Source organism: Cricetulus griseus (genome assembly GCF_003668045.3).
Source record: "Cricetulus griseus strain 17A/GY chromosome 1 unlocalized genomic scaffold, alternate assembly CriGri-PICRH-1.0 chr1_0, whole genome shotgun sequence".
NCBI classification, from domain to species: Eukaryota; Metazoa; Chordata; class Mammalia; order Rodentia; family Cricetidae; genus Cricetulus; species Cricetulus griseus.
In genome coordinates, this window is record NW_023276806.1 from 170,537,687 (window position 1) to 170,681,865 (window position 144,179).

A 144,179-nucleotide genomic window follows, 5' to 3' on the forward strand; every position below is an offset into this window, starting at 1 on the left:
AAGCAATATTCATCTACAAATCCAGCCCTAAAAATAGTGCTAGAAGGGAAACTCCAACCTAAGTATGGTAACTACACACATGAAAATACACAGAATAAATAATCTCAGACGAGCAAAATAAAAAACAAAAAAAACTAAAGGCATGCAGGCACCCACGACCACTGCCACTGCTACCAAAATAACAGGAATCAACAATCATTGTTTATTGATACCTCTTAACATTAATGGTCTCACTTCACCAATAGAAAGACAGACTAACAGAATGGATGTGAAAACAGGATCGGCTGCATTCAAGAACCTCAACATCAAAGATAGACATTACCTCAGGGCAAAGTGTTGTAAAAAAATATATTCCAAGCTAATGGACCAAAGAAGCAAACTGGTGTAGCCATTTAAATATCTAACAAGATAGACTTCAACTCAAAATTAACCAGAGGAGATAGGGAAGACACTATATACTCCCTAAAGGAAAAGCCCACAAAGATAACATTTTAATTCTTAACATCGTCCCAAACACAAGAGAACTGAAATTTGCAAAAGAAACACTACTACAGATTAACTCACATACTGACCCTTGCACACTAATAATGGGAGACTTTAATACCCCACAATGGACAGGTCATCCAAAAACAAAAAAACTAAACAGAGAAATGCTGAAGCCCTCAGACATTATAAGCCAAATGGACCTAACAGATATTTCAGAAATTCCACCCAAACACAAAAGAATATACCTTCTTTTCTGCACCTCATGGAACTTTCCAAAATTGACCACATAGTTGGACACAAAGCAAGTATCAAAACACATAATATGGAAATAACTATGCATCCTATCAGATCATCATGGGTTAAAGCTGGATAACAACAACAGAAAAAAACACTAAGCATAAAATCTCATAGAAACTGAACTACTGTCTACTGAGTGAAAAATGGGTCAAGACAGAAATTAAGAAATATATTAAAGAATTTCTAGAGTTGAATGAAAATGAATGCATACCATACTCACATGGAACACAATGAAGGCTGTTCTAAGAGGCAAGTTCATAGCACTAAGTGGAGAGAGAGAGAGAGAGAGAGAGAGAGAGAATACTTATAATAGAAACTTAATGTCACACCTGAAAGTGCTAGAACAACAAGAAATCACCTGGAAAAGGAGTGGACAGCAAGGAATAATCAAATCTTTCTAAGTGTAGCAGCAATATTAGAAGTCTAAAGCTTTTTCTGGAAAGGGCAGCTAACTCTGAATACATGAGCACTTTTAGCTCAGGAAGATGAATTGGGGTACACAGAATCCCATGCTAGCCAAATGAAAAGCAATGTGGTACATTAAGGCTGGAATCTGCAATGCTCTCTGCTTTTCTAACAGTCAGCATGTTCAATGCTAACTGCCCCAGTACAAGTCAAAGGCGTTTCCTCCCATGAGATTTAAATCCATGGTGCTTTGTTCTATACTGAAATCTGTTAATACTGTTATGCTGGATTGTCCATTGGAAAATTCTAGTAAAAATACTAAAAATTTTGACAGAACATCTGCAAATTTAATGAGGGAACCTGCTGAGATAAATGCATCAATTAATAAATTCCTGTATATGCAGACAGCAGCTTCACTGGCCAAGTATGACCCATCTGTGGAGGCTTGAAGACTTAGTCATTGGTTAGCTAGAGTAGTAACTCACACAGCAGATTATTCATTACAAGTCCTCATAAAAACAAGCTTCTCTGTAGAGCACATTTTGAAACAACCCAGGGAGAGTAAATAATAGCCAGAACAGGGTAAAGTGAACTATTCTAGAGTGCTGTTGGGGGGGGAAGGCTTTCTGTGTATATGTTTGTCTTATTGGTTGATAAATAAAGCACTGTTGGCCAATAGGAAAGCAAGATATGTAGGACTAGGAGAGAAAGAGGATTCTGGAAAATGTAGTAAAGAGGAGTCGCCATGTGATCCTGGATAGCGAGGGTAATGCCGCTGGCGTCCTCTATAAGATAAGTCCTTATAAAATATATAGATCAATGGTTATGGTTGATACTTAAGACAGAGCTAGCAACTAAGAAATCCTAGTCATTGGCCAGCAGCATTGTAATTAATATAAGACTCTGTGTGTTATTTGGGGGCCCTAACGTGGTGGTAGAACTCAGGCGGCTGGTAGAAAGAGTTACTGTTACATACTGTTCTTGCTTAAAAAGCATGTTTCCCACTTGACTTCTCAAGGTTATTATCTAATAGTTGTGCCATTATCTTAACTCTTGTGTACTTATTGTATGCATTTCAATGACTAGATTACTGCCGCTTGAAAATTAGGAAATATCGCAGATTTCAAATCTTTTTCACAATCATTAGTGTTAAGCTTAGTCTTTTCTATTAAATAAATTTTATTCTTTGACAATTTCATGCATGTTTATAATGAATTCTGGTTTCGCCAACCTCTTTTATTTTCCCTTACTCCTGACAACACCCTGATCCTTACTGATTTCTTTCTCATACTGATCACTTTTGTTTTATTTCATATTCCATAAACATTAGGGCCATTTGTGTGACCCTGAGTTTAGAATTAACCATCAGAGCTTGGTGGACTCATGAGTAGGTACAAAACTGGATTCTATTTCTCGGCCTTTCACAGAGAACCTACTAGTTGACAGCAGATGGGCAGTAAGTGGCAGGTCCTTGTGAATCCCTTCTCCTTACATAGCTGACTGTTAGCAGAGCCCCACTTGTATCCAGTATCAGTAGAAGAGCTGGGATGACTTCATGATGGCCATGGCCATGGCCATGTTGTACTAAGACTTAGCATTTTTCAGTCCTTCTCCCCATCTTCTGACCCTTATATTCCTTCTTCTCCATTTTTTAGCATGTTCACTGATCCTCAGGGGTAGTAAATGTCTTGTCTAGGACTGGGCACATAATAATCTTTTATTCTCAGCATCTTTTGTGGCTATGGGTCCATGCATCCACTTCTGTTCACAGCAAGAAGCGTCTCTGATTAAGGCCAAGAATAGCTTTTGTCTGTGTGAATAAACATAGAAACTTAGAAGGTAATTTGAGGCTATGCCAATTCAGCTAAGCAGCAATATTAGATTACTCCCTAGCCAATAAACAAACTGGTTAAAAATTATGTAACATTTACACAGTACTTTTATTGATGAGTAGAGACTCAATAAAGGATTTCAGCTTCAATTAAATGGCTATATGCTAATGAATGATTTGCTTTTCTTGAAGCACTCTGTTCTTAAGAAACATTTCCAAAGAAATACATAATGTTTAAATTTCATGGGTAAAAGTTATTCCTAATATACTTCCTGATTCATGTAGGATCTACAACAACACTTTTCATTTCTCATACTCTGAGTGTCATTTTAACACTAATTAGTTTTGTCAAAGTTGTATCAATTTCTTAATTGTTTAATAACTAACATTTGGATATGTTAACAATTAATGTGGATGTTGTTTATTAATTGCTAATCTTTTCATTTGCAGACTATTTCTTTTCTAATAATTATATTACTAAACAGAATACCAAGACTCAAAGACAAAGTGGAGGAACTAGACAACAACAGCAAAGAATATGAAAAGAGTTCAGAGTTTCCTATGAATATGCAGGACCTTTGGAAAACCATGAACAGAGCAAATCTTTGAATTATAGGCATAGATAAGGGAAAAGAATCTCAGATCAATGGCATAGATCAAATCTTCACCAAGACCATATATGAAAATTTCCTTCAACTAAGAAAAGATATAAACATACATAACATCAAATACACAAGACCAGAAAAGAAACTCCCCATGACACACCATAGTTAAAACAGTAAATACATAAAACATCAACAACAAAGGGTATCAGACTGTGCTTTATAATTGATGTTGTTCATTGATTATTATTGGCAGCCACATGGTCTGTTGTGTTCCACACTTTGTTTAGCCTGTCTATATTTTGTCACGTTTGTGGGTGGGCAGACCATTATTTACAAAATTGTTTATCGGATGAATGTAAGCCCAGAATGGTGTATTTGCTAACAATTTATTTCTACTAGTTCCCATCTACACACAGGCATAATGACAGACCTACTTTATGAACTTTCAAGAGGATCAGGGCTAATATTTATAACGTTTTGGTAATGTCTAAAAAAAAGCTCACTTGCTGGTATTGTGATACCATCAAATAGTGCTTTCTATAATGTATTTACAAAGTGACTGAAACAGATAATATGTTCATTTGGCTAACTGTCATTGTGAGCAGATTGTACTTTTAGGTCTTGTACTTGTTTCTGGGTAATGAAATTTCCTAGTAACTTCTGTGTAATGTAACCTAATATGACACCATGGCAGACTGGTGGTGGAGTTTGTTTATAGGTGTTATACTTGGACATATTCTAGGCATCTCACCTGTGTTCTTATCTATCCAATCTTCCATAATGCTAAAGGCAGAATTAGCAGAAGTGAACTTAGGCTAGGTACTGTCCTGTGTTTTCTGTAACAGCACATCTCTTCATCACATACATTTGTAAAATAATTTATAACAACAATATTCTTATGTGATTTTATAGCAATGAACTGAAGTTGGATATAAATATCTTTTCTTTTCTTTTTTGCTTTTGGTTTCTCTGTGTAGCCTTGGCTGTCCTGGAACCCACTCTCTAGACCAGGCTGGGCTCAAACTCACAGAGATCTACCTACCTCTACCTCCCAAGTGCTGGGATTAAAGTCATGTGCCACCACTGCCTGGCAAATAGATTTTCTTACATTTTGGAAAGAAATCCAAAAGAATAGTGAATAACAAAAATTTGAGAGGAAGAAAATGCCAAGAATAGTCAATTTAAACTCACAGCCATTTAGGAAAATATGAAACTTCAAGCCTCACGAAAGAGATTCAGGTTAATAAGCAAGCTTAGAAGGTACTAGTACATCACCACCTCCACTATCACCTCCACCATCATCATCTGTGCTCAGACCACCACCTCCTCCACCACCACCACCACCATCACCTCTACCAGCATCATCATATGTGCTCAGGCTAGAAGTACAAATCAAAGAACAATCTACCCATACATATCATATGGAAGTAACTTTTTATGCTGTCTTTATTTATGCCTATGGATAAATACTAAGAAAATACAGAACACAAATGGAAGAAATTATCATAAAATAAATATTAACTTGGAGGATATAGCTCAGTGGTACAGCCAGGTATAGCACCTGGTAAAAGACACTTAAGGCCCTGAGTTTAACTCCCTAGAACCCTCTCCCTGAATGAATATTAATTAAAAGACAATGAATTATCTCAGACAGCAAAAATGCTATAAAACCTTGATTTTCATCTGATGATAGTTCACCTTTAAATGTAGGTAATTTCATTTGCAAGTCATTTGACTAGAATTTAGAACACACTTTTCCCCATTAAATCAATGCTATAAACATGAGTACATTCCCATTTCTGTCCCTCTAGGACACTTAACTAATACATGTATTAAATACCAGGCAGCAGGGGTCAGGAAATAAGTGTTTTACACTTGGAATTGCACCACCTGCATCAGTGTGATGGAGCTCTTGGGTCTAAGAACTGAAACCACCTGCACCACCATGATTTATTTGTTTGTTACAGGAAAACTTTGCCTGGGAAAGATAAGGCTGTAAAGCAATAAATAACTTCATTGTTTGTTTCAGGAAATTCCTATATATTAGCTTATCTCAGAAAAGCAATCTTCTTACCTTGGTAAAGAGCTCACTTATCAAGCAAGCTTACTTATCAAGGCCTTCTCAAGACTTTTGCGGTGCTGTATCTATTTATCCTGGACAATGATGCCCAGACCTTTACAAAGCCTGGTCTTTTCTTCACAGAGGAGCCCAGACACTCAGATAACATAAATATCCTCCTGATTTTCCCCTTCAGCAACACTAACGAGACTGTCAAGCTGGCCATTTCTATTGCTGCAATGAGTTCTAATAAACTTAATCTCATTTTTTGATGGCTGTCTTGGAGTTCTGTAAAACCTATTAGTAAAATTCTTATAGCATCTGTCTTAATCTGTTTTGTGTTGCTATAAACATACCTGAGAGTGGGTCACTCATATACAATACCAATTCACTCTTCTGTGAAAGCTGGACAGTCCATTATGATATCGGATGTTGGCTTGGGTCTTTTCAATGTGTCTTTAGTGGTGAGAACCAGATGGACAAAGAATGAACATCCCCATCAGTTCATCTATAACAGTGGAGCTTTCAGGAACTAAACACATTCTAAAGGCTCTGTTTGCCTTCATGGGTTGAAGTTTCTAACAGGAATTTTTGACTGGATGAAATATAAGTCATATCAACACCACTATGAGCAAAAAATTAATAGATGTGAAAACTCAGGTACACTGAAGAGTTGAGCTACTCACCCAATTTCAATGATTTTGACTTCTGTGATTGAAATCATGTGACTCTAAACTACAGTGCTTCTGGTTAAACATTCCTAACCTGAAAAGCCCAAAACTGAAATGATCCAAGATTCAAAGTATTTTCTCTCATGTATAGAAATGTCATATCTGTCATACATTGAAAATTCCATGCCAAATAAATGTGTTATGCACACAAATATTAAAATTGAGAAAATTATTCTCAGGCTGTGTAAAAGTACATATGGATCACAAATGAATTTTAGGTTTATAGTTGAGTCCTATTCAAAATATATCGCAGATGTATATACCAATAATCCAAATATCTAAGAAAACAGAACATGGAAAATTTCAGGTCTCAAGTGGTCAGAATATAGGGCACTTAATAGATAACATTTTTGAGTTTCTTCTCAAAGTATTGTCTATTCACTGAAAATAACCCAAAGAATTTATTATAGGCAGACATTACATCCTGCTCACCAGTTCCCAAATAACCGACACAGAGTTGTAATGTTAATTATATATGCTTGGCCACTGTCAGGCAGTGGTGGCACATGCCTTTAATCCCAGCACTTGGGAAGCAGAGGCAAGCAGATCTCTGTGAGTTCGAGGCCAGCCTTGTCTACAAAGAGAGTTCCAGGTCAGCCAGAACTGTTACACAGAGAAATCCTGTCTTGAAAAACCAAACAAACAAACAAAATGCTTGGCCAATTAGCTCAGGCTTGTTACTACCTAACTCTTACATTTAAATTAACCCACATTTCTTATCTATGTTTTGTCATGTGGCTTGGCACCTTTTCTCAGTACAGCATGCCCATCTTTCTTCTCTCTGCTGGTGACTCCTCTGACTCTGTCCTTCTTCCCATCATTCTCAGTTTGGCTCTCCTGCCTAACTTTATCCTGTTCAGCTACTGGGCAGCCAGCTTCTTTATTAAACCAATCATAGTGACATAAATTCACACAGTGTAAAGGAATATTCCATAGTCTATCACTGACATACAGTAAGCATTCACTATATATCTGCAGAGTGAGAATGAAATGAGGCTACATTTTACACATGAGCCTGGAGACGCCCAGGCTTTTGTTTTAGATCATCCAGAAGTCACGTGATTATGAGAATGGTATCCAGAGCAATGCATCATATTCTTCAGTGAACTGTCAACTAACTAAGAAGGAACAGTTGTTATGAGGTGGGCATCTACAATCACTGTAATGTGGAATTGATCACCTTGATGTATATTGCCTCATGTTACTAGATGTCCAAACTGATAGATATTAAGTTCTACTTATACCTTAAAATATAGGTGAGTTACTGTAAATTTTAAGGAAAGAGTTGTACTTCATATTTTTATGCAAATAGTGTTTTTCACATATGAGGGAGGTATTTGTATCATAAGGAGAAATGAATGTTACATGAATATTTGTTTGCCAAAGAATGTTGTTAAATTTTTATGGAAGTAAAATTACAAAAGGAAATAAAGAAGGCCATCTAGATTTTCTGTTCCTTCTGAGATAGCTACATATTGCAAACAATATGAGAAAATAAAAAGGATAGTGTGCTGAAACAAAAAGGCACTTTAGCAGAACTAAACTGTTAAGCTGTTAAATTAAATTAAAATCAGAAGTATTCTCAACAATTTGAACATGGCCAATGAATCCACTGTATGTATGTATCTTTCTTTACTGGTTACTTTTATTTTTATTTTTGAGAACACAATTAATGCATTTCTCTATTCCCTTTCTTTCCTCCAAACCCTCTCATATAATTCCCCCACTCTTTCAAATTCATGGCTTCTTTTTTCTTAATTGTTATTGTATGCATATATGTATATACATATAATCCCTAAATGTAACCTATTCAGCCTAAATTATTATTTTTTATTTAAAAGTCTTACTTTTCATTTGCATACAAACCCCAGTTCCCCCTCCCTCCCCCTTACAACTCCCACCCACTCCAAAGAGATGGTAAGGCCTTCCTTGGGGAGTCCAAAGCCTGGCATACCTTCAAGTTGAGGTAGGACCAAGCCCCTCCCCACCAAATCAAAGCTGAGTAAGGAAACTTACCATAGGGAATGGGATCCAAAAAGCCAGTTCATGACCCTGTGTTAGGTCCTGGTTTGGCCTATATTATTTGTATGTTTGTTTTCAGGGATAAACATGGCACAACCCCTCCACTAAAAGGAAGGTTGAAGGAGAAATTTATCTTAGTTAATTAGGTTCACAGCTGCAAGGAGCTCATCAATCCTATTAGCACCCACATGAGACAGTCAGAGAAGGTGTGATGCACTAGAAATCACATGTCATTAACCACTATTAAGAAAACAAAACCAATCAAACAAATAAGCAAAGGCCAGTGAGATGACTCAGAGGTCACAGGCACTCACAGTCAACTAATGGCTTGAGTTCCATTCTTGGAATTCACATGGTAGAAGGACAGAACTGATTCCCACAAGTTGTCCTCTGACCTCCACACCCTGCTGTGGCACAACTCCCATTCCCGGAACACAAGCAAAAATCTCAAATGTGTAAACAATAATCTGAACTTAATCAAGTTTAAATTGACCTGACATAAAGGCTTTCTTAACAAACCAAAGTAATGTGAATGAGAAGACCTACAAACATTATTATTATTATTATTATTATTATTATTATTATTATTATTATTACTATTATTATTATTATTGGTTTTTTCGAGACAGGGTTTCTCTGTGTAGCTTTGGAGCCTATTCTGGCACTCACTCTGGAGACCAGGCTGGCCTCGAACTCACAGAGATCCGCCTGCCTCTGCCTCTGCCTCCTGAGTGCTAGGATTAAAGAGGCATGTGCCACCAATGCCTGGCCCTACAAACATTATTATAGAAAGATTCCTAGGTTTTAGAAATACGTAACAGATTAATTATGAAAAATCACCAGCTGTATGGAATTTTCTTTACAATTCTTTAGCAGAGGAAGTTCTGGTGGAGGTATATGTATGTGTATATACATAAAGGTCAAGTAAGGTTGATAAAATACTGATAGTCATTAAAGTATGTGACTAGTACAGGGACTCCTCAAAATTGACCTGCCACTTGCCAACATTTGAGTTCTTATCAAATAACAGGTAGTTTAAAGTAGCTCCCTAGGAAAGTCTGATCATTTGTATCAGCTGGAAACTCTGAGGGGGTCCCCTCCCTCTAGGACTGTTAAGCCATCAGGTCAGGGAGGGGAGGTAGCAGGGACCACAGAGAGCTTTGTCAGCAGCCCATGAGCCCCACAGGAGAGGGCTCCCTCTGGCAGACAGATTTCCATGAATCAGCTCAATTTTATCCCAGAGGATGTGGAGTAATTAGGAGTGGGGAGCCTGGGCATAAACCTAATCTGCATTAAGTGGCAAACTTCTATCACAGGCTCATTATGAGGCAGTAGGGTCCGATAGCAGAGCTCCTTAGCACAAGTTTTCTTAGCAGGCATCTGTGCCAAAGGCCAAGCTAAAGATGAATCAGACATCCAGTTTAGAGACAGCTTTCAGATAAAGTCAGTCCTCCAGGTCCAGGGACATTCTCCAGATAAGGGCAGGTAGAGAGGAGGAAGCTTTGCTGGGGAGGGAGGGAGTTCCATACTGCCTACCTTAGAGAAAAAGCTGCTAGGCTTATGGCAGACTGGGACCTATAACCAGCCAGCAATGTATTCCACATAAACTCCACAGGAAACCCCAAAAAAATAAACTCCTTCTCATCTAGGGAAATGCTCAAACATTTACAAAAGCAGTCACTTTTCTTCTCCAGAGACTCTGGGAGTGCTCTCCAGATGAGCATCCAGGAGGCCATATCTATCCCAGCTGGCCTGCTCTTTAGCGTGCAGGAGAAACTTGGTGTTTGGCTAAAGAACGGTACTTGTTCTACACTGGGCAGGGAGGGGTCTCCCATTCAGTCTGGCTTCACTCAAGGTGGCTTTTTTTTTCTCTCTTTTTATTATTATTAATTCAAGTTAGGGAACAGGCTTGTTTCACATGTAATTCCCCTCTCCCTCTCCCTCCCCTTACCCCCATTCCTTCTCCCCCACCTCCAACCTACCCCCACCCCATCCACCCACCACTCCCCAGGCAGGGTAGGGCCCCCAACCGGGGCTCCACCAAGTCCACCAAATCTTCCTGTGCTGGGCCTAGGTCCCTCCCCATGTGTTCAGAGACAGAGTGCATCCCTTCAAGCAGGATGGGCTCTCGAAGTCCCCCACATACCCCAGGGCAAAAAGCCAGTCCACCTCCGGAGGCTCCCAGGAGTGCAGGGGCCTCCCCGATGGCATCCATGATCAGGGGGCTGGATTAGTCCCATACTGGCCTCCCAAAGAGCGTCTGGGGTCGATATGCTTTCCCTTTTTCAGGCCAACTGTTTATGTGGGTTTCTCCAACCTGGTACAGACCCCTTCGTTCTTCATTCCTCCCTCTCTTCAACTAGGTTCCAGATTTCAGCTCAGTGTATTTCTGTGGATGTCTGTCTCTGCTTCCATCAGCCACTGGATGAGGACTCTAGGATAGCATAGAGAGTAGTCATCACTCTCATTCTAGGGGAAGGGCTTCTAGGCCATCCTCTCCTCCACTGCCCGGACTGTCAGATCATGTCATCCTTGTAGGTCTCTGGAGATCTTCCTAGTTCCAGATCTCTTCTCGGACCTATAGTGGCTCCCTCTGATATGGTATCTCTCATCCTGCTCTCTCTCCTCTATTCTTCCCCCAACTCAATATATCTGCTCCTCCATTTCTTCTCCTCTCTCTTCTTCTTGTGCTCTTATTGTGGCAGCACCCACTCCCCTACCCTCATGCTCTCAATTAGCTCGGGAGTTTATGCCACTTCCCATTCCTGGGGTCCATTTATCCCTTAGAGTCATTCATGATTTCTAGTTTCTTTGGGGAAGAGGATTATAGGCTGGTAAACCTTTGCTCTATGTCTAAAAATCATATATGAGTGAGTACATACCATGTTTGTCTTTTTGTGATTGGGTTACCTCACTCAGGATGGTTTCTTCTAGTTCCATCCATTTGCCTGCGAATTTCAAGATTCCATTGCATTTTTCTGCTGAGTAGTACTCCATTGTATAAATGTACCACATTTTCTCTTTCCATTCTTCAGTTGAGGGGCATCTAGGTTGCTTCCAGGTTCTGGCTATTACAAACAATGTCAAGGTGGCTTTTTACAGAGCACAATTTAATTCCCCTGAGCATCACCCAATCACTACAACTTAGTAGGATAAATAGCCTCAAGAATCCTTAAAGTGAATACTTACTCATAAAATGCACATTTCCTTAAAGAAATAGAATATTGCCAAATGCACTTAACATTAAAACAGTGTAAAATATGCTCTATATTAGGCATATTTTATAACTGACTTGCTCCTGAATCTTTTAAATGTACATGTCCCCATTATGGCAATGTAGAAACTATTCCAAAAGGTTCTGAAAAATACATATACTCGGCATTTGATAATACCTGCATTTGTCAGATGTGGGGTTGGTGAATATCTTTTCACAGTCTGGGGGCTGCCGTTTTGTCTTGCTGACTGTCTCCTTTGCCTTACAGAAGCTTCTCAGTTTCAGGAGGTCCCATTTATCAATTGTTGACCTTAGTGTTTGTGCTACTCGTGTAATGTTCAGGAAGCTGTCTCCTGTACCAATTAATTCAAGGGTATTTCCCACTTTATCTTCTAATAGGTTCAGTGTAGCTGGATTTATGTTGAGGTCTTTGATCCATTTTGACTTAAGTTTTGTGGAAGGTGATAGGCTTCCGTCCAGCCTCAGTCATCTACATATCCGCAACCAGTTATGCCAACACCATTTGTTGAAGATGTTCTCTTTCTTCCAAACAATTTGGATTGTTTATCAAAAATCAGGTGTTCACAGGTGTGTGTGTGTTAATATCAGGGTTTTCGACTCTATTCCATTGGTCTACCTGTCTGTTTTTGTGCCAATACCAAGCTGTTTTCAGGACTATAGCTCTGTAATAGAGCTTGAAGTCAGGGATGTTGATACCTCCAGAAATTCCTTTATTGTACAGGGTTGTTTTGGCTATCCTGGGTCCTTTGTTTATCCATATAAAGTTGAGAATTGTTGTTTCAATGTCTGTGAAGAATTGTGTAGAGGGCTGATCTCCAAAATATACAAAGAACTCAAGAAGCTAGTCTCCAATACACCAAACAATCCAATTAAAAAGTGAGGTACAGAACTAAATAGACAATTCTCAATAGAGGAATCTAAAATGGCTGAAAGACACAAAAAAAGGTGTTCAACATCCTTAGTCATCAGGGAAATGCAAATCAAAACAACTCTGCGATACCATCTTACTCCTGTCAGAATGGCCAAAATCAAAAACACCAATGACAGTTCATGCTGGAGAGGATGTGGAGAAAGGGAACACTTCTCCACTGCTGGTGGGAGTGCCAACGTGTACAGCCACTTTGGAAATCAGTATGGTGACACCTCAAGAAAATGGGAATCAGTCTACCACAAGATCCAGCAATTCCACTCTTAGGCATATACCCAAAAGAAGCACATTCATACAACAAGGATATCTATTCAACTATGTTCATAGCAGCACTATTTGTAATAGCCAGAAACTGGAAGCAGCCCAGATGCCCCTCAACCAAAGAATGGATAGAGAAAATGTGGTACATTTATACAATGGAGTACTACTCAGCAGAAAACAACAATGGAATCTTGAAATTTGCAGGAAAATGGATGGAACTAGAAGAAACCATTCTAAGTGAGGTAACCCAATCACAAAAAGAAAAACATGGGGGCTGGAGAGGTGGCTCAGTGGTTAAGAGCACTGACTACTCTTCCAGAGGCCCTGAGTTCAATTCCCAGCACCTACATGGTGGCTCACAACCATCCGTAATGAGATCTGGTGCCCTCTTCTGGCTGCAGGGATACATGCTGACAGAACACTGTATACATAATAAATAAATAAATAAATAAATAAATAAATAAATAAATAAATAAATAAAATTAAAAGACAAACATGGTATGTACTCACTCATATGCGGATTTTAGACATAGAGTAAAGGATTACCAGCCTACAATCCACACTGCCAAAGAAGCTAATAAAAGGAGAACCCTAAAAGAGACATGCTTGGCTCCCTGGAGAAGGGGAAAGGCTCAAGATCTCCTGAGCAAATTGGGAGCACGGGAAGAGGGGGCAGGGAGCTAGGAGAATGAGAAGGGGAAAAGAGGAGGGATGCAGAAGACATGAGGGAGCAGAAAGGTTGAGTCAGGGGAAGAATAGATGATAACAAGAATGGAGATACCATAATAGAGGGAGACATTTTTGGTTTACAGAGAAATCAGGCACTAGGGAAATGTCTGGAGATCTACAAAGATGACACCAGCTAACAATCTAAGCAACAAAGGAGAGGCTACCTTAAATGCTCTCCCCTGATAATGAGATTAATGACTGACTTATATGCCATCCTATAGCCTTCATCCAGCAGCTGGTGGAAGTAGAAGTAGACACCCACAACTAATCACTGCACTGAACTGGAACCCAGATGCAGAGAAAGACAAGTGAAGAGCAAAGGGGTCCAGACCAGGCTGGTAAACCCACAGAAACAGTTGACCTGAACATCAGGGAGCTCTTGCTCCCCAGACTGATAACTGGAATACCAGCATGGGACTGATCCATTTCAGTGAGGAAACCTCGGAAATCTACGGGACCTCCTGTAGAAGTTCAGTACTTATTCGTAGCATAGGTGTGGACATTGGGAGCCCATTCCATATAGAGGAATACTCCCTGAGCCGAGACACACGGGGGTGGGCCTAGGCCCTCTCCCAAAGGATACAATAGACTCTGATGACACCCTATGGAAGGCCTCACCATCCAGGGGGAGCAGAAAAGATATGTGATAGATAGGGTTTTAGTTGTAGGGGGGTGGTGGTAGGGAAGGACGGGAAGGAGAGGGAACTGGGATTATCTTGTAAACTAATTCAAATTTTAAAAAGTTTTAAAAATGATTAAAAAAGGTAATAACTGCATTTGGACTTGTTTCCCTTTAAGCAAATAAAGGTCAAAATATTACGTGTGGTAAATGCTAAGGGTCCCAAATATTGAACCAGAATTAAAATCAGATTACAATTTGCTACTGACACACTCAGGAATGTCAGCTATAATATTTTCATAAGTTCTTATTGTATTAATGAATGCTTTGAAAATGGAAAAACTGATTATGATCTTATGCTGTTAGCCAATATTTTATTACTTAAAATATAGCAATTATTTAAAAATGTTTATATAATGGGATACAAATGTTCAGAAAAGTAATCTTCAAGGTATGTCCCCAAACAAGCTGACTAGTCACCTGCTTCAGCTTCGATCACTACTGTTTCTTTGATCACCACTGCTTCTTCAGAGCAACAACAGCATAGCATCTGGGACAATTCACAGGGTCAAACAACTTCACAAGAGCAGACCACACTACATCTTCCTGAAAATTGATAAAGAATTTATATATGAGTGAGTACACATCATGTTTTGGACCTATTCATTTTGTTTCGTGCTATTTTATTTCACTATTTGCCCAGGTCAATGGAATTTTTTTTGCGAAGGAAATAATTTAAATAGGTAGTGTATCATCCCCCAATTTGAGAATCAAGGCTTTGTAGGGATTTGGAATTAAATGGTGGCTAAGGGAAGTATATTATTGAAATACTTAAAAATGGCCTTAATTTGTAATTAAAATACATTTATTAAAATCCATTTATTTAAAGGCTTTTGGAAAGAAAAAGCACTAGGTGTCCAAATAAAGTTATTAAAATAAAGGATTAATAGTGGGCAATAAGTTTATTCTATGAAGGTGATTATACAGTTCAAAACAATTTATTGACCACAGATTAGTAGACCACATAACACAGACAAAATGATAAGGTTGTGAGAGAGAAGAAATTCTCCTCACTGATTAGAAAGACATTTCCACATCACAGAACATGCATATCCAAAACACATTAAAGGATCAAGTCTTACAAAGTGAAATGTGTACACAGGATCGTCTATGACTGGCCACAATTAATTTTGGCTTAAAAATCATATATGATTAGTTGTATTCACTGTCTATGAATATTAACTATCACACAATTTTAAAAACTCAAAGTTTATTACTGCAATTTTGAAGACATCTGCTGTACATATGTTAAGCAGGAAATAGAGTGAATATTAAAAGTAATAGAGTATGAGAGGTATTATCTTTGTTTAAATTTATCCCTTCACATCCTTCGTTGCCTGTATTCACACACAGAAACCAGAATTAATGAATCTTAATTATCTGTAGGTTTACTTGAACATCAACATTGAGTAAATTGAAGTAAGACCTTTAGATTCCAAATGCTCCAAACACTTTTATGGCAAAGGATATGGGACATAAAGCTTCACTGTGACAGTTATAAAGGGTGGTCCCTTGTGCACAGTATCCCCACTGGACTTCATCCCTTTAAAACAGTATACTACTATGCATACGCCATCTGGTTGACCCACAAACAAACAGATGCTATGTACACTCTTTATCAACAGCTCTAGTCACCTGAAGAACCACTGGTGAAGAGCACTGTGCAGTGAGGGAACTGGGAGAGATATTATCTTACTAGTTTGTGTGAACTAACTTTATCCCAGCTATCTGATTTTACTTATTTTATTCCACCTAATAAAGATATTTGTTATGCACTGAAAATAGCATAATACCTGTTCCTTCAGGTAACAAAGTCGGTCAAGAAGAATCAGTGTTTCTATGCAAGGAGCCAGAACAACATTCAACTGGAAGAAAACAAAAGCTAGTGGTACTTTAATAGTTTATTTGCTATAACGTTTATGTTTGAGAAACTGTGTCTATAAAACTTCACATATGTTAGATACCTAATACCTACTGTACATCTTCAGAAAATGAATACTACAGATCAAAAGCTTTTCTTTACTAGGAACAGAAAACGAATGCCCTCTAACAGACATGAGGTGGAATCCAGGAAGCAATCATGAGATGGAAAGCTTTTAAAGGAGACCTAAGAATGCAATTCATTAAATGAAAGCTCGTGAAATAACTGCTTTGGAGAGCAACATGTGTTCAAAGGACTGTGAAGCTTTGCTCTGTGCATTTATGATGCACTTTAAGAGAAATCTACCATGTGCTCATTTTATGACATTACTAACACCTAATATAGTTCTGAAATAGGAAATCATCCTAGATAGTTTTCCTACAAACACAGACACACACATACATGTGCGTGCCTACACACAGTCTCTCTGTCTCTCTCTCTCTTTCTCATGCACACAACAGCAACAACACAGTTTGATTGGCCCCCTTTGAAATAAAAACAGTAGCAATAAATTTATCAATGGTTACAGCTAAATGATATAATTATAAAAGTCCTTATAATATAACCTAAAGTAAAATAAGTACTATATCAATTTAAGATAACCTTAATGTCTGAAGAAGTGTCATTAAGGAAGTGAATATAACAAAATTCTGCCATTCAAATCTTCTGAACTAATGTTAGTCATCATTTCATAAATAACACTGTCTTAAGTTTTTCCAAATTTAGTACTTACTGCTATGTTTGCAAAACTATAGTTTCACCACCTTAAGGTGTAACTTGTGTTTTTTTATTTTGTCTTCCTATAACAAACATACCTGCAATGCATATTCTTTAATGCCTAGCCTTGGTTGAAATAGAGCAAGTCTTACTTTTAAATAAGAGAATAAATATGGTTTTCTCATCTTTTCTCTCCAGAATATTTCAAGTAAGCATATATAAAAAACAAAACCACAAACTTCTTTGGCCAATGTTACAGGGCATTTTAAATCTTAAATGAGGTGTGTTGTAAAGTACAATGGCTATGATGGAGTGAAATAGAAAGGGGCCAAAGACATGCCCTGGGTCACAGGTCCCCAACAAAACAGCAGGACACAGTTCTCCAACATTCTGTCTCCTGAGCAGCAAAATCAACAACAACAACAACATCATGGCCACTGGTTCTTTTCAATCAGCACCAAGAGAAAGCAACATAGGGAACTCAGAGTCACAGAGAAACCTGTGCTTGTCGAAGCCAGCATGCTAGAGATCATGAATTCACACTGCCCTCCAGCTGCTGATCTCAGCACATAGACAGAGATATACTATGGCCCTGACTCTGACACACGTTTGTGAGGTGAGGCCTTCTGCTGCCTCTGACTGCAATTAGATACTCTTGTAATTTTAAAATTTACAAAATCCACGCAATAGAAGAGTTAGACATGTGTGAGAAAATCTGACATCTTGTGATTTTTTTTAACTCTGTTTTCTTTCACTTGCTTTGACATGTTGTCTTAGTTACTTTTCTATTGCTGTCATGAGATACCATAACCAAGGCAACTTATAAAGGAACATGGAGGCTTATAGTTCCAGAAGGTGAGTCCACGGCTATTATAGTGGGAAACATGGCAACTGACAGGCAGGCATGCAGGCATGCAGGCATGCAGGCATTGTTCTGGAGCAGTAGCTGAGAGCTCACATTGAGAAAAAACAGCCACATGGAAGAGCCAGAGAGCTAAGTGGGGATGGCATGGGTTTTTGAAACCTCAAAGCCAGAGACACTTCCTCCAACAGGGCCACACCTCCTGATCATTCCCAAACAGTTTCACCAACTGGGGGCCAAGCATTCATATATGAGCCTATGGGGGCCAATCTTAGTGAAGCTATCACACATGTATATTTATATTTATATATATGTATATGTATATTTATTGGTTTCATGAGGTAATTAATGTCTTGATGTGTAGCTCAGTCTGGTCTTGGATTTGTTGTCCTTCTTCCTGGGCCTCCCAATGCTGGGATTCTAGCGTACAAGGCCATGTCTGATTCTGACATGTATTTTGATAGTGGTTTCATCTGGTAATTCCCAAAAAACAATTTTCTTTGCATTCATTTTATTGATTATGCAACTTCATCAACTATGTATGTTTTATATTGTTATTTTGATAATAAAATGGACATTAAAAATCTGACATATGCAAAACAACTGACACACTAATCATTGAGCTGATGAATGCAGATTTGTACATGACCAACAAAGTGCCTCCCAACTGTGAGGAGTGAGTACAGTATGAGTGCATTACTTAAAAAAAGGAAGTAATGGTTGTTGTTATATTACAAAATTACTTTAAAAGTGAACTGTATTGTTCTTGTCCTTGTTGCCAATGAATGTACACTGAATGGCAAATTGAAGTACTAAAATTAAATCTATTGTTTCCTGTTGCCCAAGTATCATATTCTAGAAACTGCCCCTACTATGACTTGAGCTGTCTGTGAGACTTGCAGGTTATAGTCAAAGAAATGGTCATTTCTAAAGAGAAAGTGGAGTGGAAACAGTGAACAAACGATCATCTCAGGCACTTTATTCAATATCCTACCCTCCTTGTTACTCCATCTCTTTAGTTACTCCATCTCTTAACAGGGTTTAGATACTAGATAGTATTATGTGTTACTGCCCAGTGGATTTCGTGCACCTGACCATATTCATCCTGTCTGGAAGAAAGAGTGAAGATTTGGGGGGAAGCATCTGTTAACTGTTCACGAACATAACTTCTTGAATTTCTTCTGCATTTATTTCAAACCTTAATATTTAGTCTGCTTTAGAAATAAATTTATCTGCTGGCAAGCATGAATTTCCTCCTTATTCCTTTGCAGCCTGTTTGCTTGATAACTGCCAGCTTTGGAAACATGCCCAACAAACATTCTTCATGTGAACAAAGCCTGTTAACATGTTATGTAAGTATGAAAAATATGGCCTATGGAGCTAGCTGTTTTAAATTAGAATACTTCTTCCCCAATGACCTAGATTTTGCCTTTAGAAATCCAAGTCTGCCAGACTCACTGTGGCCTATAGGCTGAAGATGGATGCCCCAACATTACAGAGGAAATCTGGGTGATTGTCCAGGCAATGAGATGTCTCTGTCAGATCTAGAGTTTATATATTATCCTTCAGTGGTCTTTGATGGAGTTGAAGACAGATAGTTATGGTTATAGTTTTCTTTAGTTATTATAAAAGATAAGCTACATATAAGATTTTAGACTTACAAAGACAGGACAGATGATAGAATGTTTTCTTTAAATCTTGCTAAATGTTAATGAATTAAATATTATAACTATAGTTCTTACTTGATAACTGTTTTGTTATATATTTTACTATGTTAATGGTAAAACCCTTCTTTTTATTTAGACAGAAAAGAGGAGATGATGGGGGACGGCCTTCTCTGTATATGTCTGTCTTATTGGTTGATAAATAAAGCACTGTTTGCCAATAGGAAAGCAAGACATGTGGGACTAGGAGTCGAGGAGGATTCTGGGAAATGTTGTAGAGGGAGAGTTGCCATGTGAGCCAGGGAAGACAGGACACTTGCCACCGGCATCCTCAATAAGATAAGTTTATAAAATATAGTTTAATAGTTATGGTTGATACTTAAGACAGAGATAGCAATTGAAAAATCCTAGTCATTGGCCAACAGCATTGTACCTAATATTAATCTCTGTGTGTTATTTTGGGCACCCATTGGTGGTGGGGCTCGGGCAGCTTGGCAGAAAGATTTATCATTATACAACTTAAATACAATTGTTTTGCTACATCTTATTATATTAGAAGACTATTCTTTAAGGAGAGACCAAAAGGGAGTGGATCTGGAGGGGAGGGAAAGAAGGGAGGAACTACAAGGAAACTATAATCAGGATATATTGTATGAAAAAGGAATCTATTTTCAATAAAAGAAAACACATTTAAAATATACCTAATAGAAGTAGGAAAATGAAGACTTCGAGAGAGGTAGCTGAATGAGAATTTAGGAAAAGTAAAATTATATGGGCTTTAGAGTCTTGCATAGAAATTGGTGACCAAGTCTGTGGAAGTTTTGGGTTGTTCTATCCACTTGTGCCTGCACCTAGAACAACATAATTCATGTACCCAGACATCTACTAGCTTTATTAGATATTTAATATAAAATACATCAAAGCCTTCAAAATAAATAAAATTCACTTAACTTAAATCTCAATCTTCACCTATAAAATGAAAAATCACATCAATTATTTTATAATCATTAATATTTAACTTGATAAAATACTTTAGCACAACATTTACATGAGTAGAAATTCATACAGTTTTTGTGCTATTTTTAAAATATTTTAATTGACTGATTTTCACTTTATGTGATTCATGTTGACCTGGGAGCATGTATGTAAACTGTGTGTGTGTGCAGATGTTCACAGACGCCACAAGAAGGTGACAGATCCTATGGAACTGAAGCCACCCTATGTACATACTGAGAGCTAAAACCCGGTCCTCCACAAGATCAGCAAGTGCTCCTAAGCCTGGAGTCACCTCTCCAGCCCCCATTTCTTTTAAATAATCACGTTTCAGTGGCATTTTGATAACAGTATAGATAATTTTCACAATGCATTTTATTTCTGAATAAAATTCAGACAGTTTACTCTGATCATACTTTTCCGCTAACGCCAACTCCTCCCAGATTCTCCCCATCTCCCATCTCTCCATCTTACACAGTGATATATTTGTTTTAGTTAATGAACTTACATTGATACATTATTAACTAAAGTCTATACTATACTCAGATGATCTTAACAGTTTTGGGAAATATTGGTTATTTATTTTATAAAATGTTCTTCTAGTATGTTTTAGTTTTTTTTCTCAAAAATCAAAAAGCATTATGTTTTGTAAGAGGCAGAATACACAAGTACAGGACTGTTTACATGCCCTAATATCAAGGGTCCACACTATTCACATCACTTGTCCCTGTTGATGCTGACCTTGACTGTCTGGTAGAGACAGTGTCTGCCAGGTTTCCTCACTGGAGAGTTCCTCTTCTGTCCCATTTCCATGTCCTGCTCTTTAAAGGAAAGTTACTGTGTACTACTCACACCTAATTAGTTGACAGTTAGACTGTTTGTCTTTGACTTTAGACTATTGTGGTGGTTTTAGTGAGACTGTCCCCCATAGACTTAGATGGTTGAACATTTGGTCCTTAATTGATGGGAATTTTTGGTCAGCTTACTAGATGTAGCCCTGCTGGAGGAAATATATCACTGGGGCAGCCTTTGAGATTCCAAAGTCACACACCACACCCAGTTTTCTCTCTGTATTTCCTGCTTGACGTTCAAGAAATGTGGCAGCCACGATTTCCTGCCACGAAGAATCTGGAACCATAAGCCAAACGATCATTTCCTTCTATACTTGGCCATCATAGCAACAGCAAAGTAACAGATACAAATAGATACATAAATTCTTTTTCAAGAGAGATTTATATTTTTAATCTACTTATTGTTTTTCTTAAAGATATATAGAAAAGACTATAGAGAAGCAAAGGTGGGCCATAACGCAATGCAAGGGAAGACCAGATGAGTTTATGAGAGTTGTATAGTTGTTCACAGGTTCTTTCTACTTCACATCTGATCAGACGACTTGGCAACTGACTTATTTATCATCACTAGATAGTGAGACCAAAGTTGCTGAGATACCACTGACCAACATAGAATTAGCTGAATCACTATGGTAAGTAGAAAACCTACTCACTTAATGCAATTATAACAAGAAAACCTCCAAATGTGGAGAAATATAGGGATGGATAACAACAAGAGCAATTTAGAACCCCAAGTAGACATGGCCAGAAAAGCACTTCTCTTAGACAGACCACTTTTAAAATGTTAAAGCTAGAAAAAAGGAAACAAAGCAGCAAGAGAAACTCTCATTACTTACTATGTCACACACACCAGAATAACTTAAAAACTAAGTGAAGCGGCTCAGGGAGTAAAGGTGCGGGTGGGCGACCTGAGTGCAATCCCCGGGCCAAAAACAGATGTGGAAGGACACCCACACAACTGTTCTCTGATCTCCATGTGTGCACCAAGAAATGCACCCTTCCCGTTATGTACACACACACAATAATAATAAACAAAGCACAAACAAGCTTAAAAACAAGAAACACATGGGTGATATATTTCAGGTCATGAAAGCAAATAACTGTCAAAATAGATTATATTTTATCTAGCAAATATTGCTTAAAATTGACAGCAAGTATTTTCCAAGATAAGCACAAATGAAAACAATTCACCAGCACTAAACTAGCCTTACAGAGGTACTTAAATAAATTCCACACATACAGGAAAGAGGAAGAAAGTCACAATACAAGGAGCACATGGAAGAATACATCTTAGGAGAACATATTAAGACATGAGAATTATGGGGCTGGAGATGGCTCAGTGGTTAAGAATACTTGCTGTTCTCACAAAGCACTGGATTTCAGCTCCCAGCACCTATGCCAGGCAACTCTACTGCCTGTAACTTAGATCCAGGATATCCAACATTTTCTTCTGGCCTCCATAGGTACCCATGTGCAAATGAACATATAAACACACACACACACACACACACACACACACACACACACACACACAACTCAATTTTTTTATTTAATGATAGCTAGAATAGAACTAAACATTTCTAATTCAGTAATCAATACACCTCTAAGATAAAGAAGGGAGAAAGTAAAACAGATTGTCGAAGCAGTATCAGAACCAACTAGAAATGTAGTAATAGGAGTTAGCAAATATCTTAATTATAACCTTGATAGATGTTAATGGTCTTAATACACCAATTAAAACATGTAGACCAGTTGACTGGATCAAAGAAGATCCAGTTGTTTTAAAAGACACAACTTAGTTTAAAACTCACACAGAAAACCAAAGGACACAGTAATATGTATTGAGAGAATGATAGTAGGAAAGAAAACAAAACACAGTTGAAAGAGATAAAGAAGGTCACTACATATTGCTAAAGAGCACAGTTCATCAAGAAGAAAAAACAATTAAATACATATTCACCAATTGTTGGAGCACTTACTTTGACAAAACCAACTATGGGGCATAAAGAACAGGTAGGCCTTTATATAACATGAATGGGTAATCTCAATTCCCCAGTTTCAGCAACAGAAAATCATTCATTCAGCAATGAAAATTCAGATGTAAAATGTCATAGATCAAATGGACATAACAGGCATCTCAGAGATCTTGTTCCCAGCAGCTACAGAATATACCATCCACTTAGAAGCCCATGGAACTTTCTTTAATACAAACTACAATTAGGGCCTTATATCAAGTCTTGAAAATACAAAAGAATCAAGTTAATTTGCATATGTTACCAGGTAATAATTGAATAAAATAGAGGTAAATAATAGGAGAAACTACAGAAATTCTACAAACACATGGAAACTAAACAATATACTACTAAAGACAAGGGCAGTGGGAGTGGGGTGGGTCAGGGGGAATCACTGAAGAAATCAGGGAGGAAACTGAAAACTTCTTAGAATTAAATGAAAATGAAAAATACACAGACATAAAAACTCTTACTAAAATACTTGCAAACTCAATTCAACAATACATTATAAAAATCATACACTATAATCCAGCTTGTTTCATTTGAGGAAAACAAGCATGATTTAATGTATACCAATCAATAGGTGTAATGTATCACACAAACTGTAGAAGTTAGACAGTTAGACAGTAGGAGGATTATACTTCATTTAATAAAGGGTATAGATGGCAAACTGTCTGAAAATATCATGATTCTAAAAATAGTGTTGGAAACAAAGACAGAACTACCATATGATCCAGCTATACCATGTTAATATTTAGTACAATATGAGTTACTATACTAAACAGAACATGTTCTATGACTACTGGAGCACAATTCACAATAACTAAGTTATGAAATAATCTTGTGTTCATCAACACATAAATAGATAAAGAAAAGGCAGCATACATATACAATGGAGCTTTATTCAGACATAAAGCAGAATGAAATTATGTCATTCTTAGGAAAAATGAACAGAATTGGCCATCATAAATGAAATGTTAGACTCATCAAGACAAATATCACATATTTTTCTCAGATGTGAAACCCAGTTCACAGACATACACATACACACAGAACACAGGTACCACACATGCATACACATAGCACAGATAAGCCATGAAAATTAAAGGGGACTATTTGAGAAGAGGAAGGAGTCTAAACAGGAGGGAGTACAGAGAGAGAGCAGTGACAGGAGTGAAACCACATTGAACAAAACATGTCATTAGTAAAAACCAACCAGCTCAACAAATATATTCTAATAAAAATTAAAAAACCATTCTTTGTATAAACTATCAAAAGAAAGAAAATGAAACAAAAAGCATTAAAAGAGGTGGCTCTGGAGGTAAGGTTAGTTTCTAAAATCCTGCCAACTGAGCACAGAGAGATAAAGACAGTGGCAAAGAGGCTGAAGTAGCCATGGTATTCTTAGGCTGACTGAGGAACTTACCATACTATTTCTCAAAAGATCATTGACACTGTGTTTCTATGAGGAAACAGAGAATGGAACATATATATATATATATATATATATATATATATATATATATATACCTTCTGAAATCATGAAATTATGTATGCAACTAATCTTTGGGAACTTGAACTTCAAGGCAAGTAAAATAGATACTTTGGTTTTATTTTAGTAAATGAAAGGTAAATTATGAGGGGCTCTTCATCCTCCCCCTCCTCCTTATTTGGAATTGAATTATTAAGATTAGAGACTCCACATTGCTTCTGGGAAATATCCAAAAGAAATAAAATCACCAGATTGGAAAATAATCTATATTCCCATGTTCACTGCAGTACTATACATAAGAGTCAAGATATGTTAACAAGCTATTATTTCACTGACAGGAATGAAAAAAATCCTATGGTATCTGTGTGCATGTGTGACATGCATACAGACACACACACATACACACACACACACACACACACACACACACACACAACACACACACACACACACACACACAGAGAGAGAGAAGAGAGAAGAGAGAGAGAGAGAGAGAGAGAGAGAGAGAGACGGAGAGACGACGGACGGACGGACGGACGGACAGACAGACAGACAGACAGACAGACAGACAGACAGACAGAGAGAAGTACTATTCAGCCTCCAAAAAGAAGAGAATTCTATTACTTGTCACAATGTACTTGACATTGTTCCACAAGTTATTGTTTTCAGAGATAACATATGTAGGCTTAACTTTCCAGGAGAATGGTAAATATGTTTTAAAAATAGTCTATACTTAACGAAGGGGGTCAATGAACATCGCTCCATGGGGACTACAACTATCCAAAATGAAAGATCAAAGAAGGGATCATTTTGAATAACAAAGTCATAAAACATAAAAACAGTATACTACAACCATTGGATATTGCTCTTTCCTTTCCCATATTCATTGATGAAAATGGCATTTTAAAACGTAGACACATAATGGGACTGTTAGGCGGCAAGTGAAATCATAAAGGAAAAAAAATTTCTCAAAATCAGTGATTCTTAACAGGTGTCAATCTTGGCAAGTGCCAGAGTAGTAATCATTGTGCTACTGCTGACATCTAGTGGACAGACTCCAGAGATGCTGCAGAATGCATAGACCAGCCTCTCACTACAAATTAAGATCCAAATGCCAATGGTGCTGAGTTTGAAAAAGAGCAAAGTCCACTGTTGATTTTCACAACTGACAATAGACTTAGGGAGAAACCCTTCACACTGTGTGAGAGACACTGTGAATCCAGCATATGCAGCCTTGGTTGCCTCTGAAAAGAGGTGTCTGGGAATCTTTGATTTTCTTTCATGTTTAATGTAATTTCGTGTTACTAGAACTTAAGCAGAGTTTAGGAGATTTTCTAGGCAGTTCACTTGCCTAAACTGTTAAGTGCACATCTCACTGCCAATTCAGTTCCACAGAAATATCATTAATAAACAATTAAGAATTTAATCAAAGCTCTTGTGAGTCTTTTGGTATATTTAAAAATTAAATTTTACAAAGCATTAGGAATTTCATGTGAAAACTTCTTTTTGAAATAAAGTTATACACAAATACCTATTGTGTTGTGGTGAAAACTTTCATTTTAATACTCCTATTCCATGGCGTGGAGATAAAATGAGGCATTTGTATAATGCCAGAAATGTAAATGGTTTGTTTTATCATTTTCCCTGTTTCCAAACACTCTGGCCTAAAAGACATTATTTTTTAAATCTCTTGCTTACAATCAAGACACCCCCATGCCAAGCCATTCTTATCAATTTGCTTCTTTTCCCTAGTACACCATTATTTTATACACTAAAATGTTTGCTGGTCCTTTTTCCCCAATGTATTTCAGCATATACTTTTGTTTTCCCTCAAATTGCTTTACAGGGAAAAAAAAAACAGAACAAACAAAACAAAATGGATCAGTGGTTGTAAAAGAGAATCAATGGGCCATTATTAGCATCCTTATTAACTAATAAAAAGTAAGAAATCATTTAAAAGTCTTTTTATTCAGTGATATTTGTCTTTTCCTGAGACTCTTTCTAAACTGGTTGTGCATAATGGAAGCATATACTATGAATATTTTCTTAAACTATTTCTTTTAGGAAAGTGGAAAATACCTGTAATGTACCAGGCTGCACACAAGCAGCCTCTCTCATTACCAGCATCACCACAAGGACAATGTATTTGCTGTAAGTGATGAATCTACATCTATACAGCATTGTTGTCCAGGGCTGTCCTTTACGTTAGGCTCCATTATAAGTAGTCACCTTTTATGGGGTCTAGGTAAGGTTCATGAATTTTGGCTTTTGCTGCTCTACCTGAAAAGTCATTATATCAACATACAAATTCTCCTGCTATCTTCTAGTATTATCATAGTCTAGGATTTTACATTAATATATGTAATTCACTTTGAGTTTGGGAAAGATGTAAAGTTTGTTTCTAGATTCACTTTTCTACTTGTGTGTGTCCTATTGTTTGAACACTTCATGGTGAAAAAAAAGAGATTCTTTGCTCTGCTGTACTGTTTTTGACACTTCACCAAAGGCCACCTGGTTGCATCTGTGTGGGTCTATTTCCAGGCTCTCAATTCTGTTCTTTGATCCATTTGTCTATTAGTCTGCAAATATCTCCTCTTTATAATAAACCTTAGTTACCTAGTAACAATCCTTAAGCTTTGATTTCATATACTATTGTTAGCTCATTTGCTTCTTTTGCCTCTGTGTGTGTGTGTGTGTGTGTGTGTGTGTGTGTGTGTGTGTGTGTGTGTGTGTGTGTGTGAACAGCTTGTCAACATCCAAAAAATAACTTCCTGAAATACTAACTCAGACTGTACTGAAACATAGATCCAAGTTGGGAAGTACTGACTTCTTGAGAATAGTGAATCTTCCTATCCATGAACATAGACTATCTCTCTACTTTTTTATTTCTCAGTTTATGCTTATCTTAAAGGCATTTTGTTTGGATTCTATTAGGAAATCTATATAATTTCACTTTGGGGGAGGGCACTCATGTAAATGCTGATGCATCTTAATTTCAAATTCAACTTGTTCATTGTTGTTATCAAGGAAAATGATTTCCTCTACATTGTCTATATACCCTACTTTGCTTAGTTTTATTATCTTAATTGCTCATTATTTTTTAAAACATGAGACAAAATATCTACCAACCCCCTGACCACACAGAGACACACACACAACATGGAGTCTGTTTTGTGTTGGCCAGCTACTCCTAAGCACGCTGCCTGATGCAGGGGTGGCTGACACCCCACTATAGAGGTTTTTCCTTTCCCAGCAGTATCAATTGCAAATACCTTCATGGTTAGAGGTGCCCACTTCTCCTTCTCAGTGTGGGGAGTTTTCTAGGTTGAACCTGGGCAGGTCTTGTAGGTGCTGTCACAGTCCATGTGAGTTTATATGTGCATCAGTCCTGTTGTGTCTCTAAGACACTGTTTCTTTGGAGGCATCCACCACCTCTGGCTTTTGTAATCTTCCTGCCTGGGTATTTTGAACTACTTCTAAAATCTTTTTAAAGTTTTATCTTAGACTGTCCAAAATCTCTGCTTACATTGTCCATCTGGTCTTGGGTGCTATCCAGTTTATTAAATCAAATATTTGGCATATTGCTCTATTTGCAACTGCAGATTAACATGTCCACTGTCCTTGTCATATCTCAATGTGGTTGTGACGAGTTCCATCTCTTCAAACTGTTTATTATCTTCAATATGCTTATAAATTTTTGGTACTCAAACGTGATATACTATGTAAAAAGTAGTTATGAATGTGTCATTAGTAGTGTGGTGGTAAGAAGGATTTTCTATTCTTATGCTTGGGTCTTAGTCTGCCATTGAACCTGTTTCTTGACCATGAACTTCACCAGCACTTCCTAGTATTTTCATGCCCTCTTGGGGGGACAGAATTGACAGAATTGACAAATGCTGAATACTTCCTTTCCCCTCTTCAGTTAAGTGTAGATAAAATTCTAGCATTCAGGTTCTAATTAAATATGGTGTCTTTAAAAGTAGGTTTTGGTATGAATAGAATATACTGACTTATTTAAATGGTTATTCTTTCACTTCCCTTGTCACGAGAATGAGGGGCTTTTTGTCCAGTATTCATCAGAACTAGGTTACATTCAGAAGCAAATTCACAAAAGTGTGACAACCCCTTAAAATTGTTTGCACAGCTCTAGTGTTTCATTCTCACAACTATCCACACTGAGCCTCTAGTAGGTTGCCAGGTTTTCTTACTGTGGTTCTTGTTTACTACCAAACTTCTACTCTGGAGCTTGCTCCTCTATGTAGTCCCCTGTTTCCCTCCAGTTATGATTTCAGCTGTCTACTGTAACTGCTTTGTGAAGAGTAAACAAGGCAATGTGATATCCTTAGCATAGCATCTATCGTACCGTGTTTATTTAGTGTCAACCATAATTAATATCCTAATAATTAAATATTAACAGATGTAGGAAATAACTTTTATTGTGGTTACTATTAATAATAATAAACTTGCAAAGACAAAGAAAAGAGGATAAATTAATCCTTCTGGATGTTTTATGTTTCATTTTTGGAAAGGATAGGACATTTTCAGTTTAAGTAAGGCACAGTGAACAAATTCAATCATCCACACAAAACTGACTTCATTTTTTAAGTAAAAATATTTATAAGAATTCTATCAACTATGTCATTACTAATAATATACCAACTGAGATAAGCAGTAAGTAGTGTCATGCAGTCAGCAATTACATATAAATATAGGATGAGTTTGACATGTATCTTCTCATTTGTTCCTAAATTGTGCAGCTTTCACAGCTAGCTATTTGATAGGGAATAAAGCAACAAAACTACTACTAGTCTAGTTCTTTAAGAAATAAATAAGACCAAAATAACAACAGTACAGTAGACAATCATACACTTCAATTTGGATGCAATATAATGTCTGTGTAAGTTTTCTCTTTCAAAAGAATAATTTCATACTGTGATAGTGAGTTTTAATTATCAGTGGACATAATCTGGAATCATGTGGGAAGAGTTCTGGTGTAGGACTATCTACATCACAGTGGTCCCGGGCAAGTCATTGATTATACTGAAAAAAACCAGGTGCAAAGATGCATTGACTGTGGATAGCACTATTTGGTAGGCAGGAGATGCTGAACCATAGAACAGTGGAGAAGTGAACTGATATATTTGTTGCTCTCTGCCTTTGATTACAGACATAATATGACCAACTTCCTCAAGCTCCTACCACCATGATCTCACTATTACTGAAAGATGTAACCTGGAGGTGTGAGCTGAAATTAATCTTTTTTTCCTAAAGCTTTTGTTAGGGCATTTTACCACAGAAAAGAGACTAAAAGATATATTATTATTTTTAAATTTACAATCAATTTAATATGCCATTGTAACATGGCATATTCAGTAGTTCAGTTTAATATTTTAGTTAATGTATAACTTGAATTATATTGAGTTTTTATGAGTCAATTAGCCTACTATTTACTTTCAATGATGTTATCAACAATGTTAGCTAACAGCTACTGTGATGTTCCAACTTACCAGAATGTTCACAGTTAGAGGCATTCCAAATTTAATATTGAAAGTTATAATTAGCCATAAAATTGCAAATAAATGATGTAAAAATTAATCATTTCTTCCTTATTCAACTATAATTTCCATTCATAGTGTTCTGCTTTTTAACCTTATTTTACTTAGTGAAATTAAACATTCTTTTAAGTAAAAATCCCAGAGAAAGAGTTGCTTTGGTGATACACAATCATTAACTTTCTATAGATTTGACAGGAAAGGTGAATTGCAAAAAACGGTAACAGAAGCTTAATTTCAATATAATTTAGAGTTTTTATAGGAGGGAGAAAGGCAGAAAGCAAATGATTTTGTATTGCCTCAATCCACTACCCTACCAAGAATTCTTGTTTTTATGAAAATAAAAAGGTAACCATACACTGACCTTGGCCTCATCTAATCCAAGCTTCTTTAGAGACATTCTGACATAATCCAGAAAAGAAGAACATTTGGAATAAATTTTACCAACGTGCCGATCACTGCAAAACAAAAGTGAATCTCTTTTTAGTTTTTTCAATTTAAAGTATAGATGGTTTTATATTTCGACATGGACTATTTTAAAATGCCTTTCATATATATAGCATAAAATCCAGATGTGATGAAAATGAAGCAATACTTTTGTGACATTTGTAAGTGACATTATATTCAGGATCTGCTTTGGAGGATTCTTGGAAAACAGCAGTGGAAGATAATATTCTGAACACAATACTATGTAAGAAACATTTCAAATTTATACTATTAAAAATCTCATTTAACAAGAAATAGGTCCTCAAAAGCTTCCACTGTGCTCAAAACACATTTTCCTTTTATTGGCATGACATTACATTGCACAGTTTATTGCAACGTGTTCTAACAGGAGCAATACTTCAGCAGCTATTCAATGACAACTACCAACCAGTAACAGCCAACTGGGGTCTGACTATCATTTATGCCTTGCAGATTTGCATTATAATTTAACAAAGCATCATGACATAGTTTTCAATTTAAATAATACTATGCTTGACTATCACATCTCTTGGGTTACAACTTTAGCATAATATAAAAATCCGAGGCATAAAAAATCAGTATCTGTATGTTATTCAAAGTGGTAAATTAAGCCTCATTCACCCTGGATAGAACATTAAACCCATGATTAGACACTATATTCTATCCTTCTACCTTTGCAATGTATCTTAGATTCCTTCAGCTACACTTTGAGACTGCAGCTTTAATTCTATTTACTATGTCATATAACTGTAATCCCAAATATTTCCTGAAGTCTTTTTCCATTACTGTTTGAGAATTTTATAGATGCATCCATGCATATGATACTTTGGTCAAATTCACCCCCATTTCTTAATTCCTTCCCCTACCCCTTTAACCCCCATCACCTTTCCCTCCCTACTCCATGTGCTGTTTTGAGGAAACAAGTCCCCTAAGTGCTGTGTGTTCGTGCATGGGTATATATAGGACCATCTACTGGATCATGGTTAGCCTCTCAGGGGTCTTATAAAATCTGATATCCTCCTCAGCCTCCATCAATTGCTAATAACTCTTGAACCAAGAGTGAGATTCCATGACCCTCCTTCTCATTCATGTTAGTAATTTGGCTAGCTTGATGTTATTATTATGCATGCAGTCACAGCTTTATGTGTTCAATGACCCTCTAATGTCTGTCAAATACAGCTTTACTACAGAAGTTCACTACCCCTGACTTTTACAATTTTTCACCCTCTCTTCTGAAATGATTCCTGAGCCTGAGGGTGAGGAGGTATGATACAGATGTCTCATTTAGAGCTAAGTACCCCACAGCCTCTTATTGTTTGCAGGATGATCAGCTGTTTATCTCCATATTAACCACCATCTTCTCCAAAAAGCAGCATCTCTGATGAGGGTTGAGAGATGTACTAATCTATGGGCATAAAGATTAGAACATAGAGGATATTTTATAGCTATATTAGGATTAGAATATTAGTACTGGGTTGTCCCCTTGGGCCCATGAACTAGCCAGTTATGGGATTTGGACCAGTTAACAATACTTGGCATACATTACATTTTGTTGTGGTGGCTTTAAATCCAGCCAGAATGTTGTTGGTTAATCTCATAACATCTGTGTCACTATCACATCAGTGGACATATTTTGCCAGGAAAGTTGTTACCACAGCCCTATGAGTTCATAGCTGAATAAGTTATACTCTCTTCTCTTCCATCTCCCACCCCATTTGATTCTTCCTGCCCCATTATTCCTCTTCCCCCCATCATACTACCACTGTTCTATGCCCAGCCTTAAAACCTTTCTTCATTACATATGTTTTTAGAAGTAACATTTTTAGAACCATTTTATTACTTCACTGCCCTATAAGCTACGAATAAACTGTTGTATGAGAAACTAGAGAATCCTTAGCTATCCCACCAGGACCCACACCTCTAACAGTTCCCACCTTCTCACACACCATTCAGTGCATTCTAGACTTTAGTTCTCTTTCCTTAAATGTTTGCCTCCTGGTTTAGATCTTCTACCACACTTTTGCCTTGTTTTATCTACTCATGTCATCACTTCTGAATAGGTGAGAAGGTTCCTCACTCTTAGTTGTACTAGTCATTCACATGGTAAAGCTCACATGTACATACTCTTTTGGGGAAAGTAGTTAACAATCTACTTATTCTGAATTTCTATCTCCCTTTTTATCTTTGCATCCAATTTGTTATTTTACCACTGTCTTGAATGAAAATAGGTGTACTTTGAGGAAGCAGAAAAAAAACTTTTATGGTGTTCGGTGCCATTCTGAGTTTCTATAAATTGTTACACATCTTATGTATAAAGTATTGATATAGTAGATAGGTACAGAATAGAAATCACAGAACACTGAACTGATTAGATAGTCAGAAAAGATTCCATTTAATGTCATTTCTTGATTTTCACTTCAAGAATTCTTGTAGGGCATTCTTCCTATCCCCAAAGGGAAAAGCCCTTAACGTTTTCCCTTGATGTAAGCATTCTGTTTATTCTATCCCACTCACTGTTACCTTATGGAATTCCTCAACAGAGAAAGTAAGCACCATAGATAAATGTAGCTTTCAGTTAGGTAGTTCTACAACCTACTAGCTTCATAATGATATCAATAGTACTTTTTTTGAGACACTATAATGATTTCCATGGATAATACTAGTAAGGTGTTTAGAACAAGAGATATGATGTTAGTTGTTTCTATATATCCTATCTCTTTATTTTAAAACTATATTTATCTTGTGTGTATGAGCATGGCAGTGCCATGGTACCTATGTGGAGGACAATGGGTCCTAGTATTGAACTCAGGTCATCAAGGTTAGGAGCAAGCACCTTTACCAAGTGAGCTATCCCTCTGGCTCCATTAAAAAGAAAAGCCACTCCTGAATTCATACTTTCCATTTGTTTGTGTATGTGGTCTATGTAAGTGTGTGTGCACATGTGCATTTATATGTTTGTGTGTATATGTTGTTAAGGCATTGGGTGACTATATATATATATATATATATATATATATATATATATATATATATTCCTTTCCACCTTATTTTTTCAGACAGGATCTCTCACTGACCTGGAGCTCAGCATTTTTGCTAGACTGACTGACCGGCAAGCTTCAAGGCTCTCCTGTTTTGCCACTCTGCTCTGGGCTTGTGCTGGTTTTCCTTATAGGTGTGGTTTTATTTGAGTGCATGAGATCCAAACTCAGGTCCTGAGGCTTGTGCAGGAAGCATTATTTTATACACTGCACCATCTCCTAAGCTGCTGGAATTTTTAAAAACCTTTTTATGAAGATATTTTATTAACATTTTATAATCAATATTTATTCATGTCCTCTGTTATTCTTTTAAAATTCTTATTTAATATTCTCTTTAGGAATTTCATACATGTTTTGATCATATTCATCCCTCCCCCAACTCCTCTCAGAGCCTTCACCACCCACCCAACTTTTGTGTCCATTTTTTTTAACCCATTAAGTTCAATTTGTGCTTCCCATATATTCTTGAATACGTGGGCTTCCACTGGCATGAAGTCAACTTACCAGGGGCTAGCATCTAAAAGGAAGCTAACTCTCTCTCTCAGTAACTATCAAGTGCCAATAGTTCCTCTACTAGGAAGAAGTTCTTAAGCAACACTCAAAGAACCAGAATTTGATGCCACTACAGGTTGCCAGGATGTAAGTGTTGGTGCACTGGTTTGATTCCTGGGTTTATATTTTGGCTGCTTAAAAATAAGAGAAACATTTTCAATTTTGATCTGCTCATGTCTTACTTTTCCTTTTTAGAGTATACTTTTCTTGTTCCAAAATATGACAGCATTGTTATTGTTACATCTACTTTTAGTACATTATATAACAATTTGTTGCATAGGATATTTGAAATATTTTATTTATCTGTAGTATTATTTATCTTTAGTAATAACAGGAAGAAACTCTAAGCCAAATACAACAAGAAAGGTGATTGGTTGGGTCACTCTTGCTTTTTAAATTCTTTAAGAGTGTCTCATGAATCTTGAATCTTGGGAGTGAGATGTGAACCCTTCACTGAGTGAATAAGTCTGTTATGTGGTTCTCATCTGCTCTCCAACATTGTGTTATGACACTGTCTCCCTGGTAACACTAGCATTTTAACAGCTTTTGGAGCACACTTTCTTTTAACTATAAACACTAGTCTTGGAACATTCATTCAATTTTCAAGCCTTGTCCTTGAAAGCCCAAACTCCCTTAAGATCCTACCTCAAAGACTTCTTCCTCTGACCTCCACACATGTGCCATGGCACACGCATAGCACCCCTCAAATTTTGAATCAAATAAACAAAAACACAAATATAACAGTTTTTTATAAATAATCATGCTGTGAAACAGAAAATGTTCAAGGGATTTTATAGATGGCTTGGCAAAGTGTCTGATGTTTAAGCATGAGAATCGGTGTTCCTAGACCTGAGTGATCTACCTAAGCATAGCAGCTTGTGTCTCTAACCCCAAACCTGGGAGCTGGAGAGGTGGAGTCAGGCAGATCCCTGAAGTTCACGGACCACCAGCCTAAACAAATCATGAACTTCAGGTTTAGTGAAAGAACCTGTCTCAAAAGTGATCAAGGAAAGACCAGATGTTAACCCCTGGCCTTCGTATGCACCTGTATGAATTTGTGCTCACAAGACAGGCATATCCATCAACACCGAGACACACACACACACACACACACACACACATTCAATTTTTACCTCTGAAAAAGAAAAACTCAATAAAGCAAGCAAACAGCAATAAAAAAATACAACCCTCTCCTCAAACCCATTATCCCCAAAATCGCCAAATTATTTACAATATAGTATGTCACATGAACAAAAGATAGAGAAGAGCTGATTCCTAATGAGTATTTGAATTGCATGAAGAGAAGTAATACTTGTATGGTATATCATTTAAAGTATCACAAAATATTTTACAAATGTATTTTGAGATATACAGGCAAATAATATCCAGAAGAAACTGTCAAAAATACTTACATGCTTCTAGACATGGATTTTTGTCATACATAAAAGTATAAACAACAGCAAAGACCAGTCAGACCAATGAAAAGGTATTGAACAAAATTTCCAAGATTTAAAACATGTCTGTATTTACTACAGCTAACAGAAAATATTAATGTAATCAGTTCCATTTAATAAGAATCTTACTTAGTAACTCACTTGTTGTTCACAAGGGATTGTAACATTAAAAGAAATCACAAGAACTTTAATTTTTGTTGTTGTTGTCAGTTCCTTTGGATTTTTGATAGGAAAATACCAACTTAAATACCAATGGAGGGACAGAATAATTCTTTTCTTGTGTGTGTGGGGGGGTGGGTGTGGGTGTGGGTGTGGGTGTGTGTAAGAGTTTGCTTCGGACTTTAGATGTGCTGTCAACTTTGGAAAAAAGTATCCCAGTTTACTGTGTTGAGTTGGCATTGTACAGAAATTAACAGCCATATTGGTCTAGAAATGTTGAGCTTAATTTTTTTCCATTTGTACAGGGGTGACGCACTATATTAAATATGTAAGTTCTTATCTATGTGGGTTTGATTACAAAGACTAATAAAGTATTCTCTAAATAAAAAAAGAGTTTGCATCAGGCTGGAGAGATGGTTCAGCCATTAAAAAAGGCTAGGCTCACAATCAAAAATATGAGTTTGTTTCATAAAACACTGAAAGAATGAGTGTGAATATATTTTGAGAGATGGTTTCAACAAAGAAATGTATTAGAGCAGTGACTGAACTTTCAAAGTATCCATTTAAGGTGAGTGTCATCCATCCCAATTTACAGTCAGGAGAATGGGGGCAGGGGGCTCAGTAGCACTCAAGATCTCACAGCTATAACACTGGGAACAGGATTAATGTGGTAGAATATTATTTTGTTTTGCTGCATTTGTTTAACTCTGCGAAGCTGTGATTCTTTCCCTGTCTAAAACAGACGATGGTCCTAATAAAGAGCTAAATGGCCAATAGGAAGGCAGGAGCCAGGATAGGTGGGGCTGGCAGGCAGAGAGGATAAAAAGAAGGAGAAATGAGGATGAAGGGAAGGAACAAGACAACCAGGAAAGGAGGGTGTCTGTGCTAACCACCCAGCTACTCATCCAGCCACAGTAAGATATACAAAAGTAAGATAGATAAAAGCCCACAGGCAAAAGGTAGATGGGATAATTTAAGAAAAGCTAGCAAGAAACTAGCCAAGCTAAGTCTGGGCATTCCTAAAAATAAGCTTCCATGTGTGATTTATTTGAGAGCTGGGTGGTGGGCCCCTCAAAAAGACTCAAGAGCCAAAACAGTAAAACAACACACAACAGATCAGTGCCTGAGGCATAGAACTCTTGTGCTTATGATCTTTTTTTCTTTATCTTCATATTTTCGAGACAAGAGTCCCACAAAGTTGCCCAAACTAGTAATGAAACAGCAATCTTCTTCCATCAGCCACCCCAAAATTCTTTTACTTTTGATGGTGACTCTGCTGTCTCTGAACCAATTACCCAGTCTTTAAGATACGAGTGTGCAGTCGGAATCTAGGCAGGGCAACAGCAGATGACTCATTCCCTCACATTGAGAACTCTTCTCTATCAAAGTGCTTTCACAGTACCACTCTGCAACAACTATCTGGAGAACATCAATATACACTGATCAAAGTCTGATTTATCCCTTTCCAAAAGCTTTTAGAAATATTCTCGGAGCTTCCTAGTCCAGGACCTGGAGAGGACTCCAGCAACACCTTCACCTACGCCATGTGACTGGGGCAGGCAGAACTCAACTGAATGCAGCCAGGGCTTTCTAGTCGAGAGGACTCCAGCAACACTTGGGCACCAACCAGGAGCGTGCCTGGAGTCAGAGGTGGCAGGTGGGCACTATTTGATCTCTTTGTGATGAGGGAGCATGGTCCTGCAGATACTCTAAGTAGGAGAAGAAGACCCCCACACAGGCCTGGAGTAGTCCACCCCGGGCTCTGAGGAGAAATCACTGACCCAGCTGGTACCATGCAGCTCCAGGCAGACGGGCACTGCTAGGGGTGAGCAAAAGTATGGTGTGGTATGGGAGACAGGATGATTCATGTGCCCTGGACAAAGGCATGTTTGAAGAGACAAAAGAGGTGAGAAGTGGCATGAGGTGGGTGGCTTGATTGCCACCCAGGGCCATGGTGATGTCTGGGCCTGGACTTCCATTGGGCCCATGCCTGGGTTCATGGCCCTGATGCAGCCTGGTCTGTGTTGATATCCATGGCTCCTGATACCACCAGAGGCAGAGAGGATATGGCTGTGTGGAGTTGCCTGCTCCCTCACTGCCTGCAACACTAGGGAGAACTGGTCTTGCCCCTCATTGGCTATGGCACTCAGGACAGAGGGTCCTACACTTCACCTGGGTAGCATAGTAGTGCTAATCCTGTGTACAGGGGCATGGTCGAGCTGGCCCTGAGGGTATGAGAAAGGGAAAGTGGGTAGGATTTTATACCCTCTTCCCTCCTCTCCTGTCCTTTCCTTTGTCTCCCTCCCCATCCCCCTCCTCCCCTTTCCATCTGGGGGGGGGGGAAGAGAATGGAAGAGTGGGTCTTGCCATTCTTGTATGCCATGTGGTGGCCTGGGTGAGGGTAAGATGCCCTCCCCTTGCCACCTGCAGCAGTGGAGGACCTGTACCAACCTCTCACCAACTGCAGCTCTCTGGAAAAGGAGCCCTGTGCCCCTGTCTACAGTTCTGACCTTCTAGACAGGGATGCAGGTGAGCCAGCCCTGAGGGAATGAGGGGGACTTAGGTGGTACCACCTCCCTCCTCTGTGGAGTGATGGGAGCTAGGTAAAGATTCTCTCCCCTTCTACTTTACCAGTTGCAACACTCAGGGAGAATGGGAACAGCCCTGCATCTCATCTAGGCAGCACAACTAGGCTGACCCTGTTTGTAGGTGGGCCAACCTCGAAGTTGTGAGCATGGGCCAGCTGTCCCCACTCTGTCATGTGGCAGAATGGGCAGGGAAGAGATGTCCCCCTGAACCCTTGCAGACTGTGACAAACATCCTCCCCATTACCAGCTGCAGCCCTTGGGAAAGCAAGCCCTGCTCCTCACCTGGGCAGCACAGTCAAGTTGACCCTGTTGGTGGAGGTGTGGGTGAGATGGCCCAGAGGGTTCCAGAGTGGGATAGCTGGCCACACCCTCCTCATCTGCCATGTGATGGGAGGGTGAGGAGCTGACCCCTTACCACCTGTAGCACTTGGGAAAGTGGGCCCTGCACCCCACCAGGGCAACACAGTAACAAGCCCTGATGGTCCAAGTGTTGGGAGTGCGGACCTTGAGGGCATGAGAGCAGAACTGGACTCACCCTTGGTCATCACTGCAAGAGGTGAGCTAGCTGGGCAATGCTGGAGAGCTCTGGAAGAGCTGGTGGGCTGACCAACCCTGAAACAACCCAGGCTCAGAACCAGGGTTATGAGGTGGCCCACCACAGTATCCACCCCATCCATGATCTGTGGGAGCATGTGAAGGGGCTGGTCCTGCAGACCTAAAGCTGCAGGATCTCCATGACACACAGCAACAAAAGGATCTCCAGTGAGGGCCCAGCATTGACAGTGTAGCAGAAACCAGAGGTCTTGAACCAGACCAATGACTCTGCAATGAACACTTGCAAGTAAAGACATACGGACAAGAGGGTTTACTCTGTGACTCACTGTGTCACACTACAGCTGCCATGATGAGATTTCTCCTTTTACATTTTTCTGTTCTTTTTTCCTTTCTTCTCTTAAATTTTTTGAGGGACGTGAGAGGAGGCAAAATAGGTGGTGAGGAGTGAGGGTGACTAGTAGATAATCTGCAAATGATGACCCTGAGTGAAGAACCGGAGGAAGTGCTAAGAGAGCCAGGAGAGTGTCTGTGGGAAGAATTCCAGCCAGGGATATCAGATGCAAAGCCCCAAGTGTCTCTGGAATTTTCAAGAAACATTAAGGGAATCAATGTTTCACAAGAATAGGAAATAGTACGATTCAACACAGAATAGACTATGGACAACATAGATGACAGGCAAAGAAAGATGGGGCTTGAGAAGTGACTGTGGTATTTAGCAACCTGGGGATATTTAGATTTCTGAAATGGGTAGTCTGCTCAAGTGGGGTAAGTAAAAGAGAGCAGAATATATTCAAGGGAAATACAAAAATAATAGCAGTACTTTAGTTTATTGTTGTTGTTATTATTATTACTGTTGTTGTTGTAAAGGGAAGGAAACATATAAGACCACAATCGAGTTGGGAGATGATCAACAAGAAAAATGTGGTCCAGGCTTTTCATTTTACAGGTGTGGCCATTTAGGAATTCTTAAAGTGGTTGAGGAGTAGAAGGAAATGTCATTTTACTAAGAATATCATTAAAAGCTATTGATTACAACTTAAGTACTACAGAAGGAAGAAGAGGTGAGAAGACATGCTAACTACAGTGTGGAATTTCAAGGACACAAACGATTTCATCTGCTGCATGCTCTAGGGGTTAAGTGGTGGAAGTAATGGGGAATAGAATATAGCTGGTAGATAAAAGGGTTCCAAAAAGCACAGGAGGCACAAAAATAGCTTCACAGGAATGCAATAATCTAGTGCAGCCAGGGTGCATGGGCAGCTGCTCAGAGAGCAAAGAATGATCTTAGTGACAGGATATTTGTAACAGATTAGAAGTGGCCTTGAAAGAGACAATGAGTATCTCTTAGTTTAGGTTTATAAAAGTGGAAAATTATCAAACATTTCAACAAGTTAGAAAAATGCAATGATTGTCTGAACGAAAAATGACTTGAAATTAAGGGCAGATTAAAAGAGAGTCCTCTGTGAGAATAAAGCATGGCCAGCATGCTAAAGAGGAATTGTATTGTCTTTTAATAAAAAGGAACACACTAGATCTAATTAAAATTCTACTCAACGCAACCCAACACCACCCACTTGCTTTTCCAAAACTACAACCATAAGAGCATGGCAGCAGGCACACAGCTATATGGATTTCAAGGACACGATGAAGTAGATGTACACTAAATAAATAAAAACAACCAAAAAAAGAACAGACATGTACAGATGCTCAGTTTCCCCAACAATCATGAAAGAACCACAATCTTGTACCTTTTCCATGCTAATACACATCGAAGACTTCAAACATTATTTAAGAGACCCACTTTGTAAAATCTTTACATTCATTTCAGATTAAAATACATAGTGCTTTTAATTTTAGCTTGACCACATATTACAGATTAAAAGATCTGCTGTAATTCTGTGAGAAAGTTTCAAAAATCTGGGTTTTCATTTTACTATGTGGTCAGACTGAAAAAAAATTAAGATAAAACTTGGATAACTCATAATTACAACAGAAAAAAAGTACCTATTTCTTATATAGGTGAGTATGCTTCTTATCACAGAGTAGAATCAAATGGGGGAGGCAGGAATGATGCAGTTCAGTTGTAAAATGTTTGTCTAGCATGCTAGGGTTCATTCCCAAATACAGCAAAAAATAAGGACGGTGGAGTAGCTATAACTGTTGAGAAATGGTGCAAATTCTAATTATTATACTGCCTTTGGTGCAACCCATCAGTGCTGGATAGTTTGGTAGGAGGAAGTCATGTTTCTCATGTGGTTTCTGTAAGACTAAGTTGTTAGTGATAGGGTACTTCTTAACAAGGGACATTAGAGTGCCAGTTATTTATCCAGCCTTAACTGACAGGACCCTACCATGCTGAAGAGGGGTAAAAGGAGTCTAAGAGCCATTGAGTAGATGACTCCAAGAAAACTGTGTCTTCTGGATACATCAGTGCAGCTGCACATGTGACCTCACAGCAGTTGTGACAATATGAACAAGGCCATGCAAGCCCAAGCCAGACCAAATCACAGAGAGGGGAGGTGAGCATAAAGTTCCACTAACTGAGGAGCTATTAGCACTTCAGAAGGTCTTGGAAAGGAAGGGTTAGTTGGTGTAGTCCCTGCCTGATAAGTCAAACACACTCCAGTAGAAGGACACACATCCAAGAATATTTGGGCAGCACAAATTAACCTTATTGGATGGGTGGGGGGATAAAAAGGCAAAAAAGCTGGGTGTGGATGGAAGGAAGCTAGATCTGGGAAGGGTTAGGGAAGGAGGGTTGCATATGCTGAAAATTCACTGTATACTCTTCCCAACACTGAGAAGGAATACTCACCAAACCCCAACTCCCAGTTTTCCTCACTGAATATTTCTGCTCTGCTGTTCCATTACATGTCCCAAGATGCCTTATCCAATTTACAATCTACTCAGTGGAGACTTGTAAACCTAGGTGTTTGCATTCAGAAGTCTCTATTTGGAGACCCAGTTTGAGCCCAGTAAAAACATGCATTTCTTGGGTTTCCGATGGACCCTCATGCCATATCTGAGTGTCAATGTATGTCAGAGTCGAGGGAGATGGAAATTTTGGCTTTAGTTACAATGCTTCACTGGAAGGATTATCCAATCCCTTTAACAGAACAAAGTGGAGTATTAGCAAGGTGCTTTTTTTTTAACACCAGGTCATATATATATATATATATGTGTGTGTGTGTGTGTGTGTGTGTGTGTGTGTGTGTGTGTGTGTGTGTGTATGTATGTATGGATATATATATATAAGTTTTTTGCTTATTTTAATTAGAAAGAAGATTATTTTACATGTTAATCCCAGGTCCCTCTCTCTCCTCTCCTCTCCTGCCCCCTCAACTAATACCCTACCTATCCCATACCCTTTCTGCTCCCCAGAGAGCGTGAGGCCTTCCAAAGGGGGTCTGCAAAGTCTGTCATATTCTTTGGGATAGGGCCTAGGCCAACCCCCTTGTGTCTAGGCTCAGGGAGTCTCCCTCCATGTGAGATGGGCTCCCAGAGTTAGCAAGGTGCTTTTATTAATGAAGGGACCACCACTGACTCACTTCCAACTGACTGCCACACACTAGCTTTACTTTCACGGTCACATTTTCTGTTTCCAGAAAACCACCAGACTGCACTATTATTCCAATGCTACAGTTGATGAAATGTACCAAAGTTAAGGACATCCCTGTTTCTCTTTGTTTGGGCCAATCCTTGGCCACACTGATTATCCTTGAGTTATTATTAATAAATGCCATGTTCTCTCGGAAAAAAAAGTTTTTTCAAAACATACATGAACAACAACTAATTATAATTTGTCCTTCATAAATTTACCCAAATATTAAAAATTCACTTATCTAACAATATAACACAGTTATTTATCTGTTCATTATTTGGTTGCTTGCTATTGAAGTAAAGGTATTTCATGTCCTAGGAAAACTATCTACCTCTGGGTCCCAGCATAGTTACAAAGTAAAATTCCCATACCATTTGGTGTTTCCATAATAATCTTTAATGATATTCTGAAGAACAGCATGGCAGAAGAGTGATTTGGTGGGAAGCTGAAAAAAAACATGTAGATATGTATATAAGAATAATAAATAAATGAAATCCAGAAACAAAATTAATACTAAAGACTTGGGAACTCATAAATGTTATAACTTGACTTTGTTGTTAAAGAGTAGGATTTTTATAGTTTTTCCACTGTAAATTAAAGGATTACCCTGAGACTAACTCTCACTGAGAAAGTAATTCTAAAACGAGAAACCATAAGAGGAATAATCAGTAGATGGGGAATAAAAGCAATAATCAATAAAAATAAGCTGTTGCTCCAAATAGATTACTTATCAGCTAAGAGGGTATATATAAAGTCCATCCATATCATCTATGAAGTCCAGCAGAGTCAGGAAGGACATGTGTGAAAGAGAACATTGTGAGGCCCTTTCCCAATGGGAATGAACTAGAGATAAAACCCAGGATTCACACTGTGAAAGACAGTACCTATGTTTTAAATAATATGTCCAAAGCATGAAAGATCACAACACCACAGAGTTGAAGAATAGAGTTAAAAAGGACAAAGGAAACTGAAGACACTGCTTTGCAGAGAAAAATAGAAGTGTCTCATGAATGGTCCAAGTATTTTTCCCCACGTTTTATTTTATTTTTTAAATTATATGCATGTGTGTGTCTGCATTCAGGCATGTGTGCACGTGACCACAGAGGCTCAGAGGTGTTGAAAACCCTGGAGCTAGAGTTATAGGAGGTTATGATCGGTCTAATATGGGTACTGGAAACTGAACTTAAAAAACTACAAAAGCCACCAAAATGTCACTTTACCTCAAGAGAGTTCATGATTCTGACAGTTCAGAAATAAAGTAAAAATAATCCTAGCAACAAGCCAGCATTCATGCAAAATAATTATTTTAAAAAGAGATATATATGGGCCTGGAGAGATGGCTCAGAGCACTGATTGCTCTTCCTAAGGACCTGAGTTCAATTCCCAGCACCCACATGGCAGCTCACAACTGTCCAGTTCCAGGGGATCTAATACCTTCACACTAATGCACATAAAATAAAAAGTTAAATAAATTATCTAAAAATAAAATAAAAAGATATATATATATGTATATATATATATATATATATATATATATGCTTTTGAGATGGCAAATAAGATAAAATTAACTGCCCAATGCCTGGTCCAGTTTTAAGGATAGATTTCAGTAGGATGAATATTTTACTGACTTAGTCTTTTCAAATTCTGCTCTCCTATGAAGTGACAGATTGAATTTTAATTTATTTTCTCTGGATGCATATTGTGTTCTTGTGTAAATCTGTGTGCGTACATGCAGCGGGAAAGCTGGGGTGTTTCTCCATAGGAACGGCCCATGTCTATCTTTCTGTCCAAACACGGTCTCTTGCCAGTTTAGAGCTCACTAAGTAGACTGGGCTGGCTAGTTGGCAAGTGCCAGGGCTGTCTCTGCCATGCCAGGGCTGGGATTACAAGTACAGGCTGTCATACCTACTTTTTTTGTTTGTTTGTTTTGTTTTTTGAGACAGGGTTTCTCTGTGTAGCTTTGGAGCCTGTCCTGGCACTCGCTCTGGAAACCAGGCTGGCCTTGAACTCACAGAGATACGCCTGCCTCTGCCACCCGAGTGCTGGGATTAAAGGCGTGTGCCACCAATGCCTGGCCATACCTACTTTTTAACAAGGGGTTTGAATTCAGGTTATCTGGCTTGCAAGCAAGCGCTTTATAAACTGTTATAAAAGTTATCTTCCCAGCTTAATTTGTTTTTAATGTATTTTTAACTGGAATAAATATGTTTGAATTCAGTAGGAAGCAAACATTAAATAAAATTTTGTCTTTGTTTTAAGGCAGTAAACCTACAAAAAAAAAAAAAAAACGGGACAAAAATCAATTATCATTCCCAAGTTACGCTTAGCAAATTAAAGCTTAGCGGTTGTTTCCTAAGAGAAAGGGATGTGAATTATGAAGTGCCTTTAAATGCTCATTCTTGGAATAACTAGGCTGATCCATCCTGGTGAATACAGCAGGAAGGGAGGGAGAAGACAACCCTATTCCCCACACAGCCCATGCCTGACTGTTCTAGGAGTAAACTGGGTGGGGCTGAGAATTGATTTTCCTTCTCTTGCGAGTGATAAAGCCACTTAACACTTTTAGTGTATTTTAAAACCAGGAAAAACAGTGTATCCCTGATGCATGGATTATGCATGTGATATACAGACTATGGCAAAGGGTACAAGCTACAAGTCACAGTTCTGCAATCATTAGGGAGCTAGACTATATCATTAAATTCCTGCTGCATATCATGTACTTAGGTAAGGTTAAAAAAATATCCAACTCCTCAGACTGAATGGAGGCATGGGCAAATCTTGGAAAACTTAAAAAGCAGCCACATTAGTGGATACCGACATGATAAAGGCTTCTCACTTTCCCAGGGCCCCAGGGAACCATTAAAGAAGCATGCACTATGGATGTTAAGGACATCTAGTGAGAAATAGAGATTGAAATTCTAGAATTTGTTATCTTACAGCTGCCTCCTGCATCTCAGGGCATAACAATCATAAATAACTAACAATTCTATGTATTCATTACCACAAGTGACAAGAAGTTTCGACACAACTTTGTAAAAGGACTTAACTATTATTTTTAAGATAGTAATAATTATTGTTGAAGACAGTTCTGTTAGTGCTCAGGCATCTGTACTGGCCAGCCCTTGGGCTTCTGACAGGATACGTCCTCAGCTGCAGCCCTAAGAGCACCACCTGTGCACATTCACCATGTTCCCTTTTAAAAGGGCCCTGCCCACCTCCCACACTCTTCTCTTTCCCTGTCTCTCTGTCTGTCTCTGTCTCCCTCTCCCTCTCCCTCTCTGCCTTTTCCCTCTCTCCTGCTCCTGTCCCTGGAGGTTGGTCTCCCCCTCCCCCTTCCCCTTCCTCCTTTTTATGATCCCTTTGCCTAATTAAATTTTTTTGTTGTTGTTCTGTTTTTTGAGACAGGGTTCCTCTGTGTAACAGCCCTGGCTATCCTGGAACTCACTCTATAGACCAGGCTAGCCTTGACCTCCACAGAGATCCGCCTACCTTTGCCTCTGCCTCTGCCTCCTGAGTGCTGGGATTAAAGGCATGTACCACCACTGCCTGGCAACGGTTGACATTTGACATTTACTATTCACTTTAAATATTTTACCTGTTTCATTTACTTTGTCCACCATGAGACACCTTAGACAGGCAAAATTAATACATGGAAGAAGAAAAAAAAAAAGTAACTGCCACCACCACTAAAATACTTATCAAAGTAACTGGCCTAGAGGAAGTAATACTTGTTATTGCAATTATTATTTTAAAAAAACAATTAACATTAATGTTCCTTGAAAAAAGAAACAATAGATTTTTTTAATTTAGGTTCAACAGGATAACTTTATGAAAATGTTCAAAACTGCTTTATAAAATTTGTAACTTTCATGAATACACTGTAAAAGATAATACACTGTATGGATATTTAGGATATATCAAATTTGTATTTATACTTGCAAGCCTATTTAGTTATTTCAATTAAAGGCTAATTAAATTGAAAAGGGTATCAAATAACCAAACGAAACATGTTTTAGATTACACTGAAGTAATAAATTGTATGTTATGCCTTTTTCCTTGCTTGAACTGACCCCATAAAAGCCTGATGGTCAGCTACAACGTTTGTTAGGAATACTTACATATTGTTAATACAATATGAAGAAATGAAAGGTTGGTAGAAGGGCATAATGTGGAAACTTTCTTCCAACCTTAATGTATCGTTCTGAAAGTTCACTTTAAACACACAGAGCGTGTATACACTTGCATGAGCAGAGGTGACAAGAAGAGGTGATATTTATTAAAATCCATCGGGTTTCAAGTTCAACAGCAGGTCAAGTTTGAAGAGGGCTTGAGAGAAAAACTATTTTGTTCATTAGCTACATTAAACACTCTCACTTACCTCTTGGCCAACTGCAACCCATTCCAATGCCTTAAAGGAAAAAAGAAACACGACAAAGATTGCTAACGTATTTAGTCTTATGAGGTTTACAAACCTACTCTATAAGAATTTGCAATAGTGACCATCAAAATGATTAATTAAGTGATAACATGTAAGTTTAGATAGTTAAAAGTATCAATATTATTAAAGAATGTTAGCTCATATGTATATAAATTAAGACTAATTTATAATGGAAAAGTGTCATATACAAAAACACAATCACATTCTGGTTGTACACTATATGAATAGCGCAGAAAGAATTAGAAAGCAGCAAGAAACAAAGATGGCAGTCTGACTCATGTTCAGTATGGCTGCCCTGTATGGTACAGACACAGATGTGTTTATAAACTTCTTAACATCTTACAGTTGATGGGACATGTAATTTCATCTTTTTTATTTTACTCCAGTGTTAGGAACTAAACCCAGGTTCTTGTACTTAACTGTGCAGGTGCTCTACCACCTCCCAATCTCTTAATTTCATCTTTTAGCAAGCAAACATGAACACACTGTAGATGGAAGAGTATTTTAGGGAAAAATATAATCTGCATGTTGTATGAATTCAAAGCCTACTTTCATTCGATCTAGCATGACAAGAAATGGAACTTGCTAAATCGTACAGTGCTCCCACGTCTTTTGAATGCTTGTTGGGTGCTGGTGCTATTTGGGGGGCTGTGGAACATTTAGGAGACAGTCTAGCTGGGTGGTGGTGGCTCACATCTTTAGTCCCAGTACTTGGAAGGCAAAGGCAGGCGGATCTCTGTGAGTTTGAGACCAGCCTGGTCTAGAACAGCTAGTTCCAGGAAGCCTCCAAAAGCCACAGAGAAACTCTGTCTCAAAAAACCAAAAAAAAAAAAAAAAAAAGAGAGAGAGAGACAGTCTATCTGGGGGGAACTGATTGAACACTAGTGGTAAGAACGGGTTCAGTGATGTGATGGGAACTGGTTACTAGTGGTATCATGATTGCTCCTGCTTCCTATTATGCTGTGGTGTGCACACTATGTCCTCACTGCCATGAACTGGGCTGCTCACCCTGCCTTCCCTGCCACAGTGAATTTAGATCACCAAGACTGTAAGGCACGTAAAACTTTCTTACACTGTTACTGTTAGGTACTACAGTGTATAGTGACAGTGACAAAAATGTAACTAATAGAACACTACAGCAGACTTCTACAATTATATGGTATTGATTTTGCATTTAAACTTAAGAATACATACATTTTATATAGTATTTCCTAACATTTCTAATAATCAGTGAACATATGATATTTACTATATAATTTATAAATGGAATAGGCCTTTACAAATTTCTTCATTCTTAGATGTACATTTCCACATTTATTGAATATTAAGTATTTAACTAAAATTATGTTTTTAAATTTTAATTCGGAAACATTCCAAACATAAGGTAGATACAGTATAATTGATCTTCATATGCCTCAGGTTTCTAGGTTTCCATAAACAGGTTTTTTAAGTGATAGCTGAAACAAACAGTTTTTGAATTAAAATGTAATTTATAGTCTATGTTTTTTGAATGCCCTTTTTACATGTGTATAAGATCACTGGCATGATCAGTAGCTTCCCAGACACTGTGTGGCTAGTTAGCAACTGATCATGAGCTGAATCTTGTTCTTTGACCCTTTATCCTTATCTTTTTTCCTCATGCCACACAGACGGGGCGGGGTTTCGGGGGTGTGTGCTTCAGTGAATATTACAGAACGAATGTACATCAAGTTAACTCCCCTAAAAAGTCTATTTCAAAGTTTTGCCTGGCTAGCAGCGTTCCACGATCGTGACATTCTAAGAGTCACTCTCACTCTGACAATCTTCTGAACATGTTTCATTCACACATGACATGAAGGAAGAGGAGAAATTTCTAGGGAAGTCCATTAAATGTGCTATATAAGAAAATGGTTGTTTGAGAACAAATACATTTCTAAGCTATTCCAAGGACACAAATTCTCTGCAGCTACATATAAGCACATAGTAGTAGACCAGTAACTTAGAAACAAAGGGCTTTGAAAGAATTCATTTATCTAAGATTGGACAGTAAACAAATTGTTCAATGAACTGTATTTTATTTTTAAAAAGTTACTCTATGTTTAAGTCAACCAATATGTAGTGGTGCCTGCATATACATAGTAAAATCATCAACACAGGTAAACAATTTCATATCTCCATAATCATTTTCTTTTTAAGTGTATGTATCACCAGAATATTTATGTACATAATACAATATTAATAACGGTCTTGTTCTATAATTTAATTTTCCAGATTTATTCTTCCAAACAAACTACAACATTTAAGCTTTGTGATAATTATTCACCTGTAATATTTAGCTGCTCTTTTGTCAACTAACATGGTATCATCAACAAAGAATCCCAAGGCCTAAAGTGTTCCACATTTAGGAACATCAGTCAAATCAAACAAAATAAAATTTTTGACAAGTTACTTCATATCTCACAGCTTAATAGTTTCCTATAAGAAAATTAGAAGGTGAAGTGAGTTTTACAAAGTATACAAAGATACTACTAAGCTATGTATAAAATACTGAACTGATTCTGTGTTTAAGATGTGGCAGTTGATATATTTTGTATTATAAGTGAAACAACCACATGTAAACTTTTCTATGATGCTGCATGTAAAATGGATGACTGAATATCTTTATCATTACTTTTTTACAAATCAGAATGTTAAAAAACATTAATGGGATGCTTTGTTAAAATTTGGCATTTAACATAATCTAGCTAAAAATAATGAACTACATAGCATCTGGGTAAAGTTCTCATGTTTTCTAGAACACAAAGCCATACCAAGCATGCTGATGTTCTTGCATTATGGCCACAACACAATCTCTCCTCTTTCAGATAGCAGCACATTGGAAATCCCCAGTTTTCTTGAACATACTCTGCAGATGGGAAAAATAAGGATTGGTCAAATAAAATTCTTCCTCTTCCAGTTACAATAAATAATCTATTGAGAGAGCAAATCAGTCATTGAGGAAGTCAAACAGTGATGACTTAAGAGTACATTCCAGTTTGCTAACTGACAGCTTGTAGATGTTATCAAATATGTTTATTCGGCAACAGCTACCTTGTGTTTAAGCTCCAGATATGATATTAGCCAATTTGCCAAAAACTACTTATGTAAGATTTAGCAAAAACAACTTAAATTCAACAGCCTTCCTGTTTAGTGTAACCATAGGAGACATCTAATAACATCCTGGACATTTATTGCTGACCTAACGTTCTAAAATGAAAAAGAAAATACAACAGCTGGCACTTTGTTAAAGAGAGTATAAGTTCATCCCTGACAATACTGAAGCACCGTCTCTCTTGTCACTGTGACCACTCCTCTGGAGTGGAGCAGCTGTACCGACTCAGTGTTTTCATTGTTTTAAGAAACTGTAACATTTTTCCACTGCAACCCCTTTTGGCTCAACTGTACTTATGATTCAAATAATGACAACAAAAATCATAATTCAGACTTATACAACTTGTTAATGCTCAAACACCTTACATGGAAATATTAAATCAAATATGCTCTTGGGAAGGCAAAGAAACCATTTAAATTTTAAATTGAGGTCTCAGAAACAGATATCAATGTTATTAAAATTATGACAAATAATTGAAATTAAGATAAAAATACATTGTTGTTAGATTAAGAAAAACATACAATCTTGAAAAAATCCTGAAAAGAAAGTGCAACTGAGGTATATTCTACTAAGAAAAAAATTGTACTATGAGGGATTAGGCCACTTTTGATTAAAAGAGATAAAGTGTTAATTTTATGCAGACCATACATCATTGAAGTATTACATTAAAATTTATAATATACCCTACCAAAAGACAAATTTGAAGCCTGACTCATTCCCTGCCTTCAGAATTGGGTACCCATAATTTTAATATTAATTCTAATGTTGATATGGTATTCAATATTGTGAAATACTATGCGAAGTGCTTTAACTGTACTAATTTGGTTTAGTCTCTACAGAAGTTCTATGAACTACGTATACTATTATCCCTCTGTTTCAGATAGGGAAACTGGGCAGAAGCAAGTTAAGAAAACACAATGATTTACACAATCTCGAATGGGCAGTCTGACTCCAGAGTCCATGCTTTCAACTATCAAGCTAACATTCAATCCACATTCACAATCTATCTCACTTGCAATTACATAGGATTTGTATAGCCCCTGAAGCCTACCCAGACTGTAGGGTCCCTGGGCCACAGCTATTTTTAAGATTACCTTAAAAAGCTGATTGAGTCTTGCTGTAGATTTTAGGACTTGACTGAGACATAATTCTTGCTTAATGAAAGAATTACCATAGATAGCCAGATATTACTGCAAAGAGTGAAGTACTGGAGAGCAGTATACTATGTTATGTAGTATGGTTAGAATAAAACACTCACCAAACAAAAGCTAATTCCATCCTCCCCTTGTTATTTGTTCTCAGAAAGGGTCTAACTGTTGAAACTGAACTGAGGTTTCCAGTTTTCCACAGTTACTAGAAAAGCTAGCTACAGGACTAGGCTTTGGCCCATCGGATGTGTGTAAAAACAATGGATGCAAACTCTTATGCTAAATGTGGTGGACATATTCTTTTCCTCCTTCCATTCTTTCTCTAGCTGAATGTGATGATTGTGGTGGACCAACTACAACAATGGAAACAAGATAATGGAATGGCAGAGTTGGGAGTCTCTAAAGCTGTTTATAATGGACAACTCCCATACCAAATGTAATTGTCACCTTTGGACTGAAACAAATATCCCTGTGTCTTGTTTAAGCCACTGCCACTCTGACTCTGAACCTATTATTTTTTCCCTCAACTTATTCTTGGCACTCTTAGAACAAGTTAAATTTGTATTGCACCAATCTGATCTTATTCAGAAGCAAACCTTAAGAACATCCATACAGTATTAAAAGGACAGTAATTAAATATTTCTCTCCTAATTGTTATACAAATCTTTTAAAAGCCATTACATTTGAACTGAGAACTAAATTAAATGAGAAAATAAGCCATGAGAATATGGTCAGGCCTGTTTCCTACATTCCATGTCTATAGGTACATCAACTAAAAAGCAGTGAATTTTGAAAAATTCAGTCTGTACTGAATGAACATGGGCAGATATACATTTTCATGTCATTATTCCCTAAAGAAAAAGGCCTAACAGCTCTTTATGTAGCATCTACATTTAGGAAGTATCTGTTCAATCTATGAATGATATTTAAAAGTAAAGGGACCTTCTGTGTAGGCTAGGTGAAGTATTACACTATTTTGTATGAAGAACTAGGACAGCTGCAGGGAACCTGTTATCAATGCCCTGTATGAACTGTATGTGTCAGAGATGGTTCTATGAAAACCCACAAATAAAACCCCATACTTCCAAAGGGATATTTGCCCCAAACAGCTGAATGCCTTCTTAACAATTTCAAAAATCATAACTGAATAGTAATTCACCAATCTCTCTAATATCCCTACCAAATACCTGTAAGCAAACAAGCTTGTCCCACTGAAAAACAGTATGAAATTTACTCAAGAACACAACACAAATTCCATTTGCATGAAACAGCAGAAGAAACCCCCTCCCCCCAGAAACCCTACAATCCCCAAGGGAAGCAGGTAGGCTAACTGCAGATCTCCATCCCTCCCTTTACCCCTCCGGAATCATGCCCCAGTCTCATCCCCAGCTCTGTAGCAGACCACATGTTGCAGCGTCTGCCCTCATCTCTAGGGGATCACACCTCTACTTCCTTCCCCTCTGAACTTCCCTCCCTTTACTCATCTTTTATTCCAGCCTCCAACTTCAGCAGGCATTCCCTGGTAACCTGCCAGCCAAGCCTGAAAATGGAAGAAGCAGGCAGGCGAGCTTCAGATCTCTACTCCCCCTCTCCTCCTCTAAATCCAATCCCCGAGTCTCATCCCTAGACAGTAGCAGACTACCTGTTGTTGTCCCTCCTCACCAGGGGAAGCTACTCTGCATGCTACCAAGGAGAAATATAAGCACCAACCTAGTCACAATCCCTTTGATCCACAATGGTGTCCTGCCTACAAGGTATGCTAGTGCAATGGTGGCATAAAGCCTGTGGGTGTAACCAACCAATACCCAATTTGACTGAAGGTCTACTCTGTGAGATGGAACCCGTATGTGACACTGCTTGGGTTACCAAGAATGGGAGATTAGATAGCTCAGGGATCTAGGGTAAAGCCAAACACTACTGTTCTAAAAAATCAAAATAAAATAAATAAAAATAATGACCTTTTGCTATACTCAAAGATCAGTGCCTTGTTTAACCACCATCAGAGAAGCTTCCTCCTGCATCAAATGGGAACAAATGTGGAGACCCACAGACATTCTGCTGAGAGTGACAGAAAAGAGACTTGGAACACTCAGCCCTAAGTGGGATGTCTCCATCAAATTCTTCCCCTCAGGGAATGGGGAACTCCAAGCAAGTGGAAGCAGAAAGAGTGTAAGAGATACAGGGGATGGAGGGCACAGAAAACAAAGCCTTCTAAATCCACTAGATGCAGATGAGCTCAGAGACTGAGGCAATAATGCCAAAGGCTTATACAGATCCACACAGATAGGGTTTGGGAGCTGAAAGAGAAATGGACACATGTCTCCACCCCAAGCCAGAAGTAATCTCCAACTGATAACCACTTGCAAATGAAACCTGAGTTTTCCCCTAGGGAGTCTCACTGGGGAAACAAACAATTCTTAAGGGAATGCTATAAGTCCATCAATAGATGGCCAACAGAAAACAAACTCATAGGCATCATTGGGAAATTCCTTGCCTTTTTTAAACACACACACACACACACACACACACACACACACACACACACACACACACACACCAAAACAAAACCAAAGTGTGAAGGAGGGAAGTCCAGTCTTAATGCCTGGCCTGGTTCCCTGAATCTCCACCTAAAGCACCTACAAACTTTAAGTTCCTGAGACAATGTACAGGATTGTGACAATGACTGGGCTCTATGAAACCGAATCCCTCTAATAGACAGGGCATCTTTGTGACATTGTCTGAAGTTGCCTCGGTTTCCTTGGTCTTAGTGCACTCACAGCTCAGCTCTTTGAACACAGCGTGTAGTAATAATTGAAAATCTCAGTCAAGGTCTTCCATATAAAACTTAAATATTCTCTTTGGAAGTCATTTATCAGATTCACTGGGACTGTGGTGAAGAATGGGGCTTCTCATATTTTGAATGAAAGCCAGAGTTCACTATTTCAAGTAACCATGTTCTTGGATCACATTCTACTCTAGTCAAGTTGGGCATGTCATCCTTGTCAGTGACTCATGTTGTCTTGTCACTTCCAGGCTATCTTTAAATAATAATTCCGAGAAGACAAAGTCCCTCCTTTTCTTTCACATTATCATTAGTTCTTGCTACTAATGTTTGGAAGCTTTTGTTATTTAGGGATCTCATCAGGGATTCTGTTAGTCCTTTTATCCTGTGTTAACAGTATCCCCGGACACCTAATTAAACAAACTTGAAATTTAGAATCTTTTCCTACTATTTCCTTTTTTTTTTGTTTTTGTTTTTGTTTTTTGTTTTGTTTTGTTTTTTCGAGACAGGGTTTCTCTGTGTAGCTTTGGAGCCTATCCTGGCACTCACTCTGGAGACCAGGCTGGCCTCGAACTCACAGAGATCCGCCTGCCTCTGCCTCTCGAGTGCTGGGATTAAAGGTGTGCACCACAAATACCCAGCTATTATTTCCTTTTTAAATCTCCAAATTCAAATATAAAGATTTTTAGTTACCTATCTTCATTAGCTCTTGACTAACACATGACACATGACTAATACCACTGTTTACTTTTAGTCTTGTTTATCCTTTATCTTAATATTGTCTTACGGGAACACACACCTAGTTAGGCCACTTCAACACATATTATTTTCCCTAACACTGGCATATATGAGATAAATTCAATGGGAATTGAGTCTTTCTTTCACAAGAATTTTTTAAATTTTTATTTATGTGTGTGTACCCATCTGCAGGTGCCAAGGAAGCCGGAAGTGGAGCTGGAGTCCCTGGAGCTGGTATTATTGGCAATTGTAAGTTGCCTGAGATGGTAATGGGAACCCAGCTTGGTTCCTCTGTAAGAGAAGCAAGTGCTCTTAACCACACTGTACATTTCTCCAGGCCCAACACTGGGTCTTTGCAAATTAGTTAGCTAATAGAAAATCACACTGTGGATGTCATAAATTCAATGACTGATTTATCACTATAAATTTTTAGGAGCTGTTGATACCCTCTCCTTTAAAAAAAAAGTCTTGTCTGGCTTCCATGACACCCCTGTGTCTTATTTGTGGGTTTAATTCTCTTCCTATGACCTTGCTGGCTAATTGCTGTCTATCTTGCATTACATGTTACCATAGCTTAGTCCTAATCCTTTCTACATCTGCTTTATATTTTATTTGAACAAAGACTTATGAACTCAAATGCTTGTAGTTTTTAAACAAACATGAAAATGTAGTAGTATGTAATTGGTGGTAACCATTTCTTGGGTTACTGAGTACCTTATTTATACAGGTACCTTCACAAGCACAATGTCAGGCAAATAGACCACACTTATTGTATAAGTACTTTGTATGAAGTGCATATGAAACCCACCATCTGTTTATGATCTTTCCTAAGGACTACTTATCTATACTTCAGTATACAATAACATTACCCTCAATGGTCTGCTAGGTGTCACAAGGCACATAGTGTAAAACACTGTCCTGTTAAGTTTCTCCTGACTTCGGGAAATCTTTGTCATTCCTTAGTTTGTGGCTACAACATTCTGGTTTTGTTTGTATGACACCCTTCCTCCTATGTAGTTTTCCATGGTGTTATTGATATCACCTCAAGGACATCAGTCATTGGGTCTGGGGCACTTAATAACTGAGGACAAAGATCCAATTTCTGATAGGTTCACACTCTAAGATTTTGAACGAATGTAACTTTGGGGCATATTACTAAATCTACAATTCTTTAATCGTTTATATAAATTATTCTTTTCTGTAACCATATACACACAAACAAAAAACTGAACTCAACAAGTTCTATTTTTATATACTTATGCATATACAAACATACATGTGTAACAAATATAATCCAAGAAATTTAGTGAGTGGTCTCTACATATCAGAACCTGAACTAGTGAATATTCTTTCATTTCACTGAATTATATACATCTGACATAATGTTATTTCTTGATAACATTTTTGAGGTATGAGTATACATATAAAGTTTGTATATATTTAATGTATACAACCTGGCATGTGGTTATTGGTACATATACTCATGACATCAAGCCATTACTATTAGCAATGCCATAAACGCTACTCTAAAACTCTTCTATTCATAGTTTTGGGGTTTCTCTAGTCACTCATTTTTAATTTAAATAATTTTCTTTCATTAAATCTTGTTTTAATTTTTAGAAAATATTTGTATTTATTGTTTGTAAATTTCATATGTAAATAATGTATTTAATCATGAATTGCAAATGGACTAACCCATTCATATGTAAAGATGGTGTCTCTGAACTGCACTTTTAGAAATCTACCTTGGGAGTTTTAATTTTTAAATTAACATCAGAATCCATACAAGTATATGATAATTTTTGAAGGTTCTTTAATTTTTCCACCTGCATTAAATCATTTCAGCTTATAAATAAGGCTGCTTCAAATGACACTGGAAACATTTCCTAAAAATAAATTTAATATGAGACTGCTAATATTTCTAAAATAATAATAAGCTACTGCTTCTCAAATATGTAACTAAAAGGCAAGTCATAATTAAACCACAGGATATCATATCTTATACTCTGTAGCATAATAAAGAATATAATAAAATATAAGAATAAACTTTCTATAACCTTACGGTAAGATGAAAAATACATAATTAAAAAGTACGTTTTAAAAAAGTCCCATTATCTTGTGAAAATGAGTGTAAAAATGTATATCGTAAACAGACACTTTAAGTGTAAGTGCTAACAATGAATGACTCAAGTTGGAAAGGGTTACCAGGCAAGGGCCCTAAAACTCAAGCATGGTGGTCACATGTTCAATGTTATGAGCTCAATGTTATGCTCAATCCTGACTTTGGTTCCCTAAGATACAGACTCCACAAATAAGCTTTTGCTTCAAAGAATATTTTAAAGGAGAGAACTGCAATGACAAAATGGTCACTTTACCATCAGAATAACCGTAAGAGAAGATCTTCCTGTTTCTGATTTCTTTCTCTTTAGAAATTGTGTTGACTGTGCTACAAGACATGCATATTTCTGCATATGTCTATGACGGAGCTTTGGTGAGAGACTGAGATTTAAACTGGTAGAATGAGTCGATTAAACTTCCCTCCCTTATGTGAAGAGAAACCAGTGAGAAAGTATACATCCTTAGAGTTCTATCTAGATCAAAATTGTCTGCATGGATTCCAGTACAGATACTATTGCTTTATAGTTAAACACATGACTACAAATTAGCACAGCTCAGGTACTAAGGGAAACAGAGATATTCTAGTAAACACTGGAACAACAGTTCCCCAATGAGTATATCACTGTGTATGACAGGGTTCCCTCTGCTGCAAGAATTTGGTTTTGATTAAACAAACAAACAATATTAAAATATATATGGAACCTTCATACTAATATTAAAGATGAGGTTATAGTTTTAATTTCTGCTGTTTTAGACAGAAAAGGAGGAAATTTCAACAGCTAGTGTATGATTACCTCAGAAAAAAACAAATGCAAGGTATTTTTAGTAAATATATTCAAGCAAATTTTCTCTCAGGTAACCAAATCCAGATCTTCATATAAATACAATTTACTGTAAACTAGTTTTCCTTAAGGGCTATTAGCCAACTGTATTAACTTTAATATTTGTTTATGCTCACAGTTGAAATTATTTACTACTACTTTTGTGTAATGTGGGTGTCTTCGTGTGTATAGGTGCACATATGTGTCCAGGTTCACACATGTAGAGGCCAGAGATCAAGTTTTGTGTCCCTCAGGAGCCAGTTACTTTGCATTCTTTTTGAGATAGGATCCATCACTGAGACCTGGGGCTCATTGATCAGGGGAGGTGCCAGCAGGCCAGTGAGCCAGAGGAATCCTGGTGCCCCTACCTCCCACAAAGATTAAAGTGCCTCTCACCACCACAGGTATGCACACACTGGTATCAAACTCATGTCCTCATGCTTGTGAGGCAAGCACTTTACCAACGAAGCCAGCTCCCAGGCCTTTCTTTACTAATTCTAAATGGATATATTATTTTTTGTTTCAGATTTATGCATTCATATTCTTGACTTCTTTCATTTATCATGAACAAACATAAGATGGCCTTTTTTGTGCTCAACAAACCCAACCTACATAAGCTTCAAAAACACTTTACAGCAATTAAAGAAAATAATGAGGTGTAAACTAAAGTAAGAAGGAGGATACTATTTAAAGATCCATTTTTAAAAAGTGCTAGACAGCTAAAAGATGGCCCAGGGCAAAAAAATAAGTCTATGCCAACATTCTAGAAAACACACAGCTGACTGAAGATCAGATACAGCTGTTGGTGTGAAGAAACGCACAGAGACTGCCAAATACATCTACAAACATCTGCACTCACCCCGTGCACACTGCCAGAAGGTTTTCTGTGACATGGGTACAGCTTTAAAAAGAAAAGGGATGTGCTATGAAAGAAAAACTATAGGCTGGTGGCTCTCAAGTTGGCAGTACAATTTATTTACCTGCTTTAGCTTTCAAAGGACAATACCAACAATATCAGCTCTGATAATATTTTCAACCTGAGACATGTCCCGACAGGTTCTAATTGGTCAACTAACTATTAAACTTAATATTGATGATGAAGAAGATGAAAGCTTAAGTATGTATTTGCTATGGATTACTGCTGGGTTGACTTTTAGAAACCAGACATAAAAACTTTGAAAAACAGAAAATTGATGGCCATTATAACACTGGTATTTTTAAATTTCCTAGAATCAACCAAATGAAGAATCACAGCAGGAAATCAGACTATCTGCTTATGTAATGCCAATATGATTAAGAAAATAAGATGAATTAAGTCAACATGTTAGAAAAAGTAAGCTAAGTTTAATTAACAAGCCTGTTTTGGAAAGCTGTATTCAAATCAAATGCCAGTATCATGTCAGCCACAAGAAAGCATCCCAGTTAACTACCTCTTCTTTCACTAATTTACAAAAGAGCTACAAAGGGGAACTGATTTATTCCAGGACACAGTAGAAGTACATGGAGAAGTCAACCTATCTCTGCTGAACAGTGTTTCCACACTCCTGTGGACAAATTTAAAAGCAATCATCTCTGTGCTTCTAATACAATTGTTACCTAGCTCCAATTCCAAACTATGTGGAGGGCTGGAATGGGTAAAGGCCCTTGTGGGATCATGTGCTGAACACATGTTCCCCAGTCAGTAGCACTGTTTCAGAGCACTGTGAAACCTTTTGGAAGTAGAGCATTGATGGAAGAAGTGGGCCACTTGGGTTCACTCTCTACTTCCCAAGTGTGAATGAATGCAATGTGAGCTGCCAAGCCTCCCCTGACTGCTGTATGATGAACTGTATTCCTCCAAAACCATACCCAAATAAGCCTTTTCTCCCTTAATATGTCTTTACCAGGTAATTTTATCACAGCAATAGGGGAAAAAAAGAGAATGAAGATGGGGTGTAAAGCACATAATGTTTAATACTCTTACATATCAGTTACCCTGAGATACTAGAATACCTGGCACTGTGTTACCACTGTCTTTTCTTACCTAGAACAAATTCTAACATGCTGTAAGTTTATTTAGCTAACTTTATGTGGATATACCTCATACCTAGCAGAGAGGGCTATGAGAGAGCACTTAGTTTGCTGACTAATCCCTAGCTATAAGCACTGTAGATGAAGTTTTTCAATGGGACCACTAGTCAGTTCTGTCCCATCAGCTAGCTCCCAAATAACCACACAAAGTGGTTATTATATTGTAATTAATTAATTGTATTAATTATAAATGCTTGGCTGATAGCTTAAGTTTGTTTTTAGCTATCTCATAATTTATATTAATCCATTTCTATTCATCTATATGCTACTCCAAGGCTCATATCCCTCAAGTATGTACTTCCCATCCTTCTCACTCTGCATCTCATGGCATTAACTCTACCCCTCTTCTCCCCAGCATTCTCTATGCCCCCCAAAATCCTGCCTAGCTACTGGACGTTTAGCTTTTCTATTAAACCTATCACAGTGACACATAATATTTTGTCCATTCTGGGACAGAACATTATGGACCCTGGAACTTGATATAGCACAGGAATTATGTTAATCTTTCCACACAAACCCCTTGTCCTGTAAAATCAATTGTTTTGATATCATGACTAAACTATTCAGTGGTATATTTGTAATTTTGTAAAGAGCTCTAGGGCTGGGGCTGGAGAGCTAGCTCAGTTGTCAAGAACTTTGTTGCTCTTACAGAGAGGACCAGGTTTGGTTCTCATCACCCACATGGTGGCTCAGAGTCATCTCTAACTCCAGGCTCAGGGGGTCTGATGCCTTCTTCTGACCAAGGCACATGGTGCACACACATACATGGAAGTAAAACACTCATATACATAAAAAAACAAATTCTAGTTATACCATTATTACCTTAAATACTCTATTAGTTGCTTGTCTCCTTGTGACAAAACTGCTTATTTTGGCTCATCATTCAAGGGCACAAACCACCATGGCATGGGAAACTTGGCAGCAGGGTATTAAGGCAACCATCACATTGCATCCACAACTAGGACGCAGAAGGCAACAGATGCTCTTGATGGTCTGGCTTTCTCCTTTTTATCCAGTCAAGAGTTCCAGCTCATGAAATGGTACCATCCACATTCAGGGTGAGTCTTCCCATTTAATTATTTCATCATCTAATCTAGATAATCTCATACAGCTGCACCCAGGGAATTGTCTCCAGGGTGAGTCTAAATCTCATTCAATTGACAATCAAGATTAACTATCACAGATACTACTTGCTGGTTTCAGGCTTTCCTCCATCAATCTGTCTTGTTTCTAACCTATCACTCCACATTCACAACCCAATTTCCTCTGTTCTTGAAACTCTGTCTGCTAGGAAACTAGATGCCTGTTCTGAGGGCTTTGTTAGGAACAATGAGTCTGGCTTTCTGCATGTTGACTTTAATATGTCTTGCTGTGGTCTTGTAGCTCAACCTCTGGTTCTGATCTGTCAAAGGCATCTGAATACATAGCCCACCTAAGTCTACACATAGGAAAAGTTAAAATAAATATTGTGTGTATTTTCTTAAACATACTTCTACAAACCATTTTCTCAAATTCTGTATCTTAAAATAATCATAATAAATTCCTTGTTTTCAAAGTGGTGTACACCAGAGCTACTTATGGAGCTTCATAAAAATGCATATATTCAAGTCCCTGGAAGCTATACTTCAGATGGTCACAGGCAGTTCTCCAGAATCCTGTAGTGACAAATTTGATTCAGCCATATAGTCAAAGTTAAGAAGCACTGTTACAAAAACTGCAGGAATGGCTATCTCATTTCCTTTTCCTACACTGAGGATATGGTAGGAAAATGAATGTGTAATATGGCAATAGGTGAAGGTGTCTACCTGGCTCCCAAATCCAGCTGGTTTTGTACAGAAGACAAAGAACAATCCAGATGACACTGAAACACCAACCAAGTTTGTTGTGCTTACTACTCACTTTTTTACACTTTCTCTTTTTTCCTGGGTGTGTAACTGTTTTCCTGATGTTCAGACTGTTGTAGTTACTCATGCTGCATATATCTGCACCCATTTCAAACATCTGTCAGACCACTGTCCTCCCATTTATACTCTGCTTTACTGACAAACAGAACTCCCAACTCTCTGTTCATTTCAGGTATATATGAGAAAAACAGGTGACACGACGTAAGTACATATTTTACCTAACCAAAGCTTATTACTACCCATCTGATAAAGCAGGGATTCTCTATAGATAAGATACTCTTCACAGGAAGGTCTTCCCATGCATTAACAACGTCCACAGTGAGATAAAATGAGAGTTTGGCTGTCGGGATCTGAAGACAAATTTTCACAATTCTTCCTTTTCTCTATCTTAGGACCTCAAATGTCCAATAAACTCATTGAACAATGGTAACTCCCCCTGTAGGTTTTGTCATGGCAACCAAAAGTAACTCAGACATGAGGAAAAAAGGAGAGTCAATACACATGAAGGGACCAGCTCCCCATTTTGGCAGCCATAGCAGCCTAGCACATGCTTGCCTGACCTTTCCTTGGTCACTAAGAGGTCAGATGCCTGCCCATTTCGGCAGCCATAACAGCCTAACACAAAAGTGTTTGCCTGACCTTGCTTGGTCACTAGGAGGTCAGATGCCTGCCTCGTGGCAAAGAACCAATCAGAAGTTAGCTGGTGGTGCTAAGCTTTATGGCTCTAGATGTGCTTTATGGACATTGACCAATCAACACAGGGCAAGCCCTCCAAGCCTGGAGGCACACCAATCCTGAGCCCGTGCATACCCCTAGACACTCCCCTTACGCTGCCCTATAAGATCTCTATGCAGTGGCTTCGAGGTGTCCTTCCTAGCTACCTGCCATGGTGGATGGATGAAAGGCCCAAGCTAACATGGGGTTAGCTCGTTAAACAACTGCAATAAAACCTCTTGCTGTTTGCATCAAGCTTTCGACTATGCCTGGTAGCTGGGGTCATCGCCGTCCTGGGGGCCTGAGATTCCAGAGGTCTTTCACATGCACGAGTATACCAGCTGTTCAGTTCTTTCAGGCTCCTCCAGTGCCTCTCTAACATGTGTCTCAGTCAGTGTTCTATTGCTGTGAAGGGACACCATAACTGTGGCAACTCTTACAAAGGAAAACATTTAATTGGGGCTGGCTTACAGTTTCAGATGTTTACAGTTATCAGCATGGCAGGAAGCAGGGTAGAATGTAGGCAGACAGTGTGCTGGAGAGGCATCTGTGAGTTGTACATCTGGATCTACAGGCAGCAGAGACTCTGGGCCTGTTTGAGCATTTGAAACCTCAAAGCCCACCCCCAGTGATACCCTTCCTCCAACAAGGCCACATCTACTTCAACAAAGCCACACCTCATTCCTGTCAAGCAGTGCCACTCCCTAATGACCAAGCATTCAAATTTATGAGCCTATGGGATCATTCTTTTTCAAACCACAATTTCCTATTCAAACTTAATTTAATCAAAATACTACCACATATAAAAGAACTGCTACTATTAATAGCCTAAAAACTATTTTGAAACAAATTTGAAACATCAGTTTTGAAGCTGATTCTTAGAGAGATTTATCATATAAAATGCACCAAGCAAATGCTATATTTGAAGCTGCCAACACATTTTTCATTTTTCTCTGCAGAGTCCAGAGAGCACATACTGAATATTACTATTTTAATAAAACAACAGTACTAAGGCTTTCTAGGCTCATAGAAAAATAAGTATGCTATTTTTTCTTTTTTTACAAAGAAATATTAATTCTTCAGACATGGAGAAAACTTTGGAAATGAGAATAAAATTTTGTACTTAAGAAAATAACAGTTTTATCATCACAATCAAAGCAAAACCTACAAGTATTTATAAACATAAGTGCTACAAAATATACATCATATACTTGTGAAATTTCAGGTATTTGCAAATTTTTAGTTCTCAATAAGCCCATTTTATGGAAAAGAAATGATAATAATATATAAAAGTGATATTGTATCTAATTTCTTTAATACTAGTAGTGTTAAATTTGCAAGAAAATTAAATGTTATCTCAAATGCTAATCCAAGTCACAGTAATGGCTGGCATGGTGCCACAAGCTTCTAATTCCAGCACTCAGAAGGCAGAGGCAGATGGATCGTTGAGTTCATGGCCAGCCTGGTCTTTATAGTGAGCCCCAGGACATCTAAGACTACACAATGAGATGCTTTCTTAACAAGAAAATAAGACAAATCAGTCAAGACACAATAATGGCCAAAAGAGAAATAGAAAATAGCCACAATAATTGAAATACATAAGAATTATGACACAGAATGCTTACTACCTTTAGGCTGTTTTTCAAATTCCTCAGATAAAAGATGGTAGCAACAACCCACAGAGCAAACTCCCTTGACTTCAGAGTTGGATGCAAATATCTGCAGAGTATTTGGTGCAAGGTCACCACAAGTATGGAGACCCACCATTAAACAGTCCTTTAGAGACGAGGAAATTAAAAACAATGGCAATTAAAAGGAGAGTTACAAACTATACAAGTCAAGGTTTTAAGTATGTTTTCAAATATGTGAAGCTTTTAAGTGATCAATTCTACATAAAATTTTACACATCATTTTATATTCAAAGTAAATATTTGTTCCTTTTAGCCAAAATGGCCATACTTTCCTAGAGCTTCTGCTGTTTTTTTTTTAATTCTTCATTTGTATTTCTTCTCATCTCTTTTACAACTAATGTTTGCTTAACAGCTAGACACTGCATATTAAAGGTTAAGGTTGGATAAAAAATGCAGGTACTCCATAAGTCTGAGATTTTCGATGTTTATATGATATTATGACTATACTAGTCTAATTTCCTTTATTGATTGAACTTATTCAGGCTGCCTACCTTATAAAACATGGTTATGAGAAACAGAAAAGGTATAAACTTATCATTTCTAACATAATGCCAATATGTTTATTTACTGATCATTTAACAAAATAAAAATCTAGATATCTATTTTTCTCTCAATTTTCTAACATGAATTTTACATAAAAATTGTCTTACAAAATGCTTTTTCCAATTACTCCAGTCCTAATTTAAATGTACTCACATGAAATTGAGCACAAATATATATTATATGCATAGAATCTTGTCAATCTACCAAGCATCTCATAGTTGTATTTATTATTACTTTGTCTAATATGAATCATAAAATTGAATTAAAGAGGAGCAAATCGGACATTTCATGTGGACAATTTGCATCCATATACTTTTACCATTTGGAATTGACGACTTTTAGGGAAGTTGTACTATCTTTTAAAGTTTGAAGAAGCTACCTGTCAACACAGACATTACATGGGTCACATTATTATTACATTTATGATAGAAATATACTTATAGCAATTTCTCAGGTTTTCTTCACAATAACATTTTTTAATGTTTTCTTTTTTATAAATTTTTATTTAAGTTAGAAATAATTTTATTTTACATTATAATCCCAGTGCCCGCTCACAACATTTTTAAAAAGTCATCTTATCTCCCAATGCTGTGTTAAGAATTATTCATCCAACAACTCAATTTTTATGGTACCAATTAGAATTAATTTTAAAGGCACAGTGGTAATGAGACTATAGGAGCTCTCCGGAGGCTGAGGCAAGACTTTCTCATGAGTTTGAGGCTAGTCTGGGCTACATAATGGAATTCTACACTAGCCAGGCTTACATAGCAAGACTCTATCCCAAAACAAAACAAATACTGATGATACTGTTTAAGAGATACCAAAGAACTGGATAATTATCAATAAGTCTAATACAAATGAAATAATATCACTAAGAACATAAATGAGAAATAGGTAGCTGGCTTTAGGGTCTAATTTGTTACTAATGTAATTTTGCAATTTATTCAACTTTTAAGTTTATCACAGACTCCTTATAATATATGTAGCCCAGGCTGTCCTTGAATTCAGGGCCCTCCTGCTTCAGTCTTTGGGCTGTCTACAGGTGTGCGACACCATGCTCAGGTTGCTCAGCTCTAGTAATAGAATCTCAAGGCTATTTTGAAAAATTGAAGTGACAAAATACCCTAAAATTTTTAATTTTACCAGATAACCTAATTACTGTTTTTTAAATTTGGGAGGACTAATGTTTCCTTTAACTGGTACCTTATATGGGTATCTGGCAGGAAGGAAGGCATTGGAGAGATGGCTCATTGGTTAAGAGCATGTACTACTCTTGCAGTGAACCCAAGTCTGGTTCTCAGTGTGCAGGCTGGTGCCATCCCCGCCTATAGCTCTAGATCCATGGCATCTACCCTCTCTTCTGGCCTATGCAGTTGCTGCACTAACATGCACAAAGCCACATAGAGACACATACATCTACACATAATTTAAAAATAAGAATAATATCTTTAAAAATATCTCTGTGGGGGAAAAGAAACCCTCTTTGTAAAAATCATATAAAACAAAGATTTAAATGTATAAAGAATTCTGGTATTTTGTTTAGCTATTTCTTTTGGGAAGATTTTTTAAAATTAAGGAAGATAGAATAATATTACCTTCAAAAGATACTCTGTCTTATGAAAGAGTCAGGCTAGATAATCTGTAGAAGCTTCTGTATACACTGTTTAACATATAATAGCACATTTAAGGCACATTGCCTTTCAATTATGTAACTTGAAAACTTAGAAAGCATTAAAGCCTTAAAGAATTCTCATAGGCTCTGTTTGCTCTAGGAAACTGCATGCCTGCCAATATAGTTATGCTAATTACCTCTTTATTGGTTCTCACTGCCCTGATCGGGTCATCATGTGTGGATGCATGAAAACGTGCTGCACTTCATGAACATCTACAATTACTATAAGTGTCAATTTAAAATAATAAAAATTATTATGAAAACACATAAACTTCTTGGACTAGAATTTTAACAATCTCTAAATTGTAGATAACGATAATTTATTTGGCTTACTGACTAGCATTTGTGCCAACTCTTCTATTTTGTATTCTACAGTATGTCCTTATTGAATTTTGACAGTTGTGGGGACAAGGAGAACCAGCTTAGGACTCTATTCTTGATCTTTAGGATTGATGTGTCAGATAACATCACATTAGTACAATAACGAACTATTTAAAGTTGATAGTGTTCTTGCAAACCAGAGGATTCAAAAGCAGACTCAGCTCCAGATCTTGAATAATGTCATGTAATTCTGAATCAGCAGTGATAAAAGAGGTCAGTGGTGAATATATACTTGAGTCACTTGGTTTTGTTGCCATATTTCTTCTCTGTTTCCTCACTTCAGACATTTCTGAATTGTGCACCTGAGATGAATGAAGTAGGTTCGATGGCATCAATAGGCAAAAAATCCATGAGAGAAAAGGTATTTTCAAAATACAACTTCTCTTCTTCAAGTGGCAGAGCATGTAGATCTCCTAGCTGTTTTCTGATGGCTGAAACTGCTGACTCTGAAAACTCTGGCAAAACATTGGAAGACACGTCTTGATTGCCAAGACTGCTCTTTGGTACACTCTCAAACTCTCCCTTACACTTGATTTCCTTTTGAGCTCCAATTTCTTTCGGCATTTTTAATGCCAGTCTATTGACATCTACTATTGTCTGACAATGATTCAGGTTCCAGTGTTTCTTCAACTTCCTGTTTCTCTCCTTAGCTCCATGAGTATTAGTATTTGAGGAATTGATGCCATAGACATTTAAACCATACTTTAAGGACAAAAAGGAGCTTAGGTAGCCTTTACCAGAACCCACGTCAATTATCTGAGAAAAGCAAAAAAAGAATGAATTCAGGATTTTTGCCAGTTGGTAATAGTAATATTCCAGATATGTAATCCATTATGTGTATTATTTTAATGTTTAATTTCTATAAAAATAGGCAACACAGCAGCAATGACCATTTTGAAAGAAAAGTTTTAAAACAAGACTGTAGTTGTACTCATCTCTCTGTACTACCCGTACTACCCATCCTGATTTCTCCTCATCTGGCTGGCAACTCCACCTGTCTTCTTCCCAGAGTTCTCTCTCTCTGTCCAGAAGTCCCATGTATACCTCCTGCCTAGCTACTGGCTGTTCAGCTTTTTATTACACCAATCATAGCAATACATCTTCACACAGTGTACAAATATCCCAAAACATTTCCCCCCTTTTATCTAAATAAAAGGGAGGGTTTTAATTCTGATAGAGTGAAGCTATACAATCTGGAAGCTGAATGCTCACATTTCATTCTTACACAGGAAGCAGAATAAGGGAGAGAAAAGGAAATGGGGCCAGGCTACAAACCTCAAATTCATCCCCAGTGACATAGTTGCTCCAGCAAGGCTCCAGCTCCCAAAGATTCCATAACCTCCACAAACAGCAACCCCAACTTAGGACCAAGTGTTCAGATACATGAGCCTATGGGTGGCATCTTACATTCAAACCACAACACTTGTTTACATAGTTATTTCATATAAACACAAATGTATAAAGATATGAGGACAAGAATACAGTAAACAGCCTTCACCTTATTCTAGTTTGGTATAGCTTAGTGGCAGACCTTTCAATGAAGACTTAAGTACTGTATGTGATCTCTTTGGCAAGTGAAATGAACACTGATCAGAAATCAAAAAGAGGGGACAGGGTGGAAAACAACAGTCTAATAAGAAGTAGTAAAAGTAGAAAATGAAATCTGAGAGGTACTAAAAATGGGTAATACTTAAAAGGAAATTCTCTTATCTGCTTTAAACCACAGTAATCAGCAATAAAGCAGATTAGCTCTGACATTTCCTGAACCTCATGAGATTTTTTTGTATTCATAAACTCAATTGCCTTCACAATTTCACCTGAATGTAAATAAAGATAATTAATATACTTCTACTAAAAAGAATTTTAATGAGTTGTCACAGCTTTTTAAATCAATATGAAAGTGGCATAAAGTCTATTGTGATATCTGTGTGATTTCTGTTAATTTAACAGTTATGATTTCGATTAATTAAGATAAAAATATCCACGGATAATTAAAATCATTCCTTAATATAAAAGTAGTTAACTATAAATGAAAAAAAACTTTTCTACCAAATAAGTTTTATCAGAAAACAGTTTTAACAGAGTAAAAAGATAAGCAAGAAAGTGGAAATAGACATTTCTATACACACACATGAAAATAAAACCAACTCCTATACACCAATAAGAAAAATACTGCCTAATATAAGAGCAAACAAATGAGCAAATTAAACTTCCAAGCTATACTAGCCACATTTGAAGAGCTTAATACCCACATGTGGCTATTTTCTACTATATAGTGTATAACAACAGAGCACATTCTATAACACAGTACTTTAGAGTACACACTACATTTGATTTAATGTATTTGATGGTATTCAGCATAATCAGACATGTGGGAATTGGGTGTGGCAAGTTGATATTTAGGGCTGGGCTAGAAATAAATAAATCTATTAAGGCATGGCAGTGTTGACATTTGACATGCCTGCTTATAGGCCAAGCCTCTTTCCTCTTCAATGGGAAAATGTAAAAACCTTGCTAATAAGGTCTTTCCAGGAGTACATGGTTATTACACTGTGGCATTCTGATACCAGTCCAGAAAACAAATAAACTGACATACTCCAGGATGGGGAGTAGATTCCTTCCTTGCACAGCTGTCACTAACTTTTTATTTTTTTGGTTTTTGTTTTGTTTTTTTTGTTTGTTTGTTTTTGTTGGTTTTTTTTTTTATGAGACAGGGTTTCTCTGTGGCTTTGGAGGCTGTCCTGGAACTAGCTCTTGTAGACCAGGCTGGTCTCGAACTCACAGAGATCCACCTGCTTCTGGCTCCCGAGTGCTGGGACTAAAAGCGTGCACCACCAACACCCACCTGCTGTCACTAACTTGTATCCCTATACTTCGAAGTCAACTTTCTTTTACTGGCATAAGACAACATCCATCTAGATCTTGGTAAAGGTTTCATGTTTGTATATGCTATTCTTGCTCTCTTTGATACCGAACATATAGTTCTTATGTTTTAGAAGGCAGATGGAAGGCCAGGTTTCACTCAGCTGTGGCCAGTTAGAAACAGCTTGGATGATGTACTTAGTGTTTTGATTACAATGCCAATAGCCATGTTGCTGATGAACTCAGTTACAGCCAGAATGCCCTTACCCAGAGCCACGATTTCCCAAAATTCTTTGTTTTGCTCCACGAGGAACACAATAAAGTAAGTTTCATTAAAATACTTAGAGATAAAGGAAAACAACAATAATAAGGAGAAAATTGGACTAAAAGGGGGATAAGCTCCTTTTGCAATGAAGGGCTTCTGAGGATCCACTTTTGCCAGCAAACACTAAGCACTAGTGTTTAGTAAGGAAAAAAATTACATTGCCTCTTAGTGAGGTGCATGAGAAAGAAGTCCTTTAATTAGCATCTCGCTTAAAAGTGTAAGGCTGTACTTAATCAAACAAACCTTCCTGCAAGCGTCAACATATCAGTGTTAGGAAAAACAACAGGACAAAGAAGAAAATTCTGGGTCCACTGTCTGACACCCATCGCAGCTCATCACTGTTCAAAACTAGAGGCCCTCTTCTGACCCTGTGTGCACCAGGCACACACATGTAATGAACACATGCATGTAAGCAAAGCACTCATACACATAAATCTACAAAAAGTCTAGGAAAAAAGGAAGCTAAAAGTAATTTCTGCAACACTAAAACAAAGTTGAATACAGTCTGCCTATTAGATAATGTTACTAAAGCCAAGTTAAAGTCCCGAATGAACCTACATGATACAGGGTAAGTAGTTCTTGTTCTTATGGATATACTGGTTCTTATGGATACATACTAAAATTCTTGCAGATGATTCCGTATCTGTGACTAATGGTCAAAGGATCCAGATTTTTAAAAAGTATGTGTGTGGGGGTGCTTACAGCAAATAGGACTTTAACATGGCAAATTTAAGTCAAAAGTATCCAGGATTCACTGTAGTACCCAAGCAGTGTTTCTGTAAGTTTAGAGCTTTCTTAAAAAACAAAAAAGAGTCGGTGAAACAATGAGGGCCAAATGAGATAACAGACAGTAAGGACCTTGGTAAACAATAAATTAGTTCATGTGTTCCCTATTTTATCATTAATGTAATTATTATTTAATCCATTGGCTCTACTACTAAAGCTGATTCCTCGACATGGAATATGGTCAGTTTTTATATTTTTGGTTGTGAGCCTAGCCTTTAATGGCTGAGCCCCATGGTCAGTTTTTAAAACTTCAGCCTCCTCATCGCTACCATCTAACTGGGGTGTCTATTGGCATTTAACATAACTATGGATATGACTTTTAATCTATTTTGCTACTTGATTTTAATTTGGGTTGTCCCCACTTTCGTATACTTAGGTCTTGCCAATTTTCCCAGCAACTACCATCCACATTACTCATATTCTCTCCCCACCCCACCCCCAAAAAAAATGGTCCACAGAGACCATTATCCAACTGCAATAAAAATTAATGCAAGGATTTTGAAATCTGTAGTAGCACAATACATATGCGCTTGAGAGTTTGAAACTAACTGTGAAAAAGCATAGAGATGTGCATGTGCCCTTAATATGGGATAAGAGAACCTGTTCTTCTCAGTATGACTGAACATATCAGTGCTTGGAATTTGTCACACTCACACATACCAGTCCTCTATTCTTTATGTAGCTGGACGGCTGTAAGTAACTGCTCAATAGGAGTACACAGCCCCATTGCACATAGTAGTGTCTGGCGGCCACAACAAAGGCTTCCGTGCTCAACAGCTTCTGAGACCTTTCACAAAATACTCTGGGGAGATCAATAAAACCTGAAAATCGGACAGAATAAGAAGATGAGCAGTAGTTAATATCTAAACAGTTTGCAATTTTAAAACAGCATTGGCACCATGGGAATTTTACAGCAACTTACAAGATTTTAACTTTAGATTTTGGCAATATCTCTAATAGCTCCTTGTTATTTAAACTATTAGCCTCTGTAAAACCTGGTTTTAGCATTTTCTCCAATCATGTCTTGAAAGAGCAAATTATGTTTGGTCTTTATGTTTACCAGGAGCAACAGCAGCAGGAGTTTTCAGTCTGCAGAGTAATGTAGTTGTTAACCATGAGCTGTCTTTTCTGACCTACAATTGTGCATTTCAAGGTGCTAGTCTCTGCAGCACTGTTATTCCTGTATTGCAGTCTTACTCTTCTGTGCCACTGTTAAGTGACAACAATTTATTTCTAAGGTTTTCATTCCAATTTGTCCATAGCAGTTCATGAACCTCAATGGATAAGGCAGTCCAAGTGAGCCCATTCACTTAAGGGTGTTTTTAAAAGCTAAATCAACACATAACAAAATAAAAGCAAGCTCACAAAACCAACAAATCTGGTTGTTAAATGAAGTCTATGGAGCAGTCACTTAGGGGATGCACACAATCTAGGGAACAACTTGGGACTCTACCAAAACCTGACAAACATCATAACATACATGCCATGACATCTTGTCTAGCATAGATGACACTCATAACTACTTTTTAAAATATCTATCTAAACACAAAGAAAACTGTTGCTCTCTGAAAAAAAAAACTTGAAAACAGTGTAACTGATGAATATCTTCAAATCCCAACTAAAATTATACACTTCCACTCATAGTTTTTTTTAAAATAGCATCTCTTAAGTTGGAGATATACTGTGTGCTAAATTTATTAAACAGAAAATAGCAAGATGTGTGACTTCAAATTTTGAATCAATGAAATAGAAAATAAAACCACAAGGTTACCATAGTGAATCTATTTAATATAGATTTTAGGAAATTTTACAAGCTGAATTTACTGATGCAGCCAAAAGTAATAAAAAAAATCTACATCAAAATATTTAGACATGATGCAGGAGGGAAAACTCAGTCAACTATTAAGTGAGACTTTCAGGTTTAAGAGCAGTCTCAACATCCGAAAGTTCCAGGGGAGCAGTTTCTTAGAGTGTGATAGAATAAAAGTATGAAATCGCAGTGAGCAGAGGGACCATTATATCTGCCTGTTATTGGGCAATGTTGCCAACAGAAAGAAATGTGATGTTTCTGTTGGAAAAGTGTCTGAATCAACTTAGCTATCCTATTGAAAATTCTTGAATATATTTCAATTTGACCTGAACTAAACACTATTAATTTGCTTTTAATTACAAGCACTCCAGAAATTTTGGGTACTGGAGGCCTAAGTTAAAATGGTAACACATTTTCAGCAATAGTCAATTTTCTAAAGGACTACATATTGTGATTCGATCTCATAATTTATTTCTTTAGAGTTAAAACCAGTTTATTCAGTCTAGAGTTCCACAATTAATTGTTTCTTTGATCACAGAAATACAGCTGAGGTTATTTTTTTCTGATTCAGTCTATAACAGCCACAATTTGCTGCTTTTAGAGACTCATAGAGAACGAGAAGGGCCAGTGATCTTGTCTTCCCTTTCTTCTGTGATCCGGCATGTGAGGAGGCCATGGGACAATGGCCAGGTTCAGATCCTCCGAGTGCCCTGTGTCTGCATAAGAAGTTTGTGATTGGCAGCCAGTAGCACAGAAGCCACAGTGCCATTGAGTTTTAGTTACTTCTTAGTTGGGTGCAAATATTCTTCCCCACAGAGAAAGTTGCTGCAGTTTTTAAATCTGCTGCCTGCTCCACCTGCTTATTCTGCAGCTTTATTGCTTTGCCTACACCTCCCTCTAGTGGAAGTTCCTTCCGGATCTTCCTTCAGTGTCTGCTGCCTTTTTCTTTTTTTTTTTTTTTTTTTTTTTTTTTTTTTTTTTTTTTTTTCCAACTTTTTTATTTGAATTAGAAACAGGATTGTTTTACATGACAATCCCAGTTCCTTCTCCCACCCTCCCCTACCCCCCCAACTAAAACCTTATCTGTCACATATCTTTTCTGTTCCCCCTGGATGGTGAGGCCTTCCATAGGGTGTCATCAGAGTCTTTCCTATCCTTTGGGATAGGGCCTAGGCCCACCCCCACCCCACCCCCCGTGTGTCTTGGTTCAGGGGTATTTCTCTATATGGAATGGGCTCCCAAAGTCTACACCTATGCTAGGGATAAATACTGGGCTTCTACAGGAGGTCCCATAGATTTCTGAGGTTTCCTCAAAGAAACCCATGTTCCTGGGGTCTGGATCAGTCCCATGCTGGTATTCCAGCTATCAGACTGGGGAGCAAGAGTTCCCGGATGTTCAGGTCAGCTGTTTCTGTGGGTTTCACCAGCCTGGTCTGGACCTCTGTGCTCTTCACTGGTCCTTCTCTGCATCTGGGTTCCAGTTCAGTTCGGTGATTAGTTATGGGTGTCTGCTTCTACTTCCACCAGCTGCTGGATGAAGGCTATAGGATGGCATATAAGTCAGTCATTAATCTCATTATCAGGGGAGGGCATTTAAGGTAGCCTCTCCTCCGTTGCTAAGATAGTTAGCTGGTGTCATCTTTGTAGATCTCCAGGCATTTCCCTAGTGCCTGATTTCTCTGTTAACCACAAATGTCTCCCTCTATTATGATATCTCCATTCTTGTTATTGTGTATTCTTCCCCTGACTCATACTTTCTGCTCCCTCATGTCCTTGGCACTCCTCTTTTCCCATTCTCATTCTCCTAGCTCCCTCCCCCCTCTTCCTGTGCTCCCAATTTGCTCAGAAGATCTTGAACCTCTCCCCTTCTCCAGGGGACCATGTATGTCTCTCTTAGGGATCCCCTTGTTTATTAGCTTCTATGGCAGTGTGGATTGTAGGCTGGTAATCCTTACTCTATGTCTAAAATCTGCATATGAGTGAGTACATACCATGTTTGTCTTTTTGCGATTGGGTTACCTCGCTCAGAATGGTTTCTTCTAGATCCATCCATTTTCCTGCAAATTTCAAGATTCCATTTTTTTTTCCACTGAGTAGTACTCCATTGTGTAAATGTACCACATTTTCTCTATCCATTCTTTGGTTGAGGGGCATCTAGGCTGCTTCCAGTTTCTGGCTACTACAAATAGTGCTGCTATGAAAATTGTTGAACAGATATCCTTGTTGTATGAATGTGCTTCTTTTGGGTATATGCCTAAGAGTGGAATTGCTGGATCTTGTGGTAGACTGATTCCCATTTTTTTGAGGAGTCACCATACTGATTTCCAAAGTGGCTGTACAAGTTGGCACTCCCACCAGCAGTGGAGAAGTGTTCCCCTTTCTCCACATCTTCTCCAGCATGAACTGTCATTGGTGTTTTGATTTTGGCCATTCTGACAGGAGTAAGATGGTATCTCAGAGTTGAAAACCCTGATATTAACCCACACACCTATGAACATCTGATTTTTGACAAACAATCCAAATTTATACGATGGAACAAAGAGAATATCTTCAACAAATGGTGCTGGCATAACTGGATGCAAACATGTAGAAGACTGCAGTTAGACCCAAGCCTTGCACAAAACTTAAGTCAAAATGGATCAAAGATCTCAACATAAATCCAGCTACACTGAACCTGTTAGAAGACAAAGTGGGAAATACCCTTGAATTAATTGGTACAGGAGACAGCTTCCTGAACATTACACCAGCAGCACAGACACTGAGGTCAACAATTGATAAATGGGACCTCCTGAAACTGAGAAGCTTCTGTAAGGCAAAGGCCACAGTCAGCAAGACAAAATGGCAGCCGACAGACTGGGAAAAGATATTCACCAACCCCACATCTGACAGAGGGCTGATCTCCAAAATTTACAAAAAACTCAAGAAGCTAGTCCCCCAAACACCAAACAACCCAATTAAAAACTGGGGTACACAACTAAATAGACAATTCTCAATAGAGGAATCTAAAATGGCTGAAAGACACATAAGAAAGTGCTCAGCATCCTTAGCCATCAGGGAAATATAAATCAAAACAACTCTGAGATACTATCTTACTCCTGACAGAAGGGTCAAAATCAAAAACACCAATGCCTTTGTCTTTTTTGTATGACCTACATCACTATCCCAAGGCAGTTTCTTTTGAGAGAGGCTAGGAGACAGTATGGGAAACAGATTAGCTGGAGAGCTGGTGGGCTGGCTCAATGGGTAAAGGCGCCCATTCTCCCCACGGAGTCTATCCACACTGTGGAAGGCTAGAACCAACTCCTGCCAGATGTTCTCTGACCTCCACAGACCACAGAAGTACACTACACATGCATCTATACTAACAAATCATACATCATAACACAGCAATAACTAAACATAGAATTTAAAAATAACAAACTAGGAAACAAGATGGGAAGGAAGCTGGAGAGGTTATTTTCAATGAACACGATACAAGATACCTCTAACCCCACTTTCAATTTTGCTACCAGATATCAGTGTGCACAGGAAAACAAAAGATTCAAATACAGACTGTAAGAATCTTCGAGCAAAAAAAATGCATAAAGTTTTAAAACCAGAAATAAAACGAATGAATGTATATTCATAATTAATGAGTAAAATCTCCAAGCTACTTACCTGTTATTGTACCTGAGTGTCCTATAAAAATTTAAGGAAGATGAGCTCCATCAGTTTCACTAACCCACTGCCCCACTGCTAACAGGTACTGCACGTTTAATACCACATGCCAGGCATTTTACCTGTTATACGAGCAAGTTAATTGTTGCTCTTATCTCATTTGCAGAGGAAACTCCTAAGGCTTGACAAGACTGTAACTGTTTCAAGTGTACACACACTAAGTGTCAGGACAAATAAGCCGTGGTGGTCTGACTTTCCACCCTGCTCTTAACCCTCACGTTCCACTGGCATGCCGCAGCAAGCAAAATAACAGTGGGCCTTGATGGACCTGACTATCAAAATCAGGTGACTTCTCTGGCAGAGATCCATCTATAGCCATAAGTTATCACACACTTTCCTCTTCTTTGTAACTACTTTCATTACTCCTCTTAGCATCTCCCTCTCCGCTAGAAGCGATCTTGCTTCCAGAAATTGAAACACAGTTTGGGTATCTGAAATAATAAATGTCTCTGTAAAGAAAGCAAAATAATTGGGTAAGATTTCCTGTGGTGGTATCTACTCCTAGAAACAAATAACACTGTTGTATGTTCAGTTGTAAAGCAAAAGTACTTTGCACACAACATGAATGATGGATGATGGATGAGTGCATGCATGCATGAACGACAGCATATTTCAATGCACTTACTACTGTAGCATCATCAACTACGGAATTCTAAGACTCCGTTGTGGCTGTAATCACTGAGGTCACTATGAGGACTTCAATAGCACCACTGAGCCTGTTAGGGAAGCATAAAACCTCATTTCAGCCTGAATACTTACAATCTTAGGGTGAGACGAGAGTGACTTAGATCATACAGAATACAATATAAGATACAAGTATGTACTAAGTTGCAGACATAACTTTGTTATAGGGTTCAATATTGGCAGCAGCTCCTTCCTGATGATTATCTTCACGAGGATATAAAACTATTTTGTGTTTGTGTCTACAAACATTCTTATTCCTGACCCATCTTACTCTTTTCCTGTTTCCTTTGTTGGTTAGTAGCATTTTCATTCACACTGTGTGCCTTTAGTTCATGTGTCCAACCAGTCATCCATCCTGACGTAAAATTTGTCTTTCATTTGGAAACCCTCCCCATCACAGCTATGGATCAAATCCCATTAATTCCAGCACTACCACAAAAGCCTCATGGCATGTTCCTTTTGGATAAAAAGTACAATTTGCCCCAAGTATTGGATGAGTTGAGCATGTGTCTCTAAAAAGGAAATTATTTTTTGTTTAATGCAAATTTAATAGAAGTTTTTGTTTTGATTTGTGTGTGTGTGTGTGTGTGTGTGTGTGTTTGTGTTTTGTTTTTTCGAGACAGGGTTTCTCTGTGGCTTTGGAGGCTGTTCTGGAACTAGCTCTTGTAGACCAGGCTGGTCTCAAACTCACAGAGATCTGCCTGCCTCTGCCTCCTGAGTGCTGGGACTAAAGGAGTGTGCCATCACTGCCTGGCTGATAGAAGTTTTCAAGGCTTTGATTTGTAATAGTTGACTGTTGGGTTATATCTTTGTTAATTGACAGCTGAAAGTTAAGTCTGTCTTGCTATTCTTTGGAAACTAAAAATGGATTGTGCTAAATTCTGCAAACTTTTGTACCAAGAGAACAAAAACAATACATATTGTTGCTTTTAATATGAATCAATTATATCATCCAATTATGTGGTAGGATTTTTTTTTTGCCTAAGCAACTCTAGCTTAATTTATAATTGCATATAAAATGAAAAAAATATGTTACTTAAACAGGCAAACCATGTTTTTGGATGAAATAACACATATTAATAAGGACTGACATGCAGGTCCTTACCATACCAATATATATATATATATATATATATATATATAATATAATATATTATATTGGTTTTTTCAAGACAGGGTTTCTCTGTGTAGCTTTGGGGCCTATCCTGGCACTGGCTCTGGAGACTAGGCTGGTCTCAAACTCACAGAGATCCGCCTGCCTCTGCCTCCCGAGTGCTGGGATTAAAGGCCATCCCAATATTAACACCAGAATGAATGCATAAATATAGTCAATCACTCAAAAGCATTTTCACATTGCGCTATATTATTTATGAAAATTAAATTAAATGTAAAACTAGAAAAATTAACCATAATATTTTAATTTTAAGATTCTTTACATAGTTTAACTTGTTGGCAAATAAAATTACACAATGAGATATATTTAGAAACATTTGTTAAAAATAGATAAAAGCAAAGTAATTCACAGGGTGTCTAATGTTATGTGAAATAGTCATGGAAGACTTGGTCAGTTCCCGATAAAATGGCATAAAAAAAACCCCAAGAAACACAGCATCGCATAAAGAACAGGTCTGGGGAGAAAGTTCAGAGGGTAAAATGCTTGTCACATTAACCATAAAGACCAAGTCAGGATTCCCCCCAAACCAGCGTTCTCAACCATCCTAATGCTATGACCCTGTAATACTGTTTCTCACACTGTGGTGGCCCACAACCATCAAATTATTTTTGTTGCTACTTAATAACCGTAATTATGCTACTGTTGTGAATTGTAATGTAAATATCTGTATTTTCTGATGGTCTCAGGTGACCCTCTGAAACGGTCATTTGACTCCCAAAGGGCTGCAACCCACAGGTTGAGAACCACTGCCCAAAACTATTGTGAGGCTAAAGTCCAGCAGCCTCCTGTCCTAGTTTACTTCTACTGCTGTGGTCAAGACCACAAGCAAGGGCAACTTGGGGAAGAAAGGGGTTATTTAGCTTACATGTCTCAATTACTAAGGGAAACCAAGGTAGGAACTCTAGCCAGGCAGGTCCCTGGAGGCAAAAACTGAAGCCGAGACCATGAAGTAATATAGCTTACTGGCTTACTCCCCATGGCTTCGATCAGCCTCTTGGGTTTTTATATAACCCAGGACCACCTACCTGCCCAAGGGTAGCACTCCAACAGTATGCTGCCCTCCCATATCAATTTTTAAGAAATAAAACACTCCACAGACTTGCCTACAGGCCAATCTCAATTAAAGTTTTCTCTTCCCAAGTAATTCTAGTTTGTAAGAAGTTGACAAAACTAACCAGCACCTCCCTATAATTTCAGTTTGTGGGAGGGAGAAACAGGGATTCCTTGGGGAAGTTGGCTAGCAGGATAGCCAAAATGGTAAGCTCCGGGTTCAACATGGGATAAGGTGAAGAGCAATCAGAGAAGACACTGTACTTTAATCTAAGATCTTAAAACACATGTTCACACACATGTATATGCATCCCTCACAAAAACACACATACCACACAAGCATGCAAACACATGCAATTGTGTGTGTGTGTGTGTGTGTGTGTGTGTGTGTGTGTGTGTGTGTGTGTGTGTGCATGTGTATGTGTGTAGAACAGCTTGAGTCTCAGGGCAATGAATAAGAATTTTATTCTATAGAAGTTGAGAGATTAACTCATGAGCAATATAACAACTGAGATACATGCATGTTTTTATGTTGTAAGAATAAAAATCCGTTTTCTGCCAACCGACCCACAAACGAGGTGCGTGAGCCTCTACCCTTACCCAACCCCCGCCCAAGCCATCATTTACCCCGACCTCCCCCCCCCAGGGACTGCACCTCCCTGCTTGGGGTAGACACACCCAGGAAGGGAGGAGCTCCCTGAATCTGGTAACACCCCACTCTTCCATCCCTTTCCACCGACCAATCTACAACGAGTGAGGAGACTACCAGCAGAGACAAGACCATCCAGAGTTGTAGACATTACATTGAATTCCTGGCCCCACACACCACTGGGTCACAAGAGGAGATAGAGAGAGAGACCCCACCTGCACCCACTAGAAGAAGATATGGGAAGAAGACAGAATAAGATTTCACTCAACAACAGAAAGACCAATATGACACCACCAGAATCTAGGGACTCCACTCCAGCAAGATCTGAAAAGCCCAACACAGGGCATGAAGATGAGATGGACCTCAAAATTATCTTGGCAAGATGATAGAGACCTTTAAAGAGGAAACAAGATAATCCCTTAAAGAAATTGAAGAAAAAGCAAACAAAAAATTACACGAAATGGAGGAAAAGACAAACCAAAAAATTCAAGAAATAAACAAATCTCTTAAAGAATCTAAAGAAACCCAAGAAAAAACATCCAAACAAGTGAAGGAAGTTCTTGAAACAGTTCAAAGCATGAAAGCTGAAATAGACACAATAAAGAAAACAGAGAATGAGGCGATGCTGGAAATGGAAAGGCTGGATAAACGATCAGGAACTAAAGATGTGAGTATAACCAATAGAATTCAGGAGATGGAAGACAGAATCTCAGATATTGAAGACTCGCTAGAGGATACACATTCATCAACCAAAGAAAACCTCAAGTCCAACAAATCCCTAACACAAAATATCCAGGAAATATGGGACACCGTAAAAAGGCCAAACCTAAGAATAATAGGTGTAGAAGAAGGTGAAGAAACACTGCTCAAAGGTACAGAAAACATATTCAACAAAATCATAGAAGAAAACTTCCCCAACCTACAGAAGGATATGCCTATGAAAGTACAAGAAGCTTACAGGACACCAAACAGACTGGACCACAAAAAGAAGTCCCCCCGACACATAATAATCAAAACAACAAATCTACAGAATAAAGAGAAAATATTAAGAATAGCAAAGAAAAAAGGCCAAGTAACATATAAAAGCAAACCAATCAGAATCACACCCGACTTCTCAATGGAAACTCTGAAAGCCAGAAGGTCTTGGATAGATACCCTACAAGCACTAAGGGAGCATGGATGTCAACCCAGACTACTGTACCCAGCAAAACTTTCAATCACTATAGATGGAGAAAACAAGATATTCCATGACAAAAACAGATTTAAACAATACATATCCACAAATCCAGCACTACAGAAGGTTCTGGAAGGAAAACTCCAACCCAACAAACATAACTACACTCACAAAAACACAGGCAATAGATAATCTAATTTTACCAAACACACAAAAAAACAGGAGGGTGAAATCCACACACAATGACACCACCAACAATAAATCCAAACCAAACAAGAACCAACGAACAATGGACATTAATATCCCTAAATATCAATGGTCTTAACTTACCCATAAAAAGATATAGGCTAACAGAATGGATATGAAGACAGAATCCATCCTTCTGCTGTTTACAAGAAACACACCTCAACATCAAAGACAGGTGATACCTCCGAGTAAAAGGATGGGAAAAGATTTTCCAATCAAATGGGCTCAAGAAACAAGCTGGTGTAGCAATCCTAATATCTAACAAATTAGATTTTAAACTGAAATCAATCAAAAGAGATAAAGAAGGGCATTTCATACTCATCACAGGAAAAGTCCATCAAGATGAAGTCTCAATCTTGAACATCTATGCCCCCAATATGAAGGCACCCACATTTGTAAAAGAAACATTACTAAAGCTCAAACCACACATAAGACCACACACACTTATAGTAGGAGACTTCAACACCCCCCTTACACCAATAGACAGGACCACCAGACAGAAACTTAACAAAGAAACAAAGGATCTGACAGAAGTTATGACCCAACTGGGTTTAACACATATCTATAGAACATTCCATCCAAACACAAAAGAATATATCTTCTTCTCAGCACCACATGGAACCTTCTCAAAAATTGACCACATAGTTGGCAGCAAAGCAAACCTCCACAGTTACAAAAGAATTGAAATAACCCCCTGTATCTTATCAGATCACCATGCATTAAAGCTAGAATTCAACAGCAATACGAATTTCAGAAAACCTACATACTGGTGGAAAATGAATAACACCCAATTGCACCATTCCTGGGTTGAGGAAGAAATAAAAAAAGAAATTAAAGACTTCCTAGAATTTAATGAGAATGTAGAAACAACATACCCAAACTTATGGGACACTCTGAAAGCAGTGCTAAGAGGAAAGTTCATAGCACTAAGTACCCACATGAAGAAACTGGAGGAAAATCACATTAGAGAATTGACAGAACAACTGAAAGCTTTAGAGCAAAAAGAAGCAAACTTACCAAGGAGGAGTAGACGCCAGGAAATAATCAACCTGAGAGCCGAAATCAACAAAGTAGAAACTAGGAAAATAGTACAAAGAATCAATGAAACAAAGAGTTGGTTCTTTGAGAAGATCAACAAGATAGACAAACCTCTATCCAAACTAACCAAAAGGCAGAGAGAGAGCATGCTAATTAACAAAATCAGAAATGGAAAGGGGGATATAACAATGGACACTGAGGAAATCCAGAGAATGTTCAGGTCATACTTTGAAAACCTTATTCCACAAAATAAGAAAATCTAAAGGAAATGGACAGCTTTCTGGATAAATATCACTTACCAAAATTAAATCAAGATCAGATAAGCAGTTTAAATTGACCCATAACCCCTAATGAAATAGAAGCAGTCATCAAAAGCCTCCCAACCAAAAAAAAGCCAAACGCCAGATGGATTCACTGCAGAATTCTACCAGAAATTCAAACAAGAGCTAATTCCAGCACTCCTCAAACTGTTCCGCACAATAAAAGCAGATGGGATATTGCCAAACCCTTTCTACGAGGCTACAATCACTTTGATACCCAAGCCACACAAAGATATGACTAAGAAAGAGAACTACAGACGGATATCCCTCATGAACATCGATGCTAAAATACTCAATAAAATATTGGCGAACTGAATCCAAGAACATATCAGAAAAATCATCCACCATGATCAAGTAGGCTTCATCCCAGGGATGCAAGGATGGTTCAACATACGAAAATCCATCAATGTAATCCACCATATAAACAAACTGAAAAAGAAAAACCACATGATCATCTCACTAGATGCTGAAAAAGCCTTTGACAAAATCCAACATCCCTTCATGATAAAGATCTTGGAGAGAACAGGAATAACAGGAACATATCTAAACATGATAAATGCAATATACACCAAACCAATAGCCAACATCAAACTAAATGGAGAGAAACTCAAAGCGTTTCCTCTAAAATCAGGAACAAGACAAGGCTGTCCACTCTCTCCATATCTCTTCAATATTGTACTTGAAGTTCTAGCTAGAGCAATAAGACAAGAAAAGGAGATCAAAGGGATACAAATTGGAAAGGAAGAAGTCAAACTTTTCACTATTTGCAGATGACATGATAGTCTACCTTAATGACCCGAAAAAATCTACCAGGGAACTCCTATGGCTGATAAACACCTTCAGCAAGGTAGCAGGATACAAAATTAACTCAAAAAAATCAGTAGCCCTACTATATACAGATGATAAATCCAATGAGAAAGAAATCAGGGAAACATCACCTTTCACAATATCCACAAGCAACATAAAATATCTTGGGGTAACACTAACCAAAAAAGTGAAAGACCTGTACAATAAGAACTTTGAGACTTTAAAGAAAGAAATTAAAGAAGATACCAGAAAATGGAAAGATCTCCCATGCTCTTGGATAGGTAGAATTAACATAGTAAAAATGGCAATCCTGCCGAAAGCAATCTACAGATTCAATGCAATCCCCATCAAAATCCCAACACAGGTTTGCACAGACATTGAAAGAACAATACTCAACTTTATATGGAAAAATTAAAAACCCAGGATAACCAAAACAGCTTTTTACAATAGAGGATCTTCTGGAGGCATCACCATCCCGACTTCAAGCTCTACTATAGAGCCATAGTCCTGAAAACAGCTTGGTATTGGCATAAAAATAGATAGACCAATGGAATCGAATTGAAACCCCTGATATTAACCCACGCACCTACGAACAACTTATTTTTGACAAAGGTGCTAAATCTATACAATGGAAAAAAGATAGCGTCTTCAACAAATGGTGCTGGCATAATTGGATTCGGACATGCAGAAAATTGCAGATAGATCCATACCTGTCACCATGCACAAAACTTAAGTGCAAATGGATCAAAGATCTCAGCATAAATCCAGCCACACTGAATCTTCTAGAAGAGAAAGTGGGAATTACCCTTGAACAAATTGGCACAGGAGACTGCTTCCTGAACATTACGCCAGTAGCACAGACATTGAGGTCTGCAATTAATAAATGGGACCTCCTGAAACTGAGAAGCTTCTGCAAGGCAAAGGAAACAGTCAGTAAGACAAAACAACCACCCACAGAATGGGAAAAGATCTTCACTGATCCCACATCTGACAGAGGACTGATTTCCAAAATATATAAGGAGCTCAAGAAGCTAGCCACCAAAACACCAAACAATGAAATTAAAAAGTGGGGTGCAGAACTAAATAGGAATTCTCAACAGAGGAATCTGAAATGGCTGAAAGACACTTAAGAAAGTGCTCAAAATCCTTGGCCATCAGAGAAATGCAACTCAAAACAACTCTGAGATACCACCTCACACCTGTCAGAATGGCTAAAATCAAAAATACCAATGACAATCTATGCTGGAGAGGATGTGGAGAAAAAGGAACACTCCTCCATTGCTGGTGGGAGTGCGAACTTGTAAGACCACTCTGGAAATCAGTATGGCGGTTGCTCAGAAAAATGGGAATCAGTCTACCTCAAGATCCAGCCATTCCTCTCTTGGGTATATATCCAAATAGTCATGTTCATACAAAAAGGACATATGTTCAACTATGTTCATAGCAGCATTGTTTGTAATAGCCAGAACCTGGAAGCAACCTAGATGTCCCTCAACTGAAGAATGGACTGAGAAAATGTGGTACATTTATACAATGGAGTACTACTCAGCAGAAAAAAGCAATGGAATCTTGAAATTCACAGGCAAATGGATGGAACTAGAAGAAACCATCCTGAGTGAGGTAACCCAGTCACAAAAAGACAAACATGGTATGTACTCACTCATATATGAATTTTAGACATAGAGCAAAGGATTACCAGCCTATAATCCTCTTCACCAAAGAAACTAGGAAACATGAAGGACTCTAAGGGATAAATGGTCCCCAGGAATGGGAAGTGGCATGAACTCCTGAACTAATTGGGAGCATGAGGGTAGGGGGGGAGGGAGCTGCTACAATAAGAGCAAGAGAAGAGGAGGAGAGGAGAGGAAATGGAGAAGCAGAAATATTGAGTTGGGGGAAGAATAGAGGAGAGAGAGCAGGATGAGAGATACCATATCAGAGGGAGCCACTATAGGTCTGAGAAGAGATCTGGAACTAGGGAGATCTCCAGAGACCTACAAGGAGGACACGATCTGACAATCCAGGCAATGTTGGATAGGACAACCTAATCGCCCTTCCCCTAAAATGAGATTGATGACTTCTCTTTATGCCATCCTAGAGCCCTCATCCAGTGGCTGATGGAAGCAGAGACAGACATCCACAGATATACACTGAGCTGAAATCAGGAATTTAGTTGAAGAGAGGGAGGAATGAAGAGCGAAGGGGTCAGTACCAGGCTGGTGAAACACACAGAAACAGTTGACCTGAACAAGGGAGAGCACATCGACCCCAGATGCTGTCGGGGAGGCCAGTACAAGACTGATCCAGACCCCTGAACATGGATGTCAATAAGGAGGCCTCTGCACTCCAGGGAGCCTCTGGTGGTGGATTAGTATTTTTCCCTGGTGCAAGAAGGGACTTTGAGAGCCCATCCCACGTGAAGGGTTACACTCTGGCCCTGGACACATGGGGAAGGGCCCAGGACCAGCACAGGAAGATTTGGTGGACTTTGCAGAGCCCCCGTTGAGGGCCCTACCCTGCCTGGGGAGTGGTGGGTGGATGGGGTGGGGGTAGGCTGGGGGTGGGGAGGAGGGATGGGGGTGAGGGGAGGGAGAGGGAGAAGGGACTTACATGTGAACAAGCTTGTTCCCTAACTACTTGAATAACAACAACAAAAAAAATCCCCCAAAGAGCTTTTGGCAGCTGATGATGGTTGCCAGGAGAGAAGGACACATTTATCCATGTGCTAATAAATAACTCTTCAGCCACTAACACAAGCAACCCTAATTAAACCCAGTGGGACACACACACACACACACACACAAAAGATAAAATATATATGGTGAAAAAATACCTGTGCACCTAGCAATAGCACATTGCAGAACATACAGTGAATACAACTATTAGTATATGTAAAATAACATAATTCCATCCGGTGGAGACCCAGTTATACACATATTAAAGCCTTGCTCTGCACTTCATCATCACTTTTCTTTACATTTTTTTTGTTCTTTGAAAGCCACCATGAGTCATTAGTTCAACAAATATTTATGGAACACTTAATACATGCCAAGTATTTTTCCACATATTGGAATCCATGCATTGTTAAGACAAATATGGTTCCTGCTCTTTGCAAGTTTCCAAGAAAGATCTGAAAGAACCAATATTTACTAAGTTCTATCATACCCACCCCGCCCCCCATCCCGTGTCACACTGCATTTTCAGGATGCTTCAGGGATGAAGTTCACTAACGACACCTGGAAAGCCTGGATGCAAAGTAGAAGACATTCCCTTAGCTGCTATTGTTCCTTTTTTTCAAAACAGACACTTGATAGAACCTAAGTTTTTTTGGGGGGAGGGGGTTGGTTTTTTGAGACAGGGTTTCTCTGTGGCTTTTGAAGGCTGTCCTGGAACTAGCTCTTGTAGACCAGGCTGGTCTCGAACTCACAGATATCCTCCTGCCTCTGCCTCCTGAGTGCTGGGATTAAAGGCGTGCGCCACCAACGCCCGGCTAGAACCTAAGTTTCTTTGTACGAAACTCCAGAGCCTACATCACTTCACGTCACATAACTGAAATTGAAAATACATAGTTTCAAAATGAACTAATAAGCTTTCAAGACTTCCACCATCCAAATCCAAATCCAAGATACACTCTTCCTTGTACTGACGAGAAACAGGCTCTTAACTTGCCGTCAAATAACCTTTTTGTATTTCCAAACCTAAACTGTTGAATCACTAAGTGAATGAACACCTCTTTCTTGTTTCTTGATTCTCTTAAATTGGGGCAATATACCAACACCCAAGATGAGACAAGGGGACCTTGCCCACCTCGCTATGCAGATCCCTCCATTCAATTCCCAAGGACGCTACGCAAATCCCTGTCACTTCCGCCAAATTCCACCAGGGGGCACACTATCAGCCGCGCAACCGGCCCGCCCACCGGCCCCGCAGTCAACTGATCCCGCCCCGCCCACCTGCCAGCCACCTGGTCCCGCCCCGCCTCGTCACCCGCCCGCCTCACCCGCCTCACCCGGTCACGCCCCACCCACCCGTCAGTTACCCGGTCACGCCCACCCGTCAGTCACCCCGGTCCCGTCCCGCCCACCCGACAGTCACCCGGTCCCGCCCACCCCGTCAGTCACCCGGTCCCGCCCCGCCCACCCGTCAGTCACCCAGTCTCGCCCCGCCCGCCCGCCAGTCACCCGGTCCCTCCCCGCCTCCTGCGGCTCCCTCAGCACCGCCCGCCCGCACGCTCCCAGGACGCAGGCAGGTCGAGCTACTCCTGCCACACCGACTGGGTGTAGACGTCCACCGTGTGCGCGCTGGAAATGCGCAGGGCGCCCCTCAGGCAGCCCAGCAAGTCCTGCAAGCTGGCGTGCAGCGTGGGCAGGTCCGGGGGCCTGGGCAGAGAGCAAAGCGCCGCCTTGACGCTCGCTCGCCCTCCAGGCCTGCAGGTGGCGCCAACAGGTCCGCGCGGCACCTCTCTTCTTGAAGCCCCACAGGCCGAAGCAGTCGAGCTCCGAGCGTGCGCTACAGGGGTGATTGGTTGCTTCGGCCTGGTGACGTATTATGCCAGCGTCAGCCGTAGTTCTCCCGACCCAAGTGGGGCAGGATGGCGCCGGTGAGGCCGTCTTCGAAGTGGCGGGCCGGAGGATTTGCGGCGCGCGAGGAAGGGACGCCTCAGGTCGCATCCAAGAACCATAGTGGGAAACGCAGGACCTGGCGGCCTAGCCACCAGCAAGCCTTCCCCGGAAGCGTTCGCGAGGGTATGTCAGAAGACAGCAGTGCAGAAGGCCGAGGGTGCTTGCTGCGTGTCTGCCCGGAAAAGAGCTTTGGGACATCATCCGGGTCTTTGTTGAGACCTGGGAAGCCGTTCCTAAGCCCGCTCAGTCCATTAGCTTCTCAGTCCTTTGCGTGGGAGAACGGGACGGTGCTGTCAACTGAATCTTACCGGAAGCACGGAGCGTCTAGGGGGTCTAGACTGCGCTATCCAGACAGATTCGTATCTGTACTACAGCAAAGGAAAGAAAGATGGGGTTAAAAGTACACTGCCCCAAAGCCTTGATACTTACAAAGGCTCCAGTTTCATCTTCCTCTCTTACTTAGATTCCCTGTTTTGACTTTGTAAAGCCTCTCAATTGCGCTTCAAATGGTTAAGTATTTTGTACGATCTAATAATTGACAAATGTTCAGAAAGTTGTACATCATCCCCTTTTGTGGTTTTGAGTTTTATTTTGGAAAATAGATGATTAGTAAGTTTCTCCAAAAGAAAAGTAAGATTCTCCCACCCTATTTTTAAGTATTTGCTGAGGACCTCCCCCCCCCCCGTGATGTTTTAGATGATTTAAAGAAATTTCAATTTGTGAATACGATTATAAATTCAAGTTAAGTAGTAGACTTTAGTTTACTCTTTAGTTTTACTTTGAAGGTGTTGTGTGTGTTTGGTGTCTGACAATTGCTAGTCTTATATTCAGGCAAAGGGCCACATTCTCCTCAGTACATCATTAAATGTGTTGACTAGACTAATGTTTAAATCAAAACCAAGTAATTCTATCATTTGAATATTATGTTTAAAAAAGAACTTCATTTCTAGTAGCTTTATTTTTCACTTTCTGTCAAAAGTAATTGTGACCGAAATCATTAAATGTTAGGACAAGGTTTTGCATTTCGGAGGAAACTGAAGATCCAGCAAAATTACAAGAAATTGCTATGGAAGGTAAAGAAGGCATCAACGTCCCAGGAATCCCAGTTCACTGATCATTACCCAGACCATCTGAAACACCTCTATTTAGCTGAAGAAGAAAGACTCAAGAAACAGCGGAGAAAGGTTGGTCTGCCTCCCTCAGAAGAACAAGTTGACCAGCCTGTGCCTGAAGAAGAGTGTAACACTGAACAGACTTTGTCTGAGAAACAGTCTAGTGATCACCAGTCTCAGCCAGAGCAGCTGTGTACACCAAAGTATGTACTTTCTTCCTTTGAAACTCTCCACTTTAAATGTAAATAATGTTTCATAGAAGATATAGGGAAACATGGATAAGAATTAGAAGTTTTCTTAATACATTTTGAAGTCATGGTATAACATTTTCACAATCTCCGTTTTTTTTGTTTGTTTGTTTGTTTGTTTGTTTTTTAAGTGTAAAATGACTGAAATAAGCTAGTTGAATGTAGGTGAAAAGAACGTGAAATGAGTTTTGAATTAGTCTTTCAAGAACAAGTAACTTAATTGAACAATAATGAAGCCCAGCTATTAAGAAATGTATATTTGGAGCTGGAGGGATAGCTCAGCCGTTAAAGGCTAGGCTCACAACTAAAAATATAAGAAATGTATATTTTTGCCTGGTGTGTGTTTTACATTTTTTAGACTAGGCTTAGTGTATTATTTGTAAGGCCAACATTTGGGAAGCTGAAGCAGAAAGAACAATTGGCAAGTTCCAGGCCATTATGGGCAACATGGTGAGATACTAGAGAATTAATGGAAGTGTGTAGTCTTTGACACTTTAGATTATAGAGCCAGATTTTACATATTGGTATGCCAGTGCCCTCTATAATGGGTAAGACAGAATAAAAGTACTTGAGAGCCACCATGTTGTACAGCCTCAAAGTGGATCGTTGTCTCGGGTTAATTACTTACCAAGTTCGTGAGACCCCAGAAAAGACAAGAGCCCACTTACTGATGCAAACACATAAGGTTTAATGTTACAAGCCTATGCAGGGACCCTGTCCAGCAAACTGGCACAGCAGCTACAGGGAAAGGACACCTGGCCTCAATTGCAAGGGGTTTATAAAGGAAAAGACGGAAAGCAGGGTGCCTTGGCTGTTCAGGATTGAGTAAGAGTAAGTGACCTTTGGATTCATTGACGTGGGGGCTAGGGGAATTTCAAAATTGTTACTAACAGTTTCCCACAAAGACAGTTGTGACAAGTAGATGTTATTTATCAAAATTAGTCATTGCCTGACCACCCCGATAGGGTCACTCTTTCCAGGGTGGGCACAGTTTGGGTGTTCCTTAGAACTGTTTATGGTTCCTTGGCTAGAGCTGAATCAGCCTTGTGCCACACGGGGAATTTCTCAAGGTGGCTTTTTCTGAGGATGGAGCTAACTCCATTCTCTCCAGTCTACTTTGCTCTTACATGAATAATGTTCTTAAAGTATTATATTTCATGACATTTTGATGACTGAATTTATGTCAAGCATTTTAAAATGTGTGATATTTGGTGTTTATGAATGCTAACTTTGATTAGTCATATTTTAAATTTCATTTTCTGCAAATGGTACAGGAAATAGGTTGTAGTTAACAAAAATCAAGCAAGGTGTGGTTCTCTTTGCCTGTAAGCCTCTCAGAAGAGTAAAGCAGGAAGGTTGTTGCTAATTCAAGCTAGCTTGGGCTACATAGGGAGAGTCCATCCCATAAAACAACAAAAATGTTGAAACATGCTGACACATGGATGTTTTACTGGGTGTATGGTGTCTGATTCCTGTCAACCCCTGTACTGAGGAGGCCTAACCACAGTTTGCCACAGTTGGAGTCTAAGCTGGACTAGCTGGTGAGTTTCAGGCCAGCTTACACTACTTTATAAGATCCTGTCTTAGAACAAAGCCTTCTCTATCACTTTGATCTTATAACAGCCAGCTTATGAAATTTTGTCTATACATGATTCAATCAAGCGTACATTAACAGGTAAACTAGCAGGGAAGCCAGGCATCCACTTTGGATCTTAACTTAAAAAAAAAAAAAACTAAAGTTTTGTCTTTCAAATCTGGGACAATGGACAATGATTGCATGTACAAGACATGCAAGATTAAGCCAGAAAAAAAAAATATCCCGCCGGGCGTTGGTAGCACACGCCTATAAGCCCAGCACTCGGGAGGCAGAGGCAGGTGGATCTCTGTGAGTTTGAGACCAGCTTGGTCTCCAGATCGAGTGCCAGGATAGGCTCCAAAGCTACACAGAAAAACCCTGTCTCAAAAACCAAAAAAAAAAAAAAAAAAAAAAAAAAACCCAGTATGTACTGTGGAGAAGGTCACCAAGTTCCATACTTAGTTTAGGAGATTTTGGCAGCTGATGCTGGGTAAGAGGGAGGTCAGTCAGCAGGTCTGAGAGCTAACCGTGCTCCAGTAGATGGCCCCACACCCATGCATGTGCACATACTGGCAGCAGTAAGGGGATTCAGTGAGTTTAATAAAAATACAAAAGAAAGCCATGAAGTTTTTAAGGAAATTCGGTGTAGAGGATAGGGAAGGGATTTGAGAAGAAAAAATGGTGGGTGGATTTGACCAATTTGTATTAGTAATGTTTTGTATATAAATACTGTATTTGAATACACAGTTGCATAATTTTGTCTAATTTTGTCATTTCTTAATTGTTTAACTTGCATGTCTTAATTTCTCTTGCAAGTTCTGTCACTGTTCCAAAGAAAAAGAAAACTTCAAACCAAAAGGCACAAGAAGAGTATGAACGGATACAAGCAAAGCGTGCTGCTAAGAAATTTGTAAGTTCTACTTTTTTATTATTTAGGTTTTTCTTTATCTTTAACATGTGTACAAGCTATGTTTCTTAGTATTGGGCATGTAATTATTGTCTGCTTCAATACTTACTTCTTTTTGTATTGCTCAGCAAACTTGTAGAATTGTACGATATTCTAAGTCCTTGATTGGCTCAGACAATACCAGTAGGTTAGTGATAAAATTCAAAACAGTTGCTTGTCAGTTAATAATATGAGCATCTGGCATTTGTGATAGTATTTCTCAGACTACAGCCTGGGAACTTAGATCTTTAACAAGTTCCTTGAAATAATCTGATCATGCTGTAAATTTGAGGACAGAGACCTAAGAGCTATATTGATGATTTTCCTAATTTTACACTTCAGTAAAAAGCCACAGAGGAAGTGCTGGAATAAAATACCCAGAAGTGAAGCCATCTCCCATGCTTAAATATTTTCTCGAGTCTGCTTTCACCCTTGACCTATGACCTTAAAAACTGATCTGTGCAAGGTAGTAGTGGTTAGTCTGAAGGTTCTGGTTTTTAGGGTTTTGTTGGTTTGTTTTGTACTAAAGCTTAAGTAATGTACCAGTATTTCATCAAAATATCCCCAAAGACAGTACTGATATAATTTCATTTATATACACAGAGATGATCTCTAGCTAATGTTAATACAAAAGCCAGTGACACTTTACCCATGAGATCAAGATTGTTAAGAATTAGTTAAATAGACCCATAAATAAGAGTAATGCCATAGGGATAAATCAGGCAACCAGACCAGGCAGCAGAACTCTTAAATAAGTTTCAGATCTTTTTTGAGGTCTTACTATGTACCTCTGGCTGGCCTGGAACTTAGAGATCTACCTGCTTCTGCCTCCTGGTGCTGGGATTAAAGACGTGCACCACCACCACCCAGCTTCATATCTCTATGTATATATTAAATACTATGCCACATAGTTATATGATTTTAAGTAATGTGATGTCACGTGATGAGCACTTGAATCTATTTATAAAACCAAGCTCCCAAGCTCCACCACATAGCAGTCCCCAGCAAGTCACTTCTTTATTACTGAGCTTGGTCCTTGTATGTAAGGCCAACAAAGTAAACTAGGAAAAGTTTTTAGAAGAACAAAGTGTACTGAAGTCTCACAAATTGCATGTAAGATTCTTTGCTAACTATTATTACTTGTAATAACAAGTGAGTGTAAGTCTAATGAATGTCTAGTATGTCATTTTGAGGCTCCCTGGACTGGAGATGAGCGCACTTACTATACAGTACAGCTTCTTTTCAGCTGTTCTTTTAAGTTAGTGATAATGTTATAGTGCTTGTTCGATAATGGATCTTCAGAACTAGTTATCATTTTGGGTTACAATCTTCTATACTTGAGTTTCTATCATAGCAATAAATGAGCATGACTGACTTAAATGGTGAAGCTCATGGTGTCTAACAGAGTGTTTTGCAAACTAGCTAAAGAACAAAAAAAAATGCAAGATATGGTTTTCTGGAAATAAACTTTTAGTGTTATACAGAATATTAGATTACTTAACATCTGTAAAGGTCCCTCTAATTCTTTAGTAGATTTAAACAGTGAAATTGATAAGTATTTGACTTTTCTTTTACTTACATAATATGCATAAAATGCTGCCATGACTGTTATTCTTTGGTTTCTTTTTATCATTATGGTATGAAAGCAAAGAGCTCACACTTCTTCAATTTTGATAATTATTCACATGTTATACAACATAAGAGACAAATATCAGTGGTTTGCATTGTGATGTCAATTTCAGAGCAGTTCTGACCTGTGTTTTCTGTCTGTGATGAATGAGCATTGTGTATGTTTATAATTGTAGGAATTTGAAATGAGAAAGCGAGAACGAGAAGAGGCTCAGAGGCTCTACAAGAAGAAGAAGATGGAAGCTTTCAAAGTCCTGAGCAAAAAGACTAGAAAGGGCCAGCCAAACCTGAATCTGCAGATGGAGTATCTTCTCCAGAAGATACAAGAAACCAGTTAAACTAGACATTAAATGCCTATGGACTGGTGCATCTGTTTGTGTGTTGGGAGCACCAGTGAACTAAATTTGCTGATGTCAATGGATTGCTGAATTACTTTTTTGTTTTTGTAATAAAAAAAAATGCTATATATTTTTTTCCACAAAGAATGACTTATCCTGAAGAACTTTAAAACTTTCCATGGAAGTTGTATGAAATAAAAACTGTTTGAAATAGGAGGCCTGAGCTCACAGGTGAAGCATTTCAGTGATGGAAACACGTTTCAGTGCAACAAGCTCAGTGCAACTGTAAGACCCCCGAAGGGAGACCCTCACTCAAATCTCGGGAATAGCGCGCACCCAGTGAGTCACCGAGACCCGGACTTGCTGCAATCACACGAGGAAGTTTATTGAAAAAGTAATTGAATGAGATCTCAAGCCAGCATGCTAGGGTCGAGGCTCAAAGGAGTTCGACCCCGACCCAAACTTGTGACAAGCTTATAAAGGCAAAAACCATAAAGGAGGGGAGGGGGACTAGGGAGGAAATAGAGGAAGCCCAAAGTTACACATTCACTCATAAAGGCAAAAAACACAAAGGAGGGAGGAGGACTAGGGAGGAAATAGGGGAAGCCCAAAGTTACACATTTACTCATCAGTTAAACTATGTGGACACACCTGGAGCGTTTGAACTTTTCACAGAGGTCGTTGGGACATCCTGTGGCTATTCCAGGAGCTGTTTTTTTGTTTTTTGTTTTTTTTTTATGAGAGTTCGGGGAGCGGCCACCTGCAGGGGACGGGAGCCCCCAAGGTGACGAGCCCATGTTCTTATAGACAGCTAGTAATTTTTACTCTTCACAACAAGCATCCACAGCACCGGGGGCTTGCTTACTGGGAACTAGGTCCTTGCGTTTCAGTGCAGCAAGCAGCAAGCAGCCACAGCACTGGGGGCTTGCTTACTGGGAATTAGGTCCTTGTGTTTCAGTGCAGCAAGCAGCCACAGCACCAGGGGCTTGCTTACTGGGAACTAGGTCCTTGTACTTGTTTGGCAGTTGGATTACCATTAAAGTACATTGTATCCCTGGGAGTTTTGTGATAGGGTTCCCGTGCTGCTTCTAAGTCTCATGCTGGTCTCAAACTTGTGATCATCTTGCCTCTGCCACCAGGGCACCACCGTGCCTAATAGATTGTATCGTGTTTAAATTAAATTCATTTTAATGATAAAGAATGACTCTCCTTGGAGTTTTTATTTATTAATTTTTAGTACAGGAATGTGGATTTTCTAGGCTATCTGAAAGTAGGATACCTGGGCACTAAGTTTGCACCCCTGTAATAAGATAGGCCTAATAAGTATTATTTATGAATTGAATTTCAAAGAAACATTTTGTTAGATGAAATTACTTTTGATATCTAAATGATGGGAGAAGCCCAGTATTTTCTCATTGTTAAGCTCCCCTTAACATCCTTGGGAGGGACCCTTTACTTTGAAGAGTATTGTCAGCACTTAGTATTGTTGGTACCTTTGAGCTGAGAAACTTTCTGCCTTCAGTTGCAACAGAACAAGAAAGCCTTAAGATTGTAAGCAAAAAAGATTGCACAATAATGATTCTAAAAGGAATAGCATACATTTTAACATTGTGTTAACTTTTTAGAGAAGCTTTGCCTGCTGCAGCCTTCCCCCTGGGTTAAAAGTGCAATGACAGAAACTTATGGAATTCTAAACTTACTCTTTGCATAGAAGAATAATGCTTAGAAGTTTGTGATACCAAGATGCTATTGCACTTAAACAGCCCAGAAAGCCAAAATCTGATGAAGGAAGTGTGCACAGTGAACAATTTCACTGAAATCCTTTCCTCACATCTGTATTCTAGATTCTTCATCCTGACAACAAATGGAGAACTGGTCCTTTTAAGGGCATTTTACAACACTGTTAAGGAGAAATCTACCTTGAGGGCTTGTTTTGTTGTAGTTCTGTTGTTTGCTTGCTTTTGTTTGCATCCAAGGATGTTTTTAGGACAGAAAGCAGTTAACACCCAGTTCAAAACAAAAGCTTTCAGATTTCAGTGTGGTATAAAAACCACACAGCTCATCTGAAAGCTCTACCCTCATGTTGTTGGTTGGTTTTTACTCTTAGCTGTTTTTGGGGAGTGGGGTGGGGGCACCTAGCTCCCAAATAAGTCATACAGAGGCTTATTCTTTAATATGAATACCCAGCCTGAGCTTGGCTTATTTCTAGCCACCTTTGCTTGATTTTAAATTATCCCATTCATCTTTTGCCTCTGGGTTTTTATCATTCTCTATTCTATATACCTTTCTTTACTTCTTACTCCAAGGCTTATGTAGCTGGGTGGGTGGCCCCTGATGTCCATTCTCCTTTTCTTGCTCCTTCCCAAATTTCTCCTTTTTCTGTCTGCCTGCCAGTCCTACCTAGACTTTTTCTGCCCAGCTGTTGGCCATTCAGCTCTATATTAGACCAATCAGGTGCTTTAGACAGTTTCAGGGGGTCAGGGTTAGTGTTTCAGGAATTCAGGTTCAGGGGTTCAGAGTTAGGGTGTCACGAGGCTAGGGTTTCAAGGGATCAGGTTTTCAGGGTGTCAGGTGGTCAGGATTTCAGGGGGTTATGGGATCAAGGTTTCAGGAATTCAGCGTGTCAGGGTTAGGGCTTCAGGGGTCAGGGTCAGGTTTTCAGAGGGTTAGGGTTTCAGGCAGTCATGTTTAGGGTTTCAGGGGGTCAATGTTAGTGTTTTAGGAGGTCAGGGTTAGGGTTTCAGGGGGTCAGGATTAGGGTTTCAGGGGTCAGAGTAAAGTTTTCAGGGGGTCAGGGTCAGGGTTTCAGGGGATCATGCTTAGGGTTTCAGGGAGTCAGGGTCAGGGTTTCAATGGGCCAGGGTTTGAGGGTGTCAGTATTTCATGGGTCAAGGGGTCAGGGTTTCAGTGGCTTAGGGGGCTAGGGTTTCAGGGGGTCAGTGTTAGGGTTTCAGGCTGGCAGCATTAGGGTTTCAGGAGGGTCAGGGTCAAGGTTTCAGGGGATCAGCCTTAGGGTTTCAGGGGGTCAGGGTTAGGGTTTCATGGGGTCAGGGTTAGGGTGAAGGAACCAGCTCCCTTTTGGCAGCCATTACAGCCGAACACATGCTTGCCATAAACCTGCTTTGGTCACGTAGAGGTCAGATGCCTGTCTCGTGACAAGGAACCCATCAGAAGTTAGTCACTAGAAAGTCAGATGCCTGTTTCATGACAAGGAGCCAATCGGAAGTTAGCTGGTGGCGCTATGCTTTACGACCCTGGGTGTGCTTTACGGACAAGCGCACAGCAATGACGTAGAGAGCATAGCAACCACCCTGGGAGGGCCTATGAGCCATAACAACCAGTTGACCAATCAACACAGGGCAAGCCCTCCAAGCCTGGAGGCACACCAATCATGAGCCTGTGCGTAAGCCTGTGCGTACCCCTAGACACTCCCCTTACGCTGCCCTATAAGATCTTTGGGGAGACCTTAGGAGCCGTCTTTTTCTAGCCGTCTGCCATGGCGGGTGGGTGAAAGACCCGAGCTAACATGGGGTTAGTTCGTTAAATTACAATAAAGCCTCGTGCAGTTTGCAGCAAGCTCTCGAATCCGCCTGGTGATTGGGGTGACCGCGAACCTGGCCTGAGACCCCGGATACTTGAGTTTTCGGGGGTCTAACATTTTGGGGGCTCGTCCGGGATTTGCGACCACCCTTCACCTGAGTGGATTCGATCTTGGAGGTAAGATGATTAGAGCTCGAAACTTGTATATGTTCAATGTTCTATGTTTCTTGTTTTGTCTCTTGCTGTTTTGTTTGGTGCCATGATTTGTATTTGATCTGCGCAGAATTTGTATTTGTAATTCGGACTTCTGGGGAAGACCCTGAAGTCCTGCCCTGGATGAAAGTCCGAGGGTTGCTTGATTTGATCTGCGCAGAATTTGTAATTTGTATTTGATCTGCGCAGAATTTGTAATTGAACCATAGGGTAAGCAGACTTGCGAGAACCTTGGTTCCACCCTGGATGAAAGTCCAAGGTTTGGTTGTAATTTTGGTTTGGGGCACCATTTCTTTGCCGCGGTTTGTCCTGTCTAATGTTTGTGCTGTCTAATGTGCTGTCATTTGTGTTATGTGTTTCTTAAGCATCTCTTTCTGTCCCTGCTCTCCCTATGCACGTGGCATGCATGGGTCAGGGGGTCAGGGGTCTTTTCTTGATTCTCTGAGCACGTGGCGCCACCTCAACTGTGATCGGCAGATGCGCCCTGTGGACAGACTGCCACTCTGAGGACACCCAGGACCCAGGAGGTATGGACTCGGGCCAAGGACACTTGGACCCGCCTCAGTTAGCCGCCGAGTTCTGCCGCCGTCTTCCCGGCGCCATTGCCTTATGAGCAGCGTGGGCGGATTGGGTTGGCGTCTGTTCTTTCCTGTCTATTCTGTGTTATCATCATTGGTTTTCAATTCAGGATCCACCACGCCACCCCCTTTCTATCCCCACCTGCGGGTCTGAGGCATGCCCAGTAGGACTGTTTCTGCCCCAGCTGCCGTTATGGCTGTTTCCCTGCTCTGGGGGAATATGGCTACAAGGCCGCCATCTGCTACCCGTCTTTCTGTGCTCCACACACATGGTATGCAGGGGGGCCGCAGGAGTCTTTTTCCCACCCCTGGATTGGCCAAGGGTCTGGGGTTACCAGCAGCACCCCCACCCCAGGTCTCTCTGCCTTGAGCACATGGAGCTAGCTCAGGCAGGTGAACCATCTGTCCTGATCCGGATATTCTAAAAACAATAACAACAAAAAAGGGCCTTAAAGTTATTAAAAATTGTAAAAGGGACTTTGACAAAATTTTTATGTTGACTAAAAAATGGGAAAAAATGTAAGAAACTTAAATAATAAAGAGGGAAAGAAAAAAAAGAAAAATTGTCTAAGAATGTCTAAGAAAGTCAGAGAAATAAAATAAAAGGTTAAAGAGAGTTAAAGCAAATGGTAAAAGTTATAGAGGGTTAAAATTGTAGAAGGTCAGAGGAAAGTTGTCGAAGGTCAGAGAAAAGGTTGTTACAAGTAAAAAAAATGTAAACTGCTATGGTTTCTCATGTCTACAAACAGTAAATTTTAAAAATAATAATATAAGTTAAAATTTTAATCATATTAAGCTGATTTTGTTTTTAAAAAAAAGTCCTGTTTATTTCTCAAGTAATTTATATATATTTGTTTTAAAATGTTCTGTTTCCTGGTTTAGCCAGCACATGGCCAACTGGTCACATGACTTGACTAGTCGCCATTTTGCTAAAGTTAAAAAAGAATACTTAAACCGCCATCTTGACTAAAGATGACCGCATGGAAATTAGAGGTACCATCTTAAAAACAAGTTTTTCAATTAAGATTTAAAATGTTAATGCTTCTATATATTACAGAAAGACCTTAAGGGAATTTAAATTTCTTTTTAAAACCAGTTTTCAAATGTTTGTTTTTATTAAAGTTTGTACTTAAAGAGCTTCAATTTAGAATTATTCTTAAGCAAAGCCTGACAATGTAAAGTTCTTGTTTTATAAAAGATGCTAATCTGTTACAGTTTGTGTTTTCAGAAGTTAAGTTTAGGGTGTTGGTAGCACACACCTTTAAGCTCAGGGTGTAGGTGGCACACGCCTTTAATCCCACCACTCGGGAGTAAGAGGCAAATGGATCTTTATGAGTTCAAGGCCTGCCTGGTCCGGCAGATCGAATTCCAGGACAGGCTCCAAAGTCACAGAAAAACCCTGTCTCAGAAAGAAGTTAAGCTACTGTTTAAGAAATATAAGGTAGCTCTATGCAGTTTTAAGTTCAGCTGTATTACAGAAAGACTTTAACTAGCCACCTGTGTGCTTCTTGTATGCTTAAGGAAAGTAACTAAAACAGAAAAACAGACCTCTAATGCTTCAGAGATCTTCAGAATATGGCATTTAAATTGTTATCTTTAAAGTTTATAATGTCAGACAGACTGCCAGATCCGGACAGTGACCCAAAGTCTCCAAAGATTATGAGGCAACCCAGTTCCTGCACCTGGACCAGTGAGCAAGATGCTCAGATGTGATACCTGCCGCCTGCCAGAACCTAGCCGAGACTGTGGACAAAGCTGCTGGACACTGGAAAATTGATTGCACCCCTTTGCCTAGACAAAACAAGGTCAGTCTTTTCCATGTCCCTCTTCCACAGAGAGGAAAAAAACTCTCACAGTATAGGCCTGGCGAAGATTGCTGGTCTTTGAGACACCTGCCTCCAGCGGTAATGGAGAAACTTGGGTATGGACTGGCTTCTAACTGGCTTCTGTCACTTTTTAGTAGATTCGGATAAAGTATACTCTTCTCAGATCTCTGAAATATTACTGGTTGTCAGCTTGACAGCATCAGGCAGTCAGATCCACTATAGACTAGTAAGTGTGTTAGCTGATAAAATAATGACTATCTACTGTTCAGGCACAAGCTCAAAGTTTTTAAGTTTATTTTGGTTGTCATCTAAGTACAAACTTAAAGGGCTTTTCATCAGGCCAAAGGCACCTCTGTCCAATCCATACCTGGCTCTCTGGACAGAAGAGAAATGTACATGCTTATAGCCCAAATCTGTAGTTTTTGCTAAATATGTTCCTGCTGTTTAAACAGATATCCAGATATCTGCTTTTTCTGCACTGTGGGCTTCAGTAAATAAGTTTTAACCTCTGTTCCTAGTTTAAACATGTCTTAAACAGGTTTCTGCTTCTGGCTGACATCTGAGTATCAGTTGCGGACTACAGGCTGTTCTAAGTAGACTGCGAGCCCTGGACTTGCTGTGGATGTGAACCAGTCAGCTGATGTGGACACCCCCTGTCTCTACAACAGTGTCTGCTAACCAGAAGCCCCTGATGAATTCCCCATTGCCTAAATTCCTTTTTGCTTTTGACTAGCATTTCAACCTTCTGGGGTCCCTAACTTCGTCCCAAAGTCAGCAGGAAGCAGTTTGGAAAAGAATTTCGCCGTCCATTTTCCCTGGTTAAAATGCTAAGTCAAAGGGAACTCCCTTGCATGGGGATGCCAGTATCTATCACTCCCTGATGGGGATGCTAGAGAGACAGCAATTCCATGATTGGAATTTACAAAAAAGAAAATGGGGGAATGAAGGAACCAGCTCCCTTTTGGCAGCCATTACAGCCGAACACATGCTTGCCATAAACCTGCCTTGGTCACGTAGAGGTCAGATGCCTGTCTCGTGACAAGGAACCCATCAGAAGTTAGTCACTAGAAAGTCAGATGCCTGTTTCATGACAAGGAGCCAATCGGAAGTTAGCTGGTGGCGCTATGCTTTACGACCCTGGGTGTGCTTTACGGACAAGCGCACAGCAATGACGTAGAGAGCATAGCAACCACCCTGGGAGGGCCTATGAGCCATAACAACCAGTTGACCAATCAACACAGGGCAAGCCCTCCAAGCCTGGAGGCACACCAATCATGAGCCTGTGCGTAAGCCTGTGCGTACCCCTAGACACTCCCCTTACGCTGCCCTATAAGATCTTTGGGGAGACCTTAGGAGCCGTCTTTTTCTAGCCGTCTGCCATGGCGGGTGGGTGAAAGACCCGAGCTAACATGGGGTTAGTTCGTTAAATTACAATAAAGCCTCGTGCAGTTTGCAGCAAGCTCTCGAATCCGCCTGGTGATTGGGGTGACCGCGAACCTGGCCTGAGACCCCGGATACTTGAGTTTTCGGGGGTCTAACAAGGGTTTCAGTGGGTCAGAATTTCACAGGTTCAGGGGCTCAGGATTTCAGCGTTTCAAGGGTTCAGGTTTTAAGTTGCTCAGGGTTAGAGTTACAGGAAGTCAGGGTTATGGTTTCAGGGGGTCAGGATTAGGGTTTCAGGGGGTCAGGGTCAGGGTTTCAGGGGATCAGGGTCAGAGTTTCAGGGGGTCAGTGTGAGGGTTTCTGGGTTTCAGGGTCAGGATTTCCGGGGCTTAGAGTGAGGGAGTCAGTGATAGGGTTTCATGTGGTAAGGTTTAGGATTTCAGGGGTGTTCCGGACCGCTGTCTTCAGGACTGTGAATGGAGCCAGCCATACAGTCCCAATTCCGATTCTGAATGGGGGTGTGTGGACTAGGGAATCTAATTAACCAATGGTGCTAATGATGAGACAGGAAACACCATATCATCTCAGCAGGGGTCCCAGCTGATGCTGAGAAGCCATGGTTTATTGAGAAGTCCATTTAAATAGTCTTCCAAGGGCAGGGGCAGCATCAGGAAGTATCTATTATGATGTGTATAGCTAATATCAAGTGATTCTATTGATTCAAGCACTACTTAAACAGTTCTTATGTAGACAGAGTCCTCAGCCCAGGCATGGGCCTACTCAATGCTTAGGCCCATAGAGATGCAAACTAGGAGGCATTCTACCCTGGGGCCATGGTAAACAATAGCAGACCTGCTGGCATTAGAAATAAAATAGTGGGCAGGGAGCTTTCAGGTGCTCCTGTTTACTGAAGCCAGAGGCTGGACTTCAAGACATTCCATAATGGAACTTTTCTATGGTCCCTGACACAGGGGGTCAGGGTTAGGTTTTCAGGGTGTCAGGGTCTCAGGGTTTTGTGGGGAACCGAATATCTCTGTTATGGAATATTTTGGGTCCCAGTCTCTGGCTGCGGTAAACAGCGGTGGTGCCAGGAAGCTCCGGGTCACCATTGTATTGTTAATTGCCACTAGGCTACTTCTGTTTACCATAGCCTCAGGGTAATATGCCTCTCATTTGCATCTGTATGTGCCTAAGCATCTGGATAGGCCTTCACCTGGGCTGAGGAGCTGGAGGTGTGTGAATAACTTGTGAGGACAAAAAGTTAGGAGTGAAGAGGCGAGTGGTCAGAGCAGTGAGGGAACAAAGAGAGAAATGGTTGCCTCGTGATATTAGCAGGATGGTTAAGAAACACCAGAAGAGATGGCTAATAAAGAAATGACTCTAGTTCCACAACATGGAACTGAGAGCTCTCTGAAGATGACAAGATGCCTGTGTTTGATCTTTATTGACATTGGGTTGCTGGGAGCTTCCAGGTCCACACACCCCCACTCAGGTAGAAACTCATGGACTAAAGCTGAGACAAGCCAGGTCACGACAGGGTTTCAGGGTTCAGGATCTCAGGGGGGTCAGGAGTCAGGGTTTCAGTGGGTCAGGTTTTCAGGGAGTCAGGAGGTCAGGGTGGTCAGGGTTTCAGTGGTTCAGGGTTAGGGTTTCAGGGGGGCAGTGTTAGTATTTGAGGGGATATGGTTAGGGTATCAGGGGGTCAAGGTTGGGGTTTCAGGGCATCAGGGTCAGGGTTTCAGGTGTTCAGGGTTTCAGGCATCAGGGGTTCAGGGCTTCAGGGTGTCAGGATTAGGGTTTCAGGGTGTCAGGGTTAGGGTATCAGGGGGTCAGGTTTAGCATTTCATGGGGTCAGGACTAGGGTTTCAGGAAGTCAGGTTTAGGGATTCATAGGATCAGTGTTAGGGTTTCAGGGGGTCAGGTTTTTAAAGGATCAGGGTGTCAGGGTTTCAGGGGGCCAGGGTTTCAATGTTTCAGGGGGTCATGATTTCAGCGTTTCAAGGGGTCAGGGTTTCAGGTTGTCAGGGTTAGGGTTTCAGTGGGTTAGAGTTAGGGTTTCAGGGTGTAAGTGTTGGGATTTCAGGGGGGCAGGGATAGTGTTTCAGGGGGGCAAGTTTATGGTTTCATGGGGTCAGGGTTATGGATTCTGAGGGTCAGTGTTAAGGATTCAGGGGTCAGGGTTATGGTTTCAGGGTGTCATGGTTTCAGGGGGTAATGGTTAGTGTTTCAGGAGGTCAGGGTTAGGGTTTCAGGCGGTCAGTTTCAGGGATTCAGGTGGTCAGGTCAGGGTTGCAGGGGGTCAGGGTCAGGGTTTCAGGGGGTCAGGTTCATGGTTTCAGGGTATCAGGGTCAAGGTTTCATGTGTTCAGGGTTTCACGTGGTCAGGTGTTCAGGGCTTTAGGGGTCAGGGTTATGGTTTCAGGGTGTCATGGTTTCAGGGGGTAATGGTTAGTGTTTCAGGAGGTCAGGGTTAGGGTTTCAGGAGGTCAGTTTCAGGGATTCAGGTGGTCAGGTCAGGGTTGCAGGGGGTCAGGGTCAGGGTTTCAGGGGGTCAGGTTCAGGGTTTCAGGGTATCAGGGTCAAGGTTTCATGTGTTCAGGGTTTCATGTGGTCAGGTGTTCAGGGCTTCAGCGGGTCAGGATTAGGGTTTCAGGGTGTCAAGGTTAGGGTTTCAGGGGGTCAGGTTTTTAAAGGATCAGGGTGTCAGGGTTTCAGGGGGACAGGGCGTTAGAGTTTCAGGATTAGGGTTTTGGTGTTTTAAATCTTTCTGCCAAATGCCACCTGAGCCCCACCACCATGTGTGAGCTTTACGCCAGCCACCTGCCCAAATTATACCCAAATGAATACACAGAAACTTGTATTAGGTTCAAAGCTGCTTGGCCAATGACTAGGACTTCTCATCTGCTAACTCAGTCTTAACTATCATAAACCTATATATTTTATAAGACTATTCTTATTGGACACCTTATTGGCATCCCTCCTTGCTGGGATCACATCTTGCCACTGGAGCAGGAGCGGAGGGGAAAAAAGGGGCCCTTCCTGTTTCTCCTTTGCTTAAATATGAGTCTCCTTGCTATGTCACTTCCTGCCTGGATCAGCACTTCTCTACTACATTTCCCAGAATCCTCTTTGACTCCTAGTCCCGTCTACTTGCGGTCTCATTGGCCAAACAGTATTTTATTTAACAATAAATAAAATAAACATACACAGTACATTCCCCATCATTTTGGGGTCAGGGGCTCAGGATTAGGTTTTCAGGGGGTTAGAGTTTCAGGATTTAGAGGGATATGGTTTCAGGGTCAGGGTTAGGGTTTCAGGGGGTCAGGGTTAGGTTTTCAGGGGGAAGGGTCAGGGGATCAGGCTTAGGGTTTCAGGGGGTCATTGTTAGGGTTTCAGAGGAACAGAGTTAGGTTTTCAGGGGGTCAGGGTCAGAGTTTCAGGGGATCAGACTTAGTGGTTCAGGGAGTCAGGGTCACGGTTTTAGGGGTAAGGCTTTCAGGGGGTCAGTATTTCAGGGGGTTAGAGGGTCAGGGTTTTAAGGGGTCAGTTGTTTATGGTTTCAGGGTGTCAGGGTTAGGTTTTCAGGAGGTCAGGGTTAGGGTTTCACAGTGTACCTGCTAGGGTTTCAGAGGGGCAGGGATTGTGTTTAAGGGGGTCGTGTTTAGGGTTAGGGATTCTGGGAGTTCAGGGTGAAATGCTATAAAAACCCCATGAAATGCTAAATCTGACCCCCTGATACCTTAACCCTGACCCCCTGAAACCCTAACCAGTACCCCCTGAAACCCTAACCCTGAACCCCTGAGTCCCAAACCCTGACTCCCAGAATCCCTAAACCTGACCCCCTGAAACCCTAAACATGACCCCCTTAAAAACTGACCCAACCCGCGGGTCAGTCATTCAGGGTTCCGGAGGGGGGCTGCCTGAAAAGAGTCATGGGCGAGAAAAGGGAAGGAGACCAAGCATCGCAAAAGAAAGAGGACCAGGGTCCATCTATGCAATGTCAAGGCCTCGATTTATTGGGGTTCAGACTGGGCTTATATAGCCCTGCAACAAGGAAATTAGGCAGGCGGAGGATAACAGGAAGAAGCCAGAGCATTCTTCTTATCAGCCGGAATATCTTGTGATCTTCCCCAGAACAGCGAACAGGAAAGCCACAGGCCCTTTCTCAGAACAGAAGCAATTAGCAGTTCCGTGTGGCCAAACCATCTAATTACAGGTTACAGGAGGCTCACAGAGCTGGCTTTGAGCTGCAAACCTAAAGGTCATAAAAGGGTTTACAAAGATGGGCTTTAAAACCCATAGTTTAGGGCCCATGGCCCTTAACAAAACACTATTCCTGTCCCCTGAACCTTAACCCTGACCCCCTGAAATCCTAGCCCTGACACCATGACACACTAAATCTGACCCCCCAGAAGCCCTGAAACCCTGAACACCTGAAACCCTAACCCTGACCCCCTGAGTCCCTAACCCTGACTCCCAGAATCCCTAACCCTGACCCCCTGAAACCCAAAACACGACCCCCTTAAACACAATCCCTGCCCCTCTGAAACCCTAGCAGGTACACCGTGAAACGCTATGAAAACTAAGGCTAAAGGAAAACGGGAGGGGTGGCAGCAATCAGAAGGAATAGGATGACCTCTGGCAGCCTGACTTGAGGCATTTTTGCTGAGATGGTCTCCAAGTAGTGAAGGCCACATTTTAACTGGGTTCAAGACCCAAGATTGTAGAACTGAGAGGGTGTGGCAAAAGATGTGTTCGTGTTTTATGTCCCCACAAAAGCAGCAGTCATTATATCTGCTCAATGATGAAAGTCAAACTAAAATATACAAAGCCTCTGTAGGGTTTAGCTACAGACTGGGTGGGGCCATTGAGTGGGAGGGTCTGGTGGAATGATGGGAAAAAGGTGGAGGACAAGGGAGGGGCCTGGATGGAATATATATTTAAGTCAGCTCCTTGGACTGGAGTTTCAAATAGCAGCATCGCTCTGGTGAAGACTGGAGTTCCTGATGATCACCAGGATAAGTTGGCCAATAAGGCTTCTATGTAGATGAAAGTGGGGGTAGGTGGTGTTGCGTAGGGAGGAGAGGCTGGGGGGAGGTGAAGATGGCCGTACCATTTTTTAATCCCAACAGCAATGAATAAGAAATCATTTCTCCCCACATGGTCACCAGTATTAGCTATTGTTGATCTATTGTGGATCTTCATGTCTTCCTCATACTTGGAGCAGGACACAGCCGGCTCCTGGCCTTTCATGACTGCCCCATGCCGAGTACTCCACATAGTCTTCTGTCTGGGCCAACAGCAGCTCAGCTGGAGGAGCATCCAAGTGTTCATGGCCACCATACTTTTCCTTCTGCTGCTCCTTGAAGTCTTTGACTTTGAAGGACTTATACAGCAGCTCTAGTTTCATAGGATCTGCCTGGAGATGTACTTCAGATCCCTTGCCATAGGCTTCCCAAGTGAACAATTGTGTTTGAGCCATTGAACAGGTGTCTCCTGTGTATCTACCAAAGTTCTCTCCAGCATAACCCACTTCATCTGGATTCTTTCCTGTTATTGGCATAAGGATTCTCTCTCATCGCTCTAGTTTTTGGATTATAATAGGCAGAATTTGGATCTAAATTTCTCAGATATTGTGGAATATCTTCTCTAATCCTGAGATTGGGAACATATGCTTCTTAGAGTCAAAATCCTTCCCAGGCATGTCAATATCACCTGCATATTTGCCTTCATCCTCCTCTTCACTGTTATGATCCTTTTCCATCTAAGAATTGGGTTTGTCTTGTCTGCACTGATGTTTTGGAGAATTAGCTTGTTCCATTAATTTTCCAGAAGCTAACTCTTCTTTGAGTTTCAGTGCTTTCAAAGTTCGTTTTGCCAAGTCAACTTTGGTGTACTCCTCAACAGTTTTCATGTGCTCTTCTGGATTGTAACAGTCCCACCAGTCCCTCTTCCCATCATAGCCAAACATCAGCAGAGGCTGGATGTGCTCATCCGGAGCAATGTTAGTGCCTGTGAATTTAGCTCCAACACACCTTGGCCTCTCAAAGCAATCTTTCTTGTGGGTCATGGCCCCACAATTTTCACATGCCCCTTTGTGGTACTTGGTACTCATAGAATTCTCCTTTATACCTCTCTTGTACCATTCCCCAGAGGAACTGGATTGCTTCTGTTTCCCTGGCTGCATTTTCTGATGCTTTAAAGTAGGTCTTTTGGATGGATCAGTGTACCATGGAACTAAGAAAATGTACTGAGGAATATGAGGGTTGATATCTTTTCCCTCTTTATCAACTTCTGCAGGAGCATTGCCCAGTTTTCTCTGTTCTTCTGGCTCCTTCTTTTTCCTCCAGTCTTCTCTGGTCATTTTCTTTGGCTCCTCTTTTGACCCTGACATGGGTGTGGCATTAACTGTATAGCTGCAGCTGACAGGATGAACTGGCTTCCTCTGTGATCCAGCAATTAGGAGGTAAATACAGGATCAGAAGTTCATGGTCATCCTTCATTCTATCAGGAGTTCAAGATTATGATAGATACAACCCAGTCTTCATCAGATTGATGCTCCAGTCCAAGGACCTGACTTAAATAGTTTCCAACCAGGCCCCTCCCAGGTCCTCCACCTTTTCCCCATCATTCCACCACACCCTTCCACTCAATAGCCCTACCCAGTCTGCAGCTACACCCTATAGGGGCTTTGTATATTTGAGGCTTACTTTCATCATTAAGATATAATCACTGCTGCTTTTGTGAGACCTAAAATGAAAACACATCTTTTGCCACACCCTCTTAGTTCTCCAATTTAGTTAAAATGTGACCTTAACTACTCAGTTTAATGGGTCAACTCCTCTGACTACTACAATCCTCTGACTAATAATTCTCTCATATCTCTAACTATATACATTTTTTACTCTCAAGGTTAACTCACTTCTCTTTATCATCTGGATAATGTTACGGATTATTACTATTTATAACCAACCCCATTTAAATGAATACACACATTTATAAACAATATTTGAGACTGTGGGTGTTGTTCTTTGCTTCCTGCTGATTGGGGGCACTGAAATACCATAGGGATCCTATGAAAACCCAGAAATCCTGACCGTAGTGGTCTGTAACTGCATCATCCCAGATAGCTTCAATGCTAGATCACCTGGCTATTGCTTCAGTGGGTTTTTCTTCATCAAACCATGTTATTCTGTAAGGAACTCACAGCCTTTCATTTTCTGTGGAAACACAAGCAAAAAGTCTTTTCCCAAGTAACCTCTCCTTATATTTAAATTTAGAAGCCAAACCTTTTTTAAAATATATAATTTGGATTAAATCAGCAGCATTTATAATCAACTCTGTTAGCAGCTTTTGCTCTTTTGTCAGCAACTGAACAATTTAAAGACAACACAATAGCATACAGTATCCAGACTCTGTATTTTTTACTTTTCATTTTCTATTTTTCTATTATTCTTACTTTTTATATCAATTCCACTAACTACAGTTTTCCTTTTGAGCCAGCGCCTCTCTATTTCCAATCCAACTCTCTCAGGTGTTGAGGCAGCAATCCTCCCACATAAACCTTACTTGCTGGTGCCAGCCATTCAAGGGCAATCTCTCAGGGTCCCCTTTCTTTCCAGATCTCTGTGTGACCTCCACTTGTGATACCCTTAATGACTAAGTCCAAATATCTGGCAAAAGTCTGGAGATTTACTTAAGAGACATGATGTCTAGCCAATTATTCTATATGTGTCTTTTCATCTTTATTCATCCGCTGTTTTCCAGGGAGAGAGCAGTCTTATATACTCTTACAGCACAGTTAAAAAATCCAGGTGCAAGAGCTCATGGAAGAAGAACTCATGTTTTCCCAGGAGTAGTGAGGTGAGGCAGGGGCTATAAGCCAGGACTAGAAAACAGGATGTACCTGTGGTTATTGGCAGACAAGCAACTCAAGAGACAATGTCCTCAAGTAACCCTACAACCATCACTAGAACCAAGTCTTCCAGTGCATCCTGGTCACCCAGCAATGGGAACTGGATCAGAGGCCCCTAATCACCAGATGCCCTCAACTTATTAAGTTTCAGCTCTGAAGTTTCCAGAGGCTCTCCGTTTCCTTCAAATGCATATGGTTTCCAGCGTGTTTCCCCTGAAGCTCCAAGGAGCAATGGAAAGATCGTACTGTGTACACCAAAGAACAAAAACATATCCTCCAAAGACATTTTGATCATTGCAAGCACCCGAGTTTGAAGCAGCTCCTGGAGTTGGCCCTAATGATCTCTGTCACTGAATATGAGATCTGGGTATGTCTCACACACACCCCAGTCAAAGTTGCAATGTTACCTGTACATTCATCAGAATCTCACACACTTGGTGATTCCTCAATGCTTAATGCAGCTTGGGACAGATGCTGGAGGGTGGACCTGTGTGTATCTATGGCTATCCCTAGTGATTCTTCACTCTGGGCACAGCTATGGAGCCCTATTATCAACTAGGCAGAATCTCAGAACCCAGATATTAAGGACTCTTATAAAACACCAGATATTCTATCTGAAGCTTCCCTCATCATTTTTTTGTCACATCATAAACTATGGTACCTTCCTTTCTCCTTTTAGAGCCCCAGAAATTCTTTTTAATACAGGAAGTTGCTAGAGCCAAGATTTCTGTCCACCATGCTCACCTGGAAGCACAGGTCTTCCTCTGACATTTTTTTTCTTAACAGATCTGGTTCAAGAACCAAAATGCTGACAACCTGATTACTTCATTTCAGGTGGATGTTTTTGGCATGGTCTCTTTTGGGTCTGGGACTTTTGTAACATAGGTTGGTCTTCAACTCCTGATGAAACTAACGATGGCCTTGAACTTCTGATCCTGTATTCACCTCCAAATTGCTGGATCACAGAGGAAGTCAGTTCATCATGTGGGCAGCAACTGTAGATACAGTTAATGCCACACCCATGTCAGGGTCAAAAGAGATGAGTTTGAAGGAGCCAAAGAAGATGTCCAGAGAAGACTGGAGGAAAAAGGAGCTCTAAGAACAGGGAAAATTGGGAAATGCTCCTGCAGAAGATGATAAAGAGGGAAAAGATATCAACCCTCATATTCCTCAGTACATTTCCTTAGTTCCATGGTACACTGATCCATCCAAAAGCCCTGCTATAAAGCATCAGAGAACACAGCCAGAGAAACAGAAGCAATCCAGTTCCTCTGGGGAATGGTACAAGAGAGGTGTAAAGGAGAATTCTATGAGTACCAAGTACCACAAAGGGGCATGTGAAAATTGTGGGGCCATGACCCACAAGAAAGATTGCTTTGAGAGGCCAAGGTGTGTTGGAGCTAAATTCACAGGCACTAACATTGCTCCGGATGAGCACATCCAGCCTCTGCTGATGTTTGACTATGATGGGAAATGGGACCGGTGGAACTGTTACAATCCAGAAGAGCACATGAAAACTATTGAGAAATATGCCAAAGTTGACCTGGAAAAATAAACTTTGAAAGCACAAAAACTCAAAGAAGAGTTACCTTACAGCAGCATATATGAAAACAGGGAGCCCACTGAAGAGGAAATGGAGTCCTACAGAATGAAACAGCAGAGGACAGATGACCCCATGGCCTCTTTCCTGGGACAGTAGTAACTGGTTAGCCTGGGATCCAAACACAGCATGTTCATTCCGGCTCCTTGATGACTACAGATAGAAGATCCTTGTCCTTCCTCTTTGCTGCCTGACATTAATAAAGTTTCAGAAGTCTCAAAATCATTTTCCACAGTAAAGAAACAAAGTGAGCAAGAAAAAGCATACAGTTGTGGATTAAGGTTAAAAAGCATCCATTCCAATTAGACTTGGAAAGAGACTTCAGCTGTCTTCCTCTCAAGAGTGCCCTTGCAGAGCCTGGCAAGGTGGCTGAAGACTGTGATGCCAGCACCTAGAGTGGTGGAGAGAGGCAGGGGGATGAAGAGTTCAAGGTTAGCCAAGTGCTGTGGTGCACACCTGTAATCCTGCGGCTCAGGAGATTGTGCAAAAGCCACCCTCAGCTACATAGTAAGCTTGAAACCAGCCTGCACCATATGAGGCTTTACCTCAATGAATAAGTTTGAAGCCATGCTAGGCTTCAAAGCATGGTGGTTTCAAATGTAAGGGGGAGGGGAAGAAAAAAGAAGGCATCTGTCCCATAGTTGGGTCTCAAGCTGTGCCTGTAGTCTCTGGTCTCCTGTGTATAGCAGCACCGAGTTGTAGAAAGGACCTCTCTCTTACAGCCAAACCTCCAGTTGTTCGGTTATTGGTACTTCTAGGAGTGACATTACTAATAATTTAACTCAATTGCAGTTCTTTTATACTATTCAGTTTTGCCTCTTAAGATTTTCATGGTTTTGAACAGCAAATATGATTTGCCTTCTAAGATTCTTATTTTTAAAAACAAGTACACTACCTACATCTGTATCACCAGAAGGAAATATCCAGGACATGTAAAATTTTCAGTGTTCTCCATTATCTGAATAATAAATCTATTTTTCACTTGGTTATTTAAAAAAGAACCAAAATGCTAAGTACAAAAGGGAGAGTCCCCGGTATGTTCAAGTAATAATGCAAAACTCAAGTGAGTGCTCTAAAGCTATAGCTGGGACAATCCATTCTGAAGGTCTCACATCTGTCCTTGCTCCCAGCAAGGAAGAGTCCACTTCTACCAGCACATCCAGGGTGGGATCCATTCCCAATCTCAACCTCAGCCCACAAGCTTCTTTCGATGATGTTCTGGACATAGAGGATTCAGGTGTCATACCCACAGAGACCTATTTCATAGTCAATCCCTCACTGTAGCTTCTGACTCATATCAACCCACAGTAGCCGAATCCCAGACTCATCCAACAGTAGCTGAATTTCCACTCAGTGGAAGCTCCTGTTCCAATCACAGGTGTAGCCCAAGTCCCAGATGTTGCTCAATATCTACATCCAACTTCTGAGCAGCTCTGGCAATACCAGAAGATACCAGAAGATCTTGATACAAGGGAGGACTCATAGTCTCAGAGTTACATACTGATGCCACAATTCCTCTGACCCTGGACCATTCCAGACAATGAAATCCTTACAGCAAGTTTTTCATGCTCTTAACCTGAGAATATAAGAGGCTGATATAGACAAATGTGTATTAGTTTCAGACCAGTGTGTACCACGTACAGAGGTTGTTTCACTACAAATTAAACTATTGATTTAATATTGTCTTACATGTTTTTTTTTTTAAAGCAGAAAATTGTGGAGTCAGCACCATGACTAAGTCCGAGTATTGGGCAACAGCCTGGAGATTTAGTTAAAAGCAGAGATGTCTGGCCACTTGCGATTCTTGCGTCTTTCCATTTTACTCATCTTCTTCACAACTCTGCCACTTTTATGGGGAGGGAGCAGCCTTATGTACACTTACAGCACAGTGGAAAAAGCCTAGGTGTAAGAGCTCCTGGAAGAAGAGCTTCTATTTTCCCAGGTGGAGTGCGGTGAGGCCGGGGCTGTAAACCAGGACTAGAAAACAGGATGCACCTGTGGTTACTGGATGATGAGCAACTCAGACACACCATGGGGTTGGGGCCCAACATCTCCCCCTTCTTTATATATGAATTAGCGCCTATGTTAGGTGACCAGGATGTTGATGCCAACCTTTCCCTTGAATGGAGAACTCACCCAGACTGCATGTCTTTCCTATCTTAGGTTGGCTGGTATCCCCTTAGTCATGCCTGTCATTGGCTGCCTAATTTTTCCGTAGGCTCATCCATAGTTAAGCTGAAGGATTCTGTGTTCATCAAATGACAAATTGAGCCTGGGCTTGTCTAGAGCCAAAGCAACGTAGCCAAATGAACAAGTCCAATGGCTGCAAGGACCAGAGATAAGGACCCAGACCATTCTTTGACTAAATGACCTGCCATCTACAACCCCCTAAGGAGGATCTCTCCAGAGGATGTAGGAACCCGGGTACCATTTATCCTAATTTGATTAGCCAATTGATGAGTATAATTTGTTGATTAAGATTTAAACTTCCTGCCTGGACTAAGTTATTTATGGGGCTCTGAGTGCTAAGATCCTCTGTTAGCAGGGGATAAACTTCCCCTGCCTGTTTATCTACTGTGCTGGCTATAGTTACAGACTGAGATGGCAATCCCAGATACAGTGGCTGCTGAAGTAGCAACAGCAATAGCTGCAATCAACTTAGCAGTGATGCCAAAGTCTTTTTGTCCATCAACTTGCAAGATGACCTGCCTGTTGAGAAACTGAACTCAAAAACCTACTGGCTCCTTTCTTTCACGTAGATGCTATGACACCAACGGTCAGGAACACTGGTTCAGCAGATCTCACTAGACCTGGCTTGGACAGGCTCCCACCGTCTCAAGTCTGTTTTTTCTCTGCTGCATGCATCTCAAACTTTCTGGCTTATTTTCCTGCAAGAAAACAGAAACATGCCCTGGACCCCAAATTTGGGCAGGATTGGGTCTTCTCCACTGTCTAGTGTATTATGTGGAGAATGGGAACATTACTTCCCCTTTTTTATGTTTTGAAGTTACCTTATCACAGAGCTATGAGCTTGCTCCACAACTCCACGTCCCTGAGGATTACAAGGAACACCTGCCATTGATCACTTTTCTATTGAGTACAAAATAGCTGAAATGCCTTACTAGAATATCCAGATCCATTGTCTGTTCTTTATCACATTTGGAACTAAACAATGTTCTCATTTGTTTAGAAAACTGAATATCTACCAACTGCCATGTGTACATATTTTAACTTCCCAAGTTCTGTAATATAAATAACATCCATTTGCCATAAATGATTAGGAAGTAGGCTTCATGGGTTCACTGGTAAATTACAGATAAACATTGTGGGCACACCTCATTGTTTGACAATGTTGATGAACAGTCTCTCTAGTTAAACAAAATTGCTTTCTTTTGCTATTCTGATGATGAAAGTCATGAGACTGTAGAGCTCTCTCTACCTGAGATAAGGCAACCAAATTCGTCAATCTGTTGACTCCTTTCCTTCAGCCCATGGGTGGGGAAGTTCTGAAGGAGCTCCCACTTCACCCAGAACACACAGCAATTTTCTTCTTTAGTTAACTGTCTAGGTGAATTGAATTAGAATCTTACATTAAAGTTTTACATCACCAGTAGATGCCCTTAAAAAAAGATGTAGCTATTGAATATTTCCCAATATTTCTGAAAATCACTCAAACATTTCAAACTATCCTTTCTGATCTCTAATTTTTGAGGCTTAATTTCTTTAGGCTCTAATTTATGTCCCAAACAACTTTTGAAAATCACTTGAAGTTTGTGAGTAGTCTTTTCTAATCCAACCTGTAAAGCTCTCATTAGCTACCAATGACTAATTTGCATCTAAGCTCCCATGGCCTAATTTGCAACTATATTGATTCCTTCCCAGGTGGGGGTTTAACAGGGCATCCATTAATGTTTACTCTCTAGATTTTTATTTAACTGTAGGGAGCCGTCCCTGCATTCTCCATTACAATGATGGTGCCTGCAGGCACTGAATGTAAATTATTTCGCAGGCGCTGGGTAATTTTCCATTTCTTTGATCTCTGCCTATCCCGTGGCTCATATGGCCTGAGGAGCTGAAGCCATTCATAGGGTGACACGTCCCAGGCGGGGCTGCCAGCCTTTATTAGGGGACGGGATTCTTGGCTCGGGGTCTCCGCTCTGGTAAGCTTATGCTCTCCTCTCTCAAGATGCATTAAAGCTTTCCTGCAGAAGGATCCGAGTGTCCTGTGTGATTCTTGCTGGCGAGAACATAGCGCAGGACATTTAACCATAAAAATCTAGGAGGATCTCTGTACCCTCTCCTCTGCTAAACTCTGTAGAATCATCCACACAGATTCCTTTCCCTCTTAGGCCATGCTGGAGGCTTCTGCTATTTTTTTGCTGACTGACTCTGAGGGCTCAAATCGCCAAACTTTCCTCTTAAGACCTTGACTGACTGGATGCTCTTTTTAACTATATTCAAAGGAATTTAGGTAGCTTTTATACTATATCCGAATCAATTCAAGTATCCTTTAAATCATATTCAAAGCTATTAAGCAGTTTCCTTTTATCACCACTCAAACAATCACAATCACATTTATTATATCCTGTATGGCCACACCATACACACAGAACATGCATACATCTCTCATCTCTCCTTTTGCCTAGGTTATGGTTAGTTTGTTGAAATGAAAAATCCTTAATTGAAATCTCTTGTAACACAGCAGCTCTAGACAAACAGTCCTTGAATTATGAGCATCCAAAATTTGAACAAATCCAAACTTTTCTATGTTGCATTTCTTTTTCCATAAGGTCTTAAAACAGTTTTTAATTAGCTGTTTATTAATATTTTCTATACATTTGGCTGGGCATCAGCCACAGGATCAGCTTTCAAGGCTGCAAGTTTCTTAGGTTTTGACCTTGTTCTATAGCTTGAGTTCTGTTCTCTGGGCTTGGGCTGATCCTCTGTAAATGATTTGTGGCTGACTTTCTGTCCTGAATCTCAGGCATAGGCCTGACTCTCTGTTTCCTCTTCTGTTAAGACACTGTCTGACCCAGTGCCCTTCCTGACAACATCCAAACAACATCTAGAAGACTCTATGCCTTTCTTCCACCTTGATCCTTGCTTTCTCTGTAGGAATAACATTTTCAATAGAAGTTCCTGCAAGACAGCTGCGATTGGTATTCCCCGAGTGTAAGCCTGTCTGATATCTAAAAAAATCTTAGTGAACTCGTCTATGTCAGCCTTCTTCCTGTAAGGCCTTGGCGCAGCCTGGCAGGCTAGCATTCTCATGAGTTAGCTGTTTCACAAAGGTTCAACACCTGTGTCTCTAACTATTTTGGATAATGTCAGCATTTGCCTAGAGAACAATTCTGAAATAACTCCCTAGGTCTATGCCTGCTCTCTGTAACAAATAATCTCCCTGACAGGCAGGTCTTGTCTATTTGCTTCCTGATTTCTAGAGGTAAAGTTTCTAGAGCAATGTTCTCTATTAGCATCTGGGTGAAAACTGCTGTTGATCTATAATGAACATAAGCCATCCTTAGTTCCTTGAGCTGCTTAAATGGTATTGGCATCTGCATCTTGCTTATGTTCTTCTGAGAATCTCTATGCTCCCATATAGGAAATGTCTGAAATCCCTGGGCATCTCTTTCTATCCACCGATTGTCTAATTAGCTTGCATTGGAGACATCTGACCTGCTGTGGCTGCCCTCCATGAATCCAATGGTGTCTGTTCCTTAGGATGACCCATGCTTATTGCTTTCACAGACAAAGGAACATTTTTATGATCTGAGGATACCTGCAAATTTTGTATCTCCTGTGAGAGCACTTCCACTAAATCTTTCAAGCCTCTTCGCTCCTGCTGAAGTTTACCACTGGGTTTTTGTCTCTCTGTAGTACCAGTTTAAAATGAAGGAGATGAAGAGTCTCCATCCTGATACTTAGCAACTCTCTCTTTATCATCCCACTCATACTGCCCTGTGTATTCTCTTTCATCTAACCACTTGTCAGTAGGTCTCTGGTCTCTCTATTACATTGCTAACCAGTTCAGGGGCAGATAATTGCTGCTGTCCTGCACATATTCAAAGTCATACCTTCATTTCCCCAAGCCCCAGTGGCAGCTCTGATATAGCTGTGTTGGTAGCTTCTGGGAGAGGGAAAGATCCTTTCAAACTTTTAAACTCTGAAATTTTCTGTACTTGCATTTGCTTAATACCTCTTAATACCTAAGTAAATATACAATCCTCTGACTAGTACTTCTCTGTCTCATATCTCTAACTATGTACATTTTTTACTCTCAAGGTTAATTCACATCTCTTTATCATCTGGCTAATATTCCTGGTCATTACCATTTATAAACGGCACCATTTAAATGAAAATGCACATTTATAAACAATATTTGGGAATATGGGCATCGTGCTCTCCAAACTGCTTCCTGCTGATTGGGGGTGCTGAAATACCATAGGGATCCTAAGAAAACCCAGAAATCCTGACTGTAGTGGTCTATGACTGCATCATCCCAGGTGTCTTCAATGCTGGATCTCCTGGCCGTTGCTTCAGGGGGTCTTGCTTCATCAAACCATGTTAGTCTGGAAGAAAACCGCAGCTATTCATTTTCTGTGGAAATACAAGCAAAATGTCTTTTCCCAAGTAACCCGTTCTTATATTTAAATTTAGAAGTCAAAGCATTTTTTAAAATATATAAGTTGGATTAATTCAGCAGCATTTATAATCAAATATCAGTTAGCAACTTTTGCTCTTAGCAATTCACAGTTTGAAGACAACACAATAACATACGCTATCCAGATTTGCTGTGTATATTTTAATTTTAATTTTCTATTTTTCTATTATTTTTACTTTTCATAACAATTCCACTATTTCAGTTTTAATTTTGAGACAGCGCTTCTCTATTTTCAATTCAACTCTCTCAGGAGTTGAAGCACCAGTCCACCCACATAAAACTTACTTGCTGGGACTAGCCTTTCAAAGGGCAATTTCTCAGGGTCCCCTTTCTTTCCCATTCTTGGTGGAACATCCACTTGTGGCATGTGCACCACAACTAAGTCTGAGTATCGGGCAAAAGCCTGGAGGTTTAGTTAAAAGCAGAGATGTCTGACCGATTGTGCTATGTGTGTCTTTCCATCATTTTTCCTCTTCTTCAAAGCTCAGCCACTTTTATGGGGAGAGAGCAGCCTTATAAAGACTGCATTCTGGGGGGTAAGAAAGAAGGCTCAGTGAGTGAGAGAAATTCTTTCTTTACAATGGAAGGGTACTTCAATTCGAAGCTCCCAGTAGATGGATTACAAAAGTTTATTTCGAACCGCAGTTGGTGTGTGTCTGAGTCCTTCATCCTGTCTCCTAGGGTTTTGAGCATGTCCATGTTGTGTACATGAGGCAGACATAAAAACACCTATTTCACAATCCAATTTCCTCTAAAGTTTAGCACTAAGGGGCCAGGCCTATATTCTCAGTCTCAATTTCACAGACAAAGCTCTCACTCCATATTCATTTGCAAACAATGATTAAACCTTCTGGGGTTCAGGTTCCCCCACCTTTAATGCTATCACTCAGGAGGGTGAAGCATGGTAATCTCTCTGAGATTAAGGCCTGCTTGGTCAACATAAAGGTTTCCAGATTAGGTTAATGGAGACATCCTGCATCAACAAGAAACCAAAGAAAACAATTATGATTGAATCAGTAAGGACTCTCAGGGGTGTGACTGAAACTGAGTGTCCTCAAAGAGTGGGCATAGGTATTGGATTTGAGGATCAATGGGGATGGAAAAGCCAAGGAATGTGTGGAATCTGAAAGGAGACAATGTCCTCAAGTGACCCTACAACCATCACTAGAACCAAGTCTCCCAGTGTATCCTGGTCACCCAACACTGGGAACTGGAACAGAGCCCCCTAATCACTAGATGCCCCCAACCTCCTCAGTAAGTTTCATCTGAGGTTGTGGCATCTAAACAACAACTAAAACTTGGCAAAAACCTGGAGATTTCATTAAACCCGAACAGTCAGGCCATTTGTGCTATGTGTGTCTGTCCCACTTTGTCTTATTTTTCCAGGGAGAGAACAGCCTTATGTACACTTGCAGCACAGTTGCAAAACCCTAGGTTTAAGAGCTCCTAGAAGAAGAGCTCCTGTTTTCCCAGGTGGAGTGGGGTGAGGCCAGGGCTATAAACTAGGACTAGAAAACAGGATGCACCTGTGCTTACTGGCTGACAAGCAAATCAGAGACACACCGTGGGGCCTGGGGCCCAACATCTCCCCCTTCTTTATATATAAATTAGTGCCTGTGTTAGGTGACCAGGACATTGATGCCAACATTCCCTGTCAATGCAGAAATCACCCAGGCTGCATGACTCTCCTGTCTTAGGTTAGCTGGCATTCCCTTGCTCTTGCCTGTCATTGGTTGCATACTTTTTCTGTAGGCTCAAACATAGTTAAGCTGAAGGATTCTCTGTGGTCATCAAGTGACAAATTGAACCTGGGCTTGTCTAGTGGGAGGTGCCTAAGCCAAATGAACAAGACCTATGTGGCTACAAGGCCCAGAAATAAAGACCCAGTGATTCTTTGACTAAATGGCCTGCCATCTGTAATCCCCTAAATTTGATCTCTCCAGAGGGTGGAGGAACATGAATCCCATTTATCCTAATAATTTATTGGCCAATTGATAAGTATAATTTGTTGATTAAGATTTTAACTTCTTCGGTCTGAGTCATTCTGAGGAGTAGTGCAACTGGGAACAGTATAGGATCAGTGGATATCCCCTTTGGTATGAGCATTGGTAGAGAGGGAAGCTGAGTCCCTGGAAGTGCCAGCAGAGATGGATCCAAACAAGCTTTTAATAGAAGAGGGCAAGCAGTTCCTAAAACAGTGTGGGATCCCACAAAGAGATATCGATGTGATGACTGAGAAATGGGTGGCTGCTGCCCCTGGGGAGGTTTTGATTCCATTCCAGCTGCTGCCAGGGGAGGACCCCACAGCTCGATGTGCTTCTAATAAAAACAGTGAGCCTGCAGTGTCCCCACCATATCCAATCCCTCAAAGTCATGAAGACCAAGAAAAGAGGTAAAATACAAGAACTGTTAAGCCTTTGGACACAGAGCAAGGAGCAGATTGTGTCCCATGAAATGTTGGAAATGAAGCCCTTCCTTTCCAGCCTCTGGGGTCAAAAATGAGAAGGAGAAGCTGAAAACAATGAGGGCCCAGGAGCTCCAGACTCCAGGAATAGTTAAAAGACTGAGGGAGAGGAGAAAGAAAGACAAATGCAAGAAGTGCTTCCAAGGAAACCACCACAGAAATTTCCCAGAAGCTCTCCAGAGAAGAGGATGAGGAGCTGCGAAGAACAAGTAGAATTTTGTTCCCTTTTGAGGAAACCTACCAGACCAACGCTTTTTCAAATGACCGAGAAGAAAGCATCAATGGGTCCTGTCTCAATTGGTCTCCCACGAGACATGACACCTGCTATGAGAACAACCACCCCCTCATGTTCTTACAAAAAGGGACAAGAAGAGAGCACTAATGGATTAGTAATCTCACATGATAGAGGATTATCACACATCCTGAAGTCCAGTTTGAGCAACTGCCAGGATTCTGCCCCCAGCTTCAGGAGGACAGTTGTTTCAGGACTCTGTTTTTTCCCCCGAGTGTGCACTTCAGCCACCTGGTTTGGTCCATGACATTGAATTCAGGACAAATATGAAAATCCTGGTATAGCTTCAAATTCTTGTGTACAAACTGTGGGACCAACTGGTAGCTTCTCTGTAGTCAGAATTCAGGCTCCCAGAATGAAACCTCTCCAATTCACCAGCCAGGAGAGCCAAAGTCACACAAACAAATCTCCTATCAGCTCTTGCCTGAATCCCAGAATGAGAAATCTGGTACCTGAGTTGGGTGCTGTTCAGGTTTCTCAGCCTTCTCTCAATACAAAAGGATGCCATGTCTTAACAGGCACTAAAGGTGGGCCCGAAGAAACCAGCATTGAAGGCCAAGTGTCCAAAACCAGCTTCTGGATGGTTCTTCTCATCCACCATCTATCAAGGATACAACTGTCTCCCAGGGCACACATTCAGGCAGGCACATCACACCTATAAGCCTGGAGACGGACAAAGAAAAGCCATGCATTGGGATAGCATTGCCTTCCATGTCTAAATCTCCTGAAAAGACCAAGTCTGTTTCTCAGAACTGTCGTGATTTAGAGGATTCTGAGATCCTTGGCTCCAATGCCACAGGAAGTGTCCTTTATGAGGACATCTTGGTATCATCCTCCTCAGAAGATAGTCATGAGTAGAGTCACATCCCCTTCAATACAGATGTCTTTGGTGCAAGAAGATTTGACTACAGGACTGGTGAGAAGAAAGAATCCAGAAGAGCCATGTTCTGAAAATGGAACAAGCCCAGATAACATTGGGAAAAAGACACTACATATTCATATATACGGTGTGTGAGGTGAAGACTATGTTAAACCAAGCTAACTGAGATGACATGTCTTGATAGAGCTGAAGGAGCTACCTGATCAGGACACTGATTTGAGGTTTCAAAATCAAAACAAGGGAAGACCTTGCCTCTGGACTCCAAGACTCTGAAGTTTGTCTATAATGATTCTGTATAAACCTTCCCACTGAGCCCTCCCCTCTCTAACCATAAGCCTTCTAGCTAAAATCAGCAGTCTTATTCAGTAAACGATTCTCCACCCAAAAAATTTAAACTTCCTACCTGGACTAAGGTATTTATGGGGCTCTGAGTGCTAAGAGTCTCTGTTACTTCCCCTGCCAGTGTATCCACTGTGGTGGCTATGGTTACAGATTGTGACACGGAAATCCCAGATACAGTGGCTGCTGTAGCAGCAGCAGCAATAGCTGCAATCACCCCAGCAGTGATGCCAAAGTCTTTCCCTTTTGTCCATCAACTTGCAAGATGACCAGTCTGTTGAGAAACTGGAACTCTGGAACCCACGGCCTCCTTTCTTTCACAGACTGTAGATTCTATGACATCAAGTGTCAGGGACACTGGTTCAGCTTATCTCACTCGAACTGTCTTGGGTAGGCTGCTATATCTCAGGTGTGGTTTTTCTCTGCTATGGGCATCTCACCCACCATTCTGGCAGCCATCTCACTTTTTTCTTTTCCTGCAAGAAAACACAAACATTCCCTCGACCCCAAATTAGGGCAGGATCAGGTCTTCTCCACTGTCTAATGTATTATGTGGAGATTGGGGACATTACTCCCCTTTTTTCTTTTGAAGTTACATTTTCAAATAACTATGAGCATGCTCCACAGCTCCTCATCCCTGTGGATTACAAGGAACACCTGTTTTGTGATCAATTTTCTATTGTATACAAAATAGCTGAAATGCCTTACTAGAATATTACTTTTGGAACTCTCATGTAAGCAAAACATTTTTAGAAATATGAATATCTATCAACTACCATGTGCACATATTTTAACTTGTCAAATTCTGTAATACGAGTAACATCCATTGGGCATAAATGATTAGCATGTAGTCTTTGAGGGTTCACTCCTAAGTTACTTACAGATAAATAATGTGGGCACACCTTATTGTTTGACGATTTGGCGGGCAGTCTCTCTGGTTAAGCCAAATTGTTTTCTTAAACTTGTGTTGTTTTGGTGATGAAAATTTTTATGAGGCCACAGAGTTTTTTCTGAGACAAACCAACCACTTTGCCAATTAGTCTGTTGACTCGTTCTCTTTAGCCAGTAGGCAGGGAAAGGCCTGAATGGGCTTTCAATGTGTCCCGGGAAACATGGAAAATTTTCTTAGGTGAATAACATTTTGAATTTGCTCAAATAATATTTTAACCTGCTCATTATTGGTTCCTATTCAAAGAACTGTCTCTATCACCTGAAGAGCCTTAAAGACATAGTGACTATCAGTACACACATTAAGTGAATCGTTTATAGGAGCTCAAAGACCATTGCAACAGCTTGTAATTTGACTATTTGAACTGAAGCTGGAGTCATCTGTTCTATGTATTTTTTCATCAATAACAAAGCTGCTCTTTTATTAGAAGAACCATCAGGAAAATCTAACACAGCATTTTTATAGGACTGTTCCTTACTGTTCTGGGGAATTTGAAAGAATGCATTAGAGTAAATGGCAACAGTCTATGAGCTGGAAACCGATTATCAATTCTCCCTGAAAACTGAGCAAAGGCAATTGCCCATGAATCACTGTTCAGAAACAATCAATCAACCTGTTGCTTGGTATAAGAGGCAATTATCGAATTTGCTTCTTTGTCAAAATATCCTCTAGCCTCCATATGGCATTTTTACACCATAGAGAATACAGCTTCAATGTAAGGATTTAACATTTTTGCTGGGAAGACAGCATATGCTTTTCATGGTTTTATAATTGTCAACATAACATCTGTTGATGTTGGATTACATTCTCTAACAGTAGAAGAACTTGTCTACCTTTTTTTTTTAACTGTCTGGGTGGATTGGAATTAACATCTATTTTTAGAATTTTATTTCAAGGTTTTAAGTCAGTATTAGATGCCCAAAAAATAGGAACATAACCATAAAATATGTTTCAACAACTTCTAAAAAAATCACTCAAAAACTGTTAACTATCCTTTCTAATTTCTATCTTTTAAGCCTTAGCTTCTTTAGAATACAACATTAAGTCCACCCATTTTTGAAAATGATTTAAAGTTGCTGAGCAGTCTTTTGTACTCCCACCTGTGAAGCCCTCATTAGCTGACAAGGACTCAATTGTATCTTAGCTGTCACCATTCCAAGTGGTGGTGTCTAACAAGGGCAGCTGTATTAACAGTATTTTCTAAATATTTGGCTGGGTATCAGCCACAGTAGCAGCTCTCAAAGCTGCAAGTTTCTTAGGTTTTGACATTGGTCTTTAGTTTGCCTTCTGTCCTCTGGACTTGGGCTGACCCTCAGTAATTGATCTGCAGCCGACTTTCTGCCCTGAATCTCGAGCATAAGCCTGATTCTCTATTTCCTCTTCTGTTGGGACTCTATGCCCTTCCTGACCCTGTCCAAACCAACCTCCAGAAGGCTCTGTGCCTTTCTTCCTTATTCCTTGCTTTCTCTGTAGGAATAACATATTTTGAACTGAAGTTCCTGCAAGGCAGCAACCATCACTAATTCCTGAGTGTAAGCTGGTCTGATAGCTAAACAAATCTTAATGAACTTGTCTATGTTAGCCTTCTTCCTGTGAGGCCTTGGCACAACCTGGCATGCTGGAGTAGCAGTCTCTTGAGCTAGCTGTTTCACAGAGGTCCAACACCTGTGTCTCTAACTATTTTGGATAATGTCTGCATTTGCCTAGAGAACAATTCTGAAATAACTCTCTAGGTCTATGCCTGTTCTCTATAATGAGAGACCTATTCTCTAAATAGGTCTTGCCTATTTGCTTCCAAATTTCTAGAGGTAAGGTTTCTACAGCAATGTTCCCTATCAGCATCTGGGTGAAAACTGCTGTTGATTTATAATGAACATAAGCCATCCTTAGTTCCTTGAGATGCTTAAACAGTATGGGCATCTGCATCTTGCTTATGTTCTTCTGAGAATCTCTATGCTCCCATATAGGAAATGTCTGAAATCCCCGGGCATCTCTTTCTATCCACTGCTTGTCTAATATTAGCTTGCATTGGAGACATCTGACCTGCTGTGGCTGCCCTCCATGAATCCAAGGGTGTCTGTCTGTTCCTTAGACTGACCCATGATTGTTGCTTTCACAGACAAAGGAACATTTCTCTGATCTGAGGAAACCTGCAAATTTCTTATGTCCTGTGAGAGCACTTCCACTAAATCTTTCAAGCCTCTTAGCTCCTGCTGAAGTTCACCACTGGGTTTTTGCCTCTCTATATTCCCAGTTTAAAATGAAGAGATAAAGACTCTCCATCCTGACACTTAGCAACCAGTTAAGGGGCAGATATTTCCTGCCGTCCTGCATGTATTCAAGGCTGCACCTTCGTTTCCCTAAGCCCTGGGACAGCTGATATAGTTTTCTTGTGTCTTTGGAGACTGTCCTGGAACTAGCTCTTGTAGACCAGGCTGGCCTTGAACTCACAGAGATCCACCTGCCTCTGACTCCAGAGTGCTGGTATTAAAGGTGTGTGAACTCTAAAATTTTCTGTACTTGCTTTTTGCTTTACTTATGCTCTCCTGGCTGTAAAATATAGCTAAGCACAATCCTAAGTACTAACGTGCAGTCCTCTGACTAATCATTCTCAGTCTCATACCTCTAACTATATACATGTTTACTCTCAAGGTTAACTCACATCTCTATCATCTGGCTAATATTCCTGGTCATTACCATTTATAACCAACCCCATTTAAGTGAAAACACTAATAAATAAACAATATTTGGGACTGTGGGCGTCGTTCTCTCCAAACTGCTCCCTGCTGATTGGGGATGCTGAAATTTATAGGGATACTAAGAAAACCCCCAAATCAGCCGAGTGTTGGTGGTGCACACCTTTAATCCCAGCACTCGGGAGGCAGAGGCAGGTAGATCTCTGTGAGTCTCCAGAGTGAGTGCCAGGATAGGCTTCAAAGCTACACAGAGAAACCCTGTCTTGAAAAAAAGAAAAAGGAAAACCCAAAAGTCCTGACCTTAGTGGTCTGTGAATGCATCAGCCCAGGTGTCTTCAATGCTGGATCACCTGGCCATACAATAGCATAGGGTATCTGGATTTTCTGTGTGTTTTTCATTTTTCATTTTCTATTTTTCTATTATTTTTACTTTCCATATCAATTCCACTAAGTGCAGTTTTCTTTTTGAGACAGCACTTCTCTATTTCCGATCCAGCTCTCTCAGGAGTTGAGGCACCAATCTAACCTCATAAACCTTCCTTGCTGGCACAGCCTTTCGAGGGCAATCTCTCAGGGTCCCCTTTCTTTCCTGATCTGTGTGACTTCCACTTGTGGCATCCTTACCACGACTAACTCCAAGTATCTGGCAAAAGTGTGGAGATTTAAACAGAGCTGTCCAGCTGCTTATGCTATGTGTATCTTTCCATCATTATTTGTCTGACCTTTTTCCAGGGAGAGAGCAGCCACATAAACCCTTTCACCACAGTGGAAAAACCCTAGGTCCAAGAGCTCATGAAATAAGAGCTCCTGTTTTCCCAGGTGTAGTAGGTTGAGGCAGGGGCTGTAAGCCAGGACTTGAAAAACAGGATGCGCCTGTGGTTATTGTCTCACAAGCAACTCACAGAGACCCCTTGTGGGCTGGGACCCAACAAGGAGTCAAAGAACATGTGGATTCTGAAAGGAGACAATGTCCTCAAGTGACCATCCAACCATCACTAGAACCAAGACTACAGTGCATCCTGGCTACCCAATACTGGGAACTGGATCAGAGCCCCCCTAATCAGCAGATGCTGTCAATCTCATCATTAAGTTTTAACTGGGAGGTTTCCGGAGATTCTATGTTTCCTTTATTTTTATTTAATTTAATTAACTTAGTTTTTGTTTTTCAAGACAGGGTTTTTTCCTGTGGCTTTGGAGGCTGTCCTGGAACTAGCTCTTGTAGACCAGGCTGGTCTCGAACTCAGAGATCCATCTGCCTCTGCCTCCAGAGTGCTGGGTTTAAAGGCGTGTGCTGCCAATGCCCAGCTTCTATGTTTCTTTTAAATACATATGGTTTCCAGCAAGTTTCCCCTGAATCTCCAAGGAGGCAACCGAAAGAGCACACTGTGTATTCCAAATAACAAAAACATATCCTCCAAAGACATTTTGATCATTGCAAACACCCAAGTTTGGAGCAAAGCATGGAGCTGGCCCTAATGATCCGTGTCACTGAATATGAGATCTGGGTATGTCTCCCACTTTTCCCCTTTTTCCCCACAGTCAAAATTGCAATATTACTTGTACATTCATCAGAATCTCACACTTCGTGATTCCTCAATGCTTGATGCAGCTTGGGACAGATGTGGAGGGTGGAGCTGTGTGCATCCATGGCTGTCCCTAGTGAATCTTCTTCAATCCTGGCACTGCTTTGGAGCCCTACTATCACCTAGGCAGAGTCTCAGGACCCAAATATTAGGGACTCTTAGAAAACACCAGATATTCTATCTGAAGCTTCCCTAGTCATTTTGTGTCACATCATAAACTATCCTACCTTCCTTCCTCCTTTTAGAGCCAAGACATTTTTGTTAATACAGGTAGTTGTTAGAGCCCAGATTTCCAGCCAGCATGCTCACCTGGGAACACAGGTCTTCCTCTGACATCTTTCTTTACAGATCTGGTAAATGCCAAGAAAAGTGAGACTCCCTGGAATGTTCAAGAATTAATGTGGGCTGGGCGTTGGTGGCCCACACCTTTAATCCCAGCACTCGGGAGGCAGAGGCAGTCAGATCTCTGTGAGTTTGAGGCCAGCCTGGTCTCCAGATTGAGTGCCAGGATAGGCTCCAAAGCTACACAGAGAAACCCTGTCTCAAAAAACGAAAACAAAAAAAAAAATTAATGCCAAAGTCAAGTGAATGCTCTAAAGCTATTGCTGGGACAATCAATTCCAAAGGTCTCACATCTGTCCTTGCTTCCGGCAAGGAAGAGTCCACTTCTCCCAGCACATTCCGGGTGGGATCCATTCCCAATCTCAACCCAAGCCTGAAAGCTTTGTAGTACCCACAAAGACCTACTTGATAGTCAATCCTTCACTGTAGATTCAGACCCATATCAACCCACAGTAGCCTAATCCCAGACTCATCCAGCAGTAGCTGAAGTTCCATTCTCAGTGGAAGCTCCAATTCCCACCACAGCTGTAGCCCAAGTGGTGTCCACTCCAAGACGAAGTCTGAGTATAGGGCAAAAGCCTGGAGATTTAGTTAAAAGCAGACACGCCCGGCTGTTTGCTCTATGTTCCTCTTTCCATCTTTATTCATCATCTTCACGACTCCAATACTTTTATGGGGAGGAAGCAGCCTTATATACACTTACAGCACAGTAGATTAACCCTAGGTTTAAGAGCTCCTGGAAAAAGAGCTCCTGTTTTCCCAGGTGGAGTGGGGCGAGGCTGGGGCAGTAAACTAGGACTAGAAAACAGGATGCACCTGTGGTTACTGGATGACAAGCAAATCACAGACAAGCAAATCACCGTGGGGGCTGGGACCCAATATCTTTACATATAAATTAGCACCTGTGTTAGGTGACCAGGACATTGATGCCAACATTCCCAGTCAATGGAGAAGTCACCCAGACTGCATGTCCTTCTTGTCTTAGGTTGGCTGGCATCCCCTTGGTTGTGCCTGTCATTGGCTGCCTAATTTTTCTGTAGGCTCAATCACGGATAAGCTGAAGGATTCTCTGTGGTCATCAAGTGACAAATTGAGCCTGGGTTTGTCTAGTGGGAGGCGCCTTAGCCAAATGAACAAGTCCTATGGCTGCAAGGACCAGAGATAAGGACCCAAGCCCATTCTTTGATTAAATGGCCTGCCATCTGGAATCCCCTAAGGAGAATCTCTCCTGAGGATGGAGAAACTCAGGTTTTATTTATCCTAATAATTTGACTGGCCGATTGATGAGTATAACTTGTTGATTAAGATTTGAACTTTCTGGACCTGCTGCTAAGATTGCGACGGGAACTGGAACCCAAGGTCCCCACACTGTCCGGCCCTCGAGCCCTGAGGGGAAGAGTGGCCCGGCCCAGGACCTCCAGCAGGTGATGGTGTCAGGACCCAACCTCAATGAAACTAGCATTTCTGGTGGCTATGGGGGCTCTGGTGATGAACTCATCCCCACAGCCAGAAGTCCCCAGAGCTTCAGGAGGAATTTGGCTATAATGCAGAGAAGCAGAACCTGCTGGGCAAGAAAGGGGAGATGCTACTAGGGACTGCGAACTTCTTTGTCTCTAGCATCAGCACACAGGTCACCAAGACCATGGAAGACACACTCATGATTGTCAAACAGTAGGAGGCTGCCAGGCTGGAGTATGATGCCTACCGGACAGACTTAGAGGAGCTGAGCATAGGCCCCCGGGATGCAGAAACACATGGTTGACTTGAGAGTGCCCAGGCCACTTTCCAGGCCCATCGGGACAAATATGAGAAGCTGCGGGGAGATGTGTCTATCAAGCTCAAGCTGCTGGAAGAAAACAAGATCAAGGTGATGCTCTTCCACAACGCGGTGTCCGCTTACTTTGCTGGGAACCAGAAACAGCTAAAGCAGACCCTGCAGCAAGTCAACATCAAGCTGTGGCCTTCAGGATACCAGCCTTCTTGGCTAGCGGAGCAGTGAGCGGCTCCTGGCCCAACTTGGCTAACAAGAAGGACTTATAGGAAAAAGAGGTTAGTAGCTGGTATCCCAGCTGAAGAGCACCCTCTGTAGGCCCCATCCCCTGGGGCACACCTCTTCTCCCCTCACCCACCCATTACAGGCCCTTTAAGCTGGTCAGCAGGTCAGACTCCCGTGGTAAAGCTGTTCCAACCCTACTGGACCCTGTAAATCTGCAAGTCCTATGACACTCCACAAACCCAACCATCCACTGTGTTAACACCAGCCCTGACCCCTGGCGCCCAGAGGCACAGACACTGCTTCCACCAACTGGAAAAAGAGAAACATCTAGAGGCGCAGGCACCACCTACACTGGTTGGAGGAATAAATAGGTAGACACCAGTGCAAAGAGTATATTTAGCAACATGAAGAGCAATATGGCACCAAGAGAATAGTGGTTGTGCAACAGCAAGACCTGAGAATCCCAACCCAGAATAAGTAGAAGAAAATCCCCTTAAAATAACTTTATGGCCTTCTTCTTCTTCTTCTTCTTCTTCTTCTTCTTCTTCTTCTTCTTCTTCTTCTTCCTCCTCCTCCTCCTCCTCTTCCTCTTCCTCTTCTTCTTTTTCCTCTTCTGCCCTGCTCTGGTCACCTGAGGCCAGAGGGCTGTACACAGGGGATTCCAGTTCTGTCAGATCCAGCACATCCAAGGACTTCCGGGTCCCCAGTACCAGTCCCACCTCCATCCACCAGACCATGAGAGGAAGATAATCCTTCTACACCTACCAGAGGAAAGGATGGGAAGAAGACAATATAAAAACACATTCAGACATAAGTTACCTGCGTGCCAGACCCAGTTCAGTGGCGGCAGGTTCTGAACACCAAGCACCCAGAGGCAGCCCGGCCTCCATCTGCCGGCCCAGGTAGGCCAGGGGCTGTTTCCAGCTCCTGTTCATCGTCGCTGCTCAGAGTCATCAGATGCAAGTGACCTGCGTGCCGGACAAAGTTCGGCAGTGGTATCTGACACACCAGGACCCCGCACCAGAACACTGCTGACACCTGGGTAACAGTAACACCTCCATCCACGAGAAGAGGACCAACATCAGAGTATTGAATCTGTTTGCATCTAACAGAAGGGAACCTTGGTCCCACACCCACCAGGAGAACAAGAAACACTTGCTACACCCACCAGAAGAAAGGATGAGAAGAGGACAAGGGAAAATCATATCCAACAACAGAAAACCCAATATGACACCACCGGAAACTAGGAACCATACACCAGTAAGACCTGAACATCATGATGCAGATGAACCAGAAGAGAATGACCTTAAAAACATCTTCATGAAAATGATAGAGAACCTCAAAGAGGACATGAGAAAATCCCTTAAAGAAATTGAAGAAAAAACAAACCAAAAATACAAGGTATCAACAAATCTCTCAAGGAAACAGTTCAACACCTAAAAACTGAAATAGAGACAATAAAGAAAGCACATCTGAGGCAATGATGGAAATAGAAAAGCTGGGTAAACGATCAGGAACTACAGATGTAAGCATAACCAACAGAATACAAGAGATGGAAGAGAGAATCTCAGGAGTTGAAAACACACTAGAGGAAATAGATTCATCAACCAAAGAAAATCTTAAGTCCAACAAATCCCTATCACAAAATATCCAGGAAATATGGGATACCGTGAAAACACCAAACCTAAGAATAATAGGTATAGAAGAAGGTGAAGAAATCTAACTCAAAGGCGCAGCAAACATATTCAACAAAATCATAGAAGAAAATGTTCCCAACCTAAAGAAAGACATACCAATGAAAATACAAGAAGCCTACAGAACACCAAATAGACTGAACCAAAAAAAAGGTCACCTTACCACATAATAATCAAAACATGAAACATACACAACAAAGAGAAAATATTAAGAGCATCAAAGGAAAAAGGTCAAGTAACTTATAAAGGCAAACCTATCAGAATCACACCTGACTTTTCCTTGGAAACTCTGAAAGCCAGAAGGAACTGGATCGATATTCTACCTACACTAAGAGAATACTATACACAGCAAAGCTTTCAATCATCATAGATGGAGAAAACAAGACATTCCATGACAAAACCAGATTCAAACAATACATATCCACCAATCCAGCCCTACAGAAAGTACTGGAAGGTAAACTGCAACCCAGGGAAGTTAACTACAACCAAAAAAATATAGGCATAGAATATCCCAACTTACCAACAGTCAAAAGAAAAAAGTGATAGAATCCCACACATAATCTCTCCACCATCACCAAATCAAAAACAAACAAGAATGAACAATAATCAATAGTCATTAATATCCATCAACATTAATGGTCTTAACTCCCCTATAAAAAGACACAGATTAGCAGAATGGATAAGAAGACAGAATCCTTCCTTCTGATGCATACAAGAAACTCACCTCAACCTCAAAAACAGAGGGTACCTAAGAATTAAAGGTTGGGGAAAGATCTTCCAATCAAATGGACCCAAGAAACAAGCGGGGGTAGCAATTCTAATATCCAATAATTGGACTTTAAACTAAAATCAGTCAAAAGAGATGAAGAAGGTTACTTCCTACTCATCACAGGAGAAATCCATCAGGATGAAGTCTCAATTCTGAACATTTATGCCCCAAATACAAAGGCATCCACGTTTGTAAAAGAAACTTTACTAAAACTCAAATCACACATAAAACTGCACACAATTATAGTGGGAGATTTCAACACCCCACTCTCACCACTGGACAGGACCGCCAGACAGAAATGTAACAAAGAAACAAAAGAACTAATAGAAGTTATGGCACAATTGGACTTAACAGATATCTATCGAACATTCCACCCAAACATGAAACAATTTACCTTCTTCTCAGTGCCACATGGAACCTTCTTAAAAATCGACCACATGCTTGGCAACATAGCAAACCTCAACAAATACAAAAAAATTGAAATAACACCCTGTGTCTTATCAGACCATCATGCTTTAAAATTAGAATTCAACAACAACAATTACAGAAAACCTACAAACTCATGGAAATTAAGTAACACCCAATTGCACAATTCATGGGTGTTATTCTTTTGTTTAAAAAGAAGAAAAGAGAAATATTGAGATGGACATATTGACTATAAGTTTATTATAAGGCAGAATGGGTAGACTAAGAAGAGGAACAGGGTAATGGCTGACCGCCATGGCCGGTCGCCATAGAGAGAGAGCGGGGAAACAGAGAGAGGGGACAGAGAGCAGGAACAGGGGGAGAGAGAGAGAGAGAGGGCAGGGGCCTATCTTTTAAAGGGGTCCTCTGCACCTGCGTACAGACTTCTTTCCCATGGAACCTTGGGCTGACCAGGGTATTGCCTGAGTGGATTCCACCAGGTAACAGGGGCAGGCCAGCATAATGCCTGAACCTTTCATTCCCACCTCTACTTATTATTAAAAAAAGGTGGGTGTTTAGACATGGCAGGTTAAGGAATAAGGGCGTCGACTTCTTAAGACTGCTTCCTGCTGACATGGGGGGCGTTGACCATCTTTGGGGGACCCGAGAAGGTTGGGGTGCTGCCACGTCCTGGGGAAGCTGGTTGTTTCATTGTAGTCCAGGCTGTATGCAACTCCCTGGCGCCTCTTAGACCTGGCAAGATGTTGACAGAGCAGAAGACAAGGTTGAGATTAGAAAAAAAAATTTTCTTAGGTCCTGTCACTTGAGGGGAAGATTGTAAGATGAGGGAGGGGTTCCCAAGGTGTCCCAAGATGAGTGAAGGGAATTTGGGACCGGGGAAAGGTTGAATATTACCTGGAGTGAATCTGACCTGTTTGGATCTGATTCAGCTCCCTGGAACTTACAAGAATCCTTAGAGTTTGTGGAAACATAAGTATTAGACACATTAGTAGCATATTCATGTTAGAAGCAACTTGGCTAAAAGCATTACCATTTTAAAACAGACAGATTTTTTTTGACAATGAAAAGTATCATAATCTTGACCTTGTAGTTATGATCATATAGTGGTATTGTTGAACTTTACTATGAACAGTAGCATGAGAAATAGAGAAATCAGGAACATATTTTATTCTTTTTAATGTCTTAACTCATTTTATCATCATTTAAGCCTTTTTATCCTCAGGCCTTTATAACTACATTCTTAGACTTTCCTATCTTTATATAGATAAACCCTAAAATACCTGTTACTGGAATCTGTTTTGCTTTAAGCCGGCAAGACTATCAGTCGTCAAAAGCATCAGAGTTCTTGAGAAGGATAAGATTTTACCTGAATCAATGATTAAAGAATAACAGAGACTTGCCAGCAGGCTGCATGGACAGCCATCCCCAAGGTCCTCCATCCATAGTAGCGGGCTGTAGGACACCTGCCTTCTTGCTGATAACTTGTGACCTGTGGATTACAGACTTTGGGAAGACTCGCCTACCGTTGGCCCAAGCAACGCCGGGAAAGTCGATTCCGTTGTCCTCTTGTCCATGGTCTGGAATACTTTGTAGTAGTTGAGGTGAAGGGTAGGGTTGCTCAGTAACCAGCGTTGTCACTGACTCGAGATGAAGTTTCTTCAGTGCCCATCAGTCTTCTCGGAGGAAATGGGGGTGGGGCCAGCAGCTGGCCTATCTCTCTGTTACAAAAAGCTTTTTAACAAAACATTTTAAATGCCATATTCTCTAGATCTCTGAGCATTTGAGGGCTGTCTGTTTAGTATCTTAGCAGTTAAGTTTGCCTTTAGTTAGAGAAAAAATACCTTTTTTGTAATAAAAGCTGTACCTTTGTAAACGGCTTACAGGATAAACTGAGTGGTATAAATATTTTGTTAATTTGAATAGACTTTAAATGTTTATCATCATTTAAAGATATATAGCAATTTAGAAATATGAGACTTAATAGTTTAATTTAAGTTGTATATAGAGCTAGATAAGTATAAAGTTAAATTACAGGTACAGAGATAAGCAGGACTGGATAACAGTAAAGGGGGAGTCAGATTGTAATCTCTGATCCGTACATTGTAGCAAACAGACAGGAGATTTAAAGAGACAGAGTAAACAGAGGGTCCTGGAAAGGCACAGTATTTAGTAAACAAGCCATGAACAACAGAGCCAGTGAAAGAAGAAAAAGACAAAAAATAAAATAAGAAGAAAAAGACAAAAATAAAATAAAAAGCAAAAAGATCTGGCAGAAATCAAAAATCTGGCAGACAGGTTTGCTCGATAGGCCACTGGAGCTGTGCGTGCCTACAGGTAGGTCACATGACCAAAACGGCGGCAACTGTAAGCCGCTTTTGTCTGTTTACCTGCTTGTTGGATGAAACCAGAAAGGTTCCTCTGTGCATTTCCCATGGGTGAGGCAGGTGGAGAACCGGCAAAAAGCTCCTCTACGGATGCACGTCTGCCCGTGGGAGTTGCCAGGGGCCTGGCCCCGAAGGGGACACAGCTGTCCCGAAACCGAAAAAGGACCCAGCAGTCCGAACTGAAAAAAGCAAAAAAGCACCGCTCCTGGAGCGGGATCCCATGCCTGACCTTTAGGAAATGCACCCAACAAGTGAAAGAAATAAAAAGTAAGATGTCAGGTGGCAGTGCTTGCCGGTGGAAGTCATTGAACTGAGTGGGTAGGCCTAAGCCAGGTCACCTGGTTATGACCAAGATGGCGGCCCCCAGGTTAGCACACGTGGCCGATGGCGACCCCCGTAAGCACATTTTCAATTGCCAGAAAAGTTTTCTCAAGTAGACATTGCCAACCAAGAAGAACCAGTCAGAGAAAGAACAAACAGAACAATGAGGGACATTCCCAGGTGAAAGAAAGTTCCCACTGGGAGGCAGAACTCCGCTCATTTACCTACTCACTGCCAATAACCGAAAGATCCCGTAAAAGTGTATTTCCCGTGGGCAAGGCCAAAAAATGCATAGATTGCCCTGTATGAGAGCACCCGGCCCGAAACTGAAAAATGGACCCAGATTGAACAACGCTGGGTCTGCCCCATGGGAACGGTTTGGGTTTCTTACCGGATTGTAGCGAATAGGCAGATCAGTGAGTTCCAGAAATACTTAGTTGGAAAATCGGCAAGTTGAATTCCGGCATCTCAGGCTGCTGCAGGCAGAAATGTTATTCTTTTGTTTAAAAAGAAGAAAAGAGAAATATTGAGACAGACATATTGACTATAAGTTTATTATAAGGCAGAATGGGTAGACTAAGAAGAGGAACAGGGTAATGGCTGACCGCCATGGCCGGTCGCCATAGAGAGAGAGTGGGGAAACAGAGAGAGGGGACAGAGAGCAGGAACAGGGGGAGAGAGAGAGAGAGAGGGCAGGGGCCTATCTTTTAAAGGGGTCCTCTGCACCTGCGTACAGACTTCTTTCCCATGGAACCTTGGGCTGACCAGGGTATTGCCTGAGTGGATTCCACCAGGTAACAGGGGCAGGCCAGCATAATGCCTGAACCTTTCAATGGGTCCAGGAAGAAATAAAAAAAGAAATAAAAGATTTCCTAGAATTCAATGAGAATTCGGACACAACATATCCAAACCTATGGGATACTCTGAAAGCAGTGCTAAGAGGGAAGTTCATAGCACTAAATGCCAACATGAAGAAACAGGAGAATAATCACACTAGAGAATTAACAGCACAACTGAAAGCTTTAGAAAACAAAGAAGCCAATACACCTGGAGGAGCAGACACCAGGAAATAATAAAATTGAGGGCTGAAATCAATAAAATGGAAACTAGGAGAATAATATAAAGAATCAATATAACAAAAAGTTGGTTCTTAGAGAAAATCAACAAGATAGACAAATATTTATCCAAACTTACCAAACAACAAAGAGTGAACATGCAAACTAATAAAATCAGGAATGAAAATGGGGACATAGCAACAGACACAGAGGAAATCCAGAGAATCATCAGGTCATACTTTGAAAACCTATATTCCTCAAAATTTGAAAATCTAAAGGAAATGGACAATTTTCTGGACAGATTTCACTTTCCAAAATTAAATCAAGAACAGATAAGCAACTTAAATAGACCTATAACCTCTAATGAAATTGAAGCAGTCATTAGAAGTCTCCCAACCAAAAAAAAAAAGCCCAGGGCCAGATGGCTTCAGTGAAGAATTCTACCAGAAACCCAAAGTACAGCTAATACCAACTCTCCTTAAAGTATTCCACACAATAGAAGCAGAAGGGTCATTACCAAACTCTTTTTGTGAGGCCATAATAACCTTGATACCCAAGCCACACAAAGACAACTAAGAAGGAGAACTACAGACCAATATCCCTCATGAACATTGATGCAAAAATTCTCAATAAAATATTGGCAAATCGAATCCAAGAACACATCAGAGAAATCATTCATCATGATCAAGTAGGCTTCATCCCAGGGATGCAAGGATGGTTCAACATACGAAAATCCATCAATGTAATCCACCTATAAACAGATTGAGGAAAAAAATCACATTATCATCTCATTAGATGTTGATAAAGCATTTGATAAAATCTAACACCCTTTCATGATAAAGGTCCTGGAGAAATCAGGGATAACAGAAACATACCTCAACATAATAAAAGCAATATACAGCAAGCCAATAGCCAACATCAAATTAAGTGGAGAAAAACTCAATGCAATTCCTCTAAAATCAGGAACAAGACAAGGCTGTCCACTCTCTCCATACATCTTCAATATTGTCCTTGAAGTTTTAGCTAGACCAATAAGACAACAAAAGGAGATTAAGGGAATAGAAATTGGAAAGGAAGAAGTCAAACTCTCACTATTTGCAGATGATATGATAGTCTACATAAGTGACCAGAAAAACTCTACCAGGGAACTCCTACAGCTGATAAACACCTTCAGCAAAGTGACAGGATACAAGATTAACTCAAAAAAAAAAAAACCCTGTAGCCCTACTATATACCGATGACACATTGGTGGAGAAAGAAATCAGAAAAGCATCCCCCTATACAATTGCTACAAACAATATAAAATACCTTGGAGTAACACTAACCAAAAAAGTGAAAGATCTGTACCATAAGAATTTTTAGTCTCAAAGAAAGAAATTAAAGAAGATACCAGAAAATGGAAAGATCTCCCATGCTATTGGATAGGTAGGATCAACATAGTAAAAAAGGCAATCTTGCCAAAAAGCAATCTACAGATTCAATTCAATTCCCATCAAAATCCCAACACAATTCTTCACTGACCTTGAAAGAACAATTCTCAACTTTATTGAGAAAGAAACAAAAGACCCAGGATAGCCAAAACAACCCTGTACAATAGAAGAACTTCTGGGGGCATCACCATCCCTAACTTTAAGCTCTATTACAGAGCTATAGTCCTGAAAACAGCTTGGAATTGGCACAAAAATAGACAGGTAGACCAATGGAATAGAGTTGAAAACCCAGATATTAACCCACACACCTACAAACACCTGATTTTTGACAAACAATTCAAATATATACGATGGAACAAAGAGAACATCTTCAACAAATGGTGCTGGCATAAGTGGATGCAAACATGTAGAATACTACAGATAGACCCAAGCCTTTCGCCCTGCATAAAACTTAAGTCAAAATGGATCAAAGACCTCAACATAAACCCAGCCACACTGAACCTACTAGAAGATAAAGTGGGAAATACCCTTGAATTAATCAGTACAGGAGACCACTTCCTGAACATAACACCAGTAGCACAGACACTGAGATCAACAATTAATAAATGGGACCTCTTGAAACTGAGAAGCTTCTGTAAGGCAAAGGATATAGTCAGCAAGACAAAACGACAGCCCACAGACTGGGAAAAGATATTCACCAACCCCACAACTAACAGAGGGCTGATCTCCAAAATATACAAAGAACTCAAGAAGCTATTCTCCAAAACACCAAACAATCCAATTAAAAAATGGGGTACAGAACTAAATAGACAATTCTCAATAGAGGAATCTAAAATGGCTGAAAGACACATAAGAAAGTGTTCAACATCCTTAGCCATCAGGGAAATGCAAATCAAAACAACTCTGAGATACCATCTTACTCCTGTCAGAATGGCTAAAATCAAAAATACCAATGACAGTTTATGCTGGAGAGGATGCAGAGAAAGAGGAACACTCCTCCACTGCTGGTGGGAGTGCCAAATTGTACAGCCACTTTGGAAATCTCTATGGCGACTCCTCAAGAAAATGGGAATGAGTCTACCACAAGATCCAGCAATTCCACTCCTAGGCATATACCCAAAAGAAGCACATTCATACAACAAGGACATCTGTTCAATCATGTTCATAGCAGCACTATTTGTAATAGCCAGAAACTGGAAGCAGCCTAGATGCCCCTCAACTGAAGAATGGATAGAGAAAATGTGGTACGTTTACACAATGGAGTACTACTCAGCAGAAAAAAAAAAAACCAATGGAATCTCGAAATTTACAAGAAAATGGATGGAACTGGAAGAAACCATTCTGAGCGAGGTAACCCAATCACAAAAAGACAAACATGGTATGTACTCACTCATATGTGGACCTACTTTATGATACATTTTTTTACATTTTTTTAATGATGTTGCTCAGAATGGTTTCCTTCCAGATGGTGATTGAGAAGCTAATTAAAAAAAAATGGTGCCAGGTACCATTTTTTGTCTTGTTTTCTGGGATTTTGTTTTTTGCTTTTTTTTTTTTAATGGAGTGTGCTGGATGTCTCTACAATTTTGTTCAAATGACTGCAGAACCTGGAAAAGCTGTTGCTGCTATTGATGCATAACATACTGCCATTATTGGTATATATATATATATATATATATATATATATATATATATATTGAATTTTTGGAAACTTTAGCTGTGCTATCAACTTTGGAAAAAAGTATCCCAGTTTACCGTGTTGAGTTGGCATTGTACAAAAATTAACAGCCATGTTGGTCTAGAAATGTTGAACTTAATTTTTTCCATTTGTACAGGGGTAATGCACTGTATTAAATATGTAAGGACTTAAAAAAAAAGAAGGGATTTTGAGAGCCCATCCCTGTGAAAGGATTCTCTCTTGGACAAAGGCCTGTGGAAGGGCTTAGGCCTGGCCCAGGATTAGTGGTAGACTTTGGGGAGCCCCTTTTGAGGGCCTTACCTTGCCTGGGGAGTGGAGGGAGGATGGCTAGGGGCAGGTGGGATGTTGGGCAGGAGGGAAGGGAGAGGGAGAAGGAATCGTCATATGAAGCAAGCTTGTTCCTAATTTGAACTAATAAAAAAATTTAAAAAAACACATTCAACATCAAAAAAAAACAATATGTCTCCACCAGAGCCTAGAGACCCTACACCAACAAGACCTGAACACCACAAGGAAGACGATGCAGAAGAGAATGACCTTAAAAACATCTTCATGAAAATGATAGAGGGCCTCAAATAGAATATGAGAAAATCCCTTAAGGCAATGGAAGAGAAAAATCAAAAAAATACTAGAAATCAACAAATCTGTTAAGGACAGTCAAGAAAATACAATCAAACAGCTGATGGAAACAATTCAGATAGTTCAAGACCTGAAAACTGAAATAGAGACAATAAAGAAAACACAAACTGAGGGATGCTGGAAATAGAAAAGTTGAGTAAACAAACAGGAACTACAGATGCAAGCATAACCAAAAGAATACAAGAGATGGAAGAGAGAATCTCAGGAGTTGAAGATACACTGGGAGAAATAGACTCATCGATCAAAGAAACTTTCAAGTCCAACAAATCCCTAACACAAAAATATCCAGGAAATATGGGACAACGTGAAAAGACCAAACCTAAAAATAATAGGTATAGAAGAAAGTGAAGAAACCCAACTCAAAGGTACAGAAAACATATTCAACAAAATCATAGAAGAAAACTTTCCCAACCCAAAGAAAGACATGCCAATTGAAGTACAAGAAGCCTACAGAACATCAAATAGAGTGGACCACAAAAAAGATCTCCTCGTCACATAAAAATCAAAACCCTAAATATACAGAATAAAGAAAAATATTAAGAGCAGCAAAGAAAGAGGCCAAGTAACATGTAAAGGCAGACCTTTTAGAATTACTCCTGGCTTTTCCATAGAAATTCTGAAAACAGAGGGTCCTGGATAGATATTCTACCTACACCAAGAGACCATAGATGCCAACACAGACTACTATACCCAGCAAAACTTTCAATCAATATAGATGGAGACAACAAGATATTCCACAAAAAAACTAGATATAAACAATTGGTGGATATGTATCCACCAATCCAGCCTTCAGAAATATCTGGAAGGAAACTCCAACCCAAGAAAGTTAACTACGATCAGAAAAACATAGGCAATATTTAATCCCACTTTACCAAACACCAAGAAAAGCAGGGTAAATCCATACACAATACCACCACCAACGACAACAAATTCAAAACAAACATGAATTAACAGTCAAAGAAAATTGGGGTGAAATCCATACAGAATTCCACCACCACCACCAAATCCAAAACAAACAAGAATGAACAATCAATGGTCCTTAATATCCCTTAATGTTAATGGTCTTAACTCGCCTATAAAAAGACACAGATTAGCAGAATGGATAAGAAGACAGAATCCATCCCTTTGTTGCATACAAGAAAAACACCTCAACTTCAAAGACAGATAGTACTTCAGAATATAGGGGTAGGTAAAGATTTTCCAATCAAAGGGTCCCAAGAAACAAGTGGGGGTAGTAATCCTAATATCTAATAAAAAACAAGCAAAAGAGATGAAGGTGTTCACTTCCTACTCATCACAGGAAAAAAATCCATCAAGATGAAGTCTCTATTCTGAACATCGATGCCCCAAATACAAAGGCATCCACGTTTGTAAAAGAAACACTACTAAAACTCAAATCATACATAAAACCTCACACACTTATAGTGGGAGACTTCAACACCCCACTCTCACCTCTTGACAGGAACACCAGATAGAAATTTAACAATAAAAGGAACTAATAGAAATTATAACTCAATTGGTGTTAACAAACTTCTACAGAACATTCCATCCAAATACAAAAGAATATACTTTCTACTCAGCACCCCATGGAACCTTCTTAAAAATCGACCACATACTGGGCAACATAGCAAACCTCAACAGGTACAAAAAAATTAAATAATCCCCTGTATCTTATCACCACCATGCTTTAAAGTTAGAATTCAACAACAACACAAATTGCATAAAACCTACAAACTCATGGAAACCGAATAATGCCCAATTGCACCATCCCTGGGTCAAGAAAGAAATAAAAAAAAGAAATTAAACATTTCCTAGAATTCAATGAGAATGTGACCACAACATACCCAAAGTCATGGGACACTTTGAAAGCAGTGCTAAAAGGAAAGTTCATTGCACTAAGTGCCCACATGAAGAAACTGGAGAATAGTCACACTAGAGAATTAACAGCACAACTGAAAGCTCTAGAACACAAAGAAGCCAATGGACCCTAGGTGAGTAATCGCCAGGAAATAATCAAATTGAGAGCTGAAGTCAATACAGTGGAAACCAGGAAAACAATACAAAGAATCAATATAACTAAACCTTGGTTCTTCAAGAAAATCAACAAGATAGACACACTCTTATCCAAACTTATCAAACAGCAGAGAGTGAACATGCAAATTAATAAAATCAGAAATGAAAACAGGGACATAACAGCAGACACAGAGGAAATCCAGAGAATCATCAGGTCATACTTTGAAAACGTATATTTGTCAAAATTCAAAAATCCAAAGGAAATGGACAATTTTCTGGATAGATTTCATTTACCAAAATTAAATCAAGAACAGATAAATGATTTAAATAGATCTATAAACCCTAATGAAATAGAAGCATTTATCAAAAGTCTCCCATTCAAAAAGAGCCCAGGAGGAGATGGCTTCAGTGCAGAATTCTACAAGAAATTCAAGGAACATCTAAAACCAATTCTCCTCAAAGTATTCCGTACAATAGAAGCAGAAGGATCATTGCCAAACTCTTTTTACAAGGCTTCAATAACCTTGGTACCCAAGCCACACAAAGACACAACTAAGAAAGAGAAATACAGACCAATATCCCTCTTAAATGTTGATGCAAAATTTCTCAATAAAATATAGGCAAATCGATTCCAAAGACACATCAGAGAAATCATCTACCACGATCAAATAGGCTTCGTCCCAGGGATTCAAGGATGGTTCAACGTATGAAAATCCATCAATGTAATCCACCTTATAAAGAGAATGAGAAAGAAAAACCACATGATCATCTCATTAGATATTGATAAAGCCTTTGACAAAATCCAACACCCCTTCATGATAAAGGTCTTGGAGGTCAGTGATAACAGGAATATACCTAAACATAATAAAAGCAATTTACAGCAAGCCAACAGCCAACATCAAAATAAATGGAGATAAATTGGATGAAATTTCTCTAAAATCAGGAACAAGACAAGGTTGTTCACATTCTCCATATCTCTTCAATATTGTACGTGAAGTCCTTGGTAGAGCAAACAAAAGGAGATCATGGGGATACAAATTGGAAAGGAAGAAGTCACATTTTTAGGATTTGCAGATGCTATGATAGTTTTCATAAGTGACTGGAAGAATTCTACTAGGGAACTCCTACAGCTGATAAACACCTTCAGCAAAGTGGCAGGATACAAAATTAACTCAAAAAATTCAGTAGCCCTACTACATACAGATTATACTTTCATGGAGAAAGAAATCAGAGAAACATCACCCTTTACACTAGCCACAAAGCCCATAAAATATATCTTCGGGTAACGCTAAACAAACAGGGGAAAGACTGTATGACAAGAAAGAAATTAAAGAAGACACCAGCAAATGGAAAGGTCTCCCATGCTCTTGGATATGTAGGATCAACATAGTAAAGATGACAATCTTACCAAAAGTAATTCAATGCAATCCCCATCAAAAACCCGGCAAAATTCTTCACAGACCTTTAAAGGCCAATATTCAACTTTATAGGGAAAAACAAAAGACCCATGATAGTCAAAACAATCCTGTACAATAAAAGAACTTCCAGATGCATCACCATCCCTGACTTCAGGCTCTATAATAGCTGTCCTGAAAACAGCTTGGTATTGGCACAAAAATAGACAGGTAGACTGATGGAATTGAATTGAAAACCTTGAAATTAACCCACACACCTAGAAAACCTGATATTTGACAAGGAAGCTTTATCTATACAATGCAAAATAGAAAGCATGGAGGGGGCCACAAGATGGCAGCAGACACTGGGAGCTGGTGCCTTTACGCGCTGCTGAGATTTCTTTATTCACTATTCTTTCCTGGACTGATTATATGTGGAATTCTGTGTGTATGTTTGGTCATTGTCCTTTGGATAGTCAGGAGACATCTACAGAGAAAGAAAAAGGTCAGTCTTAACCAGCAAAAATGGAAAAGAACAAATGGTGGTTGCATTTTTCCATCCTTACTGCAATGCTGGCGGTGGAGGAGAAAGAGTTCTCTGGTGCTCTTTGAGAGCCCTGCAGAAAAAGTATCCTGAAGCCATTTATGTTGTATATACTGGTGACACTAATGTCAGTGGACAACAGATACTAGAAGGTGCTGTCAGAAGATTTAACATCAAGTTAGCTCACCCGGTGCAGTTTGTTTTCTTAAGGAAACGCTACCTTGTGGAGGATTCTCGGTATCCCCACTTCACATTGCTAGGCCAAAGCCTCGGATCTGTTCTCCTTGGCTGGGAAGCTCTGACACAGCGTGTTCCTGATGTTTACTTCAATGGGATATGCGTTCACACTGCCTCTGTTAGGGGTTCACTCTGCCTCTGTTTAAATACATAGGGGGCTGCCATAGTTGGGAGCTATGTCCACTACCCCACTATCAGCACTGACATGCTCTCTGTGGTGAAGAATCAAAACACTGGATTTAATAATGCAGCTTTCATTAGCAGAAATGCTCTTCTCAGCAAAGCAAAGCTCCTCAACTACTGCTTTTTT

The 144,179-nt window shown here is 40.0% G+C and overlaps 2 protein-coding genes and 3 pseudogenes across 2 annotated transcripts; 3 read left to right on the forward strand and 2 right to left on the reverse strand.

Annotated features, from left to right (window-relative positions):
* Window positions 1–14,721: 14,721 nt before the first annotated feature.
* LOC113833329 (methyltransferase-like protein 25) lies at window positions 14,722–88,040 on the reverse strand (the record flags this gene model as incomplete). Its single annotated transcript, XM_035451377.1, is given in 15 exon segments — window positions 14,722–14,814; window positions 16,062–16,133; window positions 30,697–30,790; window positions 43,116–43,189; window positions 47,123–47,152; window positions 49,972–50,066; window positions 64,236–64,383; window positions 67,032–67,202; window positions 67,204–67,653; window positions 68,608–68,711; window positions 71,528–71,593; window positions 71,596–71,688; window positions 73,359–73,387; window positions 77,770–77,832; window positions 87,778–88,040. Coding segments are annotated over 15 exon segments (1,845 nt in total), but the record flags the coding sequence as incomplete, so codon positions are not given.
* On the forward strand, window positions 87,971–95,208 carry LOC100765463 (thyroid transcription factor 1-associated protein 26). Its single transcript, XM_027394162.2, has 4 exons — window positions 87,971–88,281; window positions 89,167–89,473; window positions 91,911–92,004; window positions 93,846–95,208. The coding sequence occupies exons 1-4, from the start codon at window positions 88,128–88,130 to the stop codon at window positions 94,005–94,007; spliced, it is 717 nt and encodes a 238-aa protein (XP_027249963.1). The 5' UTR covers window positions 87,971–88,127; the 3' UTR covers window positions 94,008–95,208.
* An 11,349-nt stretch (window positions 95,209–106,557) lies between these two features.
* On the reverse strand, window positions 106,558–112,237 carry LOC100767210 (annotated as a pseudogene).
* Window positions 112,238–119,870: 7,633 nt separating this feature from the next.
* Window positions 119,871–129,267, forward strand: LOC100766919 (annotated as a pseudogene).
* Window positions 129,268–143,480: 14,213 nt separating this feature from the next.
* Window positions 143,481–144,179, forward strand: part of LOC113830722 — a 1,476-nt pseudogene continuing 777 nt past the window's right edge.

Coding starts and splice junctions, on each gene's coding strand:
- LOC100765463 (XM_027394162.2), top strand. CDS start 88,128: ATGGCGCCGGTGAGGCCGTCTTCGAAGTGGCGGGCCGGAGGATTTGCG. Junction 88,282..89,166: donor CCCCGGAAGCGTTCGCGAGG/GTATGTCAGAAG, acceptor ATTAAATGTTAG/GACAAGGTTTTGCATTTCGG. Junction 92,005..93,845: donor AGCGTGCTGCTAAGAAATTT/GTAAGTTCTACT, acceptor TTATAATTGTAG/GAATTTGAAATGAGAAAGCG.